The sequence below is a fragment of the Desmodus rotundus genome, chromosome 7 (genome assembly GCF_022682495.2).
Source record: "Desmodus rotundus isolate HL8 chromosome 7, HLdesRot8A.1, whole genome shotgun sequence".
Classification (NCBI taxonomy): domain Eukaryota; kingdom Metazoa; phylum Chordata; class Mammalia; order Chiroptera; family Phyllostomidae; genus Desmodus; species Desmodus rotundus.
In genome coordinates, this window is record NC_071393.1 from 112,443,510 (window position 1) to 112,580,255 (window position 136,746).

The 136,746-nt window shown below is 46.6% G+C and overlaps 4 protein-coding genes and 1 long non-coding RNA gene across 11 annotated transcripts; 2 read left to right on the forward strand and 3 right to left on the reverse strand.

Annotated features, from left to right (window-relative positions):
- Positions 1-6,301: 6,301 nt before the first annotated feature.
- On the reverse strand, positions 6,302-20,061 carry ERH (ERH mRNA splicing and mitosis factor). Its single transcript, XM_024568437.3, has 4 exons — positions 19,950-20,061; positions 17,318-17,405; positions 12,677-12,797; positions 6,302-6,776 (listed from the first exon to the last, which is right to left on the reverse strand). The coding sequence occupies exons 1-4, from the start codon at positions 19,950-19,952 to the stop codon at positions 6,674-6,676; spliced, it is 315 nt and encodes a 104-aa protein (XP_024424205.1). The 5' UTR covers positions 19,953-20,061; the 3' UTR covers positions 6,302-6,673.
- Positions 20,062-20,390: 329 nt separating this feature from the next.
- Positions 20,391-62,087, forward strand: SLC39A9 (solute carrier family 39 member 9). Of its 3 annotated transcripts, none has more exons than XM_024567812.3 (7): positions 20,391-21,198; positions 39,552-39,660; positions 44,719-44,916; positions 50,983-51,051; positions 52,870-52,955; positions 56,227-56,361; positions 58,108-62,087. In XM_024567812.3, exons 1-7 carry the CDS (start codon positions 21,103-21,105, stop codon positions 58,336-58,338), a joined length of 924 nt encoding a protein of 307 aa, XP_024423580.1. In that variant the 5' UTR covers positions 20,391-21,102; the 3' UTR covers positions 58,339-62,087. The 3 variants fall into 3 exon arrangements, with proteins under 3 accessions (XP_024423580.1, XP_045057556.1, XP_053784324.1); XM_045201621.3 differs by having other exon boundaries at positions 20,391-20,935; XM_053928349.1 differs by lacking the exon at positions 50,983-51,051.
- Positions 62,088-65,005: 2,918 nt separating this feature from the next.
- On the reverse strand, positions 65,006-69,144 carry LOC123480511 (uncharacterized). Its single transcript, XR_006656548.2, has 2 exons — positions 68,957-69,144; positions 65,006-65,343 (listed from the first exon to the last, which is right to left on the reverse strand). It is a non-coding gene; the product is annotated as an uncharacterized lncRNA (long non-coding RNA).
- On the forward strand, positions 68,337-93,960 carry PLEKHD1 (pleckstrin homology and coiled-coil domain containing D1). 5 transcript variants are annotated; one of them, XM_053928673.2, is made up of 14 exons: positions 68,337-68,859; positions 69,640-69,737; positions 77,733-77,822; positions 78,026-78,129; positions 78,993-79,084; positions 80,056-80,108; positions 86,930-87,024; positions 88,477-88,570; positions 90,048-90,226; positions 90,774-90,906; positions 91,227-91,371; positions 91,725-91,874; positions 92,192-92,313; positions 93,244-93,960. In XM_053928673.2, exons 3-14 carry the CDS (start codon positions 77,784-77,786, stop codon positions 93,346-93,348), a joined length of 1,311 nt encoding a protein of 436 aa, XP_053784648.1. In that variant the 5' UTR covers positions 68,337-68,859; positions 69,640-69,737; positions 77,733-77,783; the 3' UTR covers positions 93,349-93,960. The 5 variants fall into 5 exon arrangements, with proteins under 5 accessions (XP_053784648.1, XP_045057730.2, XP_045057731.2 ...); XM_045201795.2 differs by lacking the exon at positions 68,337-68,859 and adding an exon at positions 77,323-77,416 and having other exon boundaries at positions 69,248-69,737; XM_045201796.2 differs by lacking the exon at positions 68,337-68,859 and adding an exon at positions 77,323-77,416 and having other exon boundaries at positions 69,248-69,737; positions 78,053-78,129.
- A 27,406-nt stretch (positions 93,961-121,366) lies between these two features.
- Positions 121,367-124,400, reverse strand: CCDC177 (coiled-coil domain containing 177). Its single transcript, XM_024567620.3, has 2 exons — positions 124,377-124,400; positions 121,367-123,497 (listed from the first exon to the last, which is right to left on the reverse strand). Exon 2 carries the CDS (start codon positions 123,467-123,469, stop codon positions 121,367-121,369), a length of 2,103 nt encoding a protein of 700 aa, XP_024423388.2. The 5' UTR covers positions 123,470-123,497; positions 124,377-124,400.
- Between the last annotated feature and the right edge of the window lie 12,346 nt (positions 124,401-136,746).

The window sequence follows — 136,746 nt, forward strand, 5'->3', positions numbered from 1 at the left end:
CCTCCTCTGATCAGCGGGCAGCCAGTCTGCCACAGAGTCCTAGGCCTCCACCAAGGTACAGGGGCAATTTCATGGCGACGTGAATTTTTAGACTTCTTTCTCGTAGGGTTGTTTTAACAACAGTATTAGATATTTCTGGGAAATAAGTTTTATTAAAGTTTACATCTACAGGAAAGTGCATAAAACTCTAAATCTCCCTTATTTTATAATAATAATGATCACTGACTGAGCTCTATGTTTGTCCCAAGGATTAAATTAAATACTGAAAGTGAGATGTCAATGGAACAACTGTTGTTAGGGCAGCCGGTCATCTGACATTTTCCATGTGAAATCATCTCTGTGGGTGAGCAGGGTGGGCAGATGTCTATGCAGAGGATGGCCAGGTGCAGGATAGCAGAGCCCAGGTTGGGTGGGGGAGCTGTCCATGTGTGGGGCCCCGAGTGATCCATGGACTCTCAGCACAGCATGCTCCGTGTTGAGCACCAACACTGACTCACTGTTGGGTGGTATGTTGAAGTGGTGATACAGCATCTTTTATAAAAACTGTATAATCCCAGAATGTAGGCTGGTCAGTTGCAGAAACTGCTGGTCAGTATTAGAGATGGTCACTGTTCATATACAGGTCACACAGGCCTCAAATACTCTGTTGTTTAGGTTGGTGGTCATTAGCCTTTTTTACAAAAAAAGATTTTACTTATTTTTAGAGAGAGGGGGCAGGAGAAAGAGAGGGAGAGAAACATCAATGTGTGGTTGCCTCTCGCATGTCCCCTGTTGGGGGCCTGGCCCACAACCCAGGCATGTGCCCTGACTGGGAACCAAATCGGTAACCCTTTGGTTCACAGGCTGGCACTCAATCCACTGACCACACCAAAGAGGGCTCATTAGCCTTTTATACAGAAGAGGGAATGAGGCATTCTCAGTCCAAGCATTGACTAAATCCTTGAGAGCCTGGCTCAGAGAAGCCATCAAGTGGGGTGTCAAGGTCTTCTACTTTAAATCCTGAGAGCTGCATCAGGACCTCTTGATAACACGCATTTGCCCTCAAACAGCCTTTCAGTTCCTGTGCCTCCAAGTCCTTCCCTAACATTTGTCTGAGGGGAGCGTGAAGCAATCCCCTCTCGCTCCCAACTGCTACCTCTTGCTGAGATTTGTTTAATAAATGGTAAAAGCATTATGATAATCCTTCCTGGAATTGCTTCATTGGTGGAAGGAAATGGGGTGACCTTGCCTCTAACAGGCATCTGGCCTCACAGACAGTGTCATGGACAAAGCTATCTCTGAAAGGGCCCGGGCCACTGGGAAGAGGAGGCCCAGCATTGGTGGGTTTATCCTGGAGCAGGTACTGAAAGACTCAACCATCCTTTTTCCCAAAGAGTACAGGGGCAACGCAACGTAGTTGGCCAGGCCTGAGGGGTCCTGGAACAGAGCAGGTACTCCCCAACAAATGCTGTAGGTGAAGGTAGGAGATAGCGTTACCATGGCAACCCCTCCAACCTCAGGCTTTCAAGGCAGACACCATGATCAATCCCATTTCTCTTACAGTCTGCAGGTCTTAAATTCAAACATCTGTTGACAAGGATACGGGGCCTGTCTCAGTTAAGTGATGTAATCTGTCCTCATTAGCCTTCTCCCTACTCTCTTGAAAAGCATAAAGAAAATTACCTTTGGCACAGCAGAAGCTTTTAAACCAAGCTCTTTGCAGTATGTCTCAAATTGAACACCCAGTTGAAACACATAATTACCCAATAGAAAAGAGAGCACTAGATGAGTTGACACAGGATCTCTAAATGTAGCTGAAGAGATCGCTATTGCCTTTGAAGTTAAGATATCTTGGATCAGGCCTACAAGTCAAACAGTGTAATGGAGGAGGCAGACCGCTTACGCCCCTCTAAGGTTTCTGTTGCTGAAATTCCCCTTAGACCACCATCTGGCTTCTTCCAACTTCTCCATCTCCCACACATCCTCCTGACTTCAGTCTCTCAGCCCCTCTGCAGCTCTTCACCACCTGTTGTCCAAAGTCAGAAAAAGTCCCTTCACTTAGTTTGTTGCTTTCCAGTTGTAAAGTCTGCTCCTTACTCTATTATGGATAGAAATGAAGTCCTGGGGAGCTTATACAAAATTCTCATTCCCCAGGTCCTAATCCAGATGGACTAAATCAGATCGTCTAGAGCAGGGGTCGGCAAACCACAGCCCACAGTCCCAATCCAGCCCGTAGTCTGTTTGGGTATGTGCGGCAGGCTAAGAATGGTTTTTACATATTTGAAGGGTTATAAAAAACCCAGAGGAATTTTGAGAGACCACGTGTGGCCTGCAGTCTACAATACTTATTATTGACCCTTTACAGAAAATGTTTGCTGACCCCTGATCCAGAGGAAGGGTCTGAGAATCTGATTTTAAAAAGCTCCCAAAGTGACTGTGGGGTAGCAGCTGGCAGAGCAATATTCAGAATCCATTACTGTGGTGGCAGGAATGATCTCTCGAGCCAGAGGCCTGGGTAAGTGCTCAGAACTCGCCATTTCTACGGTCACAACAACTGATGTGCAGGAATTAATGTAAAACATAAGGCATTCAGGTAAAGTACCTCTGTATAGCACAGCACAGGTCATCATCAAGTGGTTATTTTATTATTAGTATTTTTACTAAATAAAAAGCACTCATTGATTAAGGGCGTCTGGTTAAAGTCACAAGATGTGCTGATTAATTCCACTAAAAATGTTAACCTCCCCATATTTGTTCCAAGTGTTTCCCACCACCATCAAGGCCCGTGATAAAGCTACTCCCTCCTTTCTTTCTCAAAGATGGTGACCTGTTTTACCCATTTAATGGATTGAGACCATCTAACACAAACCCTCTCAACTTTCCATTTCTCTTGAGTTTCATTATTCCATCAGTACAGTAAACATTTTCCCTCTTACTGGCACTGCACTTTTTTGCAATTACCCAATTACATTTTAAAATCCTAGACCCTTCCTCTGCTTACATATATGAACACATTGTCCAACCTACCACTCCATTACCACCACTCTTTTTCTTTCCAGGTTTCCAGAGAACTTGGCCTTCCTTGCCTATACTTAACTCCATTTCCCTTAACTCTTTACCTACAAATTGCCTTTTATAGTTCCTCATTATACCTGTCATACTTACTTGGCTTCTGGGACATTATATTTTGTTTCCAATCTAATCTACACAGAGCAGTGAGTTTCATCCTTTTGAAATTAAACTCTGTAGCTTCATGTTCAAGGCCCCACCTCTCCTAAATACTCCCTGTACTGCAGCCATGGCTTACTCGCTGTTGCCCGAACGCCCCCAGCTCCTTTCCATCCCCCCATCACTCCTGTCCTCTTTTCCAATTTTAGCCATTCTTCAAGGCCCAGCTCAAATATTTCCTCTTTCATGAAGCCAGCTAGATGTGACAACTCACACTTTCTGCTAAGCCAGCGTAGCTCTTGAACCTACCTGCCTCATCTCTTGTGCCTGAGCTATCATTTCTCGATGCGTGCAGAGAATCACCTTGGATGGCTGTGGGAACTGCCACAAGGACTGCTCACTCCCACGGGAGAGAACCTCTTGATACTGGTTGGTGGGCTGTCTTCTGGGTCTACATGCTTTTGAGTCAACTGGTGACAAATGTCACCTATTCAGGTATCATGAATCCAAATCTTGTGAGTCTAAATTAAAGAGTTTCCTTTGATAAGCATCAAGAGATTCATTACTTACCTCACCATTAATCATTTTGTGGGGCTCCCAACACCCCTCAAGATCATTTAGCACAGTTTTTGTGGTACTGTTGTGTGTCTGGGTGGATCACTTGAATCTGAACTTATCTTTTTCACCATTAATAAAGGAATAATTATTTCCTACCTCAAAGGGTTGTTGTGACTATGTAAAAATGTTTTTTTTTAATTTTTTAAAAAATATTTTATTTATTTATTTAGAGGGGAAGGGAAGGAGAGAGGGAGAGAAATATCAATGTGTGGTTGCCCCTCATGCGTCCCCAACTGCGGACCTGGCCCGCAACCCAGGCATGTGCCCTGACTGGGTATCGAACCATCAACCCTTTGGTACGCAGGCCTGCGCTCAACCCACTGAGCTACACCAGCCGGGGCGTAAAAATGTTTCTTAAGCAGTAAACGCTGTGTCTAAGTGGTAATGCCAGTGTAATTATGCTTATAAATTCATATTCCCTCTCTAAAGGTACCTCTACAAAAACAGTATTTATTAAACAGTTCAAATATTAACCCTGATTTTCATTCCAAACCTCAAAAATAGTCTGATAGAGAACAGGCCATGCTGACATGAAGCTGACGTTGTAACTGCCCTGCCTTTCCTCCAGCCCAAAGCATGGCCTGCTTTTAGGACGGTCAAAGCAGTCTGCTCATCCCTTGCTGGAAGTAAAACACTTCACCACCATTTGCACCCGAACAACAGGAAGATACATAACCTGTGCAAACAATGCCAAAACATTTAGGGAGTTGCTAAAATATTTTAAGCCAGAGAACTGCAAGTGAAGTGAGACAGATAAACCCTCCCTTTTAGACTCCCAGGACCTCCTAGATGGAGCGCACGAAGCAGCAGCAGCACAGCACCGTCAGGACGGGTTTCAGACATTTCCAGGTGTATAAAACCAAGTGAATTAGAGATCCAGGAATTTGTAAATTGTCTGGTAGGTTTGATCTTTACAGAGCAGCATAAAATACGACTTTATAAACAGAAAACAAACCTGTTTTACCTGTGGGTGGGGAAACCACGCAATCAATACCCCGACTCTGACGTGGGAACAGTGGCTGGAGCGCAGCCAAACCACTAAGTTTCATCAGACTTCACCTTAACGACGAAAAGGATACTTCTCTTCTGTGTAATACCAGACAGTTAAATGTGTATTTCTCCATATTTAGCCTAGTCATATTCTTCCGTAAGCCTTATGCAGTTATGACTCAAAACACTGCTCCCTCCTTTTTGCTCTTATCACCCAACACCTAGCACCCAGATGTTTTCTTGCATTCCACAGAAAATTCTGTTTTCCGGTGAGCCCAATGCCAGAAACTGTATTGTACCTAAGAATCAAGGGATCCTATTCCCTCCAGATTTGCTCCAGAGCAGGGGTGTCAAACTCATTTTCACCAGGTACCACGTGAGCCTCGCGGTTGCCTTCAAAGGGCCGAAATAATTTTAGGTCTGTGTAAATGTAACTACTCCTTAACTATTAAGGAGCTGAAATTACATTCAACCCTTTGAAGGCAACTGCAAGGCTGACATGGCCCCTGGTGAAAATAAGCTTGACACCCCTGCTCTAGAGTATTAAAAAAAAAAAAAAAAGCAAAGATCGTATCTGTTAGACAAATAAAACTATTAATAGGACAGGCCAAGTGAAAAGTAGGACTTTCTGATTTGAAATCTATAAAAAAAACCCACCAATACTTTATTTACTTTTAGAGAGAGGGTAAGAGAGGAAAAGAAACATTGGTTTGTCCCCTTTCAAACGTGTCCTGACCAGGAATCAAACCCACAACGTTTTGGTTTATGGGACAACTCTCCAACCAAGTGAGCCACACCAGCCAGGGCAGGCACCCTGATTTTTAATAACCCTTTGATGCAGTAATGATATTAACAGAATAATTACTCTGTAGAAAAGTGAGCACATACAAATACTAAGAATTTGGTTCTGCATAAAACAGAAGAATGCAGCAGTAGGGTCTGAGACAAGGAGAATATAGGGGCACTCATGAAGTCTCCAGAAAACCTGCAAAACTTAACAGTGCATAAAGATATTATTGGCTGTTAGTCACAAGAGCAGAATCAGGAAACGCCCACATCCTTGATGACTGGAGACACAGTACAGTATACGTGTAAGTCACAAAGTGACCACACTACATCAAAAGCAAGAGGATCTCGAACTCTGCTGTGGTCTTTCCCTCACTCTTTACACTGCCATACAAGAGTGGTAATCAGCACGCGGCTGCTGAAGGCTATGAGAAGTGCACAAGGCCTTCCCACAGGACCACGTGACCAAAGCTAAGGCACTAACCTGGCTGCTGCTGCGGACAAGCCGTGCCACTGCAAAGTCCTTCATAATGTCTGTGTGCACAGTAGGTACAAACCTTGCATCTACAAATGAGATCTACTTATAAGGCTAGAAAAATAAGGTAAAGCTTGTTAGCTTCACATCAAGCAAATCACAGCAAAACTGAAATTCTGTCAGTCTACTGAAATCCTTGTAGCAGTCTATCAATTTTGAAACGGATAATGCTTCACAAAAATACTCAATGTTCAGAGACAAAAAAAATCACTCGGGGGAAAAATATAACTAAAGAACATTTATTTATTTTGCACTAAGACTTTATCTTAGGACATAACTAAATTGTGTCACCGCCCTCCACCCCAACTTGAAGAAGGGTTAGTACAGTGAGTGTTATAAAGCAGGTATGAATATTAACTGACAAAAACCCTTCAAAATCATCATAACAATGTTTAAGTAAAAAAAAGAAAAGAAAAAATAGGGGGTGATGGGAGTTTCAGATTGAACAAGACCCTCACATTTCATCTAACACATTCAATCCTGACTAGAGTGTACCAAAATGGAAACAGGATTACTATAGTACAAAACTTCCACTACAGACTGCTGTACACACCTGTTTTCCAAGCCCACCCCCAAACCCTAATTCTTCCAGCACAACTATTTCCCGGCCTGTTGGGCCTGCCGACGAAGGAGCACGTAGATCTTCTCTTTAATCCAGTCTTTGTTATAGGGCTGGTATGTCTGGGTATCAGCTCGGTAACTGAGGAACAAAAAAGTAATAGGCAAAGTTACAACGGTCTATTATTGTCATTTTCTTAAAACCCCAAATTATAACTGCCCAATGGTGGGACAGATACACACATGTTCATACATGAACTTAAAAAAATGTAAAAGAGTCAACTACATAATTGTTGAAATTTTAAGCGATATGAACCTTTGATCACCTAGTACTACTATCTTATAGCAGGAAAAGAAACCAAGGCCTGGAGATCTTAAGTTAAATGCTCATTGTGTTCACCCACCTACTTCTTACAAGAGTATGACCGGAAACTGTGTGTTCTCCTGCACAGTCACTATTTTTATAGAACCTTTAGTAATTAAAAAACAAAACCAAACACTAGTACCACAATTTCAGATTTGCTAAATTTATTCTGAATTAACGAAAAAAACCTTTAAAAACATATTATTGCCACAAAGACTTCTTTCCCAAAATGTACTAACAAAAAGAAATCTTTTCACCTATATTTTAGGATTTGTTTTTCAAAATAAATAATGCTAGAGGCCAGTGGAGAATTATTAGAAGAGATGACAAGCTCCAAAATGGCTCTTATAAAAGAAGCGTCAGGACTAACTGGCAATGAAATTCCAATGGGACGCTAGGGTTTTAGGAGGCCAAAGTGTCACTTACTAGCCAATGACTCGAGATTCTTTAGAGGACTCAAAAAATAGAAACATTCATCTGACCTATAACTGAAGTCTCAGCTGAGCAGGCAATAAATTCATTTTGGGGGTAAAAAACCCGTAAAGACAGCACAAACACAAAGCATACCCCAGTGTTTCAAAGCCATTGCACCGTCTTGGGGAAACACTGCGTGGCGTCCGAGAGAGGCAATAATGCAGTTTGCTTAGCAAACAACATCTCAGGGGTGTCCTGGGACAGTGATTTTCAACCGGTGTGCGGCAAGAACTTTAAAAACATGCCACACCTGACTATTTTAATCAGGGACACTGACCCCTTTTCCCTCAAATTGTAAAATACAAAAATGACAGCAGCCAACACAACAATAGCCGTCCAAACTGAATGAATCAAAATTATACCTATCTTTTGGTCAGACTGGCAAAAAATGTAGTTTTTGGGGTTTTTGGTGTGCCACAGAATGTTAGTCATCATTTTACATGTGCCATGAGATGAAAAAAGTTGGCAACTGCTGCCCTAGGAAAACAAAAGTATCTAATTTATCAATTATTGTTTTGTTTTATCCAAAGTTTCACTTTTCACCTTCTTAGCAAAAGGTTACATACATACTGTACCTATTAAAAAGTTGCCAACTGCTGGGTATAGCTTTAAGTGCTTATCTGAATCAACTCAATCCTTTTAACAACCCTGTGAGAGCAGATACAAAGATCCTTTTATAAAGGAGGAAACCAAGGCTTACCGAAGCACAGAGGCTTATTAGCTAAGTGCTCTGGGCAAGCAGTAGAAGCTTAAACACCCCTGAGCAGAGTCCTTCTCTCTGTTAACCAATTTTTGGCATGAGAAACAAACTCCAAAGGCTTTGTCATATTATTCCCCTGAATGGCTTATTAAAAATGCACAAGCTTTCTACTTTTACAAAATGCTTAACCAAATAAGAAGAAACATTTGGCTTCTTACAAATATCCTTTTGTTACAATAAGAAAATTCTAAAAAGCAAAACAATTTTCTCTGAATGTCCTTGTTTTCATGCTTCCTAAGTACCAATCTAGTCTACTTCAAGGTATGGCAGAATAGGCTATAATATTTATATTAACACAGGAAAAGAACTAAAAAAGGAACAGAATTTTTCAGAACTATTATATCTGGGTGGGACAGTCTTATTTAGCCTCCCTGCCCCAATCAGTTTGGTAGTGAACATTCAGGAATCCTTCAAATTGCAGTCTATTTTCCAACTCAAGAAAAAGTAATAACGTTTTCTTCCCGGAAAGCTGTTATGTTGATGGTTGTTAACTGGTGCTTGAAAATGAGACAATTAAACGTTAAGTATATTTATAAAATCCCAAGCTGCTGGCACAGATGGATCTTGTAGCTTAGTGTTTGCTCAGTGAACACAGGTTTATAAAAGAACAAGCTGTAGGAGTGAGCGGTGAAACCAACCAAGGTTCTTTACCCCTGTCGGCGTCTTCCTGATTGGGAGTACCTCCTCATTACAATAACTAGGGATAAAATTGTCCCTTTTGTCTCTAAACAAATAAAAACATCCTACATATTCAAAAGGCCGTTATTTTAATCTTATAAAAAATCCTATGTCACTGTCAAGTACACTTAATAGAAACAAGTACACAGTTCATTTACAAACCAAAATTGTATTCAATTCCTGGTCTAAGGAGTAAACAACAGCCCAGGCCACAATCCCCAAATAAGGAGAGGAGCAGGATGCGCTTGCTAACTGTGATGAGAAGTGCCCTGACAATGGGCAGACTTTGTAGAAACAATACCGTATCTCTCCTGAATATTCAAGTAACAAAAGAGACATAACAAAGTCATACGGGCAAGATGGCTCTAAATCCTTAATTTGATTCTTTTGAAAGTTTTCAGAGGCCAAAAAAGTTTCAACATTATAAACAGAAACATAAGCTACAATTTATAATTTTTCAGGTAGACTAATAATGCAAACACTAGAAATCATTTTAGCATGCTATAGTTTCTAGTTTACATTTAATGACAAAGAAACATTATGTTCCATTGTTAATGACATACTTATAGAGTGTCTCTTAACCATTTTATTTTGTGTAATTTTCACTGTCAAAAACCCCAGCATAACACTTCTTTATTACTTAACAGCACAATTTAAGTTACTTGTGGTATTTGAAACTTATCATTTGAGTCAAGGCAAATTTTAAATAGCCAATTGACTCACTGTAATTAAAAATAAGCCCTAGGTGGTGTTGCTCAGTGGAATGAGTGCCGGCCTGCGAACCAGAGGGTCGCCAGTTTGATTCCCAGTTAGGGCACATGCCTGGGTTGCCAGCCAGGTCGCCAGTAGGGGGCGCTTGAGAGGCAAACACACATTGATGTTTTCCTCCCTCTTACTCCTTCCTTTGCCCTCTCTAAAAATAAATAAATAAAATCTTAAAAAAAACAAAACAAAACAAAACAAAACAAAGCCCTGGCCTGACTTTGTCAATGTGTTTAAAAATAGAGTTCCTGCTATCTAGCCTATCTGCTATGCTAAACAAGCACTGGATCCTCACAGCTAGTCCTGTGAGGTACATTTATCTTAATTTTCCAAACGAGCAAACTGAGGATTAGCAATATTAAGCTAACTTGACCAAGGCAGCCAGAAAAGTGACAGAGTAAGCACTCAAACTCAGCTATGGCTGAGCCTGAAACTCCAGCTAACACTTATCTACAACCTCTCAAAAGGCAACTAAAACATGATCCTTAGCTTTAAGTAACTCCCCACCTGTTGAGAATGAGTGCCACGTCACTAAGCCTCAGGATACCTAATGTCTCAATAAGTGATTTTCATAAAATCAGAATAATAGCTATTAATTTTAAAAATAAAATCAGTAATTCATTTAAAAAGTAAAGTGAGGGTACGCATATGAACACTGCAAAATTTAGCATGACATAAGTCAGATTCTTCACTTTTGTTTAACCATCCTACCAATTCAGAATATAGCTGTAATGTAAACAAAGGAAAAGGGAAACTTCTAAGAATTTTAAAAAGCTATGCCTCAAACTATATGGGTGACATATAGTTTAAGCCATTTATACAACCAGCATTAACTCAATATCAACTATGTGCCAGATACTATTCTAGGTACTGGGGATATAGCAGTGAATAAACACAAAGCTCCTGTTCTCAGATTAAATTCTAGAAAGTAAGTATGTTATCAGTGATTTCATATCCAGTAGATAACATCTGGGCCTCTCAGTTCCTCGAACTCTTCTCCTTCAGTGACCTTGTCTCTTTCCCTTCCTCGGCCAGACCCTTTTACCTTGTCATTACCAGCAACTTCAATGTCCCAATTTCAAGCATCTCATTCTTTGATCACTACTACTTCCCAATAGTCCAACTTCAACAATCCTTTGACCCCACCCCAACCTCTAATTACATTTCATGGTCATTCAGTCCATTGCACAATATTCCTTTGCATATGAGGTCTGTCTGGAAAAAGTCCAACCATTGTTAATATAACTGTGCAACACCAATGTAACCTGGCAGCCAAAGAGAGTGGACTGGAATGCACATGTGTGAACAATGATGACTGCAGTGTACTAGTCAGTGGGGGTGGTGGACATCACTGAGTGAGTATGTGTACTGTGTGGCCGTCACATTTAAAATGACTAAGCAAGCAGAGGAATGAATCTGCATCAGAATTGGCGTTAAGCTTGAACATTCCTCTGTGCAAACTATTTGGATGATCCAGAAGGCCGCAGCTATGGGCAACTGGTGACTGGTAACGTCATCGCTACAAGCCCACTCATGCATTACATCTCGTGCAGGTTTTTCTCAAAACATTAAATCACTCAGGTGAGTCAGTCCCCCTACAGCCCAGATTTGGCTCCCTGAGACTTCTGGTTTTTCCCAAAACTAAAATCACCTTTGAAAGGGAAGAGATTTCAGACCATCGATGAGAGATTCAGGAAAATACGACGGGGCAGCTGATGGTGACTGGGAGAACTGTGTGAGGTCCCAAGGGGCCTACTTTGAAGGGGACTAGGTGTGACATCACTGTCCTATGTACAATGTTTCTTGTATCTTCAGTAAAGGTCTCTTTCATTATTACATGGCTGGATACTTTTTGGACAGACCTGTACACCCTTAACTTTTTATATCTGCCAACTCCTGCCTGTAACCATCAGGTTAAGAACGACTAGAGAAAACCCCATTACCACAGTGACTTATTTCATTTTAAATTCATTATCAGATACCCCATAAATCATACATTTTCCCCTAATCTTTTCACCCTCCTAGATTGTTTCTTTCCTTTTTTCACAAACCTTCAACACCTTTCCCCTCACCCTTACTTCTCAAGGGTATCCTCGGTTCCTATTTCCCTGAGATAGCTAAAACAATCAGGAAACAATTTCCCCAAACTCCCACCTCTGTCTGCACTCCCTACTTTACTATCAATAAACCACCCAAGACCCCATCTAAAACCACCATTTTCTCCCTCTCTACTGGATCATACACCAGCAGCCTGTAAACTCACAACTACCCCTCCCACCCTGTACCTCCCTCCGCACTAGCCCCACTTCTCTGCTCTCCTCCCTGCGGGCTGCCAACAGTTCCTTGTTTCGCAGGAGCCTAACAACTGCAGCTTTGTTGGCCTCTTATCGTTTCCTGAGTGTTTTATATTAAAATTAGGACCTACATATTTTTCACCACTGAAAAACATATTTACTTCTACCATAGTGTCTGGCATAGAAAAAATTTTAACTTGACAAGTTTCTGAGAGTAGAAAACATATGGGTCTAAAAATCTCATTCTAACATACCAAAATATACATGGTTAACACTGGGTAGGATTAAAATTAAATTCCATTTCAGTCCTGCATATATTTACATTTTAAAACAGTGTCATGAAGACAAAATAACCTTAGTTTTAATCCAACGCCAATTGTTTTAGAGACAAAGACTACAAAGGAAGAAAAACTAAGAAAAAAGATTGTTTGATTTAAAGGAACAAAGAATCAGGATTCTGAACTTCTTAATTAGTATTCTCTCTGCATACTACCTATCAATTAGCAAAGTTCTTTAGGTTTTCCTGTGCCTTTATGTTGCCAACTTAATTTGTGAGCCATATGTAAATGAAATATTAATTATTATCTAGTAGTTAAAAAGCAAAGATCAGTGTCAGGCACGGAGTAAGCTCCTAATACCATAAATCGCCTCAAACAGATGAATAAACAATAGAAAAACACAACGTAAGAGACCTGGTGGTAAATACTTACACGAGACAGCTGAGGTCTGCCAGATCATCAATAAAATCAAACAACTGGCTGATATCATATGTGATAGAGGGGCTGTTGGGATTCATTCTCTTCAGATGTTCTTCATACATTTTACAAACGCCTAAGAGAATGGGGGGAGAAGGGAAAACCAAGATCTTGTAACTGCACACTTTGGATGTTAGTGTTCTATGTTGACATCACGATACTAATTTTCATAAACTTGGGCTGGGAAAAGAAAGTAAGTTGGTCACATTTGTTTTAACTGTTACCACTAGGACTTTTAAAAAAATTTATAAACTCACCAAAATGTTGGTATTTTGTGCTTTAATGATTACTTCAACCATTGGATCTAAAGGGACTTTAAAGCTCTGTCATATGATGGTTCAGACAAGTGAGGACATTGTGAGTCTTACCAGGTTTTTCAATAAAGGAATATTCCCAGTGCCTCAGAGTAAAGAAACACCACACTTGGGAATGAGGATTGGCAAACGGATGCTTTTCTCTATTTTGCTTTCAAATTCTGATATAACACAATACATAAAACCACCACCACCACCACACATACCAAAACAAAAAAACAAAACCTAAAAACAAAAAGTAAAACAAAACTGGCAACGAGGAAGAGATCATCCTAACAGGGTATCTAAGATTCTCGACTCTGGATTCAGAGACTTGACTCGTCTCCTGAACCCTGTCAAATGGAGACAGTAGTATCTTCAGAACTGTCATGAAGATTATGTGAAATAATGCACAAAAAGCACCAGCAAATGTAGGAAGTACTCAAATACAATAAAGACAATAAAGTGGTCAAAGTCACTGATGGCAAGCCTGCATTAACTTAATTATCTACAGAGCACAGTATTTTTTAATCCAGGGACACGTGCCTCTCTGGGTCCTAACAAAAGCAAGCAGAACCCACTTTAGTCCGTTCCCACTTCAAGTACACACTCATTAATTTATTCCGGAACTCGTGACGAATGCCGAAACCAAGGAGCACAAAATGATGAAGCACTTTATCTTGCGGGGCAGCGTTATGACTCATACAAGTTCTAGCAAATGCTGTGAGTCCCGAAGCGCCTAGAGCCTGAAGTTTTTTCTCGTCAAAATGTGATGAGTATAGGGTTGGATCAGTTTTGAAGTGGACAAGTACCAAGGCATGTCTGTACTTACACTGACCCACAGCTACTATCGTACTCAATAGTGGAAGACTACATGCTTTCCCACTGATTAGGAAGAACACAGTATCTGTTCTCGCCACTTGTGTGCAGACAAAACATTGTACTGGACGTGCTGGCCAGGGTGGTTTGGCAAGAAAAAGAAATACCAGGCATTCAGATTGGAAAGGAAGAAGTGTAACTATCTCTATTCACAGACAACATGATCTTGCATTCGGAACATCCGAAGGAAACCACACACACCTATTAGAACTACTAAATGAGTGCTCCAAGACTGCAGGACATAAGGTCAATATACAAAAATCAATTGTATTTCTATACCCCAACAACAATCTGAAAAGGAAACAGCTCCATGTATAATAGCAACCCCCCCCCCCCCCCATTTAATAATAGAAGCATAAGCTCTGGCCAGTGTGGCTCAGTTGGCTGGAGCATCATCCCATGAACCAAGGGGTTGCGGGTTCGATCCTCAGTCAGGGCATGCGCCTGGTTTTGGGGTTTGATCCCCAGTCAGGACACATTATAGGAGGCAACCGATCAATGTTTCTGTCTCTCAAAGCAATAAAAAAAAGCCTCATCGGGTGAGGATTAAAGAAAAAAATACAATGAAAATACAAAATGTCATTGAAAATAAAGACTTAGTGGAATAATATCTTGTGTTCATGGATCGGGAGACTTAATATCAAGATGGCAATACTCCCCAAGATGATCTATATAGCCTCACTGCAACCCCTACCAAAATCAGAATTTTTGCAAAAATTGACAAGCTGACCCTAAATGTAATAGGAAATACAAGGGACTCAGGATAGCCAAAACAATCTTGAAAAAGAACAAAGTTGGAAGATTCAAGCTTCCCAATTCCAAAACTTGCTACAACACTACAGCAGTCACGACAGTGTGGTAATGTTTACGCATAACGACAGCACACAGATCAATGGAACAGAAAGGAGAGTTCACAATAAACCCTTACATTTGTGGTCAAGCGCTTTTTGACAAGGATACCAAGACAATTCAACGGAGAAGGAATGTCTTTGCAACAAAAGTGCTGGAAAACTGTATATTCACATACAAGAGAGTGAAGTTGCACTCATACCTCACAGCACACACAAATATTCACTCACAATGGCCAGGAGACCTAAATGTAAGAGCCCAAACTATAAAACCCTTGTAAAGAATCCCTGTGACTTTGCTTAAGGCAATGGCTTCTTAGGTATGAAACCAAAACCACAAGGAACAGACGGAAAAAATGTAAGTTGGAGTTCATCAAAGTTTAATCTTTTTATGCTTCAAGAAAGTGAAAAGCCGCAGACTGAAAGAAAATCTTTGCAATACACATATGATAAAGAACTGTTACCCAAAATATACAAAGGACTCCTAAAACTCAACAGTAAGAAAACTCAATTAAAAAATGAGCAGATCTGAAGACACCTCACCAAAGATACACAGATAGCAAGAAGCATTAGGAAAAGATGCTCAAGACTATGTTATTAGGAAGCTTGCAAATTAAAACAATAAGGTATCACCGTATACTTATTAGAATGGCAAAAATCCCAAACACTGACAAGACCAAATATTGCCTAGGATGCAGAGCAATAGGGCCTCTCATTCATTGCTGGTAGGAATGCAAAATGATACAGCCATTTCTGAAGACAGTTTCAGTTCCTTACAAAGCAAATCACAGCCTTACTGTATGATCCAACCATCATACTCCTTGATATTTACCCAAAGGAGGTGAAAACTACTATCCACACAACAACACGTGTATGAATTGTTTACAGCAGCTTTATTCATCATTGCCAGATCTTGAAAGCAACCAAGATGTCCTTCAATAGGTGAATGGATAACCAAACTGTGATATATCCATACAATGGAATATTTCCATGATAAAAAGCCATTTACTGCATAATCCCAACCCTATTCTGGAAAAGGCAAAACTATGAAGACATGAAAAAGATCAGTGGTTGCCAGGTTTTGGAGGTGGGAGGAGAAAGGAACAGGTGGAGCACAGGGGATTTTTAGGGCAGTGAAATTATTCTGTTGATACTGTAATGGCGCATACATGACATTAAGCACTTGTCAAAACCCACACAACTGGCCATTGCTGGATAACTCAGCTGGCTAGAGTGCCATCCTGATACACCAACGTTGCAAGTTCAATTTCTGGTCAGGGCACATACAAGTATCAACCAATTAATGTGTAAATAAGTGGAACGACAAATCAATGTTTCTCTCTCTCTCTCAAAAAAGAAAAATCAATGAAAATAAAAAACCCATAGAACCAGGTAACACAAAGAATGAATCCTAATGTAAAATATGGACCTCAGTTAATAATGACAGTGTATTAATACTTATTCATCAGCTGTAAACAATGTACCACACCAGTGCAAGGTGTTATTAATAGGGGAAACTATGGTGGTGGTGGGGTAGGTGGGGTGGGGAGAGGAAATGTATGAGAACTCTCTGTACTTCCTGCTTAATTTTTCTGTAAACCTGAAACTGCTCTAGAAATAAAGTGTACTAATTTAAAAAACATTCGGCATCACTAAAATTAGTGAAGGTTAGTAAAGGGTATCGCAGAATCAAAGGCCAAACATAATATAGGTAAGGCAACAAACTGCTGAGGCAGCCTGCAAACAAAATCTACCCAGACAGCAAGCCAGAGTGTCAGCAGAGAAAGGGACCTGAAAGAGCCTTGCTTTTCTTTAAAAATCAGAGCAGAATTTGATGGCAACCAGGAAGACATGGTACCAGCGACCCAGAAGCTGTCTCTAAGTATTACAAGTAGATTTTTTCACAGGTCTACCCATTGTTGGCTTTAAATGAACAGATTTTATGTAGAATCCAGTTAGTTTTGGACAGCAACAAATTCAGGGACGTGCCTAGCTGTAAAAACAGCGAATATAAAAATCTTCATAGGATTTCTGGCCTGGTGGCTCATCTCAGCACCAAAAGCTTGCAGGTTTGATCCCTGGCTAGGGTGCATATGGGAGGTAACCAATTGATGTTTCTCTCTCTCTAAAATCAATAATCTTTGGGTGAGGATCAAAAAAATATCCATAGGAAAAGAATGGACAATTTGCTACAAAGGGCGCAGGGCAGGTACAAATGATTTACATGATGTAACAATACAATGTAAGGAGAAATGCAATTTGTGAGGATCTAATCTATGTGCTCTCATTTAATGGTTCACTAAGTAAAGAAACACTAAGCACTAATAGTTCCCTTCAGGGTGGTGTCAGCTTATCAAATACATAAGAAATTATGCTGATTTGGTTCCATTTGCCTTTATTCTGTGAGCTAATTTTCATTTGTTAACAACATTCCTAAATATCTACTCCCCCTACTCAAATGATTTATCCAAGAAACCTGGAGGAAAAAACAAAACCAGTTCTTAAATGACATATATTCTAATAGTGAATGTCAGGGGGGAAAAGATGTCTACCCCTCGATTAGTGTTTAAACTCACCTTCCATGCATTCGTTCACTGATTCATAGTCAGCGTAAGTTCTGCCTTCTGGCCTCTTGGTAGGCTGTACCAGTAAAATGGTGTGAGACTGCAAGGGAAAAATGTGATTTCAGTATAAGGTTCTAACTCATATTTGAGAAATTCAATTACGCTATAAAATTCTTCATAAAATCTCACTATTCTCAATTCCTACTGCTCAAAGACAAAAAGTAAACATTACTAAACAAATAAATGGCCAAATTTACAAAACTATAGTCAAAATGATTATTTTTAAGTGGCCTGTACCTTCTAAACCAGTTTTGGTCATTTTTTATTGGAGCCAATTTCAGAACCTTTTGGTTTTATTAAAAATCCAAATATATTCGCCTTATAGTTTTTTCCTTCTTCTGGACACATTTAGTCCTTGATTTCCTTATGGTCCTCTTTCTAGGGAGAAAATATATACTTAAAAAATATATAAATACATACAGACAAACCTTAGTTCTCCACAAGTTGTTCATGGGAAAAAATTGTCTAGGTTGTTCGGTGAAAACCCTTTCATGCTGATACAATGTAACCTGGGTTCTCAAACTTAATTCATTCAATTTGCAACTGAAGACGTAGGAGGAGGGAAGGGAGGATATTCACACTTCACTAATCAAGGAAATGCTTGGTAAATGGGGAGAAACACAAGGGATCTTTTGAGAAATATCAATCACCCTGACAAAGAAGTAGCAAACTATGTGATAAACTCGATCAGGTAATGTTTCACTTCAGGCAAGTGTTAAAAGGCAGGCAAAAACAATCATTGCATAGGTTTTTAGTGAGAGAGGCCCAGTGAGCCTGAAGCAAGTTCTAGTGAAGCAGAGAGACAAAAGCAAGAACCCCAGAAGACCAGCGACCTGACCTTTTCCGTGGAAGGGGACTCCCCTTCCAAACAGTAACATCTCTCTATCCCTCCTCTCCATATTCAGTCACCAACAGCTCTTAACATTAAAGGTAAGTTCTAGTGTGTACCCAGATTTCATTTTTTTAACCATAAACTTAATTTCCTTTTTGTTAAATTTTCATTTATTCAATACATTTCATGTCCTTTTTGTTTTTAAAGTGTTTATAGATTAAACAGTACAGTAGACATGTACTGTATATAAGAAAAGTTAAAACAATCATCTGGGGGTTTGGAATGGATTAATTCAATTTACATTGTTTCTAATGGAAAAAAATTATTCGATTTGTGAACATTGCTTCTCAAAGAGCCGTCCGGAATGAATTAAATTCGAGAACCGAGGTCCCACTGTATACATGAAATATAAGTACAATCAGGCAACTATAAATATACAATTACATATGTGCCACAATAGAAAAATATCATGAAATGTAACCCGAAAAAATGTTTCACAAAATTATCTTAACCAAATTTCTATTCTGATTATCAAGCAACTATGATCCACTCCAATGAATGTTAATCTGTTACCTTATTTCAAGCCTCACAAACATGAACCCTAAATTCTCAGTAGTTCTACCGAGAAAAACACACAATACATACAATTTACTCATTAACTCTGAAAGAAACTGAAGCTTCTATCTCCAGTAAAGCAAAAGACTTTTGAACCAGTAATCAAGTATGAATTCTACTTTTAATTCTATAAGGAATTACCACTGATAATTGTCCAAGAATGAGTTGATGTGAACTGTTGTCACGTTTTCAGATCTTAATCTAAGCATTTTAACACAACATCAAATAGGGACGTAAAAAGCAGACGAAGGAAACTCAGAGGTACTGTGAAATGACTTGCCCAAAGTCACACAGCTGGTTATGACAAAATGGGAACTGGAAACCCAGTCTTCTAATTACTAGTCCTCTCTGGGGCACTACGCAGGGTCAAATATTGAAATAGCTTCATTCAGAAAAGTACAACCTGAAAAAATGTCCTCTTCACAACAGCCGCGTAACTTGTTAACAGTAACCGCAGCAACCCCCAAACCGAAATTGAAGTAACCTCTTAATCTCTGTGTGCATCTGCTTTTTGGGGATTAAAAAAACCCTAGCCACCCACTGCACTTGACTACCCGCGTCAAAGTCTAAGGAACTTGGACCCTCAGCTGAGCCTATCTTTTCAGCCTCCACATCCAAGAGAACGTAAATCCGCGTAAGATCAGGCTTGAGGGCTGAGAGCAACGCCAAACCAGGCTTCTAGGGGTCTTGGAAAAGAGGGAAAGTTGTATTTTTCAAAAAGTAGAGCACAGAAAAAAGAGAGGGCATAGTTGCGAACGCACACTACAAAACAAAGACGACCTTTCTTGGTCCACATCCTAGGTGCAATATATTCAAACCGTTAGTTTCGGGAACAGGTTTTCTGACGTTCCCTCGGCCATTGTTCCTACAGTAAGCCAGGGCGTTGGGAAGGAAAGAGAAGCAACCCTCCGTGTGCCTCTACCAAGCAGCCATCCCGAGAAAGCGCGCAACTACAGGGGGCCCCCCGGGGCCTAGTGCCAGGCCCAGCGTCTCCGCGGCGGGAAGGGGGACGGTCGACCCACAAGCCGGACGGCCGGGGAGCAGTACGCTCGCGCTAGATGGGCTGGGCAAAAGAGGTACCGGGATGGGGTCACCCGGAAGGCTGGGGGTTCGGGAAGCCACTGAGGCATGTCTCACCATCGCGCCAAACTCTTTCGCTGCAGCCGCCGCCGACACCACCACCTCACACGAGCTTAGCCACAACGCCGCCAACAGCCAACCCCCGCGAGAGGAGCCGCCGGAAGTCGTCAGAAACTCACCGCGAAAAAGCCTTTTGGACCATAGAGGGTCACATATTTCCGGCAGCTAGAGCAGATTCCGACTCTGTTTCAGCCATCTTGGATAAGGGCAATGAGATACACAGGGAGACTTTCGGAAGGCTTAAAAAATAATAATTTCCTTCCAAACTCTGTCTTCCACACTCTTGTTGTTAGGCACACGGTTAAAGCGATCACCAATGTAGATAGTGACACAATCATGTTTCACTTGCCCTACTCAAAAATGGCGGCAGTATAAGAATCCCGCCATAGGTCGGTTGTTACCCGGAAGTACCCTTTAAAGGCGGGGCGGCGAGGCAATCCGGAAGTGAATGTAATGAAGGGGTGCCACTTGGCGGCCATGGCTGCTGTAGTATCGGTTGCTCCGGGTCAAAGCCCAGTGGAGTGGAGTAATATGGACAGCATCGGGTGTAGGGCAGAGACAACTTTGTATCGGATTCGCTGCTGAACCCCTAAGACCCATCGTTAGAGACTTACTGGACTCCTTTCCTCCTTCTATACTCGGACGAGAGTTTGCCGGGACTGGTGGGCTGGTCCCAGCCTGAAGGGATCATTGGCAGGGTGGCCCAAAGAGCTAGGGTTGCCGGGAGAACGAACAAGTTCGCTTGGGTTTTCCTCCTTTCTGCTGCCACCTGCAACGTTGTCTGTGAAAGAGTGGGCCCGTTGTGCCACCCTCATTCCGACCATTGAAGAAATCGCTCATTCGCGTATTTTCCCCATTGACTTCCCACCTTTGTTAAGCCACCGGAATCCAGTGACTGGCATCTGAAAACCCAGGGGCTGGGGACCTAAGATTGCTGAAAGTTCTCTCTGGTGCTAATTATCAGCATAAGGGGCTGTTTCCAGGTACGTTCAATAGAAAGGTGCCTCGTGAACACATCTGCTGGTTGGGAGGACCAAAGAACTGGAAAAGGCCCTCTTGTTCCCTTGGAATCACCACACGCATTTAAGAACCTTTTGAAGCCACTGAAAATTTGTGGTCTGGTGGTGGTGGGTGAATAAAGGAGGGCAGAATGGATGATTTCATCTCCATTAGTCTGCTGTCTTTGTCTATGTTGGTGGGATGTTACGTGGCTGGAATCATTCCCTTGGCTGTTAATTTCTCGGAGGTAAGATATTTGCAATTTTTTGTCAGCTGTCAGGATGGTTGCTAGAAGGTGGTGACAGTTGTAAAGGGTAGCTGCTTCCCCCAGTTAATCTCAGAGCTAAAGGTCTTATTAAGGAAGACTTATGTTTTAAAAAAGATGCATAACATTTAATAATAGAAGCAAATTTCATATTCAGCGTTAGAGTTTTTAACCTGGGTGGGTGGATCTACTGGAGATTCTGGAGTACTCCGAACTCCCTGAAGTTGCATACAAAAATTTGGAGCTCTGCATTTTCCTGGAGAAGGGCACCATAACAGTCTTTTGATTCTCAGAAGTTTCAAGGAGTGAAGATTTGTGATTGCTATCAAGAACTATAAATAGTGAATGTTATTTGCTCATATAAGTTAAGATTGATATAACTTATCTTTTTGAAAGAATCAAGCCTCAAGCATAGTTTTCTGGAGAAAGGTAGTTTTTTGGATACGTGTATTAGAATGAAGAAAACATACTTTAAAAAACAGATTGTTCAAAATAAAAAACTTAGATTGTTCGTAACTCACTTTTCTTTTTAAAGAAGAAAAGCGTTGGAATGGATATTCGATGTTTTCAAATCTGTTTGCTTAGAAATGAAATTTTTGCTAATATGTTTTGACATTTTGGTTAATTGTCATTACTTGAACAAACATTAAGTGACAGGGGAAGAAAGACAGCTGAAAGCATTGTTCAGTGAAAAGGGACGTAGGTTCTGCAGTTGTCATAAAGAGGGCACGAGGTGCACAGTGCTCAAACCTTTAGGGAGAAAAACAGCTATGCTGGGGGGGAACAGGATTTCATGAGTCTGACCTGGCCCTAGTTTTACTGCCAGTCCTGAAAGTGCTTTCGTAGGACAGTGGGAGGAAGCATGGCCCGAAGTAGAAAGGAAAGGTGAAGACTGGTAGGCTTTGAAGTTAGCCTGTGGCTGGGAAAGAAGGCGAGACCAGGCCTCAGGAGTTTGAAACATAGCTAAGCCTGCAGGCAGATGGAAGGGAGGGTTGAATTGCTGCTTCTCCTTTGCCGTTTCCTTTTTGTATCTGTAGCCCTCAGCATCTCATGCTGACATTAAGCTACGTTTTTTTGAGCACGTACACTACCTAACTTCATTTAAAAAACCTAATGAGGTACATAAGGAATCCGAGACTCAGGTTATGTAACTTGGATAAAGTCATAAAGTATGTTAGAATTAGAGCTGGGTTTTTTTTGTTTGTTTGTTTTTACTTTTTTATTGAATTTATTGAGGTGACATTGGTTAATAAAACTATATAGGTTTCAGGTGTACAGTCCTACAGTACATTATCTGTATATTGTATTGTATCTATCAACACGAAGCAAGTCTCCTTCCAGAGCTGTTTTTTAAGTCTAGGTTTTTTGGACTCAGAGCAGTTTGTAGCCATTGTCCATTGTGGCAGAGGTAGCAAACTGGCAGCCTATGTACCAAATTTAGCTGGCAGACTTAGTTGTTGTATTAGTAGAGTGTTTAATTTTATTATTGTGTTGGTTTTTGTCTGTATTTCCTCAAGGCAACAGTAAGCTAGAGCTGAGTAGCAGTAGATTGTCTCTGTGTCCTTGGCTGTGAAGCCCACTGAGCTCGTTTTTGGCTACCTGCCTGCCCAGTGCTTTGTGAGTCTGCTGCCTTTCCTCTCACATAAACCATATTTTCTTATAACTGCATTAGAATTCAACTGACTTTAATGGGGCTGATATTTATGAGCTTAAGTTGGTTCGTATTTTTAAAAATGTATTGAGGTGACATTTATCAAGAATTATAATTCCAGTAAATCGATAAAACTTATTATTTCTATAGAATGCTTATGACTTTTCCAATTTCTGTTTTCTCTAACTATCTTGGGTGATTTTTGCAATAAGCAGATATTGCTATTTCCTTTTTTACTGAAAGGAAATGTGTACACAAGTGATGTAATTAACTAGGCCATTAATAAAAGTAATCTCTATGTTACATCATTCTGAATTGATAGTCATGTGGTCTTTTCCAACTGAGGGTCTTAAAATGCTATAAATCAGCATTTGTAATATCTGTTTACTATTAAAGCAGGAACAATGCATTTTGAACTGTTAGAATAAAGTGAACGTTATAAATAAATTAAAGGCATTTTAGAATTTAACTGGTGTTTCTATCTTGTAGGAGTTGAGCGTTTTTTCTAGGTAAATTATACTATTATTATCGACCAAAGTATTGTGAAAATAGTGAGATGATAAATTTGTAAAAATAAACTTCATCATGGGGGCTGGGAAGCACAGCTTCTACCCTTAGAAAGTAGCTCCCCCCCATTCCTAGCTTTTCTTAGGGACTGGTGTTATCGTAAACAGGAAGACCAGTAAACCTAATTTATTATACAGCTCACTTTCATTTACATGAAACAGTATGCTTTTTATTTATGCTCTTGATCTAGCTGCTGCTTTGTCACTGAATACTTTTTTCTTCAGAATGTTTCAGCAGGAATAAAAGATCAATAAAACCATTAACTATGGCAGGATTGGTATTCAGAAATGAGTTAAAATCAAGTAGTCCGAAATTACTTTAGCAGTGGTGTCTACCTGCCATATCCAACTATCCAGAAGTTCATGTGGCATTGATTTCTCTGTCATTTTCTCCAACATTCCTTGCCTCCAAAAGAAATTTCTTGATGCTTTTGTAACTTCTCTTCCTTGCCTTTTGACCTGGTGACTGAACCTTCATGCCCAAATGATTTCTAAAACAAAGGAAAAAAACCTCTGACTCTCATGTGTTTATACGTAACTGATGAACAAGATGCTCTCTCCTTGAGCATATGGGAAGGAGAAAAACACTAAACTCGTAAAGGAGGCCAAAACATGCTTTACATAGATGAGGTCCTCTCTGGTAAGGGAGTTGGACACGGACACACTAGCTTAGCAGTCTGTTGTGTTTTTTGATTCAATTGTCAGTAAGTAGTTTTCTTCGGCTCTAAATGGAAAAACGTGTGTAGGTTGAGAACCTACAACTTAACATTACCTAGTAAAAACCCAACTTAGCGGGTGATCTGACTGGTGAAAGAAGTTAAGATATAAACAACAGCCAAAGTGGGATTTCAGCTCGCTTATCTGAGGGTTGTAGTTTACCTGAGCAGGTCACAGAGCTGGTAACAGAGTGCGGCTGCATTTGCATCCAAGCTCCAGGGCAGTGTCTCTAACTGTCTGGTAAATGACAGTGTTTGTTTTTAGCTGCCATTCCATTGAAGACCCAATATGTTTGTAAGAATGAAACACTAAGATAATGAAGCGGGGGAAAACATACAAAATACAGGCCCAAATGTAGTGTTACTAAGTTGAAGAGACATACAGTTTAGTCCCTTAGTTATAACGATCATACTGCTATAAATTGTTTGAAGGCTTTCTTTCACTTTTGTACTTTTCTTGTCGTAGACTAGTTTGGATTATAAAGCCACATTTTTCATGGGTTAAAACAGTACAAATCCATAGGTATGCAGGTGAAAGTGGTGCTACTCTTTAAAGAATTTAAGATGATTAGTAATGCACTAATTTCAAAAGGTACTGTCTGAGACAGGTAGTATAGTTCAAAATCAGTGTCACTGCTGAGCAAGCTATTTAACATCCAACTCTGTTCTGTTAAATGATTTTAATAAGACTGTTGTGAGGTTATAATGAAATAATATAAGCACAGGGCTTAACACTGTATTTAGAACATAATAAGGATTTTTTAAAACATTGAGGATTATTCTCAGTACTGAAAACTTTTGAGGTTTTAATTTTTATAACTTTGTTGTAAATTATAATTTTTAAACTTTTTGTTTTTGGAACAGACTTATAATAGTGGGTAATCCCTTACCACCACCACTTCCCTTTAACATGGGAACTCCTCAGCAATTTGGAATCTGGAAGGGTCTTGTTTGGGGATTGGCATTCCTATTCGTGAATGTTACATTCGGAGAGGCCAGGGCTTTTCCTTTAGTCTCCCTGCCTTATAGTACTTTCCTTAATATTTAACTTTCTTTTCTCCCTTAGACTTATTATTATTTGAAGCTGCATTTTGTTGTTCATATATAGAAGTTTTGTTTGTTGTCTAATTATAACGGACTCATTTATAATAAATATCGTTAGGGCTTTGAGTTGCCACCAAATGAAAGGTTTTTTTTTTGTAAAGAACAAATTTGTTCTGTATGCTTTCTTCCTGGCAATTAGTTCTTTTTGAAATAGATTTGGCAAAGTTGCACTTTTAAAGACTTTTGCATCATCTGATATATTTACCTTTTATTCTTTTATGGTCATACAATAGATTTTACATTGTTTTTACATCTGTTAGGAATTTCATTTCTAAATTCTAATATTTTAAAGTTTGCATTCTCTGTAATTTACCCATATCTGGAAAGCATTCCTTAACTTTGTCTTTTTTCAGAGTATTTTCTTATAAGGTTATTGCCTCCTAAGTATCTCTGCTTGATAAAACTAAGTTTGGATCAAATAAAATCTCAGCGCAATCTGATTCAATATTATTTTCCTGAAAAACTTTTCACTAGGATGTTATATGGATAAGCATCATTGAAACTTCTGTGCACATTGCTTATTGAACTCCTTCTGTGTACCAGGCACTGATTTGCACCATTGTATTGAAGCTTCAGGATGAGACTGAGATGGATGCTATTAAACCTCAGTTTACAAATCAGTTTACGCTTAGGCTTGGAGAGGTCACAATCACTGGTAGAGATGGATTTGAAACTAAGTCCGTTTGATTACCAGTCCAGAGCACTTGACCATTAGGTGATATTTTTTTTCCTAATGAAAACTGTGTAAAAAGGAATGAAATGGATTTAAGTCGGCACCTTCAGCTCCCCACATGAGGAACTTCTTAACACGATTAATAATGTACCCCTTAAACTTCTCAATTTAGGATTTTTTTTTTTCTGGCTGCTTGTCATGTAATTTGCACTTGGTGCAAGGAACACAGTTACTGAATACCAGGAGGGCTCATGGGTAGTAGAGAGGGGGCTCCCTCAACTTATTTTTTTGGTGACTTGCTATTCTGATATAAAAGAACCCAACTGCTTCTGCTTGCTGCAGCCTGCCTAGTCTATTGGGTGGGGTCAGGAGGGGAAGGAGGTAGAGGAGGGGTGTGAAAGGGGTTCAAAAGAGTCTAGCGCCTCTGGAGCCCCTGTGGCTGGTGGTGGCCATCAGGATGGGGGCGGTGTTGGCTTTGCCAGTCTGGCTGCCAGGCTCCTTCCTTGTGGTTTCCAGAGCCCGGATCACAGGTGATCAAGCTGCTGGAGGCCTGGGGAGGTTCCGAGTGCCCTGGGGACTCCAGCACTGTGGCCATGAACGGGAGGGTAGACTTCCTGAAAAAGAAGCGTGCCCACCAGTGACCCAGGTCAGCCTCGGGGCGACTAGGATGGTGTACAATGGCCTTCCCAGGGTACTTGTCACTCCCACAGGAGCTGTTACTGGAAGTGGAGCCCAGGCAGCGACGCTGGTAGTAGTCGTGGGTGGCACCAGCGAGCTCCTGGAGGGGTGTCTGCCATGCTCTTGATTGCAGACAGGTGGAAATCTTGGCGACAACCCTTCATGGGCCTCGGCACACGATTATGGGTGTCGGGGAACCTGGGAGCTAGGCCACGGAGCCCTTTGGCAGAGGAACTGCGGAAGGCCGCTCTGCAGCTGAGCCTGAGCCGCATGGCGTCCCACCTTTGGGACTCACTAACCTTTTACCTTTCACAGTACCTCTCATGCCTTGTGCTTAGTGTAACAGCATGGTTGTTACAGAGGTAAACAATCTTCAAATACCTTTGAAACCTATGAGAAGGAACTATGTCTTAGATGTCCTTTAAATGAACGCCTACCAAGTTGGAATCTGAAGCAGTGCCTGTTTTGAACTATCCAAGATTAATTTCACACTTTGTATTTTCATAGTTTAGCCATTTCTCAATTGTACTATTTAAGAATTAACATACTTTTTTGAGGGAAGAAGACCTGAAATGGATTCAGAATGCTTCTGTATGTGACAGTCTTAGCCTTTCCTTTAACTGGAGAATTTAGTTGAGACTTTGTTGAATGATAAGGTTTAAGATCCTCTATAGTTCATTTTGGAATTCTAGGTAACAAGTAGTAATGCTAAATATAAGTATATGTAGGTATTTTTTAAAACCTATGATGGAACTTTAAAAATCTCAATCCTCCTTGAATACTAATATTCAATGTCTAACTTTATTGAAATAAAATAGAAATAGGTGTCAGTTGGTCTGGAAATTGAAATTCTTCTACCCCAAGTACGTGAATTTTTAAGTGATAGGGTCTTGGGGTTAACTACTAGATAATTATATCAAACTATTTATTAAATCCCTGTATTTACCTGGAGGTCAGTTTTCTATTAAGCAAAAATTTTACTATAGCTTCTGTACCTTGTTGTATGTTCCTTTCATTACTTCTTTAGTCATTTTCCAAAGGCAAATTGAGTAAAGAAGACAGGTGCTAAAAGCAAAAAATGAAACGGTGGAATGGGTTTTGTAGAGAAGCAGTTTAGCATAGTGCCTCAGAGGAAAGATTCTGCAGTGGGACTCCTAGGTTGAGATCGTGGCTCTGCCACGTGCTGGCTATGCTAGCCTGGGCAAGGTACTGAGCTTCCTGTGCCTCTGTTGTAAAGGGGGGTTACTACAAGCACTTACCTTGTAGGGTTGAGTTAATAGATTATAATACAACATGCTTGACACAGTAAGTACTTCATAAATATGAGTTACTGTCATAGAGATGAAGGAGAAGGATATCGGTAGCATCTCTCTTGTATAGAACTTGTTCCTCCAGAAACCTCACTGATCTAAAAAAGATTAAAGATTGAGAAAAGCTCAATAGCTTGAAGAGCAAGCATTTTACTTGCTCTCTACTGCACTTGGCACTCACTTGGCTCCTGTGTACCTCCTTATGTAATTATCGTAGGCCAGTATGCCAGTCATCGATCTTTTGGCTCTTGGCTCCACATTCATTCTCTATGGACTACTTTGCAAAAATGGACCTGGGCCCTTTGAATATTTTTCCTTTGCCAGCTGGCAGTGTTGAGTTTTTTCAATAGAGGATACTGGAGACAACTTGTTAGAGGAAGGGGTTTTCCTTCTTGGTTCTGGCAGCTTCCTAAACAACTTCTCTGACATCAATTCCTGTAGCACAGGCAACCTCCCCAGTGTCCAGCTTCCCCATGCAGGCTTGTGCTTGTGGCTTCTCCAGCCAGGCTCCTCTAATGCCTGCACCGCAGGCAGCTTTTCAAGCCCCAGACTCCCACTGACAGTAGTTCCCACTGGTCCTCCCTTGGGAGGTATTATGGGAGTCTCTCCAGTAAGACGCTTTACCATGAACAGCTTTCCCTGAAACCTTAGAGTGTGCAGTTCTAGCAAGTACCACCGCTGTGGCCCCACAAAAACTCTGTCTGTGATACTATCGTTTATAGTAAGAAATATGTATTTGGTCTTCAACCCTGATTTTGGCCTGGAGCATCTAAGACCATTCGAATTTCCTAAGTGATGAGAGCCATAAAGGTGATTTATCTTAGGTTATTACTAGATAACCTAAGGGTGGGGGCTGGTTGGAGGATTGAAACTTCAGTCCCACTGGGGAGGCAAGAGGGGCTGGAAGTTGACTCAGTCACCAATGTCTGATGATTTAATCAGTTTTGCCTATGTAATGAAGCTCCCATTAAAAAATGGGGTTCATGCCCTGGCTGGTGTGGCTCAGTGGGTTGAGCGCTGGCCTGTGAAGCAAAGGGTCGCTGGTTTGATTCCCAGTCAGGGCACATGCCTGGGGGGCAGGCCAGGTCCCTGGTGGGGGGTGGGGGGCATGTGAGAGGCAACCACACATCGATTTTTCTCTCCCTCTATTTCTCACTCTCTTCCCCTCTTTCTAAAAATAAAATTTTTTTTAAAAAAAATGGAGTTCAGAGAGCTTTCAGGTTGGTGAACACATACGTGGAGGTTTTGGGGAGTTTCACGCTTGGGGGGTGCATGGAAGCTCTGCACCCTTTCGCCATTCCTTGACTAGTGCATCTCTGTCATGTGGGTGTCCCTGAGTTATATCTTTTAATGATGAACTGGTAATTTAGTAAGTAAAATGTTTCTCTGAGTTCTTAGTAGATTAATTGAACCCAAGGAGAGGGGGTTGTTGGAACCTCCAATGTATAGCCAGTCAGTCAGAAGCCCAGGTAACAAGGGCTTCTGGCTGACTTACGAAGTGTATGGACTTGGGCAGCCTTGTAAGACTGAGCTGTTACCCTGTGGGATTGGATGCTGTCTCTAGGTAGGTAGTGTTAGAATTCAGTTGAATTGTGGGATGGCCAGCTGGTGTCCCGGCATTGCTTGGTATGTGGAAACATACCCCTCATACACACACACATGTCAGAGTTGGTCCTAGAACTTTTACTCCCAGTTCACTGAGCTCAGCCATGCCCTCTCCAGCAGGGTTTGTATCTCAGCCCTGGTGGGACCTCTTCTTTGAGCACTCTCTCTGGGCCCTACGGTAGGCACTGGTCATTTTATCTGCTACTCTTCTATGCTTTCGAATTCTCTCTTATTAGCTAATTTCTCATTCACTCCCCTGCTATGGTTATTCTTTATATTAAACTTCCCTGTTCAAATTACTTTTTAATTTCTCTTTCTTGATTGGACTCTACTAGGTAATGGGTTATAAAATCAAATAACTACTGAGGCTGAACAGTGAATCAGGCCTGGAGTAAGATAAAATAGTTAAAGTTTATGAGGCTGAACAGTGAATCAGGCCTGGAGTAAGATAAAATAGTTAAAGTTTAATCAAGGTACAAGGTGGCTGACCATCAGTGTCGGTGCCTGGGAGCCTTCGGGAGTAGTGAGAACTGTGGTCAGCTGAAGAGTGTGTGGCACTTGGTGACACCATCCCTGGTGTTGCCAAGTCTTCCTACTTTTCAGAAGTTGGAAATATGGATTTTTACATGAAATCTTCTGAATTTGACATTTGGCTACTAATTGAGATACTATTACCCCACTGTGTGGGCCAGACAACCCATGGCTGTGACCTCCAGTGTAGAACCTCTGCGCTACACTGTGATTTCTAAGGTCTCTGAAAACTTCTTTAGAAACAGTAAACTAGAATGGGCGGGGCAGAGGACGTGTCACAGCATGACAGAAAGGGGGAGACTAAAAAACATTTCAAATTAGTACAAAAACCTCGAAGTGCACTTGTTTAGAACCACTTAATAAAGGGGAAAACATCTCTTTACATTAAGGACATTGTGCTCTTTAGTCCAACCACACTACAATGATTAATAATAATAATAATAGCTACCATGTTAACTGAAGTATTAAGTTCTGTGTAGCTCTTAACAGTAACCTTGGAAGGGAAGAATTCTTGTCCTGTTTATAGATGAGTAAATTGAGCCTCAAAGTTTACTAAATTCAAAGCCATTAGTAACATAGCCTCTAATTAAATGATCATCCTTTAAAAAAAAAAAAGCCTGATTATATAGTAGAGGCTCTTTGTAGAAGATTTAGAAAATGTGATAATGTGTAGAAGGAAAATAAAATCATCTTCTAGCCCTGGCCTGTGCGGCTTAGTTGGTTGGAACGTCGTCCTGTAGACCAAAATGTTACAGGTTCAATTCTGGTCAGGGCACGTACCCAGATTGCAGGTTCAATCCTGGGTTGGAGCATGTATGAGAAGGCAACCAATCAGTGTTTCTCTCTCACATCAGTGTTTCCCTGTCTCTCTCAAAATAATGAAAGAAAAAAAAAATGTCCTCAGATGAGATTAAAAAAAAATTCTATCCCACTGTCCAATGAGAATCACTAGTAACATTTTTGTTTTCTTTCTGTTCTTTTTTTTCTATTTGTTTGCATTTTCAACATAGTTGGTTATATGGTAGATGTATAATTTTACATTCTTCCTTCATTTACTTGGTAGTATAACATAAGCATTTCCTTTATTATTATAAATGTGTTCTAGGCATTTTAGTGCCTTCATTACATTCTGTTATTTTATGTACAGAAGTTCCTATTATGCATTTAATTTGTTTTCATAATAGTTGTTTTTTTAAAATATTTTATTTATTTTAGAGAGGGGAAGGGAGGAAGAAAGAGAGGGAGAGAAACATCAGTGTGTGGTTGCCTTGCAGCAACCCTTTGGTTCCCAGCCCGTGCTCAATCCACTGAGCTACACCAGCCAGGGCTAAATTAAACATCTTATCAATTAGTAACAGTATTTATTACCAATGTTTTCCCATGTCCTTTCCCAATGGGTTTTTGTTTGATTTTGTTTTTGTAGTCACATTGAATAGTCTTATGGGATTTCCATTTTTGTTTAGTTGTTTTATATTTAAAATGGCCTGATAGAAAAAGAAAAAGGAATTAGTCTTGTTTTCCAAGATTGGAGGAAGTGGCATTAATAAAGTATTGCTTGTTATTTCTTCTATGTCAAATGAATTAAGGAAAGGGAAAACTTATATGATGCTGGCAGAATGGCAAGTATCATGTAGTATTGTTCATTTGAACTTAAGGATCTGGGTTTTGTTTTGTTGTTCTGTTGGAGGAGGGGTCAGAAGCTTTCCCCTGCATACAACTGATGCTGCTAAAGATAAACAATACTGCAGTTACTGTGTGCTAAGTGTATTCATATCCTACTCCTAGTGATAATAGTAGTAATAGTAGTCATCATCTCAGCTCCTTATAGAGGAGGACACTGAACTTGCTCAGGGTCACACAGCTGCTACCCAGAGGCAGGAAGCTTTTTGGCATCTTGTCACAGGTGTAAGGGCTTGAATAACAAAGTTCATATTGTGAGTTTTCTTCAGTACCTGTTACTGTCATTTAGCAGATAATGTAGTAGTTAAATTGACATTAGAAAGTATCTCCTTGAACAGGGTTGTTTTTAAGAATATGGAGAAAGCCTTTGTTGCTTGAACAAGAATTACTCTGTACCCTATATATTTCATCTCTTCAGGGTCTAGAGCTTGGAAGAGGTGCATCTCTAATTTTTTAGGAAATTACAGTTGATGATTTCAGTATGAAAATGAGCACAGTACAAAGGGTGTTAAACTATTTTCCATATTAAAAGCTTTAAAAATTATTGACTTATATTTAGGGTAACCAAACAATTTATTGACTCTTTTTATGAGCAAGGAAAGAAAAACCATTTAACTATCTTGGTGTCTGCCAAGAAAATTAAACTGACTTCAAAGCTTTGCACGGATAGTTAATGGCATTGAGTACATGCTGTTGTTTAAAATAATACGTCTGGTCAGTCCTTTGGCTCAGTCAAACTACAGCTGTGAAACGGTAAAATGAGATGGCATAAAACTAATGCATTGCACAGTTCATGTCTCTCTTGAGCAAATATTTTATTTCTCTGACAGAAATGAGCGCTTTGGGAACTCACTTTTCATCTTGAACTATACTTGGAATTTGTAGTTCTTCCTTCAAATGCACCCTTTTAGTGATTTACCATAAGCAAAGGAGAGAAACTGTCAGCATTTTAACTGTGATAGGCACATAATTTTGAGATTGAATCCCAAGTTGTGAAGTTGTGTGAAGGAACACAGCTATACAAATAACATGGAGCCACATCTGTAGTGCTTAAAATAAGTACGATTGCCTCTAAAACGATTTAGGTAGTTAAGAAATTTAAAAAATAAAAACTGAAATGACATCTCATGGCAGTGATGCTTATTTCTTTAAATACTGGTTCTTCTTTTCATGAAAGATGTTGCTTCTATAGTACTGATCACTGTGAGGTTAGTAGACATTTACCAAGCTAATAAAAGTTATGTAGAATTGAGCTTCTGATCAAGATGGCAATGTAGGCAGACATGGCTCCCTCTTCACACAACCACATCAAAATTACAACTAAAATATAGACCAGCCATCACTCCAGAAGGTCAGAAATCAAGTTGAATGGAAGTGTGACAACTATAAAATCCAGTTAAATGGAAGTCTGACAACTGCAGAATTGAAGGAACCACATCCATCCAGACTGGTAGGAGGGGCATGGATGTGGAACAGGCTGACCCCACACCCATGTGGACAAAAATTAGGGAGGGATATCTTCAGAGTGAAGAGTCCAGACCCATACCAGGCCCTCCAGCCCAGGGTTCCAGTGTCAGAAAGTTAAGTCCCCACAACTTCAGGCTGCGAAAACCAGTGGGGATTGAGTTGGTGGAGGAGGCTGCTGGAGCACCAAGCAGTTACTCTGGGGAGCCCACACGTGGACTCATCTACTCAGAGTAGCTCCCTCTGAGCTCCAGCACGGTGTGGCAGCTTGAAGGGCAATAGTGGTACACAGGGAGAGACTGAAGTATCTGTCACTGGGATGAGCAGAGAGGCCTCTGTCCCTTTGCTGAGCCCTCCCCACACAGAAACGTAGGCTTGTGCCATATCTGAGATTCCATTAACCTACCTAACACTGTGTGACCCACCTTGGAGATCCACAGAGGCTCTACCCCACCCAATTTATAGGCCCACCCAAACTGCTTTTCCATATGAATGGCTGGTCTTGGCTCCTAAATCCTCTCAAACAAGGAACAGTTGGCTTCAGTGAGCCCTAGCAGCAGCTAGGTTAGAGTCACAGCTTGGCTTCTCCTGGGGGTCTCCAAGCCCAGCTCCACTAGCAGCCATCTCAGATTGCCTTACAGCTCAGGCAGGGTGCCCCACGCAAAACACAGTGGGGGCTGACCGTGGCCTGCACCACCCGGGAAACCCTAGGGCCAGCACACCCAGTAGACAGCTGCAGACCATGTCCAAGAACCACCACCCTGCCCCTGAATATCTGATCCTCCATGGAGGGCAGAGGTGGTAGTAAGTGGTCACAGCCATTCCTTGCAGCTGATTGGCCTGGGTAAAGCTCTCCCATTGATCTTGCCAACAGCAACCAAGGCTCAACTACAAGAGGAGGATGTGCTCAGCCCACACAAAGGGCATACCTTGAGTACCCAGCTTGGGTGATAGGGGAGGCTGTGCCACTGGACCCTACAGGATACCTGCTACATTAGGCCACACTACCAAGACACGGAGTCAAAACAGCTCTACCTAATGCACAGAAACAAACACAGGGATGCTGCCAAAATGAGGAGACAAAGAAACATGGCCCAAATGAAAGAACAGATGAAAACTCCAGAAAAAGAGCTAAATGAAATGGAGATAAGCACCTATCTGATAGATGCTTATGGAGCATCCATGAGATGCAGAGTTTCAAAACACTGGTTATGAGGATGTTCAGGGAACTCAGTGAGAACCTCAGCAGCATAAAAAAGATTCAGTCAGAAATGAAGGATACACTAATTGAAATAAAGAACAATTTACAACAAAACAACAGTAGAGTGAATGAAGCCAAGAATCAAATCAATGATTTGAAACATAAGGAAGCAAAAAACAGCCACACAGAACAACAAGAAAAAAAAAAAAGAATAAAGAAAATGATTAGGTCAGTATAAACAGCCTCTGGGACAACTTCAAGAGGTCCAACCTTCACCTCATAGGGTTGCCAGAAGGAGAAGAGAAAGAGCAAGAAATTGGAAATCTATCAGAAAAAACAGTGAAAGAAAACTTCCCTAATTTGGTAAAGAAAATAGACATACAAGTCCAAGAAGCACAGAGTCCCAAACAAAATGGATACAAAGAGGTCCACTCCAAGACACATCATTATTAAAATGCCAAAGGTCAAAGATAAAGAGAGACTCTTAAAAGCAAGAGAAAAGAAGTTAGTTACCAGAAGGTTGCCAGATAGGAGGGGAGAGGGGGAGAATGGGTGAAGAGGTGAAGAGATTAAGAACTACAAATAGGTAGTTACAGAATAGCCACAGGGACGTAAAATATAGTATAGGAAATGGAGTAGCCAAAGAACTTATACAATTGATCCATGAACAATGGTGGGGGGATTGCCTAAGGGAGTGGGGGGTGCTGCATGGAGGGGGGCAAAGGGGGAAAATCAGGACAACTGTAATAGCAAAATCAATAAAATATAAAAATAAAATTAAAATTATATAGGATAAAAGTTTTATATCACTTTACTGAAGATTGAAACAGTGACTAACCACTCCTTGGCAAAAAATAGATGTTATTTAAGATATTTGTATTAATGAGACAAATGACAACATTGCCTCACATTTACTACAATGGAATCCTATAGTTCTTTATTATAAGTACTTGAATACTCCTTAAGCCAAAGCATAAATTCCAAATCAGTTAACCACTGAGAATTCTTGATAAGGTTACACTTGTGAGGAATATGTTTAAGCCTGTTTCCCAGCACAAATATTCTAAAGAAGTTCCATTATATTCATATATTTGTCGATATTAGGGCCAATGAAGTGGGGCCTAGTGTCTTCCATGATACTCGACATTGAATTTATTCTTTCAATAAATATTTAGGGAGAATCTGTTATGTGTCAGATACTGTTCTATAAACAGGGTTCAGCAATAAATTAAAAAGAAAAATCTCTGCCTTCACGTAACTTAAGATTTGGGGAAAGCAGTACAGGGACGTACAGACATAGTGTTCAGTGGATGTTTAATTTCAGTTGGTAAATAAATGTGCTTTACTTAATTTCAGAATGAACTGAAAACAGAATACAGCAATTTTAGCTCATATTGTCTTTCCTCCAAAGAAACATTACAAAGCTAGATGATTCGCTCAGGTTTATCTTCATGATCACGTCCTACAAATTCTTACACTTATTGTTTCTGAAGTTTGTTATGGTATTTAACACAGAGCTCACGCTTACACTGTAGATCATGGTTTTCCAGGCCAGTAATATTTTTGAAATTAGGGAGAATTGATACAGGGTTGCCTGTCTTTAAGTTTGCCAAATAAGGATGCTAAAAATAGAAACTGTTGTCATCATTGTTTTTTAAAAGAAAGGACGTTTGATTTTTTTAAATTAAAGTGAAACTATAAGCAAATTTAATTTAATAAAAATTATTAGAGAAGGATACAGGGATATCTATTATTTCTTACAACCATTTATAATCAACAATTATCTCAGAAAGTTTATTTATCTTTTATAGAGATCATTGTGTTTGCTTTTACTGTATTTTTACCGTTTTATTGTATTACTACCCTTTATCCCCCTATACTGCCCTCCCCACTGCAGTCACCATGGACCTGTCCACGTCCATGAGTCAGTAATTTGGTCCTTTTGGTTCCTGAGTAGAATTACATTGTATAAGTTAACCATGATTTGTTTGTCCATTCTCCTGTTGATGGACACTTGTTCCAGATAAAGCTTCTGTAAACATTGTGTACATACATCTTCATTTCTCTTGGTAAATACCCTAAAGTGGAGTTGCTGGTTTAACTTATAAAAGGTTACCAGTTTTCCAAAGTGGTTGTACTATTTTATGCTCCCACCAGCATTGGATGAGAAGGCCAGTTGCTCTGTATCCTTGGCATCATTTAGTGTTATGATTTCCAGTCTTATAATTTTAGCCATTCCTGTAGGTATGAAGAGGTATCTCATTGTAGTTTAAATTTGCATTTTCCTGATGACTAAATGATGTTGAGCACCTTTTCCTGGGCTTACAGGCCATTCATATATCTTTTGTGAAGTAGCTGTTCTGTGTTACTTATTTTTTAATATATTTTTTGTTTCTTACTGAGTGTAGAAATTCTGTATATTTCAAACACAAGCCCTTCCTCTGTATCTTAGGTTGGGTTCCCAGGAAAACAGACTCTGACAAGGAGATTCGCTTGCAGGGAGTTAACTGGGGAGTGCTCTTGGGAGTAACCAGTGTGAAAGAATGAGCTGGATCAAGCAGATGGAGAAATTGAACTGTAATTCTGTTGCAGTAGCAGCCTCAGCTCAGCCCACAGCAAGGCTCTGGAGATGGATGGCCCTTCAGAGATATCCTGAGTGAAGGCAAAGGGAGCAGACTTTGTCCTCCCTCCACATAATCCAGTGGACTAGTCAGTGGACGTGGACTGCCCTGGGAGGGGGAAGTACTTCCCTGTGGCCCAAGGTCAGTTCCTCAGAGGGATTCGTCTGTGAGCCAGTGGCAGGCAACACTCCCAGCAGCTGGGGGAACAGTGTCTCTGACCTGAAGGGGGCTGATGGGGACAGTGTTACCACATCATCCACCACAGATTGTATGTACTGCTGACATTTTTTTCCAGTATGTAGCTTGTCTGTTCATTTTTTGATGGATCAGCAAATGTTTTAAGTTCTGATGTTGAATTTTGTGTTGTGTTCTCACTAAGCAACTTTACCAACCCAAGATTGCAAAAGTATTCTATTCATATTTTCATTGATTAGAGAGAATGACGAAAAGATGAATTAATTACCCTATCAATCTTCACCTAATGGAGCTGGTTTTCCATCTTGTATTGTTCATGCTCTGACAGTTCGTCTCAAATGAATGCAGTGATTAGCAACATTGGTGAGTTTAGTAACATGGAGAAGACAAAGACTCTTCGAATAGCTCAGTACTAAATATTAAAATAGTAACACCAGTTATTTGGTGTCATTTTTCTGAAATGCTTTAATCACTATTCTGTTTCCTCCTAAATCTTCACAAGACATGTAGAAATATTCTTATTTTACAGAAAAAAGTTAAGGTACTCGACTGTGAACTAAGATGGACATGGAGTCAGTTGTATCTCCCAAGCCAGTGCCCCAGCCACTGGATACATTTAGAATTCTCTCAACTTATACGTTGCTAATAATGGCCATCCTAAATGTTTGGAGGGCTGACCTGGCCTGTGTGCTCAGATTGTGGGAATTCTCCTCTTGCTATGTGGCAAGTATTAGTTGGTGCTGGTGAGCAACTGTAGTTCCCTTGTTTCCCTTGTTTTCAATAGAGACACAATGACCTATGGATCCCTTTCTTCTTCCCAAATGGGAGACCCAATGAGCTGTAGATCACTTCCTCTTTCCCAAAGAGGAGGTAATATTTCTACCAGGCTTTCAGCTAAGAACTCATTTGCCCATAGAGATACACATATATTTATTTCCACAGCCTCATAGACACAAGTTCAGTAGTACATCAGAGCTAATACAGCTGCTCGTATTTTGCTTACCTCATAAAGGAAAGTAAATAGAAAAGTAAAGTACATGATATACCATAAATTATTGAAACTTTGTCATGAGGAACATACATAATTACCCCTCACAGTTTTTAAGATCATTTTTTACACTGCTAAGACTCCAGGAAGCCATAGAGGGTGTACCACTGCTTCAGGGAGTTTTGAAACGTAATCCTTTTTATTTTGTATGTCAGGAGGCAGCTCTCAAAAAAATCCGGGTTAAAAAAAAATTGGGATTAAGTTGGCTTAAAACTGGTTATGGCAAACACATCAAGTTGTATTCATTAAATATCTACAGCTTTTGGTATGTCTATCATACCTCAGAAGTGGTTTTAAAAAACCCATCGAACACTTTAATACTGAACTAAACACAATTTTTTGTTGTATGACTAATACATGTTCATTTTAGATAAATTATAAAGTAAGAAATTTAACATTTAACTTATACTTGTACTCACATGTATACTTTTCGTAAAAAATATGAGATTATCAAAAAACAAAAACCATGTTGTGTGCCACCAGCTTTTTCCGCATAGCAGTACATTATGAGTTTCCATGGCCATCAGTAGACCTACATCATAATTTGTAGACCTATATCATGATGGCTGGGTGTTGTGGTACTGTGATGTAGTATTATAGTTTATTTAGCTGATCTCCTTTCCTGGACATTTAGGTTATTTTTGGGTTTGCACTCTTAGCAAGTGCAGTGGTCATCTTTGTATAGTTATTCTTCTTTAGGGTGAATTTCTAGAAGTGAAATTGCTGAATCAAAGAATTCACGTTTTTGAGATGTTTAAATCCGAATTGCCAAATTGTGGTCCAAATAGATTACAGCAATTCACATTCCTTCCAGTGTTAGACAAGTGTGCTTATTTCTCCCTATTATGGATAGTATACAAGTTTTCCTACATCACTGCCAAGCTTGCAAATTTTAAAATGTCATCTTCAGCCGTGGCTAATGTGGCTCAGTGGATTGAGTGCCGGCCTGTGAACCAAAAGGTTGCTGGTTCGATTCCCAGACCAGACACATCCCTGGGTTGCAGGCCACGTCGCCATTAGGGGGCGTGCTAGAGGCAACCACATATTGATGTTTCTCTCTCCCCCTCTCTCTAGAAATAAATAAATAAATAAATCAAGTTGAAAATGTGATCTTCATGTTTTAACTGGCATTAATTATTCAGGAAGCTGACTCTTTTTTCATTTTCACTCACCATTGTAGATTTTGGTCTTACAAATGAGCAGCTCACAGTCTTGATTAGATACTTAGAACTTTTTTCCATTCCTTCAGCGGTTTCCAATCTTTTCGATGATTTCTTGTATTTTCTTTCCAGGAGCGACTGAAGCTGGTGACTGTTTTGGGTGCTGGCCTGCTCTGTGGAACTGCACTGGCGGTCATCGTGCCTGAAGGAGTACACGCACTTTACGAAGATATTCTTGAGGGTGAGAGCGAGAAAGGCCTCTTTGAGACATGCCATTGACTTTGAGGGTTGAAAGGGGCTTAATGATGTTTTTTTCTGAACTCAGTTCAAGTTTGCCTTGGAGTCTTCCCTGAGAAGAGTTCTTAAAATGTATCTTTTCAAATCTTTGACATTGAACGTGCCGATTCATGAGTATCACTTAAAATTTATTTGCAATAATGTATGAATTTAAGTCTTTCAGAATATGACTGACCTTCTTTTTTAAAAAAAGACTTTATTTATTTATTTTTAGAGAGAGGGGAAGGGAGGGAGAAAGAGGGAAAGTGAAACATCAATGTGTGGTTGCCTCTAGCGCACCCCCTACTGGGGACCTGGCCTACAACCCAGGCATGTGCCCTGACTGGGAATCAACCTGGCAACCCTTTGGTTTGCAGCCAACACTCAATCCACTGAGCCACACCAGCCAGAGCAGGTGTAAGTTTTTTATAGATCCCTTTTCAGGTTAAGGAAACTTTTTTCTATTTTTCCTTTGCTGAGAGTTTTTTTTTGTTTTAAATGGATGTTGTCAAATGCTTTTTTTTAGTCTGTTAATGTGATGAGATGGAGTGATTTTCAAATGTCAAACTAACTTGCATATACCACCTTCCCCACCTCACCCTTGGCTGTTAATGTATTATCCTTTTTATATGTTGCCAGATTCAGTTTGCTAATATTTTGTTGAGGATTTTTATGTCTCTGTTCATGAGAAATATTGGCTTGTGGTTTTCCTTTCTTACCAGGTTTTTATATGGTTTTTGTTATCAGAATAATGCTAGTATTTTAGGATTGGGAAGTGTTCTCTCTTCTTCTGTGTTCTGGAAGAGATTGTATAAAATCAAAAATACTTCTTCCTTACATATTGCTGTAGGTTACCAGTGAAACGTCTGGACCTGGAGTTTTGTATGTTGGAAGGTTTTTAGCTATGAATTCCATTTCTTTAATAGATATAAGACTATTCAGGTTCTCTGTTTCTTCTTGAGTATGCTTTGGAAGCTTGTGTCTTTCAAGGAATTGAGTCATTTCTTCTGAGGTGAAGAATTTATGGGCATGAAGTTGTTTGTAGTAATCTTTATTATCATTTTCATGTTTACAGTAATTTCTTCTCTTTCATTCCTGATACTGATAATTTGTCTTCTCTCATTTTAACTGGGTTGTTCTGGCTAGAGGTTTTTCAGTCTTTTTTTTTTTTTTTTTAAGAGCTCTGTTTGATTTCATTGGGCTTTTTTTTCTGTTGATTTTCCTGCTTTCTATTTTATTGATCTCTGCTCTTTATAATTCTTTTCGCTTGCCTTAGGCTTTATTTGCTCTTCTTTTTCAAATTTCTTTAGGTAGAAGCTTATCGATTTGAGATCTTTCTTTTCTAGTATAAAGAGTTAATGCTATAAATTTCCCTCCAACCATTGCTTTAGTTGCATCCTAGGAATTTTGATATGTTATAGTTTTATCTTTATTCAGTTCAAAATATTTTCTGATTTCCCTTTCAAATTCTTCTTCGGCTTATATCTTATGTAGAAGTGTTATTTAATTTTCAATACTTTTCCCAGATTCTTTCTGTACTGATTTCTAGTTTAATTTTATTATTTATGGCCCTGGTTGGTGTGACTCAGTGGGTTGAGTGCCAGCCTGCAAACAAAAGGGTTGCTGGTTCAATTACCAGTCAGGGCACATGCCTGCATTGCAGGCCAGGCTCTTGGTGGGGACAAGGGGGCGTGTGAGAGGCAGCCACACATTGATGTTTCCCTCTCTTTTCCCTCCCTTCCCCTCTGTCTAAAAGTAAATAAGTAAAATCTTTAAAATTTTTTTGTATTATTTATGGTCAGAGAACATTCTTAGTTTGATTTGAATAGTTAGAAATTTGTAAATGCTTTTTTTAATGGTCCAGAATATGGTTTATCTTATTGAATGTTCCATGCACACTGAAAAGAGCATGTATTCTGTTGTTACTTGGTAGAGTGTTCTATAAATTTCAATTAGGTCGAGTTGTTTGATAATAATGGTCTTTTGTATCCTTGCTGATTTTCTAATTGTTCTATTAATTTTTGAGATAGGAGTATTGAAGTCTCCAAGGACGATTGTGGATTTGTCTATTTCTTCTTTCAGTTCTATTAGTTTTTGCTTTATGCGTATTGAACCTCTTTGGCTAGGTGCCTACACATTCAGGATTGCTATGTCTTATTGATGTATTGACCTTGTTCTCAAGTCTACCTTATACGATATTAATATAGCCAGTCCAGTTTTCTTTTGATCAGTGTTTACATGGTGTGTCTTCTTCCATCCTTTCACTGTTAATCTATCTATGTCATTCATTATATTTCATGTAAATTTCTTGTAAGTAGCATACAGTTGGATCATGTTTTTAAAATCTGGTTTGACAATCTCTGTCTTCTAATTGACATGTTTAGACTAGGGGTTGACAAACTGTTTCTGTGAAGAGTCAGATGGTAAATATTTTGGACTTCGGGAGCCGTGTGATCCCTGTTGGTCCTGTTCAACTCCACCCTGGTAGCTAAGTTGACTGACCCTCTCCTTTTTTCTCCTTTCTGCTGCTGGGCCATTCAGTGAACTTACTGTTTCAGATAAATTCTCAAATTTCTACTTGGTTCCTTTTTGTACTTTCTGTTTCTCTGCTGATGACATCCGTTCATTTGAAGTGTGCTTACCTCAGAGAACATAGTTTTAGTTGCTCTAAAGTCTTATGCGTATTCTAGTGTCTGAGTTACATTGGGGTTGGGTTGGTTATCTTTCCCCTTGGTAATTGGTTATGTTTTCCTTTTTCTTTGTATGTCAAGTAATTTTGGATTGTATTCTGGGCATTTTAAATATAAGAATTTGAGACTCTGGGTCCTTTCAAAATCCTTTGTAGAATGTTTATTTCATTTCAGCAGACAGTTACCCTGGTTGGGTTCAGACTGCAGTTCAGTGTTGCTTTTTTTGGGTTATGTTTCCAATTTTAGTTCAATTTTCAAAACCTTTGCAATGCTGCTTTGGGTATGTCATATCCCTGTGGAGTTCAGGGATGAGTCTTGGACTTGTGTCATTTATACACAGGGTTAGGGGGACACCACCTCCAGCTCTTTCCAGTATTTGTCTCATGTTCTCTGGCTCCCAGGGGACTCAGAAGAAGTTTCTCTAGGAGTTTTAGCTGCGTGTGCTGTCATTGCATAGTTGCATGTAACCTGGGCTGCTTTTGGAGCAACGTGAACAGAATAACTGAATTTCCCTCCATACTTTTCTGATGATTGAGACCATTTTCCTAGTTACTATGGCCTAAAGATGGGATTTTTCTTGGGGCTTTAATGCCTGCATTACTGCCATGCATTCTGCCACTGGGGCTGCTTTCAAGCTGGGGCTGGGAAAGAAAAAAGGAGGAAAGGGAAAGAGGGGAGTGGGGACTTCCCTGCACACCGGTACCTCTCAGCAGCCCCTTTTCCTGGTCCTTTGGTCCTTTTGAAGCTTTTGCTGCCCTCTCTCTTCTTGATGTTGTTTACTTTTTAATAGTCTTCAGGTAGTTAGATGTTTTTGGAACCGAGTTTTGGTCTTAATCAGTACGTGATTGAGACTATAGTGGATTTAATCCATTTGGCCAGCACTGGAAGTCCCCGTTATTCTTTATAAAAAGTAAATATTTTTAGGTAGCTTAACCATGATATTAGTTTATTTAAACTAAGCTGTCTGCAGACTTTCCATACCTCTCTTCATACTGATGAGTTTAGTTACAGTTGTTACAGTTTCTACTACTTTATCTTTTTCTCCCCTCACCTTTTCCCTCTCTTTCTTTATTTGTAGATCAAACCAACTTTTCTTTGAATGTAAATAAAGGAGTTTGTTTACTTGTTACAATAGCCTATGGCTTAGTTCTTCCATGGATCTTGTAATTATGATAATTAACAGATATTTTTTCAGTATACCATGTTAACTAAGTGCTCTGATACTTTAATAAGCACTATTAAATACTAATTAATGTAAAAAGGCATCTCTCACATGTTTTGCATTTATAGCTCTAAAACCACTGGAATTAGTTATCAGCATTCATGTGAGAAAACTGTCTTTTTATGGAAACAGCTTTTAAGAACATAGTTTATTGAGTACTGCAGTACTTGTTAACTGTGAAGCTAAAAGTTGAAACCACCCATAATTCCTTGGAACATGTTTAGGAAAGTGGGCTCTTGGGCCAAAGACCTAAATACAAGTGTGGTGTATTCATAGATAGTCATCGAGACCGTCGTCATGTGCAATGATTCAGTACAGATTTCCTACTCACTTCTGCAAGACAGGTACACTTACCAGCTTACGGCTTTTCTCTGTCATGTTGCTCTACATTTAAACTTAAAAAAAAATTATAAGTATTCTGGCCTTGAAGCATTTGTGTTTTGAGTGTCAAATGTGTGAATACAAACTAGTAGTATTTCTTGGCCAGGTGTTATTTACTATAATTCAGAGTCTCCCAATAATCATGACAATTCTAGAACTGAATTTAGACTTCAGGCTGTGCTTCTTTTGAACTGCTCTCCCATTTTGGTTTCTAGTTAGTGATTTCCCCCTGATATTTTTAAAGCTAAAAGTGTTATATATTCAATTTGCTCTTTGTCTGTAGTTTTAATATCAACCTAGGTATAAAACTAGATGAATTTGATTGTGATTACTTTTGTTACTGCTCTTCGTTCACCTGTTTTCATCAGAGCAAAACTTACTGTGGTTTCTGATGAGATGGGCATGAATTTCTTAGCCAAAAGTGAGGATCTGGGGATAATATTCCTTGGGATGATAGTTGCTTGCTTGCTTGGTGATTTGCTTCCACTTCCTAGGTTTTGAGAGAGTAGGCAATGAAAAGGTTTGCATGCCAAGAGCAGAAGACATGTGGGAATTTTTTCATCATGAACTTTAACTTGAAGGAGTTTATGATTAGTTGGATTACAATATAGGAAATGGATGATTTTGCAGTGAAGTAAGTAGAGCTTGAAACACAAAAGAATGGAAGCTTCTACGTGAAAATGTTTTAAGAGGAAAACATTTTTTCTCTTTATGGTTCATTCTGCTCTAGGAAAACACCACCAAGGGAGTGAAACACAGAATGTGATTGCATCAGACAAAGCAGCAGAAGCACCAGTTGCCCATGAGCATGAGCACAGCCATGACCACACACAGCTGCATGCCTACATTGGTGTTTCCCTCGTACTGGGCTTTGTTTTCATGTTGCTGGTGGACCAGATTGGCAGCTCCCATGTGCATTCTACTGACGGTAAGTGATTCCAAGGCTTTCTGGGCATGCAGTAAATTTGTAGAAAATCACAAATGACTGAATATTTTAATGTGTGGCTCAGGCTTGATTTAGGGTTAAAACTCTTGTCTCCTTCAGGTTCCTGTGAACATTTTATCCAGTTGCTGGAGCTAGTGAGTTGTGACATGTGACACAGTGTTTATTGAGTACTACCTTGGTTATCTTAAAACTGTCAAGTTTACTTAAGAGTCTGGGGCAGAAGTCTTAACCCTTTTTGTGCCATGGGACTCTTAGGTAGTATAAAGCCTGTAGATATTTTTTTGGAGTAATGTTTTTAAACATGTAAACCATCGTGCACAGGGAACAGAGAAAACCAATTATATCGAAATACAGTTACCAAAGCACTAATACAAATTTGTGATCTAGTAATATATATTATGTCTTCTTTATCAATGCATTAAATAATGAGATAATACATTTAAATTATAAGCAAGGTTAAGTTTTATTTTTCAGGGTATTTGTATGATAGCTACTACTGTTGCTTAGCCTGACTAAGAACATCAAAATGTGAGATGGGCTCTAACAAGGCAACATGAGTGTCAAGTTGAACATCCACTTCATTTGGGTGTTTGTTTTCATGGTCATCAGTGTAGAAAACCCTGATTCACAAAGATATTTTCTCATCCGTATATGTAAGCACATTTGTAGCTGGCTTGTCAAGGAAAGATAAGCTTCTTTCAAGTAGCTTATCTAAGGACAAGGACAAGTAGAATTCTCCAAGACTTCTTAAATTTAACTCCAGTCATAGTAACTTTTTGTCTTAAGATCACTGAATTCATCTTTGGTTTGTATTAAATAAAAATGGATTTTGATCTGTGATACAACTTTGAAGCCATCAAAACAGAAATCAATTTGAAAGAGTTATAATAGACATAGGGTTTTAGAGATACGTCTTTTCAGAAACATTGACAGCATTTTTGTAGGTGGGAACTACTAGAGAGCAGCACAGATACCTTGGCCTCCAGTGGCAGCAGTCCTGTGAGTTTTACTGTCTGACAGCTAAATGACCGTTAGGTGCAGAGATGCCTGATAGTTGCCTGGCTTTGTCACATGAGCATCTACAGACAGGAAGACGGATCAGGCAATGCGGCAGCAGTTCTACAAGCCCTTAATTTAAAGTAGTGATGAATGAAAGCAATAATGTCAAGATATCTACAACAACTGTAAAATAATATGAAACTATCTGGGTTCAGGCAAAAAAGTGTAGGTAGTGCAGATATTATTTCTGGTTTATATCTACATTCACAATGAAAGGAAATGCTAATTTTTAGCATTTAAAAGAGGTTAGTAAAAATAAAAATGTATTTTTTTTCCCAAGCTAAAGCCACGGTCACCTCTGCATTCTACATGCGCTCTCCTCTGTGGGTCTCAGGTTCATAATCCTTGGCCTAAAAAGAACTGGAGAAAGGCTGGCAAAAGACATGAACAGATGGTTCATAAAAAGATAAAAAGATATAATAATGATCTTTAAGCATATGAAAAGATGTTCACTTTCACTTAAAATAAGAATATTGCAAATCAGAACTCTACTGAAATGCTTTTTCTCACCTGTCAGGCAAAAACTCAAAAGCTTGATTGTACACTTTATTGACAAAGCTGTGGTGGAACAGAGACTCTCATCTATTCCTGTGGGAATGCAAAATGGTATAGTTCCTGTGAGGGGGAATTTGGCAATATCTAACAAAACTACATGTATATTTAGCCAAAAAGCCCACATTAGGAATTTATTCCAATAATACGATAATATGGCTCCATTATGAGAATGTTTATGCACAAGACTATTCAGTTCAGCACTGTTTATCATTATAAAACCACTTAAATGTCCAGTTATGAGATTACTTGAATGAAGTGTGGTATGTACATATAATGGAGTTCTGTGTAACTATGAAAAAGAACAAGGAATCAGATTTCTGTGAACTGATAGGGAGAGATATTCTTATATTCTTATATCTCTCAGGAGGTATTAAGTGAATAAAAAATGTAAATGTTTCTATCATATATTTTATGTAAGAAAGAAGGGATGATAAGAATACATGTTTATTTTTACAAAAGAAGGAACAGAAGGATCAGCTGGAAAATGTTGGTACCTGTAAGAGTTGGGGTAGGGCGGGTGGGGGCTGTGATAGAGGGGTTTTAGGAGGGTATGGCACTTCCCTGGGCTTGCTTTTTTGATATAATTTTGACTTTTGGAAACGTGTTAATATTCTCCTTCAAAAATAAAATGAAATCAACAATGATAGGGGAGCTAACTGAAACAGATGAACTGCATTTTAAATGAGAATCACACCAAAGGGGATTTTAAAAAACTAACTCAGACTTCTGGTCAAGATGGAGGCGTAGGTAACACTCTTTGCCTCCTTGTGCAACCACAGAAAAAATTACAACTAGACCTCAAAACAAATAACATCCAGACCCGTGAGAAAATCAAGCTGTATGAAGTCCAACAACGAAGGATTTAAAGAAGCCACGTTCATCCAGATGGGTAGGAGGGATGGAGATGTGTATTGCAGAGAGGTGGCAGTGGCAGAATAGGTGGTCCCACATTCACGTGTGGTAGATAGAAATCGGGAGGATACCTTGGGAGCAAGTGATCACAGCCCAGGGTTCCAATGCCAGGAAGCATAACTTCTGGCTGTAAAAACCAGTGGGGGTTGGAGAGGCAGAAGAAACTGCCAGATTTTCAGGAGGCTGCTTAAAGGGCCTGCACGGACTTAAAACGTGTGCAGACCCACCAACTCTGTGATTCAGCATCAGGGCAACAGCTGGAAGGGTGCCAGTTGCACAGGGCAAGTGCCAGGCAAACCTCTAAAAGCCAGGCAGCAGCATTGTCCCCTCTCTGAGCCTTCCCCCCACACAGAGTCACAAAGCCGTGAAGTGGGTTACCCCACCCTGGCAATTACCTAAGGCTCTGCCCCACAGGATTTACAGGTGCATTTTTCTACAATAGGTCACACCACTAGGACAGGGAGTCAAAGCAGCTCTACCTAATACGCAGAAACAAACACAGTGAGGCTGCCAGATTGAGGAGACAAACATGGCCCAGAACAAAACTCCGAAAAAGAGCTAAACAAAATGGAGATAAGCAATCTATCAGATGCAGAGTTCAAAACACTGGTCATCAGGATGTTCAAGGAACTCAGTGAGGACCTCAGCAGCATAAAAAAGATACAGTCAGAAACCAAGGATTCACTAATTGAAATAAAAACAATTTACAGGGAAACAACAGTAGAGTGGATGAAGTTGAGAATCAAATTAATGATATAGAACATAAGGAACCAAAAAAACAGCCAATTTAAACAACAGGAAGAAAAAAGAATCCAAGAAGATGAGGATAGTAAAGCAGCCTCTGGGGCAACTTCAAGAGGTCCAACAATAACATCACAGTGGTGCCAGAAGAGAAAGAGCAAGAAATTTAGAATCTATTTGAAAAAATAATGAAAGAGCCCTGGCTGGTGTGGCTCAGTAGATTGAGCACTGGCCTGTGAACCAGAGGGTCGCCAGTTTGATTCCCAGTCAGGGCACATGCCTGGGTTGTGGGCCACATCCCCAGTGGGGGGCATTCGAGAGGCAGCCACACATTGATGTTTCTCTCCCTCCCTTCCTCTCTCTCTAAAAATAAATAAATAAAATCTTAAAGAAAAGAAAAGAACATTAAAAAAAAAAACAAAAGAAAACTTCCCTAATTTGGTGAAGGAAATAGACATACCAGTCCGGGATGCACAAAGAGTCCCAAGCAAGATGGATGCAAAAGGCCCACTCTAAGACACTTCATAATTAAAATGCCAAAGATAATGTGAAACATAAAGAGAGAATCTTAAAAACAACAAGAGAAAAGCAGTTAGTTACCTACACGGAGGTTCCCATAAGACTGTCAGCTGATTTCTCAAAAGAAACCTTACAGGCAAGAAGGGACTGGCAAGAAGTATTCAAATTGATGAAAGGCAAGGACCTACAACCTAGATTACTCTACCCAGCAAAGCTCTCATTTAGAATTGAAGGGCAGATAAAGTGCTTCCCAGACAAGGTAAAGCTAAAGGTGTTCCATCATCACTAAGCCATTATTACATGAAATTTTTAAGGGACTTATTTAAGATGAAGAAGATCAAAACTATAAACATTAAAATGGCAACAAATTCACAATTATCAACAACTCAATTTTAAAAAACAAACTAAGCAAACAATCATAACAGGAACAAAATCATAGATATGGAGGTCATTTGTAGGGTTATCAGCGGGGTGGAGGAAGGGAAAGAATGGGGAAAAAAGGTACAGGGATTAAGAAGCATAATTGGTAGCTACAAAATAGACAGGGGGATATTAAGAATAGTATAGGAAATGGAGAAGCCAAAGAACCTACATGTACGACCCATGGACATGAACTTGGGGAGGGATTGCTGGAGGGAATGAGGGTACCAGGCAGAGGGAGGCAATGTGGGAAAAACTGGGACAACTATAATAGCATAATCAATACTTTTAAAAAACCTAACTCAAGTAACTTATGACTGTAGTACTTGCTTATATATTTTTAGTCTCGGGTGGAGTTGGGGAAGAAGCATAAACAAACAGTGAACTCTTTTTAGTGTGCTTTGCTTTTTATTTGCTTATATATTTTTAGTCTTTTAAATAATCAATAATTTTAAAATCAATATATTTTTAAAAACCTAACTCAAGTAACTTATGAACGTAGTATTTGCTTATATATTTTTAATCTCGGGTGGAGTTGAGGACAAAGCATAAACAAGCAGTGAACTCTTTTTAGTATGCTTTGCTTTTTGTGATGGTATGGGCAAAACATTCTAAAACTGTTGTAGGTATATGATTGGATTAAGCAAATGAGTAAATGTGTTGCTATTGGTGGAAACAGAGTTCTCAGTGTGGAAGAAGGGACATACACATATGGAATTGGGGAAGGCCAGAAAGAACCCCTGTAGGGATGGATTAGATTAGAATCGGAGTGATTGGGCTCATGATTTCTGAAAATTACATGTGTAAAGTGTATGTGTGTGTGTTTATATATGCATCTCCTAGCTCTGTCTGCAGGGAGGGCCTAGGAGGAAAGACACCCCACTAGCAATGAACATACTAGCTATTTCTGTTCAGAGAAATGGACAGGGGCAAAGTGGGTATGAAACGAGCTTGGAACATCTAGTGCTCAAAAAAAAGCAAGAAGGAAGAAGCCAGAAATCTGTCACAGGATATATGAACCAGCTTGAAGGGGCTCCCACTGGCCAGATAATAAGACAGAGCACCAAAATAATTAAGAATAGTAATAAAGTGTAAAGCATTGACAAAATGGGAATCAGTGAGCCCATCTGAGGAGTGGGAGTAGGTAAGGTAGGAGGTTGGGGGGAGGGAGGGAGAAAGAAAGTAGAAGGGAAAGGGAGTGTACTTGCTCACGGTAGAATGCTGAATGCCAGCTGGTAAATGGAGAAAGAATGCTGGAGTTGGAAGATCATCATTTTTTCAAGCTTCATGGTAAAAATTGGCTTAGGCAAAAATCATCAATGACTGTTAAATCTAGGGGGGAAATTTTGATTTGTTTATTAGGGGAAAAAGAAGTAACTAAATGAAGAAATCAGACAATACCTTGACTAGATGATCCAAATTAATGGCTTTAGCGTTCTGCTTTCAGTGTGGGAAAGTAAGTTCCCATCAGACCAACCTCCCTACAGATAACTCTAAACTCTGGACAAAATTTTCAAAACAGCTGTCTAAAGACACAGGATAATGATCTAAAGTAGGCAAACTCTAGAAGGGAGTCATTTGTGTGAGTGTGTGAGGGTTCCTGTTTTTACTGCTTGTAGCAGTCAGCACGTAGGAGGTCGCTGGGTCAAATGAAGACTTTTCTCCCATCCACCTCTTCAGGACAGGGGAAACTTTTAAGGATTTGAAGCAGAACTAAAAAGACAGTAGTGAGAAAAATAATCTACTTTAGGAGTTTTCAAAGGATGCTTCTACCTCCAGGTCAGTGGTCTAACAGTTCTGTTTCACGTTGCTTAATGGCCGCCTTGCTTATTTTTACCTCAGATCCAGAAGCAGCAAGGTCTAACAACTCCAAAATCACCACCACGCTGGGTCTGGTTGTCCATGCTGCAGGTAGGGAGCCCTTCTCCTTTCTGTTGCACAGAAGAGAGATTAGTGTCTACCTCACAGGGACCTCCCACATGAGCCACTTTTGGGCTGGCCTTCAGGGAAAGGGGTGCTTAATAAAGTCCTCCCGTGCAAGCACGAGCCCTGGTGTACTGAATGGTTTTTATATTTTTTATTGGTTGAAAAAAAGGGTTATTCATGGCAAATGAAAATTACATAAAATTCAAATTTCAGGGTCCATACATAAAGTTTTATTGGAACAGCCATGACTGGTGTAGCTCAGTTCGTTGGGCATCACCCTGCAAAGTGAAAGCTCTGTGGTTCAATCCCCTGTCAGGGTGTGTACAAGAGGCAACTGATCAATATTTCTCTCCCTCTCTTTTCCCTTCCCTTCTCTCCAAGAATAAATAAATATTTTAAAAACCAGTTTTGTTGGAATGAAGCCACGCCCACTTGTTTACATATTATCTGTGGTTGCTTTCATACAATAATGGCAGAGCTGAGTAGTTGCAAAAGACCAAATGGCCCACAAAGCCTAAAATATTTCCCATCTGGCCATGGCCAGGTGGCTCATTTAGTTGAAGTGTCGTCCCTTACATGAGAAGTCTTCGGGTTTGACCCCAGTCAGGGCACACACCTGGGTTGCAGATTCAATCCCCTGCCGGGGTATGTAAGGGAGGCAGCTGATCTGTTTCTCTCATACCGATGTCTCTCTCTCTCTCTCTCTCTCTCTCTCTCTCTCTCTCTCTCTCTCTCTCTCTCTCTCTCTCTCTCCTCCCCTTCCTCTCTCTCAAAAAAATCAATAAACATCAATATTGTCAGGTGAGGATTTAATAAAATAAACTAAAATGAAATATAAAATATAAAGTAAAATAATAAAATAAAATAAAAAATTCCTATCTGGCCCTTTATGAAGTTTGCTGGTCTTTATCCAAGAATGTCATCTTGAAAAGAGCCTCAGCACTTTTGAACTGAACAGCCCTGCTGCCCACTACACCCCAAGTGTCAGTTTAGGCAGAGGGGGCCTGTAGAGTGTAGAAGTCTCAGCGTTGCTGACTGGGCATGCCTCAGAATCATACCCCAAAACCTGCCCCATAGTGGGGTCCTGTCAGTGACAAACAAAGACTGCACGGTGGCACGCTATTATCTGGGCCTTTCTAGTGTCACATGCTTTTCTAACCAGAAATTCATCCATTCAGCCAACATTTACTGATACCTCAACCATGCAGAGTCCTGTGTGTTTATTTTGTTTTTGCATCTGCAAGATGTGGAGCTCCTTCCTTTGAAATTCTTTGATATTTCTGTTACTACAATTTGATTATCAGTGGACTTTTTAGGAATTGATTTTAGAGAGAGAAAGGAAGGGAGAGAGAAAGAGACACATCAATTTGTTCTTCCACTCATTTACGTATTCATAGGTAGATTCTCATATGTGCCCCAACTTGGGATTGAACCCACAGCCTTGGTGTATCAGAATGGCACTCTAACCAACTGAGCTACCTGGCCAGGGCTTGTCACTTGATTGTTTGAGCATCATACTTTTTCCAATAACATCAACAGTAATGGCTGACATAGTAAATATTCTGGACCAGGTGCTAAGCACTTTGCATATGTTATCTCAGTTAAACCTCATGAAAACCCCAACAATATATACTGTATTGAATCCATTTTGGAGAAGAGAAGGCTAAAAGTTCACAAAGGTTAAGTAACCTTCCCAGAGTCAGATCCAGCTCTACTTGTCTCTACAGCCCACATAGTCAACCACTACACTGTTATAGTTGTTGTTACTTATTTTGTTTTATGTTTTGCTTTTTTCAAATTTAGCTGATGGTGTTGCATTGGGAGCAGCAGCTTCTACGTCACAGACTAGTGTTCAGTTAATTGTGTTTGTGGCAATAATGCTACATAAGGTAAGCAAAATTTTGGTGTAAGATAATAGTGAATATATTCATAATTAAAGTTTATCTTCTATCATTAATGTTTTTCTGGAATGGGAAACTTTTTTAGTTATTTTCATGATTACTGTCCATTTAAGACAATTGAGTAAGTCTGTCTCAGCTGGTTTTTTGTTATCATTTTCTTAAACTTTTACTTGAAAGGGTTGTTTTTTTTAATCCCCACCCAAGGATTTGTTTATTGATTTTATTTGATTATATTTTATTGATTATGTTATTACAGTTGTCCAGATTTTTCCTCTTTTGCTCCCCCTTCGCCCAGTACCACCCACTCCTGCAGGCAATCTCCCCACCATTATTCATGTCCATGGGTCATGCATATAAGTTCTTTGGCTACTCCATTTCCTCTACTGTACTTTACACCCCCATGACTATTCTGTAACTACCTATTTGTATTTTTTAATCCCCTCATCTCTTCACCCATTCCCTCGTACCCCCTCCCATCTGGCAACCATCAAAATGTTCTCTGTAACCATGATTCTGTCTCTGTTCTTTTTGTTTGCTTAGTTTGTTTCTTAGATTTGATTGTTGATAGATTTATATTTTTTGCCATTTTTTAATTCATAGTTTTGATCTTCTTCTTTTTCTTAAATAAGTCCCTTTAATATTTTGTATAATAATGGTTTGGTGATGATAAACTCCTGTAGTTTTTTCTTGTCTGGGAAGCTCTTTATCTGCCCTTCAATTCTAAATGATAGCTTTGCTGGGTAGAACAGTCTAGCTTGGCTGTAGGTCCCTGCTTTTCATGTCTTTGAATATTTCTTGCCAATCCCTTGTAGCCTGCAAAGTTTCTTTTGAGAGGTCAGCAGACAGTTTTATGGAACTCCTTTGTAGGTAATTATCTGCATTTCTCTTGCTGCTTTTAAGAGTCTCACTTTGTCTTTCATCTTTGACATTTTAATAATGATGTGTCTTGGAGTGGGCCTCTTTGCGTCCATCTTGTTTGGGACTCTGTGCTTCTTGGACTTGTATGTCTATTTTCTTCACCAAATTAGGGAAGTTTTCTTTCATTTTTTTTTCAGATAGATTTCCAATTTATTGCTCTTTCTTTTGTCCTTCTGGCACCCCTGTGATGTTAATGTTGGACCTCTTGAAGTTGTCCCAGAGGGTGCTTATACTGTCCTCATTTTGGGGGGTTCTTTTTTCTTCTTCTTGTTCTGTGTGGTTGTTTTTTCCTTCCTCATGTTCCAAATCATTGATTTGATTCTCAGCTTCATGCACTCTACTGTTGTTTCCCTGTAAATTGTTCTTTATTTCAATTAGTGAATCCTTTGTTTCTGACTGGGTCTTTTTATGCTGTTGAAGTTCTCACAAAGTTCCTTGAGCATCCTCATAACCAGTGTTTTGACCCCTGTATCTGATAGATTGCTTATCTCCATTTCATTTAGCTCTTTTTCTGGAGTTTTCATCTGTTCTTTCATTTGTCTGGGTGGACCATGTTTCTTTGTCTCCTTATTTTGGCAGCATCCCTGTGTTTGCTTCTATGTATTAGATAGAGCAGCTTTGACTCCGTGTCTTGGTAATGTGGCCTAATGTAGCAGGTATCTTGTAGGGTCCAGTGGCACAGCCTCCCCTATCACACAAGTTGGGTACTCAAGGTATGCCCTTTGTGTGGGCTGAGTACACCCTTCTCTTTAGTTAAGCCTTGGTTGCTGTTGGCAGATCAATGGGAGGGATTTACCCAGGTCAGTCAGCTGCAAGGACTGGCTGTAACCACTTACCACCATCTTTGCCCTCCATGGAGGATCAGCTGTTCAGGGGCAGGGTGGTGGTGCTTGGACATGGTCTGTAGCTATCTACTGGGTGTGCTGGCCCTGGGGTTTCCTGGGTGGTGCAGGCCAAGGTCAGCCCCCACCTGTGTTTTGCGTGGGGCACCCTGCCTGAGCTGTAAGGCAATCTGAGATGGCTGCTACTGGAGCTGGGCTTGGAGACTCCCAGGTGAAGCCCAGCTGGGAATCTAGGCTGGCTGCTGCTAGTGTCGGGCCTGGGGTTCACTGAGGCCAGCTGTTGCTTATTAGATAGGATTTAGGAAGTTGTGAAGCAGGAGCCAAGACTAGTCATTCGTATGGGAAAGCAGCTTGGGTGGGCCCATAAGTTGGGTGGGACAGTCTCTAGGGATCTCCAAGATGGGTCATTGTTAGCCAGGTTGATGGAGTCTCAGATTTGGCACCCACCTGTAGGCTCTGTGGGGGGAGGGTGTAGAAGAGGGACAATGGGCTCTGCTCGCCTTGATGCCAGACACTTCAGTGTCTCCCTGTATGCCACTGGTGCCTTTCAAGGTGCTACCCCAGTGCTGGAGCTCAGAGGGAATGAGTCTTGAGTAGGTGAGTCCATGTGTGTGTTCTTTAAGAGGAACTCTTTGGTGCTCCAGCAGTTTCTTCCACTGACTCAATCCCCACTGGTTTTTGCAGCCAGAAGTTGTGGGGACTTACCTTCCTGGCCCTGGAACCCTGGGCTGGGGGGCCTGGTATGGATCTGGGACTTCTCACTCCCTACTTATCCCTCCCAAATTTTTATCCACCACATGTAGGTGAGGACTAGCCTGTTTCACACCTGTGCCCCTCCTAACAGTCTGGATGGATGTGGTTTCTTTAATTCCATGGTCATGAGATTTCAACTCGATTTCTGATGGTTTGGAGTGATGGTTGTTCTATATTTTAGTTGTAATTTTGATGTGGTTGTTCCACGAGGTGAGCCGTATCTGCCTACCATCTTGACCAGAGTCTTGTTTATTGATCTGAGAGAGAGAGAAACATCAATTGGTTGCCTCCCATATACGCCCTGATTGGGGGTCAAACCCACATCCTAGGTATGTGCCCTGACCAGGAATTGAACCCATAACCTTTTGGTGTATGGGAAAATGCTTCAACCAACTGAGCCACCTGGCCAGAGGAAAAGGATTTTATTTTTTATGGTCATACACAAACTATTAAATTCTCCATAGATTTCTATATTTCGTAGTACTTTTTGTTTATAAATTTTTTTCTTATACTTTTTTTGACTATTTTTCTTTTCCTACTATCCAGGAAACACACACATATGCACACAAACACACCCACAAATACGATATTTCCTTATCGTAGGACATTAACTCCTAAAAGGCAGAGTCAGTCTTGGTATTTTGCTTGTTATTTTTGGTACGAAAATTCAGTCAAATGGCAGGTACTTTTTAATGTAGAGGCAATTCACACGTCTGGAGTGATAAGGGGTCATTTTTCTTTTCCAGGCACCAGCTGCTTTTGGGCTGGTTTCGTTCCTAATGCACGCTGGCCTCGAACGGAATCGAATTCGAAAGCACTTGCTGGTCTTCGCGCTCGCAGCACCAGTTATGTCCATGGCGACATTCTTAGGGCTCAGTAAGGTGAGTCTGCCTTGCTCCTCCTTGATCTCGACCAAGGCCTGGTTCTTTTCTGACCTACCAGAACTTACGGTCTCTTGTGTTGAATTTAATTAAACTGTCCCCTCGAACAGAAGTAAAAACCTTTACAAGGTGAACGTCTTAATTCCAAGTTGATCCTCTTCATAAATTTAGAGCATTTCCTTAATTTATTTAATTAAAAAACATTTTTCCCATCAGTTCCAAAAATATTTGCACAAATATATTATCTTTAAAATAATATAACTTAAACCCAACCAGACACACTAATTTTATTTGATAGATACATAGCTCACAATACACATTTAGTGTTTAAGTAGGCACATGAAGCATGAGTGATAAGCATGCAGCAGCTTTGAGAAGAGTAGGGGATGAGCAGAGATGTCTGCATTCGGCTAAGACTCAAATTCTTCTACTCCCACCTCTCATGTCTCTGAATATTAAGTATTCAGATTGAGAAACAGAGCTCAGGCTGATGATTGGCAGAGGGGACAGAGGGAGGGGGATGGGTAAGAAAAGTGGGGGGCACTATAAAGTCAATACTGGTGTGATAAGTTTGCATGGTGAGGTGAGCACATTGTAAGGTGTATAAATATTGAATCACTATACTGTACACCTGAAACTAATATAATATTGTATACCAACTATACTTAAAAAATAAATAAATAAATATCCTGTTCTTTATCACTGGACTGAATGTAGCTTCATGCCTGGAGTGACATGAGTCTTTCGTTAGGTCGGACCCTGGTGGACCTTCCCGTGCCTTATAATTCTGTCTATGAGGGCTGTGGTTCTTAGTGGCAGCCCTCCCCACTTTACTTAAATGTCCACTGGCCGGCAACAGGAGGAAAATATAGAACCAAACTGACTCAGGGCTGGTGCGTGGGAACTGCTGCTCCCCATACTCTTTCTGCAGGTCCTTGATTCCTCCGAGTGTCGTTTGGTTCATATTTGAATGAGTAAAACTTGAGTTAGAGGGCACATCTGAGAAGTGAGGAGGTTAAAGGATGGTGAGTTCCTGTTAACCAAGGGTTTGTTTATTGGGATCGCTGACAAATGAGGTGCTATGAAACCCCTTTCTGTTCGCCTTATCTTTTTTCAATGAACAATATACCATTCCTTTAAAAATAGTACCCTATTTATCACTTCATTCATCAGTGTAAGTTTTTAGAACTTTGGACAGGAACGTAGGATAATTCTGGAGGCATGGAGTTACATTTATGGCATGATCTTCTCTTAAAATTTTAATTAATTATCTTAGTCCTTAAGTCCACTTTTTAAGTAGAAGAAGAGCTGAAGTTAGCTTACCGAGACATGTCTAAGCTCTGCGAGGGCAGGCGCGCATCTTGATTACTTCTGTATCTCAAGCACCTGGCCTGCGGCCTGGTCCATAGGCAGTATTAAATATTAGTAGCCTACATGCATGAGTGTATGAAAGTTTATATCTGCATGAATAACGCTGTTGATCCCATCTTACGAATAATACAGACCAAGCCTGTCAACCAGGCTTGAAGAGTGTCTGGAAAAGCAGTTGTGGACATCACCACTAGTATTAAACACTTGTTTGGAAGCTTCCCATAAATAACATACAATTGCTTCGATCTCAAGATGTCCCCGGTGTCCTGGACAGCACTAGTTGTGAATATTGAGTGGTTTTTGGTTTGGACTTTTTCCTAACCCTGGATCGTACTTGACTTAATTTTTCTTCTCTTTCTCTTTCTGAATTCACAGAGCAGTAAAGAAGCCCTTTCAGAGGTCAATGCCACTGGAGTGGCCATGCTTTTCTCTGCCGGGACATTTCTTTATGTTGCCACAGTACACGTCCTCCCTGAGGTGGGCGGAATGGGGCACAGTCACAAACCCGACCCCGCTGGAGGGAGAGGCCTCAGCCGCCTGGAGGTGGCGGCCCTGGTTCTGGGCTGCCTCATCCCGCTCATCCTGTCAATAGGTCACCAGCATTAAACGTTCAGGTTCCAGCCGCAGTCGTGGCCGTTTGCCATCCAGTGAGAACAGCCAGCACGGGACAGCTACTCACTTTCTCAGTCTCTTGTCTCACCTCGCCCATCTCCACCTGTGTTCCTAGAGTCCGGAGGGAGGTGAGATTCAAATCTGGAGTTAACGGAAAGCTTTTAGAGTAGAAACAACACATTGCGAGTGGATACAGACATTCCATTGTGTTGTCTTTTAAAGGGCCCTGGGCATTTTGAGTTTTGATGTTTCTCTTAACCCTATTCTCAGGGAAGATGGAATTCAGTTTTAAGGAAAAGTGGAGGACTTTTCATACTCACAATTAATAGTAATTAAGACAGTACAGTGTTCTGTAATTAAGCTAAATCTCTTAGTTTAGAGGCTCTGCCACTTTATCCATTGATTTTTAACATGGTTCTCGCCGTGTAAGACTGGTGCTTTAGCATCTGTGCCACATGCCTTGATAGAAGGTCATAATGCCTGCTGTCTTAGATGCTAAAGATAACTGCAGTTAATGTGGGGCGAGAGTCAAGAAAATGAGGGCAAGACACCTTGAAAGCTGACTTTGTACTCAAGAGGTATTGACTGAAAAGGGATGTCTGGAGGACTTGGACCTCCTTCTGCACGTGCCTCCTTGAAGACAGCCTGCCGTTCCACCAGATGGAGCAACAGAGGTGGACTGGCTGCTGAAGAGGTGACTGGTATTTAGTAGCATTTCTTTTCAAGTTCTCCTTTGCAGAACTCCTCCTGCCTCCAGCACATTCTCATGAGGAGCCAAGTGCTAGTAGGTTCAGGCCGAGGCTTTCGTTCAAGAACAGTCAGATCCCAAAGTATCTTTGGAGATTAAGTAGTGTTTAATTTTAAGTGAATTTGGATACTCACTGACATCTTTGTAAAAGCCTTTGTAAAAGTAAGGTTACCAAAACCTATGTTGTCCTTTTCTTCTTTTTAAGTATTTATCTTAGCTGACCAGCAGTCCCTCTGGCAAAATACATGGTGTCCCTTGGGAGATGCCAGGTCAGTGTCACCTAAGCACCTGCAGCGGTGAGGAAAGTCAAGCTGTGTCCCGCCTGGCAAGTTTCTGCCTGTTCAGTGAAAGCTTACTGAAAGCATGTCTTTTGTCTCTTCATCTTTGCCATGCCTTTCTCCTCACCTTTCCCTCCTCCCTCCAATTTGCTGCTTACTGCTGGTGGTGATGTTAATATTTATGCGAGTTGGGTTCTCGTCAGGACAACCACTTCTGGAGCTGTGGTGATGAAGATCAGACTGTCTCTGTTCCTTATTCCCTTCAAGGAAGTTACCTTTGTGTCAAATGCAGCTTTGTTAAGCCCTTAAAATAGCACTCCCTCATAGGAGAGATGACACAGTCACTTATATTCTGGTAACTCACACAATCGAGACAGTTCAAGTGTTTAACAAACTAGGATGATTTTTCCCTATTTGCCAATATCCCTGTAAACCTTATGTTATCAGATAAGTGTATAATGTTGTATTATTTATTTTGATTTTTGGTACCATTTCAAAACGTATGACATAAAGAGGGAAACAAGACTATATTCTTCAGGGCAGTGGATTTAGGAGTTTGTAAAATGTTTTCTATGCCGCATATGCCAGCATGCCTGTGATTTCTTTATTCCTTCTTAGAGTTGTCACTGGGTCAGCCGCTGTGGAAATAGGACTTGGGAGCCCTCTGCTGGCAGTCGACCAAAGTAGCATAAGTAGGTGCAGGTTTTGTGTAGTGGCTGACACCTGCTGCACACAATACTAAAACCAACGAGAGATGCAATATGGCAAGTCCTGATAACACACTGACTTCTGAGAGTCACGGGGTTTCACCTGGTCCTTCGAAATGACGTGGTTGCCTTGATTCCCCCGGGTGTTGTACTTTGTTAAACGAATAGCATATTTTAGTGTCTGGTTTGGATAACAGCACTTTCTATCATACTGTTGTGTGCAATGATGAGAAATTCGTTCTGCTGGCCAAAGCCTCTTTCAGCAGTGCCTTGCCATCTCGCTTAAAAGTTTGGCTAGAATATCTTGCTGGTTAAGGCCTTGAACTCTGGCAAGGATTGAACCATCTAACTTCTAAATTTGCCTTCCTCTCCGGACCTCACATTAACAGGCAAACCTTTCAAGGCTTATCAGCTCTCTGAAACTGTGGGCTTTCCCAGATTTTAAAGCTGCTGCCTCAGGAGCCACTCTTTTCTCTCCTGGTCGGCAGACAGAAATAGCCATACTAACCTAATAGGGCTCAGATGCGTCTTCAGGCAGTAGGGACCGAGCCGTGCAGCCGAGGCCTCCCTTCCCTGGGGAAAGAACTTGCTCATGGTGGGCAGTGTCCCAGGAGAGGCCACATCAATGGTCACTTATTCGCACGTTTCAGTTCCGTTTTTGTCTTGTTTAAAACTGCCTCCTTAGATGTGGATGCCTTAATGCTCTCATACATTTGAAAACATTTGAGGTACTTAAGCGGCTGCCATGATTACAGATGGAATTATTGGCTACCAAAGATGCAACTGATGATGAAAAGCATAGTCCTTCCTTCCTCATGACCAAAGTTAATTTTAATTGTGATTTGACTCCCTTTCCTTGGTGGGGATAGACATTCTTCAGATTCCCCGTACCCTCTTTAATGGCAAATTAAGTTGAAAAACACTACTGATTCATTCTCCTCACTTGTTCTCCAGTGAACTGCTAATCAGTCCGTCTCTCCAGTGCAGTGATGTTCTGGGTCTGGTGGCTTTCCTGTGCATGCTGTTGCCGATTTCTTTCTTTAAGGCAAAGGTTCTGCGCTGGAGTGTAGTGTTAGAAATGGTACTATCTACAGAGGCTACATGTTCTCTCTTCCTACCCTACCCTAAATCACCCTTTCATTTCCCTGTTCAGATCAGCGGGTCAGTCCTGTTCCTATATTTTGAATCACCTTTAGAAAAAAAAAAGAGAGAGTTGGCCATTTTGAGTGGTCAGTTCCTTGTAGAAAGGAGAAAATGTAATTGTGTTTTCTACTGGCCTACTACTAAGTGTCCCTGCCTGGTTTTTCTCGTTTTCAAGGATTAAAACTAGGAGGACACACCAGCATGGAGTGTATTCAGCCCCTCAAGCACATGGTAGCTAGTTACTGACCCCGGGAACTGTATGCCAACAGCATGAGCCCCCAAAGAATGTTCTTGCCCATGGGGCCCAGGGCCCCTTGGGAGACCGAGAATAATGACCAGATTCATCCAAAACTGCTGTAGTGCCAGGTGCGAACCCTCTGTGGGGGTCCTACAGGGGAGCCTTCCTTGCATTAGAAAGTTTCTGCCCAACACAGAATGGTTCGCATAACCCAAGGAGCACTGTTGGAGATGCTATACAGTTAAAACCAATGATGTGGCCCCTTTGAACCTGGGACATCTAGATTCGCTTCAGGAGACCTGCGGGAAGTCTGTGACCTGTAGGAAAGGACAAGACAACCATTAGGAATTCTCTAGATATGCTCCGCCTAACACGAAGAGTGGCTTTGGTCTTTTTTCCGATAGCATCTTCTAGCAAGTTGGAAGTCGCACGAGATCACACTGCAGTTCCCCTGGTTCAGTAGCCTGCACAGTGATTTTAAATGTCCCATTTTCTGGATCCTTTGTAAACATGAATCATTCCATTGATGGCTGCCTTATAATTTTGTCTCTTTCCACTTTAATTGTGAATGGTTAAAAAATTTTTTTGCTGTTTTCTGATTTATGATATTAAATTTTTATTAGTGCATACTTTATGTGAGTAGCTCATTAATTTTCCTCTTGGCAGTTTGTTTTTTTCTTTTTGATGGCCGGACTTGATCCACATTTGAACAGCAGGAAAGGTAATAAATAGCTTTGGAGGGCAAAGGAAAGATGTACCCACTGTGTGTGTGTCCTTTAAAGGAGGAGGGAAGGGGAGGAGGGGGCATATTAAGTATTCCATTCACTGTCTACCCCAACAGATACCTGTTCATTGCAGGTCTGTCTTTCTTTCTTTCTTTCTTTTTTTGCTTTGCTATTATTGTTAGCAAATACTGTTTATGAAGGTAGCTGTCCACCCCCAGAAAGGAGAGGCAGGCCACGGATCCTCATCACAGCAGGTTCATTTCAGAAGGCCAGGTTGCTGTATGAGTACACAGAGGCTGTGGAGAGTTGACCCTGGAAACAGATTCATATAAAAGTGCAACTTGTAAATTTGATGAAGTTTTCTTCCTCTGAGGACTTTAGCACTGGAGCTCATTCTTTAACTCATATGCAGGTAAGCGCTGTATACAGCAATGCATCACTTAAATATACAGTTTGTATACTTAGTCATTAGATTCCATTTCTTATTCCTGGTCCACTTCATGCTGGCTTTCTTTATGTATCTCATTGCTACAGGTAGTTACAAAGACTGTGCCCAGAGTTATATGTTTTTGGAAACTTCTCCTCATGATTAGGCAAAAAGGACATGTTCTTCTGATTCCTGCCATCTCTGTCAGAGGCCTTTGGATGGAGTGCTTACATCCCTCCTTTGCCTCGAGCAGTGACCTTTGAAATCCCAGGGTGCCAGCAGTGTTCAGTAACAGCCCTGTCATCCTGCTTCCTTGAGGTCAAAATGAATATACGGTATATAAGTGTAGCCCAATAGCCAGCAGTCTCTATTTTATTCCAGTTCTTCTAAGCTAGATCTGTGCCTGGCAGTGTGGTTTTTAATGTAGGAAATAAGCAACCTTGTGTCGCCTTGTCCCTATGTTCAGAACGCCAGTCCCCCAGCTCCCTCCCCGCCTTTATTTTATGTCTGGATCTAAAGTTCTCTCCCATTAGGCACCCCCCACACACACACTACCCTATTTAAACTGTAATCTGCCCCACCCCCACCCCAGTGCTCCTCGCCCTGTTCTATTTAATTTTCTATAGCACTGATGGTCTTTTAATCTGCTTTATAATATGTCTTTCCTTTGTCCCTCTTCCTCAATAAAATGAGCTTTGGGAAGCTAGTTCTCAATAAATACATGTTGTTAAATGAATTGGTCTGCCCTGAAGGGGCACCTTTTTCCAGTCTATGCTCCCACCCCAACCAGTTGCTGCCCTGACCCCTGGCAGAACCAGCTGCTGGGGGGTAGAGTAGCTCCACCTTTGTCTTACATTGGGGTGAGTGCTGCTTGAGTATTAGCGAGGAGGTTGGTAATCAGAAAAGACCTGGGACTAGGTGCATGAGTGGGAAATGAACAGGGTTCAGGTTACTAATCCCATACTTGAACCTTAGAAAGGTACAGTGTGACTGATGTAGGAAATCTGGATTCCATTTCTGGCTCAGCTACTGATTTCTGTTGCAGCATTAGCCACTGCTCAGTTTTAAAAATATTGGCTAGGAATGTGAGCGAAAGCATGTGTCCCACTCTGGTTGCCTCATTTATAGCGGGATCCTGACAGAATTCAAGAGTCACCAGAGGAGGGGCCAGTGGAGAAGGGATGGAAGGAACTGGCTGGCATCTGGAAGGCCCTTGGGGGCAGAATTTGACAGCCATCATCAGATGCTCAAAGGCTGGCAGGCACAGGAGAGCACAGATCCTGTGTTCTCCGGGGGGCAGACTGGGGAAGTAAGCGGAGCCCCATCTCTCCTCCACTTGTTATCCACCTCTTCGTTCAGTTCATCGAGCCCTTCCTTGGACCAGGCACTCCTAGGTACTGAGTGCACAGAGGGAGTAAGGATCAGTGCCAGTCCTTAAAGAGCTTGTGGCTCAGCAAGGTATTCAAACAAGAAAACGCAGTTGCCAGTAGGTGAGCATGGGGAGACAAAGAAGCACAGACTGCTCAGAGAACACCGGGGGGGGGGGGGGGGTGCAGAACCCAGCGTGGGGACTCCTGGGAGGACATCCGGAGGGAGGGGAGACCAGAGCTGAACTCAAAGTCTGGGCAGAATGAGCTAGTGGAGGTAGGAAAGGTTCTCTGAGCAGGAGGACCTATGTGGGCCAAGCCCTGGTAGCACTTCCGCATAGAACGTGCACTCTGCATACAAGTGCCACTGGCTGAAGGGGGTGGGGGGCGGCAAGAGGCGGTGGGCAAGACATGCCAGTTCCCGGGGTGATGTCTTAAGTTTCCAGATTTAAAATTGTACAGGTAATCAGGCCTAGCAAGAGTCTTTGTAATTCCTGCCTCAGTTCCAACTGGACCCCTTGCCAGGTGGACTTGGCTGGCCGCTCAGTTCCTGTCACCACATGGATGACTCATGGACGTGGCGGTTCAGTTTCCAGATCCTTGCATTCCTCTGGCACCTCGAGGGGAGCTTGGCGACTTTTCTTCTCCCTTATCCCTGCTTGTCTCCCCCACTTCCTGGTTGGGGCCCAAGGGCTCCCTTCATTGCACTTGTGAACATCTGGGTTAGAGTTGTACAGAGAACCAGACCTGGCCTGGGAGGGGTGCCCAGTCTTCCTTCTGTTGTGTGGTTCTCCCTCCCCAACACTCCCGTACCCTCTGGTCTCCTTCATTAAAGGGGATGTGCTCTCCTTTGATGCCCACCCCTAGTCCTTTGGCCTCCTGGCTTCCAACCTGCTTGTGACGCCCTCTGCCCTGCCAGGTTTGTCTACCCCATCCCCTCTTCTTCTCAGGCAGCCAAGCTCTGCAACAGATAATGGAGCCTAACACCTATGCCTGGACTTAGGAAATGCAGCCAAAGTGGAACACAATTCAATAAAAAGATGTTTTAATCCTCAGGAAGGGGAGGAGGAAGTGGCAGCAGAAAAGGCTTCGTTGAACAAGAGGCATTGGAGCATGGTGGCTTCACAGAGCAGTGGATCCAGGGTGGCTGGAGCAGGGGTGGGGGAGCAACAGGGGAAGAGCCTGGGCAGTAGCTCAGAGCAGACTGTGGAGGGTGTGACCAGCAAATGTCAGGAGTTGGGAGCTGCAGTCCAAGGAGTGGAGTCCCAGCCATGGGTTTGAAACAGGAAGCTCACGAGATCACCTCTGGGCCTTGCGGAGATCACAAGAGTGATGGTGGGGAGTGAGGCTTCCTCGGGGGATCCTGCTGCGGATAGACAGCAGAGGCGTTTGGACTTAAACCCATCTTAACATGAAAAGCAGGTGGCAAGTCGGCCACTAAAGATGGCTTTCACATGAATTCTCAGCCACCTCACAGATTCTGTTTTATAGATGAGGGAAAGTGGAGGGCCTGAGAGGGCAGTCTCCGTCTGGTAGGCAAACCGGAAAAAGGAACCGCAGCACCCAAACCGGGGCCAAGTGAAACTGTTCGGTAAGCATTTATTGAGCACCTACTACATGTACATGCCCTGGACTCTGTCCTCAAGGGGCTCAGTCTGGAAGGGACATAAGCACATAGCTAAGTGAAACAAGCCAGACATAGAAAGACAAATACAATATGATCTCACTTACACATGGAACCTAAAAGTCAAACTCACAGACCCAGAGAGTAGAACGGTAGTTACCGCGGGGTGGGGAGAATGGGAAGATGTTGGTTGAAGAGTACAAACTTTCAGCTGAATAAGTTTTGGAGATCTAATGTACAGTTAATACTGTATCATATGCTTGAAATTTGCTAAGAGAGTAGATCTAAAACAGAGAGTGTATGAGGTGACGGATGTGGTAACAAACTTAGTTGTGGTAAGCATTTCCCAGTGTACACGTATGTTGAATCATCACATTTTACACCTTAAAAATTATGTTGTACAACCTAAATATGTACAGTTTTTATTTCCATCATATCTGAGTAAAGCTGAGGGAAAAATGATAGGAAAAAGGAAATGTGTGCTCCTTATGAGGAGTCTATCCCTAAACACAGCCGACTGGCTTTCATAGTGCAGGCAGAATTGCGTCTCCAGTTCTGCAGGAACTTGGAGCCTTCGATGAGTTGGCAGCTGAGAAAAAGTACTGGAGAAGAAGGGAAAGACTGAAAGAGGGGTCTGCGTTTTCCCAGACGGCCCTTCGCATGGCGCTGTGTGGCAGTGGGATGGGCATGGGCTTGGAACCAGGCCAAACAAAGTAACCACGTCCTGCCACTTCCCTCAGTTGACACGTATTTCAGTGCCTGTCGTGTTCCAGGACATGACTGGCTCAGTGACCTTCAGTAGACAACCCCTTGAACTTCATTTTTTCTCACCTGGAAAAGGAAAGTCATGCGTACCTCACTGGGGCTGTTTCAAAGATTAAATGAAATGGGTAAGATATAAATAGTATGTTTGAACGCCAGCTCTGCGTCTGAGCGCCTAGGGCTCTCAGGACCCTGAGATTCCAGCCCTGACTGGTTCACTTAGGTCCTGATAACACTGCGCAGCCCTGGCCCACAGGCGGTCTGGGGCACTGGATGCCCCCTAGCTTGTTTGGTCTTTTCACAGAAGTATCTGCCAGGCATGTGGCACTCCCACTGGCAGGGACAGAGCACAAAAGGAAGCAGAAACAGCTTCTCCCAAGGCTGCCTTGGCTTGATCTGGGCTGGTTAGTTGAGCAAAGCAGAAGCCACTTAAGCATCTAGTGATCCCTCAAACTCACGCTGTTCGCCTCGGGGGAGTGTTTCCACCTGCCTTACCTGCCGTTGGTTAAGGTCTGTGCAGATATCTCCAGACACGGGCAGAGGGGATGGGCAAGGTTGGTTCTCTTTGCCACGAAGAAACTCGTGCTTTATTTCTTCCCTTGAAGACACTGAATCTTTCCCAGGAGCTGTCTGGGCTCCACCCAGCCCTTCTACTTGGGAAGGACTTCCTTAAGAATGATTTTTACAAGTACCCTGCCTTTCTCCTACCTACGGCTCACGAGCTCATAGCGAGTCCTAGCTGGTACCGACCTGATTAAGCAGAAAAGGGATTATTTTATTAAAAGGATATTGGCAGGGCTAGAGAACCAGGCCTGACCAGAGGTGCAGCTTCCAGGAATGCCACCCACGACCGTCCGTGCTGCAGAAGCAACTCGATGAGGAAGCTGCTGCTGCTGCCATTTGCGTGTGGCCGGGCGCCCACCTGCAGTGCAAATGCTGCTTGCTGCATTGGGAATGAAACCTTGCACCCACAGCTGACTCCCAAAGCAAGTCAGACGCCCTTAGTACCACCTTCCCTGAGAAAACCGATGCCTGGGCATGGTTTCTCCTCACACGTGTCACCTGCAACTTTGAGTTCAGAGTCCTGCCTGGTGCCCCTGGCCAGTAAACCCCACACCATAGTCTTCCGACACAAATTTTCTGGCTTCCATCTCGGAAAAGCAGGACTCCCAGAGTGGGAGATTTTCCAAGCATTAGGACATGTCAAAAATAGCCAAAACCGTGTGAAACGGGCTCTGCTCATCTTCCTTGTCCTGTCTCCTCCTATTGATGAACCCAGACCCTGGACCCTGTGTTAAAGCTTGGCCTGTGATTTTCTATAGGGACACAAAAGATGGGCCCCTTTGGACAGTGAGCAACAAGGGGATGCTGCCTGGGCCTGGGAGCCGCGGAGTTGGTTAGGGAAGGGGTGCCAGGGCCCTGTGGGAGGCCCCTTCCTAACTAGACTCATTACATGTTACACTTGGGAAGGCCTAGGGACGCATCTCCTGAGGATACAAACCCAGAGGCCTACAAGGAGCCAGGCAATAAATGAGGGAAGCAGGCTAACCAAAGGATGGTGGCTCTGTGAGAGAATGGTATTTTAGCCATTAAAGTTTTAAATTAAAAAAAAGGCAGGCAAATGTTAAGATTCAGAAAGTGGCTGCTTGGGAGGGAGTGGGGGGCAGTGGAGGTGACTAGATAGGAGCAGCATGAGGGAACTTTCCGGGGTGAGGGAGATGTTTTTGCATCTTGCTTTGGGTGGTGGTTACTGTACATTCATCAGATAAACATCAAATACATACTTAGGATCTAAGCATTTTATCCTGTAATAATCATACCTCAATTTTTCACTGGGGCAAGTTAAAGTCTGTCTATAAACACTGGGCTCTCAGACTACTCATTTGCAAACTTCTGTTCCAATCGGACTTTAACACAGGAGGAATCACAGAGCCTGAGAGAGGAAGTGATTTTCCCGAGGGCGCCCGCGAGTCCTGACTGCCCCGAGGCGGCCTGCGGCTGCTCCGCCCGGGAAGACAGCAGCGCGGTCTGGCTGGCAGCCTCATCCTGCGCCAACTCGCTTCTTTGCCGTTGGAGCGGTGCCGGCAGACAGCGCAGCCTCCATGCGGGCGGCCCCCAGGGGCCAGACACGTCTCTGCCCCGGCGGGAAAGTGGGACGGTCACCTAGAGCCGCTGGGGGCAGCGGAAGTGGATGGGTCGCCGGCCCTGGGAGCAGGGGCCGGGCCCGCTGATAAATCACAGCCGCCGACTGCGCTGGCAGTTCGGGTTTGGCACCGAGTGCCAAATGCCAACGCAGGCCGCCAAGCTCCGGGAAAAGAAATCTGATCCCCGTGAGGCGGCGGCGGTGCGAAGTGAAACCCACCTGGGGAGGCGGGGAGGGCAGGGAGAGGCCGGCCGGGACGGAGCCTCCTCTGGGGCCGGCGCTGCGGACACCTAACTTTGGTCGTAGTTGGCCACCGCCCTGCCAGAAGAGGTACAGGCACCTATGCTTTTCAGGTGAGAAAACCAAGGCTCACCGCAGCTTCAAGGCGCTACGTAAGGGCAGAGTTGGGATTCCGAGCCCGGATGTCCAACCCAAACCCTTGCTCCTTACCCTTCCCCGCCCAGCAGCGAGCAGGGGTCTGCAGGGGTGACTCCAAGCCCATTTGCTACAGAGCAGACGTGGTTCCCAGTTTCGATGCAAGCGCTGCACTTGAGGAACCCGGGGAAGAGAGCCGCGCGAGCGGTGGGGGTGGGGAAGTACAGAGGCCGCATCCCCGGCCCCTGCGACCAGCCCGGACCTTCCAGCCGGCGCCAGCACTGATTGGCGCTCGCCGCCGGCCTCCCGCTAGCGCACCTGCCCCGCCCAGCCAATCCGGGCCACCAGAATTGGGGCTGACGCGGGAAGGCGGCAGGGCGCGGGGGATGCTGCTGGCGGAGGCTCAGCCGCCCTCCCCGCTGAATTCCCGCCGGGCCGGCCCCAAGCCGGAGCCCGAGCCCGAGCCTTAGGCTGCGCGCCCCAGACCCCCTGGGGCCGCGCTCTCGCACGCGCGCTTTAATGCTGCAGCTCCCGACTCGGCCGCTCCTCGACTTCTCTGGCTGGGACGCGCCCCGACGGCGCCCGGAGCGGCCTGCAGACGCCGCCTCCCGCAGTCGTCCGCAGCGCGTCCGCCCTCGCCCGGAACCTAGCGTCCCTGCCGCCCCGGGAGTGGGTGGGCCGGGCCGGGGCAGCCCCACTAAGGCAGGATGTTCATGTCCAAGTCCAACTCAGTGTCGCCCTCGCCGTCCTTGGAGCAGGCTGACTCGGACGCGCTGGACATCAGTACCAAAGTGCAGCTCTACGGCGTGCTGTGGAAGCGGCCCTTCGGGCGGCCATCCGCCAAGTGGTCCCGGCGGTGAGTGCGCCTCCCGCGTCCCCTGAGGACCACCTGGGGAGGGAGACCAGGGCCTGTGGACCCCCTCCTATCCCATTCACTACCATCCTGCCTCTGCCTCCCTTTGTGACCTTGACCTCCCCTCATTTCACTTTAAGGTGCCTCCCCTGGAAAGTGTGGGTCCCAGTCTGGGCTGGGTTCATCTCTGCCCGAGGGCTGGTGGAGCAGGGGTGGGACTATCGGCCTGGGGGTGGTGGTCAATTCTCTGTGGAATGGATCTAAGTCCGGGTGGGGAGGATAGGTGTGGGCTGAAGAGATCGTGGCCGTGGTAGGAGCTCAACCGGGTCAGGTTGGGCCAGACTCTGCTTGGTAAGGAGAAGCTCCATCTCCAGCCAATGATAGCCTCCTGGGACCCCCACTGCCAATTCCGTTAGGTTCACAACACCCCTCCCCCAGGCCACGGGGTGGGCGTAGAGGTGCGGCACGGGTGTCCTACCCCCACTGACGCACACTGTGGAATCTTCTATCAGGCCAGGGGAGGGAGGAAGGGCCAGAAAGGGTCTGTGCTCAGCCCTGGAGGAGCTGATGTTGGCAACCCCTCCAACTAGCCCTTGAAATAATTAAAAACAAACAAACAAAAACCACCACCGACAAAACACCCTGGGCCCAGAGAAAAGAGATTCCAGTGCTTCAGGCAGAGAAACTGGGACAGAGTGGAGGGACTAAGCTGAGGTGGAAATGGGGCACCAACTGAGGGGAGTGGAGCGATGGGTTGGTCCCGTCAGGAGAATTGATCCCTTGGAAGGTGTGGGGGGTGGGGAGGGTCAGAGCAGCCCCAGCTTCCTGGTCCCCAACTCAGAGGCAACTCCCTAGACATCAGTAGCTGCTTTCCGCTTACCAATGGGCCTGAAAGGTATCGGAGGAAGGGGAGCCCCAACACTGGTTTCAGGAGCAATGGACTATCTTCTGGACAGTCTCCACATTCAAGCCAGTCTCAGTTCTGAGATTGCAGAACCCGACCCTGACCCAGCTCCCTGGAGGTGTGACCCTGCCAGGAAACTGGGAGTGTGTCCAGATGCCCCTTCCCATTCCACACCGTGGGGCTGACCCTCAGCAGGGGGCCTCAGATGTCTCCAGGACCGCAGATCACAGGGATGTAGTTCACAGTGGTTGGTTCTTATGTTCTGTTTTCATGAATAATTGAGTATTTCTACAAGACCACAGAACCAGCGGAGCCGTGAATGGTGTTTCACACATTACATGGCTGGTCTCACATACACACTTTTATCAGTCCTGCCAGGTTACTCTCTGGGACTCAATGGGAGATAGGCTCCTGGAGTTCCCCCAAAGTTAAGCTTATCTTTGATCCCCTAAACGGAGGCCTGGGGCAGCACGGGGCACACCTTGCGAGGGGCTTCCAGCATTGTGCTGACTGAGCTGCAGCCCCCGAGGGCCAGGAACAGCCTAGTCTCTATGGGACACTCCAGTGCTTGTGCGCTCAAAGCATGCCCCCTGCCTTTCTCTCTTCTGCCTCTGTTGCTCCAGGCAGCCAACGCCCCTCCACTGGGCCGGGCTGCTTGCGCTTGGTATTGCTTCTGGGCCTGGTCACCCAAGACTTCTGCTACCAGGCATTTTCACCTGATTGCAACCCTCGTAAATGCTAGGAGCCTGTGACCAGCACCCCGCCCCCCCCAGAGTATGTCTCTGACCCCTCTTCATCCACAGTTGTGGGGATCTAGCTCCTGCACCCAGAGTTGGGAGGTGTCAGGGACAAAGGCCCCCAGCTAAAAACATGTGAGTGGAGCCAGGGAGGGCGTGGAGAATGGTAGCACCGTCCGCACCCCAAGAATTTCCCTCAGTAGCCCCACAGCCACTGGAAAAAACATCCAGTCTAAGAATTCTAGAGCTGCCACTGTGTGAAGGCTCCCCTTCCTCTGGAGCTCAAGAACCAGCTAACATCCTGTCCGCCCACTCTGGCCTGTGGCCATGTTCACAGTTGTAGAAATACACCACCCCCCCTTGCACACACACACTTGGTTTATTAGTCTTGGGTCAGCGACAGAGCCGGCCAGCGTCTGGGCGTGGGAGAGGCATGATGCTAAGCTTAGGCCCCTCTCACTTCCCAGCAGAGCCCCCTGGGCACCAGTTCCCCATTTGTGAAGTGGAGCCTCCAGACCTCAGCTAATTAGCAGCCACAGGAAGGCTTGGGGAGTGGGCAGCTCAGGCCCCACCCGCAGAGCCGTGCCATTAGGGCGATCGATGCCCTCGCTGGGCAGCTGCGTGGAGGGGTCCTGGAAAGGCTCCTGTGCTGCATAAATAAGGAATGGGCAGGATGGAACCGACTGTGACCAGCTGGCTTTCATAAAGCCTCATCCGCTCAGGGCCCATCTCAGGGCCTCCAACCCCTACCGCCCAAACAGCCCGTCCTTTCCTGGGCTGGGAAGATGCCCTTGAACTAAAGGCTCAGCTTTTTTTTCTATGGGGAACAAAAGGAGAAAGGGATGAAAAACATCACAGAGATACGAGAATCAGGGAGAGGTGTTTGGAGGGTAAGGTAGATGGCTTTTCTCCCCTTAGTCTGTGGGCAGTGATGACATGGGTGCTGTTGGCAAAAACCTGGGCAGCTCAGAGGAGGGGGAAGGGGTGGGGCGTCTCAGCCTCGGCCAGTGTCAACCCAATGGTGGGACTGGGCGGCACACAGCTGAACTCTTCCCCAGGGTTTAGAATGCTGTCTCCAGAATTCTAGTCCCTCTCCCTAAGCCCTTCTGAACAACTTCAAGGCTGGAGCCCCTGATGAGGAGGGCCCAGCCAAGTCCCTCCTGCAGCAGGGAAGCTACACTCCCTCTTGTGCCTTCTTCCCCCCTGGTGTAAGGTGGCCAATGGGTCCCTGCCTCAGGGAACTGATTCACAGAATCCACTAAGTGCCAGGGGAACCATGGAGCTGGTGGCCCCAACCCCCATGCACCCATTCTCTTCCTGCTCTCTGGAATGCATCTCTCTCCCCCTTCTGCTTCCTCACAGATTCTCAAGATGCTCCCTCCTATTCATTCTTCAAAACCCTCCTCTCAGAGAACTCCTGTGGCCAGACACCTTAACCATTCATTCCTCCCTCTTACTGTATCTCATACAAACTTACAGTGTCCCAGTGTACCCTGGTGCTTCACGGTGTCGTGTCGCGGTGTACCCTGGTGCGTCACAGTGTCCTGGTGTACCCTGGTGCTTCACAGTGTCCTGGTGTACCCCGGTGCTTCATGGTGTTGTGTCGCGGTGTGACCCAGTGCTTCACAGTGTCGCGGTGTACCCTGGTGCTTTACAATGTTGCAGTGAACATTTTAATTGCCCCTGCTCCCCACTTACCAGCTGTGTGATGTGGGGCATATTACTTAAGTTCTCTGTGCTCGTTACCTCACCTAGCTCACCTGAGGAATGAATGAGTTAACACACGTAATGATGTTTCCAGAATAGGGCCTGGCACAAAGGTAGAGCTCCAGAAACATGAGTTACTCTTTAAACTATTGATTTTTACTCACTTTCCCTCATTTGACTATAAGCTCCTTGAGGGCAGGGAATCTTCAAGCCCCGGGGCCCAGCATAGTAACTGGCTGCACCAGGTGGTTCCTTAATGCCCTCTGACCTGAGCGGCCCGTAGCTTGCAGACAGGACAGTGCCACGGGATGAGGAGGACCGGCATCACAGAGCGCCGCAGTGGAGCACGTGGGCTTTGTCAGCAAAGTTGAGTTCCAAGTTTGCTGCTTACTAGTTGCTTAATCTCTGTGCTCTGTGCCTCAGTTTCCTCACCAGTAGAATTGAAAAACAGACATCTCCATCTTCAGAGTTATTGTGAGAGATGTACATAAGGTAATGGCACTAAAAAACTTAGCAAAGTGTGTGTCTTGGCACCTTGTAAGTGCTCCTTAATCTGGAGGTGAAAACACTATTGTGCACGACTGGGAAGAGGAGACAGCCACGACCCCGAACCTCGCCCATGCTCCCCAGCCTTTGCCTCGCCCAGTGAGGTGGGCAAGGAGGGTCCTGGGGGCTGGGCTGAGGACCAAGCTTTGCGGGACTGGAGCTGGGCCTGGATGGAAGGAGGGGCTCCAGACAAGAGGGAGGGAAAGTGCTGTGTGCTTGGGGGACAGGGCCGCGGCCAGCTGGGCAGCAGCCAGCAGCTCCCACTGGTAGGAACCATGGGAGCACAAATGAGAAAGGTCAGGGGAGGCTGCAGCAGATACTGAATCCAATAATAATGGTACTAATAAAATTAAACATTTATCGAATTATTTGCCATGTGTCACATGGTGTTCTCAATCTTTATGTGAACAACTCATTTAATTATCTAGACAACCCTAAGAGATATAGGTACTATTATTACCCTCAAGTTACACCGAGGGGCCCGAGGCTTGGAGAGATCAGGTGACTTGCCCCGGTCACCCTGCTGGTAAGTGGCAGAGCTCTGACCCTCAATGACCTCAGTCTTGATACCGACACCTCTGGCCCATCTGCTCCCTGCCCAGGTACTAGCACGAGGGAGGAAGCAGTTCCTTAGGCAGTGTGATGTGGGAAATAGGATCTGGGACTGTTGTTCGTGGGTTCCAATCCCAGCTCTACCTCTGCCCTAGCAGTGTGACCTTATACACATTACTTCACCTCTAAGCCTCAGTTTTCTCGTCTGCAAAATGGGAACGAAGAGCCCTACCTTGCAAGAGAGTCACATAGATCAAATATTCTGCTACTTATAGAGCACTTAGCACGGCAGCTCGCCCATGAGAACACTCAACCCTCGTGTGGCCAGCCCAACTCTGCAGGGCCCGGAAAGGAGGGGGTAGTTATTTGCTGAATCAATGAATGAATCTTCACAGCAGCCCCAAGAGACAGATACTCAAACCCCCATTTTATAGAGGAACTTGGAAAGGAAGGCTCAGCCAGGCTGGGAGCTTGCCTGAGGCTGTGGCTGGAGGGACGGAGGTCACTGGACTCCACAGCCCCTCTTCTCTCCCTGCCCACGTGTCTCGAGGTCATCTGCCTGCCACACCCCACCCCCAAGCCCCTGGCACAGTGCTTTGCCCTGGGAGGAGAAGAGGCTCCAGAAGTGTCAGGAAAGCAAGAAGGTATTTGTCTTGGCCAGCTCAGCCTCCCATAGCAAAATACCATAGAGGGTAACCATCTGTTAAACTGTTCAGTCAAACAACAGAAGTTCATTTGCTCACTGTCCCAGGTCGGGGTGCCAGCATGGTCGGGGTCCGGAGAGGATCCGCTTCCTGGCTCGCAGGCGCCTCCCTTCTCACCCTGTCCTCCTGTGGCAGAGGAAGAGGGAACGCTCCGTTTTCTCATAAGGCCGTAGTGCCATCAGATTGCGGCCCCACTGTTGGGCCTTCATCCCGGTAGCGCCTCGAATAAAGTAATTTTGTTCAACGTCACTTCGTTACATTGTTGATGAGAGGCCATAGGAACTTAACTCATCTATATAAATTAGCCTATGGTAAAGTTAATTTCGTTATATGTCATTTTGCTTGGCGTCGCAGAACCTATCGACGGCAGTGAGGGAGGACCTCCTGTGCCTCTTAAGGACCCCATCTCCATATACAGTCAGGTTGGGAGTCAGGGCTCCATGTATGAATTGTGTGTGTGGGGGGGCATAGTTCAGTCCATAACAGAACGTCAGAAACCATTCGAGGGGAAGAGCAGGGCCCAGGGCTGCCTGTGCTGCCCGGCTCACGCTTTCCTGTGGGTGGCGTATATTCAGATCACGGGGATGCATCGCTGGCAGAGTGAAAAGCACACTCCCATGCCATCCCCAGGACGATCAGCTGAGGTGGGTGTTATCACCCCTGTTCTGCAGGTAAATGAACTGAAGCTCAGAGTGAGCTCACTTTCCCTAGGTCCCCCAGCTGGGAGATGGCAGGTCTCTGTGGTGCAAAGCCTGTGTTCTTAATGACTCTGTGAAGGTCCCTTGAAACAGGCAGGGATGTCTCCCTCAGCTCACAGGATGGAGTGGATACAGCCTGTCCTCCAGGACCCCAGTGTCATCCTCGGGACAGGATGGGCACACGGGGTATGGTCGTGGCTCTAAGTGCTGGTGCCCACCCAGCCCAGTCAGCAGGTGCAGAAGGAGCCCAGACGGCAGTGTGGACTGGGCTGGCCGCCAGGGGTGAGAAGCATTCTGCCAGGTGAGGGGCGGGGGGTGGGGGTGCATTCCAGGGAGCATTGCCTGGTCTCTGCAGGATCCTGCAGGACGTAGTGAGGGGTGAAGCAGTGAGCTCAGTGTTCGCCTGAGCAGAGAGGCCGAAGGGCAGAAGTGGGGGGAAAGCTGAGAAGGTGGGCAGGGGTCAGGTGCTGGAGGGCCCAGAACATCCTCACCACCCCGCCAAGGGTGGTGTCCGTGCACTCTTTCCCCACTGGGGCAGAAAGGCCGGGGGAGAGTTGGTATGAGCAGGATGTCACCTCTGAGGTGCACAGCGCCGTTCTGTGTCTGGCTGTGCTGAGAGGGTCAGTGCAAATGGAGAAAGCGGGTGGGTGTGAGACACACACCAAAAGACAAAGTGTGCTTCACTTTCCTGGTGGAGGCCAGACGGCAGCTCTCAGCAGTCCCAGGGAGCAGCTATGGCCTCAGGAAAGTTCAGGGGGCTGGGGGAACCCTCATAGATTCACTGACTTAGTGATGCTCACCAGCAACTTTTGAAGTCCCTCCCAAGGGGTGTGATGGTCAGTGGTTAACGATGGGGTCTTGGGTTGCATGCAGGGGAACAGTGTTTTGTGGCATCTGATGATGTTCATGGTTGTAAACATTCCCACTGTGACTGATAGCAAGCTACCAACACAATGTCACTGAACTCAGAGCAGAGGAGACTCGCCCCGATGGCTGTTGTGAGCCCATCTGAGCCAGCTCCAGCTCTCCACGGCTCCCAGCATTCCCAGGCCCATGATTACAACAGCGGCAGTAGCAGGGGCCCCGGGAGGAAGGAGCCAGCCACTCTGGGTGTCCCTGAGCCCTCGAGCTGTCGTCTCCCCAACAGTCAGAAAGCACCAGGGTCCCAGAAGTCCTAAGTTAGACCTGAGTCCCAGAAGGAGGCTGTGGAGCAGGCCGAGAGCAAAGGGAGTGAGATGCCCACGCAGGCTGTGCGCCTGGCTCCAGGGGCCTGGTTCCCACGTTTCATCTGACTGCCAGCCTTCCCAATCACTTGTCAGAGGATCCATCTTGGAATCTTGTGTCTTCTTTCCCTCTTGCCCCTTCTGCTCCTCCTGGGGAAGACCCTAAGGGACTGGAGACAATGGCTCAAGGGGGTACCCAGGAGGATGTAGCACAGATGTCCTCCTGTGCCAAGGATAATGGCTCAAGAGGGATGGAGGAGCCAGCCCTGGGGGCTGCTGTGGGCCTCCCACCTCAGCTGCCCACCGGTTGGAGGGTCAGGCTGCCTGGGGTGGTGGGCAGCTGGCCAGCTGAGGCCTTTGCCCAGAGGTGGAATGTGGGTTGAGTCTTGGTAAGGATGACTCTTGGTGTCCCCATGGGCTCCCCATGTGAGTGCAGAGCCCCCAAAGATACTCTTGTTGTCCCAAGGAACCTCACACTTCTCTCCTGTTGTCCCTCTTTGTCCACTTCCTGCTATAGGTTTTTCATCATCAAAGAGAGCTTTCTTCTTTACTACTCTGAAAGTGAAAAAAAGAGCTTTGAAACCAATAAATACTTCAATATACATCCTAAGGTGAGGGGCCTCTCCCCAGGGCCACAGTTGGGGAGGGTATTCTAATAGGGTAGGAGGCTGTTTCTTCTCCTGATCTAACAGAGAGTCTGGAGCAAAAACCCTGCCTAGGACACAAAGTCCCCTGCCCCATCTGGGTTGGGCCCCCAGCCTCCTGTGCCCTGGAGCCGCCGGGCCCTGCCTCTCCCCACTGGGAGAGCTCTGGTCCGGCTCCCAGCCTGGGCCCGCAGCACTGCAGGGCTTTGCCTGAGGGCTCCCACAGGCCTTGAGTGACCTGGGCTGGGTGGGGTGAGAGCCGCCTGTTCTGGTTCTTTCTCAGGGCGTCATCCCTCTGGGCGGCTGCCTGGTGGAGGCCAGGGAAGAGCCCAGCATGCCCTATGCCATGAGAATCTCCCACCAGGACTTTCATGTGAGTAAAGCTCTAGTCTCAGCCTGGGCTCCGCGGGGGCGGAGCAGCTTCTCTGGGATCCCTCACACCCCTGGGGCAACCCCTCCAGTGGCCTGGTGGGGTGGGGGGGTGTCAGTGCCATAAGGATGTGGGTGGAGGAGAGCAGAGCTGGGCCTGGGGTAGCCTGGGGTGGCCTCCATGTCCTCTGAACGGCCTTCTCTCAGGTACACCGTGGCCCCTCTTCCTGGCAGGGGAACATCTTGCTGGCAGCAGAGTCCGAGTTTGAGCAGACACAGTGGCTGGAGATGCTGCAGGAGTCAGGGAAGGTGTAAGTGCTCCCAGCAGGGGTGGGGGCCACCTGAAGTCTGGTGGGGAGGGGTGTGGGCTGGGCTGACCCTGATCTCCCTGTCTCTCTGCTGGGATCCCAGGGGCACTGAGGACTATGGGAGAGGGCAGGCTGGGAGGAGAGTGTCTGGGCCTCCTTGAGGACAGGGCCATGGGAGTTGGTTAGGGTAGGTGAGAGGAGATACAGGCCAGGTTTAGAGCATCTGGGAGAGGGCTCCTAAGTGAGCTTGATCAGGCACAGTGAGCTTTGCTTCTGTAGAGTCACAGGTGGCAGGCGTGGACACCATTTGTCTCCAACCCTCGGAGTGAATCCAGCATCACTAGTAGGATTGGGCCTCCTCCGCAGCTCCATCCCATCTCCCTAGGCCCACCACTAACCTTGGCACAGGCAGAGCTTTGTAAGTGAGGGCCCTATCACAGAAGCCTCCAGCCCAACACAGTTTGTTTGCCTGTAACCCCTGTCTTGTCACCTGCCTACTCAAGCTGGGTCGTTCTTTTAGTTCAACAAATAACCCTGAGTGCGTGCTCTGTGCCAGGCCGTGTGCCGCATGGGAGGCATTCAGAGCTGTAGAGAGCAACCAGGAAGCAATCTCCTCTTTGCTCCAAAAGTACTGTTGGCCCAGCCCACAGTGGCCCACTTTGCAGCCTGGGCCAGCCTCCAGGGCTGTAACTGATCGAGGCTGGTGGCATGCCCAGAGCCTGGGGTGCCAGGGTGAATGTGAGCTGGGATTCTGGAGATAAGGGACGGGTGTGTACAAAACACTCACATTCTCTTTCTCCCGTACCCTTCTGTTTTCATGATTTTGTATTTCTTCCTCTCCTGTCCCATCTGCCCTCCCTCCCCAGGACCTGGAAGAACGCCCAGCTGGGAGAAGCCATGATCAAAAGCCTGGAGGCCCAGGGGCTGCAGTTGGCCAAGGAGAAGCAGGAGTATTTAGGTTGGCTGGAGGGGTGGTCTGGGAGCTGAGATTCCCTAATGGTAGCACTTCGGGGCCAGGGGCTTGCTGGAGGATGGAGGTTGGTGTTGCGGGTGGGACTTAGCAGACTACAAGGAGCCAGACACCAGCTTGGATCCTGGAGGGCTTTATAATAAGCATCCTGTTGGCCATCGTGACGGGAGGCAGGAGAGCCTGATGGTTAGGAGCCTGGGCTCTGGCCCAGCTTTGTCACTTATCTGTCAGCTGTGCATGTCTTTAGGCAGCACAGCCTCTCTAAGCCTCAATGTCCTCATCCTTAAACTGGAGACAAAAATAGCCCCAAGCTGTTGGAGGTGTTGTGGGGATGGGGTTAAATGAGAAAACACCTGTGAGTCCTTGCGTCAAGCACAAAGTAAGGGTCCCGAAAATGGAGTCCATTTGTTAGCCTGCCTTGGGCCCCCAGGTCCTGGCTTGCCTCTGGCTGTCATACCACAGCCCACTTTAAACCTGACCGCAAGGTTACAGGCCCTGGTGCCCCTCACTGGCTGGTTAACATGCTGTTTGGGAAAGAAGCTGAGTCTGGAGGTTGGTCCTTCACCTGGGACCCTCTTCCCTGCGCCTCCTTAGACACCTAGGTCCCCAACACTGGCTCCCCTCTGCCTGCTCCAGGCACCCCTCTCCACCCAGGACTGGCCCTCCCCCACCAGCCAGACACTCGTGCAGCCCCTGGGGCCACAGAGACTCACTTGAGCTTCAGAGGATAAGACCATCCTTGACTTGTGCGTGCACAAAGCAGGGACAGTGACAGAGAAGGAGCATAGCAGCTCGCATCGCCAGGAGCTGGCCCCACCCTTTGGCTGGCCTGGTGTGGCCGTGCTGACCTCTTCCTTAGGAGAAGCTGAGGGTGACAGAGGTGATGGAGGCACCAACCTCTTGGGACTGGGTCTGGAGTGAGCTTTTCATGGAGTGCGTGTGTGTGCTCGCTTTGGCAGACAAACTGATGGAAGAGACCGAAGAACTCTGCCTGCAGAGGGAGCAGAGAGAGGTAGGTGCCCACGAAGGCCACTCAGAATCTCTGCGCTTCCCCACCACCCCCGACTCTGGGGGCCCTGGACAGCCTAGGTGTACGGCTCGGTTTCTGGCATGAGGGAAGGATGTGGGGCAGCGGCGCACTCAGAGAACCAGCTGGAAAGTCAGACCGGTGGAGCAGGGGGCCAGTGAGATGACAGTGCTTGAGATTTGCAGTAACTTCTTGGGGAGAAGTGTATTTCCTCTGGCCAGCCCTGGGGGGCCAAGTGAAAAGGGTAGGTGGCCACCTTCTAGAGAATGAGCCATCCCAGAATTTCATTAGCTGTGTTGGTAGGTAATGAGCTGCTTGCCGCTGATGATGTTCACAGGAGGCTGGGATGGCCTGTATCATTTATAGAGGGGTTTCTGGCACCTGAAGGGTGAGGGAGTTGGTTATCTTAGGGGTCCCTTCATTCTCTAAATGTCGATAGTACAAGTCCCAAGGGGGCCAAGCATGGGCCTGAGGCAGCCTGGGCCTCGTATGAGGGTGGGGAGCCAGTGAAGTCCACTTCCTTTGGAATGTCCATGTAGCACTGGGCCTTGCCTGCTCTGAGTCATTACATCCCCCAGAGGGCAGATGAGGGTGGTGGTTCGAAGTATGGGCCCCGGAGCCACACGGTGGCCATGCGACCTCTCTGAACATCAATATTGTCACGTGAACAATGGGGATAATAGCCGAACCCATCTAACTAGGGGTGTTGTGGGGGTTAATGAGATGTTAAATATAAAATACTTGGCACAGAATACGTGCTTAGGGGATATCTGTGTTTGTTAGTGTCATAGTCATGTCATAATTAATTATGGGCCCGTCCTGCACGTGACCTGCCTGAGGCCCAAAGCTGCAGAGTGGCTTGCCCAGTGAAGCCCATGGAGGGAGGCCACTGCCCTTTGCCTGGTTGCTCTTCCCTGTCCTCTCTCAGGCGAGGCACAGGGCTGGGGCGGCCCTCATGCCTCATGCCTGACTCTCGAGATGACTCTTGCTCACTGCTCACCCTTCCCAGACACCCCTTACTGGGCTCAGAAATAGGTCCTCCAGTCGTGTCCCCATGGCATCCCAGACAGTCCCAGGGTCTGGCACGGCCCCTGGCCCAGGCTGGGCACTTCATACGTGTTTGTGGAATGACTGTGTGAATGAACTATCTTTTTTACTTTAAATATTTTTTTGTCTTTCAATTATAGCTGACGGATATTGTATTGGTTTCAGGTGTACAGCCCAGTGATTAGACATTACATAACTTACTAAGTGATCGTCCCAATAAATCCTGTGCCCATCTGACAGCACACATACTTATTAGAGGATTATTAACTACATTCCCTATGCTGTACTTTCCATCCCCATGACTCTCTGTAACTGCCCATCTGTACTTAATCCCTTCACCATTTTCACCCTTGCCCCTGACACCCTCCCCTGCCGAACTGGGCAGCCATCCAAATGTTCTCTGTATCTATGAGTCTGTTTCTATTCTGCTTGCTCGTTTATTTTGTTTTTTAGATTCCATGTATAAGCGAAATCATCTGGCACTTGTGTGCCTCTGCCTGACTTACTCCACTCAGCACAGCACCCTCTAGGTCCACCCATGTTGTTGCAGATGGCAAGATTTCATTCTCTTTTTGTGGCTGAGGCATATTCCATTCTACACGTGCAGCACTTCTTTGTCCGTTCATCTATGCAGGGACACCTAGGTTGCCTCCGTATCTTGGCTACTGTAAAGAATACTACAGCGAATATACGGATGTCTTTTGGATTTAGTGTTCTGGGTTTCTTTGGATAAATACCCAGAAATGGAATTGCTAGGTCTTCCTTTGTCTCTTTGTTTTAAAGTCTATTTTTGCCTGGTATAAGTATTGCTACCCCAGCTTTTTGTTTGTTTGTTTCCATTTTCATGAAGTATCTTTTTCTGTCCCTTTACTTTTAGCCTGTGTGTGTCTTTCACTCTGAAGTGAGTCTCTTCTACAAGAGTCTCTTCTACCAGGGGAGGTGAGGGTCTTGTTTTGTTGTCCACTCGGCCTCCATACGTCTTTTCATTGGGACATTTAATCCATTTACATTTGAAGTACTTGTTGATAGATGTGTTTTTATTGCCATTTTTATTGTTCATATTTTTTATCTTTTTTTTCTTCTTAAATAAGACCTTTAACAATGTATGGCATGTGCCCCATTGGGAATTGAACCAGTGACCATTCAGTTCTCAGGCTGGCACTTACTCCACTGAGCCACATCAGTCAGGGCTGAACAAACATTTTTGATTCTTGCAATTTTATATTACATCTTGACTTTAATCCAGTGGGAAAATTCACCCTCATTTTTCTTCTTCCAAAATTTTATCAGGTATTCTTGCCCGTTTGTTCTCTCGGCTGGACTTCAGAATCATTTTTTCAATTAACAACAATTAAAAAATCCAAACCCAAACAAAGAGAACCCCCAAACCAAACCTGTTGAGCATTTGTGTTACGACTGCATGGGGCTGAGGACCGGCGTGGCGACAGCGGCGTTCGGGCCCCTGTGTCTCTGGGTTCTCATTCTAGGTCCCACGTTAGTATTTTGGCCAGTTTTCCTACAGTTCTGTACATTTTGAGAAGTGAGACTTCTGGTGCGTTATCAGTGACTTAAAGACAGGTAACTCAGGAAGCCAGGGGATGAGATGGAGTGACAGACAGAGCCACTGGCAGGGAGACAGACAGCCTTATCCATCAGAGAGGCTGAATCTGGGGCAGCAGTCCGCCGGAGGAAAATTTAGACACTCTATCTAGGTCTTTAGCCAGGAAATGAGGGCAGTGGACACCCACCGCACACAGGCCTCGCTGAAAGCTGTAGCACTCTGAAGGAGGGGTGCCTGTCAGCTGTGAACTCCCTGTCTTGGGGGGGGGTGGTACAAAATGTGAGTGAGACTCACTGGGGCCCCGCTGGTTGCCGTGGTGAAGGCTGCTCTGGGCTGGCAGGAGGGAGGGGGCCGTGCCCAGGCTTTAGGTCCTGTGCCAGCTGCTCCAGATCAGGAATAGAACTCATTGAGTCATCCGTCCAGGTTTTTCCTTCCTCAACTTACTCATCCGTATAAGGGGTCTGCCTGTCTCCTGCACTTTAGCGCTCTCCATTCCAGGTCATGGAGATTGTCTGGTGTGCCTTGTGCCACTTAGAAGGGCATTTGGGACAATGGCCCAGTGACGAGATGGAGATTCTCTGGTCTCCAGAGGCTGCTGGGCCTAAAGGCAGACTCAGGGTCTGGGATCAGGAGCCCCCGGTTGGAGTCTCAACTCTCCCGCTGCCTGTGTGGCCACGGACAAGCTGGCCTCCCTGACCTTCAGGTTCTCCATCTGTGCTGCTCCGAGAAGAGTAATGGCTGTGCCCGCCTCGCTCGCGGTTGCTGTGAGGCTCAATGAAATAGGAAGCAGGGGAGCGCTCGGTGGACTGGCGAGGCCCATGCAGACGTGTGCTGTGTGATGGTGCAGCCCTGACGTGCCCCGTGGGCAGAAAGGGCCGGGACTCTGGGGCACAGGTAGAGAGTGCGGGGGCAGCCATCCTGGGCTCATCTTCCTGGGGCCAGAAGACCATGCCCTCTTTCATCCCAGGTCTCTCTGTTGTCCCTGGCTCCCCGTGGCCTCATTTCTCTCATTCCCTGGAGAAGGGCAGCCTGCCATTATTTTCTTTTCTGGCCAAACTGTGAGGGCACAGCCTTGCACAGGGGCAGCCACATGGGAAATCAGAAATGCCCAGGGCCAGTCAGGCAGGGTTCTTGCCACCCAGGGTGCTCCAGTTGGAACACAGTCTCTTGGAGTCGGAAAGTACCTCGCACTTCAAAGTGAGGCTCTTTGCTGACCTTCCTGGTGGATGTCGATCCTGATTCTGTGATGGTACAACTCACTCCCTCCGGAGTGAGCCTTTGCATTATTGCTTCAGCGTTTGAAAGTTCTTCCTTTCACTGAGCTGGAATTTGCCGTCTAGTGTCTCCTTTCCAACCTTATACTCCTGCAACTTAAGTCAAGCCCAATGGTCAGGAGAACAACACTGTGTGGGAAGAAAGGCTTTAGCTGAAGCAGGTCTCGGTTGCCTCAGTCTGTGGCAGGGTCGCTACAAACACTCACACCATCTTGGGCTGCAGGAACTGGAGGTTCTGGCTGCTCCACGTTTATAGGTTGAAGGTTTCACTCTAATCAGCATTCTCTGCTGTACTTGGACATCAGGTTCATTTAAGAGCCATACAGGGGAAGTGAAAGCTGCAAAAGAAGCAAGCGACCAGGAAGGAGATTGTCTCCCTTTTTCCTTTTTAATACGTTACCTTTTACTAATGGTAGAAATCGTGATCTTTGTAGAAAACTTGGAAAACAAACTTATCCTTAATCACCCAGTTGACAGCCATTGTCAACTTCTGTGTTTAATTTCAGTGTTTTTAAAAATGCATTATTCTGCCCTGGCTGGTGTGGCTCAGTGGATTGAGTGCCAGCCTGCACACTGAAAGGTCACAGGTTCAATTCCCAGTCAAGGCACATGCCTGGGTTGCGGGCCAGGGCCCCAGTTGGGGGTGTGCGAGAGGCGACTGATCAATCATTGTATCTCTCATACATCGATGTTTCTCTCCTTCTCTTTCTCCATCCCTTCCCCTCTCTCTAAAAATAAATAACTAAAACCTTTTACAAAATGCATTAACCTTATGCATATATTTTAAGCTTAGTAGGATCATATTAGACATTCAGTTTTACGGCCTGCTCTTTCATTTTACCTTTATTAACATTGTACCTCCAGCGATTTTTCGTGTCATTCAACACTCTTTGAAAACATCAGTTTAGTGACTATGTACTGATCTGTTAGTATATGATGTTTCATTTAACTAATGTATTTTTGGACATCTGAGCTGTTTTCACTGTTAAAAATGATACCACAGCGACCATCCTTGTACGTCAGGCCTGGTCTACTTTCCTAAGTATTTCTGTAGGTTACAGTCTTGTGAGTGAATTACTGACTCAAAGGGTAAGAAGCTTCAAGACTGCTGATGCCTGTTGTCAACTTGCTTTTCAGAAAATTTGTACCTAATTTACACTCATACCAGAAGTGTATGCACATTTCCATGATGTTTTAATCATTTACTTTCTTCCATTTTCAATTACAAAAAGATACCCCAGTGTCGTGGTAAGTACAGGGAAATATTTGTAGTCAGAGTTCTGGAGAAAGGGGCTCTTCAGGGAGGAGACACCAAGGGTGTGGGGTGACGTCCTCCAGCTGGGTCCTAGGTGATCTGTCCTGAAGCAGCAGAAGCCAGGAACCTACGAGAACCAGCTGCCCGTGTGATTTTTCAAGTCTAAGCTCGGGGATGCTTGTAGCCTACAACTTCCCAGCCCCCTGAACAGCCCTGCCAAGCAGGCAAAGACCATCAGAGAGAGGAAATAAGTCAGTTTTTGAATCGTAGGCGGCAGAGAAGTTATCATCACTAGCAACACCAAGTGTCAGCTATGGAGAATGTATTAAAATCGAGGTTTTCAAACTTTTTGAAACTCAACTTTTCTATCATTAAAAGGGGGAGGGTAGACAAGAATAAAATTTTAATTAAGTTTCTATTCTGTCTATACATGGCTACGTCTACTGCAGTAATGCATAACTCCAACATGTTAGTGGCTTTGCACGGTGAACGTCCCTTTCTCACTCGGCGACCTGGGTCAGCTGGGGGCTCAGCTCCATATCCCCTCTCAGGGATTCAGGCCAGTGAAGCCTCCCTCACTTGCAGCACCTGCCATGGCAGGAGAAAGGGAGCATAGAGTGTCACACCCTGCCTCTTAGAGTCATCTGCCTGGAAGTGGCACACTTCTGCTCACATTTCATTGGCCTTAGCCTGTCCCATGGGCCTGCCCAGCTTCGGCAGCTGCACTGGGGCCCTGCATTGTGCCCGGAGGGGCATCAGAGTGCCAGTGAGGGGCTCTCGTGGTGACCTCTAGTGAGCTGTGCCAAGACTGTTGATCATGATCTGAAGGGAAAGGAAGAGCAACTTTAAAACCTTGAACCTTGAGAGCACAGCCCCTGGGTAAAAAGTGAGAGTATAATCTGCAACGAGAAGATGAGAAAGAAAGTGGGTCTAGAAGTAATATCCTTCCGCAGTGTGAAATGCGGAGGAGCAAAGCAATCATCACAAAAATGCTTCACTTGCAGTGCATCCCCCAACACCGCCTGCCATCGAAACCCAGGAGAGCGGGACCCCTGGAGGCGCATGCTGATGGGAAACCTGCCGGTATTCCTGGCGGGCTGGTCTGGCCGCCTGGGCCAGGCTGCTCTGGGCTTGCTGGCTGTCCCGTTCCCTTGAGGCTGAGTATAGGGGAAACTGCAGCTTCTCGCTCTCATTGCTTTGCAGATGCCTTAAGGAAAAAAAGAATTCTTATGCTCTGACTTTTGGGTTGAAAATGGCTCTTTTTTTTTTTTTTTTTTTTTTTTTTTTTGCCACTTCTTGTAAATGTCACTCCAGGGATCTTTAATGGAAATACACTTACCACTTTACCTTCCAGGGTTTGAGGGTCAGCCAACATGCCTTAGTGTGTTGTGAGTGGCATCTAGAATAATATATTGCGGGAAGTGATGTTGGGATTGTTCCTAAGCCCTGCCTTCAGCTCGCTAAGTGTGTTTTAAGTGAGCTCAGGTCACCACAGATTTCGGTTTGGTTGACACTGTGTGTCATTGAGGGGGCCAGGTCTCTGCAGGACTCAATTTCAAGTTTGGTCCAGTGTAGGCCCCAGACCATGCTGAATCCCAGCGGGCCCCCTGGGTTACAGCGGAGGTTCCCTTTGCGGCCCGTGGCTCTTCTTTCTCTCTGTTCTCTTCAGGAGCTCGAGCGCCTTAACCAGGTGCTGGAGGCCGAGAAGCAGCAGTTTGAGGAGGTGGTGCAGGAGCTGAGAGTGGAGCAGGAGCAGATCAAGAGGTGGCAGTGGTCCCTGGAGAGGAGCGGGAGGAGGGTGCAGCTGGGCGAGGGCACCTACAAACCACATTCCTGGTCAGCCCTGGAGAGGCCCCCGCCCGGGGGATCGTCACTACTGGGTGACTTGGTTTGGTCTGTCTTCCCAATGCTCCAGGCCTTGGGGTGTGCCCAGAAAAAGCTGTAGACCCCACACAGATGGGCTACTGCTGCCCACTGAGGCATGAGGCATGGGCAGGTGCAGACAGGCATCTCCTAAGCAACAGGCCCTCCTCCCTCTGTCCAACCCTCCTCACCCAGGGCAGACAGGACCAAGCTGGTCTGGAGGTGCCACCAGCCAAGATCCCCAACACCCCCTGTCTTTCTTGCACAATCCCTTCCTGTTCTGGCTAGTGATGTCCCTAAGGAACTTTAGTCCTGTGTGTGGCTTGCAAACCAGTTGCACATTATAATTAAACAATTAGAATCTCCTAAAGGTAGAGCCCAGAAATCTATATTTTTAAAAAGCTCCCCAAGTCATGCTGATGCAGCTTATCCAGGAATTTGGAGGCTGCTGCTCTGGGTGCTGTTGGTAGTAGTGTGGTTATCGATCGTCAGCATCGTTATCACCGTCAACATCACTATTGATCATCAGTGATAGCCCAGAAAGATTTTTCTGCAACAGCCTTATAAAGGAAGTCATTAGGTATATAACTGGGGGAGGGAGAAGCTCAGAAATCTTACTAAGTAAATAGCCCAAACACCCGCTCACGTCCAGGATTATGCCAAACCCCAAATAGAAGACTAGTCCTCTTCCTGAGGATTTGGCTGGGAAAACCAGACTCACACCCAGGAAACCTCAACACAATAACCTGTGACCAAGTGCTGGGAGGTGTGGGGCAAACTCCCCGTGCTATAGGAATTAAAATATATGCACAATCCTTACGGGCTTGAACAGAGATTGGACTGAGCTGGGCCTTGGAGATGGATTTGGAAAATTGAGCCAGAGAAGGGAAAGGCATTCCAAGCAGGAGGAGGGGAAACCAGGTGTAGAAGTCTAAGGTGGCCCAGGCTTGTTAAGAAAGCAGCAAGGAAAAAAAAAAACAAACAGCAAGGAGTTTGTCATCCCAGAGAAAGGTCTCAGCTGTGTCCCATGTCTGAGTGAGTGTGGGTTCTAGCAGGGACTGTCCAGGGAAGGTGGGGTGAGACCAGGACCCCTGGAGTCCCCTAGCACTTCTCTGCCTGTGGGGTGGCCCTGGGTTTCTCCCCACTGACAAATGCATGAGTGCTTGGAGCAAGTGACTTCAACCCCACTTAGCTGGGATCTCCTTTCATCCCTGGGCCCATGCCCAACCATGCAGAGGGGCTGGCCTTCCAAGGACCCCACTGAACCTTACTGGGAGATGAAACAAGCTATCCCGGTACAAAGGGGACTGGGAGGGGTGGGCACTGCCATACCCATACCCTCTGTCCCCGCAGGGAGCTAGAACTGACTGCAAGATGCCTCAAGGGAGTGGAGCAAGAGAAGAAGGAGCTGAGGCATCTCACAGAGTCCTTGCAGCAGACGCTGGAGGTGAGGGGCCATCGGTGGGCTGGTTGGTTGGGCTACGTGATACTGTTTTTTTTCCAACAGTATTTCTCCAGTTACTGAGCCATCTGCAAAGCTAAACAGGGCACAAAGGGGTGCTGATCTAAGGGTCTCCTCTCTGTGGACCATTGGGAACTCCAGCCGGCTGATGAGTTCCATAACAGGACCCAGAAGGGTAAATTCAAGTTTGCCCTTGCTATGACCGCGGCCTCAAGAAATCCTCCTTCTTCAGTGCTTATATTTTTACACCAGATGGAGGATTGATTAGGATGGGTAGCAGGGCCTCTCACCACTTCCTTCCTGTGGTTCATTCTCTTAGCTACTCCAGGGCGAAATTGAGCACGAAGGGAAATCAGCTCGGGTCACCTCTATCTGATACCACAGAAACTGTGAAGGGGCAATGTGGCATGTGTCAAGGACAAAGTGCCAACTCTGCAGCATGGCACGCAAGGGCAAACTCTGGCGCCAGCCTCTCCTCCCCTGTTGCCCTCTGCTGCCCTTCCACACCCTGAACAAAGACACCCCACCCCCTACTCCAAACCACTGAGCTCACATGCCCTGAGGAAGCCAAGCTCTCGTCTTCCACACCTTTGCTTATACTGTCCCTTCTACTCAGAATGTCTTTCACCTCTTTTCTGCCTGGAGAACTCTTTCATCCTTCTAAGGCTTAGCTTGGACATTACTGTGGTCAGTCTTCCCTGACTTCATGCAGCAGGAATTTGCTGTAAACTCGGCTCCCACGGCACTTTGTACATCTGTTATGGCACTTAACGCACCACCAGGTTGTGTTTTCCAAACTGTGAACTTCACTAGGCTGAGTCTTAAGGTCTTTCCAAGTCCAGCACTTAAAGTGAGCTTGGCACGTCCTGGAGGGTGTAGTGTTTACTGCATTCATGAACTGCCTGGCAGAGGGCAGGGGATTCTATTCTCCCTTGACTGACTGAGGCTTTGTTTGTGGTGCCTTTACTTGTTTATCTTTTTCCAGTTCACATCGTGGGAGGGGTTCCCATGGATATTTCAGCACCAGAATTCCTGGGTAGTGCAAGGTCCCAGTCTGATGAATGGGGACAACGCAAACCATCTCCAGTCTGGTCCTGTTGGGTGTTTATCACATGGCCCCAACACACTTGCCCCTGGAGGGACAAGAACCCCAGAAGGTCATGGTGCCCTTGTGTCTTGGGCCCTGGCTGTAGTAGGTGCCACCTGTCTGGGAAGCCTCCCTGGGCTCCACTCTGACTCCCTTGATGGAGGGGTGACCTTGCCTTGTTGTGAGGAAGGAGATCTTGGTTGGTCTTTTACCTCAAGGGAAGCATGAAGACATTGCAGGTGGGCCTCACAGAGGACTGAGAGTGGAGGGCCTCACTCCCTGGAGTTGGAAGGCAGCTGAGGTCAGCCACGGTGCAGAACCTAAGTTAGGCTCTTTCTCTCCCTTCTCTCTCTTCTCTCCCTCCGTCCATGCCAGGAGCTCTCCATAGAGAAGAAGAAAACCCTGGAAATGCTGGAGGAGAATGAGAACCAACGGCAGACACTGGCCAGTCAGAGCGAGCAGCCCCCTCCCGATGGGGGTCTCCATAGCAACCTAAGGCAGATCGAGGAGAAGATGCAGCAGCTCTTGGAGGAGAAGCTCCTGGCAGAGAAACGGTGAGGAGCCTGGGACCCTCAAGTTCATGATTGACTTCGGCGATCAGTAATTTTCCTTGAACTGGACGCCTGGACTTTTGGGTTCTAGTTGCCATTGCCCAGATAGGACACTCACTTCCTTTTGCCTAGGACTCAGTTTTCCCACCAGGCAAACAGGAAGAGAACCTTCACTACCCAGAACCGACTGCATCATTGTCTCTTGCAATGGTGCGAGCCGTCCTGACAGTCACTAGGTCTGTACGACTATGCTTTGTGGCCTGCTGGGAAGGCCTTCTTAGCTCCTTTTTAGAGAGGGGGAAACTGAGCCATGGAGGGGTTACAGGACTTTCCTAAGGTCACAGAACCAACAAGGCCTTGACCCAGGACTCAGGTCTTCTGACTCTAAGACTGTTCTCCTCTCCTCACCTGGGCGACAGGACCCCGAACATTCAAGGACTCCTGAAGCCTGGGTCTCAGGGCTTCTCCAGACAGGTCTGTCTATGAGGGGCAGCCCTGCCACTGGAAACCCTGGGTGAGCTCTGACCGAGGGCTTCTCCCCCCTGGGCAGGATGAAGGAGAACGAGGAGCGCTCGCGGGCCCTGGAGGAGGAGCGTGAGTTCTATTCCAGCCAGTCCCAGGCGCTGCAGAACTCGCTGCAGGAGCTGACGGCACAGAAGCAGCAGGCCGAACAGGAGCTCAAGGTGCCTCCTCTCACCTGGAGACTTCCCTCACAGCCCTGCACGTTACCTGGCAGCTACCTGAATGCTCCCTGCTGACCTGAGCAGCCAGGTGCAGGCCACCTTGAGGGGAAGCAGCTGGCCTGCCACTTCTGTGGGGCATCATTGCCTCATGTACAGCCCAGTCCGAGCCATCTGGTCAAGGGTCTAAGACACAAGGCTGGAGGTGGTAGCTTCCATTCACGTGCAAAGGCGAGAAAGCCCACTTGAACTGGGGGTGATCAGGGAAGGCTTCCAGGGCAGGTGGCAACTGCTGCCCAGGACCTCACATCTCTCTCCTTTAGGCTGAGGTGAAGGTCCGTATGGACCTGGAGAGGCGTCTGCGGGAGGCCGAAGCTGCCCTGAGGAGCCTGGAACAAGGGCTCAACTCCAAGGTGCGGAACAAGGAGAAGGAGGAGAGGATGCGAGCTGACGTGAGCCATCTGAAAAGTAAGCCCGGCCCCTCAGCCCCAGAGCTCAGCCCAAGCCAAGTCCAGCCCCATGGAACCTGGAACAGAGCCTAGAGCTCCACACAGAGCCTGGTGTGCATTAGATGTTCTATGTACTGATGGCATTTCTCCAGAATCCTGCCTGCAGGCATCTCCTCGGTGCAGCTTCCTTTTGGCTGTAGGACCTCCAGTAGGGGCTGGAGGGAAAAGCCTGCAGTTCTGTTTCTCCCAGAAGGTGGCGCTGGTTTCCCAAGATATGGGGTGTATTAGTTTCTCTCCTGTGCCACACCTGGACCAGGGAGGGGCGGGGCGGAAAGGGGCTGGAGGGGAGGATGCAATGGAACTTCCACGCAGGGTTCTTCGAGGAGTGCATCCGGAACGCGGAGCTGGAGGCCAAGATGCCGGTCATCATGAAGAACTCTGTGTACATCCACAAGGCAGCCACTCGCCGCATCAAGAGCTGCCGTTTCCACCGGCGCAGGTCCAGCACCACCTGGAATGACAGTGAGTGTGGGCGTCTGTGTGCCCTGGTGGGATGGCGATAGTCAGGCCACCAGTGACAAGGCCGGAAAAGGGCAGAGTGCAGTCCGCAGAGTGAGAAGGGCCGGCCCAGCTCTGAGGCCAGACCGTGTGGCCTTGAACCTGCTCCGCCAGCCTTGGGTTTTCCCCAGGATTAGGGGAGCCCAGGGATGGGAAGAGGCTGGTTTTAACCAGCACCACGTAGGGCAGTGAATGAGGAAGGTGGGCTGGGGTTGGGAACAGGACAAAGCCGTGGTGGAGGAAGGGCTGTTCATGAGCCCGTGGGGCCATCATCTCCCCAGTGAAGCCATCCCAGTCCTTCATGACCTCCCAGCTGGAAGCCAACAACATAGAGGAGCTGAAAGAGGTGGCTAAGCGGCTGAGCCGAGACCAGCGCTTCCGGGAATCCATCTACCACATCATGGTGACTCAGCCCGGACCACCCTCGGGGCTCCCCAAGGGTGGGAAGTGATGGGCTTTCCTCCCCACCTTCCAGGTCTTTCCTGGGGAAGGGGCAGCAGGGGGAGGTGACTCTGCCTGGCTTCTCTCAGCTCTCCTCTGGGCCAGGGCTGCACCTGGGGGGCAGCCTCACCCTCAAAGGACAGGGATACTATCTCCCTCACCACCCCCACCCCAGGCTCTACCCTTGGGTCTGTACCAGGCCCTGGAGGGCCCAACTGGGTGCTGCCTGGTTGTCATGATGAGGCCAGGAAGAGGCCTGGTTGCATGTAGAGACTTTTTTGGTTGGGGAGTGTGGTGGGCAGGGCCCACAGCTCTCTGTCATGCCTGCTCTACCTCTCTGTGACGCTGCCATCCAGCCCTTCCTGGTGTGTGCAGGCCTCCCCTCCTCATTTTGGCACTTGCCTCCCCTGAGGGGCTTCCTAACGCTCTCTGCTTCAGCGACCTATAGATATCCCTTAGTCGAGGGCCCTCACTTTGGCCACATCTGGGTTCGTGGCACACCACACCGCCACAGTATCACCTTTCCTGAGTTTGGACCCTGGCTGTGGAATCACCTGCCTGCTCCCCGCTGCAGGCGAGCTCATCCACCTATAGCCTCAGCAACCTATGAGGGTGATGTAATGCCCCTCACCCCCCCATCCCACCTGCATGTGTGCCTAGGGCCCTGGCCCCTGGCTGGGAGCTGGGGTGGCAGCGACGCTGAGAGCTCCCGAGAGGATTCCGCTAGTCAGGCAACAGATGAAGGTGGCCCTGACTCCTGCAGTATCTTTTCCTGGTTGGACTGGGAGGCTGCTCCCTCTGGCTACGGTGGCCCCGTTGGTCCATGGTGTCCCAGATGACTCCCTCCCAGCTGCCCCTGCTTTGGTGGCCTTGTTCCCTCCTCTCCCTGCAGAGGCTTTACCCAGTGAAGCAGTGTGACCGTGAACCCTGGAAGATGGGGACCTGGGCCTGCGAAATGGCCAGTAGCTGTTGGTTGGCCCCATGTCAACAGGGGTGAAGCTGAAACACCTGTCTGCAGCTTTTGTGGAAAACTGCCACCCTCCATGAGGCTGAGGGCTTGGGGTGTGTCCCTCACCCAGCCCCTGTCCCTCTAGGCCCACACTCCAAAGGCTCCCGAGTCTGTTGGTCTCTCCAGAAAGGGGCTCTATCTGGGATCAGGGTGCTCTGGGACACTGGTGCCATTAAAGGTGCTGCTTCTCTGCTGCTTGGAAAACGGAGTGAGGAGCTCAGTCTGAGAGACGGACAGATGGGACAGGGTTCCAGCAGGGACAGGGTTAGTCCCTGCAGAGGCGCAGGTCCCTGGGGACTTGTGTGGGACTATTCTGTGGGAGGAGAAGTGTCCCCTGCCCTGCACTCAGAGCTGCTTGGTGAAACTAGTCTCCACGGTCCCTCCTCTGTGGTGGGTGGACTTTGATGGCTTCCGCCAAGCTCTTTAGGTGGGGACAGAGGTGGGGGTGCTTCAGAATCAATGCCTCTAAATTGGAGTCTAAATTTAAAAGCTTCAGTCATGTAGTAACCTGCATAAACCTGGAAATAACTTATGCAATGTGTATGTAGGATGGACTTTGAAATGTGGGAGAAGATTTATAAAACCAAGATTACAGTTTAATTTTTTGCGTCTTTGTTTTTAAAGCATTAATTAGATTAATACTGGTTTGCGTTTGGAGAAGGATCTTTTGGACATTTTCAAATGCATTTTTTTCCTGGGCCAACTATTAACCAGAAAGGCAAGTGTTTTTCCATGCACATTCGCCAACCCCTAGTGTCTTTCCTCCCGTTTCACCCTGTACTTACCATGCCTCAGGCAAATCTGGGTTATCTTCAACACACCGGTCAATTCATAAGTATTTATTTGTTAAAAACTCACTCTGTACCTAGTACTGTAAACAGAAAGAGAGCAATATCCCTATATGAGAATATGTCAAGGTGGAAATTGCTTACAGGAAATATATTGATCTGATTTATTTTTTAAACAAAACCTATTCCTTGGCCAATTAATTGTTTCCTGCAATAGTGCTTGTGGTTGGTCATTGCTGAGGAGATGTTGCCCCCTGCAGGCCAAATGTGGATTACGGCATTGCTTGCTTGTACTCCAACATCCAGGCAAGTTTCTCTACCCCTGAGGAAGTACTCCCTGCTGGTGCGGCTCTTGGGAGTGGCTTTTTCATAATTAACTGAAAAATCTGTGTTCCCGCCCTGCGGTCCTGGATGTTCGCATGTAACAAGGGCTGTCGGCTGGGTGTTCTTCTGATTTGAGCATGAACCAAAGGGACCTTGCCAGTGAGGATAGCTTCAGGGAGGCAAAGTTTCAAACCTCATTTTAAGGCCTTCTAGTTTCGGTATCCTCACCAAAACCTGACAGCCCTGATGAGGAGAGGTGTGTGCTTTGGTTTCATAGTCATGTAAGGGAGAGAAAGACATAATAACTGGCTTCTCCTATTTGGTTTATTTCCTGGTCAGACAGGTGATCTATCATCCAGGACTGTCCGGGTTTGTGCGGTTCATTTGCTGTCATAAGTGTCCCAGTTTGGATGATAGTTCTGTGGTCACCCGCTTTTCCCTGATGATACGTTAATGGACAAAGCCTGAGATCTGCAAAACCCTGGGTTCTGCCCCGGAAGGGTCCACTGTCTGTGCTTGTTTCTGGAGGATGTAGTTCTCCCCCACCACCCATCCCATCCCAGCCAGTGCCACACAACCTGGGCAGCCTGCAGCTGCTCAGGCACCATCCACGTGAAATTTGGAAGATGACGGTGGAACATGGACTCGCTCACGTCTCGGTGTGTCGGATTTGGTTTAAAGAAGGTGGTTATTTAAACCCACCAGATGAGAGAGCTGTTCTGGAGCCCTCAGGTGAAGGTTACCTGCCCCCCGGGGAACCTTGTGCTTCTGTCATGAGCCAGGATGAAGCTGCTCACCCCTGTGCCACTGCGGGGTCTCTCTAAGGGCTCCCCAAAGTGAGGAACCATGCAGCTTTGACAGGGAGGGAGTGGGGAGGGGGAGCTGCTGACTTCTCTTACCTCGCCCCACCCCGGGTGATTGAAGGCAAAGGAATGTCTTTTGCAAGGCTTTGGGAGAGGATACCATTTTGTTCTTCACACTTGGAAACAGAGATCCCCCTGCAGACATCCAAAGCAATTGGGAGAAACTGGTTATTCAAACTTCCAAGCAGGTGTGGATGGATGCAATGTAACGTTCCAGATTCGGGTCCTGGCTCTTTGCACATCTGCCCTCCCCTCCCTTCCCCTCCTTTCCCTACTCCTCCTCACCCCCCCTTTCCCTTCCCCTCCCTTCCCCTCCCCTCCCTTCCCCACCCCTCCTCACCCCTCCCTTTCCCTTCCCCTCCCTTCCCTTCCCTAGACTTGGGCTTCCACTCATGGCAACCAATTCCTGGCAACCAATTCCATGGTAACCCAAAAATGCGCTCCCCTCTCCATCCTGCTGGGTTAAAGGTTTTTAGGGAATTCCAAGCCCAAGAATCCTAGGGGTTGTGGGTCAAGGAACTAAATCCCCTTGTGGTGAGTTCTTCCTGCAATTGTTTTAGTATGGTCTGGCATTCTGTGTCCCTCTGGCTTTACCTCTGGGTGAGACAAGACAATCAGGTGAGGAAGTTGGGGGAAGACAAGGTTTTCCACAGGCTGGACCTCAGAACCGCCTCCGGGAGATAATCCAGGCAGCTTCAGAGCCAACTGGCAGTGCCTCTGGGGCTTATGAGCTTTTGCACTCTGCCTTGTTTCCCCTGGAGGACCTGACACCTGCCTCGGGGCTGAGGGTCCTGCTGTGAGCAGACTCAGCTGCCCTCTTGTCCCGTGGCTGATGGGCCTCGAGGGTCACTGACCACAAGGGGAAACTTCCCCCTTGCAGAGCAGTGACCTTGTCCACTAGAAGCTGAGGGGAGTAACTTGCCCCACACTCTGCCTGCTGCCACGGTGGAAAGTGGGAGTGGAGGGATGGGGCGGTGGGGGGGCTCTGATGGTGAAAGGCTTTGCCACTTTCTGGCTCTGTGGCTTGTGCAAGGTCATTATTTAAAATGTCTTACATATTTATATATTTTTATTAAGTAGAAGATAAATCTCTGAAATCTCACCAGGCTGCTCAGAGCCCTTACGTTTCTGAAGGTCCGTGACCTGGGAACTTGCAGCCCTGGAATCAACAGAAACGGGCTGCCACAGCCAGCAACAGGTTCCCCGGGAGGACGGTCTGGCTCACGCTGGGTGTGATGCTGTGCTGTTGTCAGATGAAATGAAAAGAAAAAAATTTAGTTTCGAGAATAGGAAAGAGAACCGGTTTGTCCCCACAAGACAACTGTGCTAGGCACGGCTTCCAGGTTGTTCCCCAGGATGGAAGGCTTTCCTGGGAGGGGAACGGCGTCCCTTCGCATATTCACCCTGGTGTCCGAGCCGAGCCTTCTGCCAGCGTCACTCCTTCCATCCTCATTCAGCAAGTGTTTATCACGATTATATCATGAAGTCAAGCCCTACTGCATGCTTATCCTTATCACTTATTGATGTTTTTCGTTATGGTAAAATATACATGATATAAAAGTTAGCCTTTTAACCATTAAGTGCACAGTTTAATAATGTAAGGCATAGTCATATCATTGTGCAACTAATTGCCCAAACTCTTTATCTTGCAAAACTTGAAATTCTATATCCATTAAACTACACCTTGTTCCCCCCTCCCCCCAACCCCTGGCCACCTCCATTCTGCTCTTTGTTTCTCTGAATTTGAAAAGTGGGATTGTCAGTATTTGTCTTTTTGTGTCTGGCTTATTTCACTTAACACAGTGTCCTCGGGGTTGACCCATGTTGTAGCATGTGTTGGAATTTCCTTCCTTTTTTAAGGCTAAAAAATATCCTATGACTTTTGAAAAGAAAAACTTATTGAAATTTTATTTTCCTCACAAACTGTTAGCTAATGATGAGGGGGCTACCTCAGTGTACAAATCAGCCGAGGAGGAGCTGGGTCCCACACTTCCCTCGTCCAGGTTGTCCCCCAGGATGGCCTAGTGGTAAGGGAGGCTGTGGTGTTCCTTCTCCCTTCTTCCCAGCAGAGGGCAGCATGCTCTGAGCTGGGCCACCAAATACGGTGGGGAAGGGGAGCTGAAGCTGCTGGAGAAAGGGGATGGCTTTGTGACACTGCATTACGGTGTGGCATCTCCCAGTTGTTCTCTCCTTTAAGATATAAAACAAAAGTCTCCACCTCAAACATCATTTATTTAGTCTTGTATACCAACGCTTTCACTTTAATTTATCTTTTTTGTTCTCACAGTAGCCCTGTCCTTGATATATAGATAAATGAAGCCCATAGAGGTTAAGGGATTTGCTCACTGTCACACAACTTCTAAGTGGAGGTTCAGGTATTTGAGTTCAAGGCCAGTGTTCTTTCTAGCACATGCACATAATTATATGTTAATATGTAAATTATTTTATGAATCGTTTAAATAATTCCCCTCCCTCCCTCCCACAAATCTGTTGAGTTCCTCTATGTTACAGGCACGGAGAGTCTCCACTGAGAGCTCTTCTAGCATGGGCTCTACGGGGTAGACTCAGCTGCTGGTGACTGACAGTTTCCAGAGTACCCTTCCCCTGGAGATGTGGCTAGGCCACCGCAGTGTGTCTTTCTCACAGACGGAGAGTCACGGGTGAGGTAGGTGTCTCCGTGGTCACGATGAAGCTCGGGCACGTTGTGCTGCAGGCTGTTGGCCACTCTCTTCCCCAGGTATTTCGCTTCTATTTCCCATCTTATCAGGCACACGAGTGATTTATGGTGAAAATCTGCGACTAACCAAGTCTAAAAGAGCTCCTTCAACGACTGCAAAATAAAAATGCTGAGGGAAAGCATGGTGTCATAGTTTAATTGGCAGCACTTTTAATATCTTTGTGTTACATAAAATAACAGTGTGCCTTAGACGCAGGGATGTTGTAAGTTGGGTTATGTAGTAGGTGCCCCAACTTAGTTCTGGTGCTGTGGGTGTGAGAGTGAACAAGAGTCAAAGCCCTGGCTGTGCAGGTTGGCTGTGGGGAGAGTCCTTTACATGTCATTCAGGGACCTAGTGACTGCCACTTTTCTGTCATCAGCCTAGGCTTCCCAGGTTGCCCTGGGGTCATCGTCTTGAGCCACCCAGAAGGATTTCTTTTTCCTCTTTGTGCCTGGAGGTGGCCCGGAGCACCTCTTCTCTCATTTAATTGGCTGAAACTCAGTCACATGGCCATGTTCCACTCCAGGGGATTCTGGGAAATGTAGTCCGGCTGAGTGCCCAGGGAAGAAAGGTAGCTATTGAGGCTGAGGAGCTGCATCAGTCTGCCGCCTAGTGTGAGCAGCACTGTGGAGGTGGCAGAGATCCCAGCAGCCCAGAGCCTCCCCGAAGAAAAGAAATGGAAAACACCAGCCTGCCCTCGGGTCACCGTTTCTGGGGACGCTGTCCTGAATATCAGGCACGTCACTGACTAGGAAGATGTATATGACAGAATGGTAACCCCACAGGTAACCAGGTTTTAACAGTTAATGGAATCGGTGGCGTTTAATCCTGAACCATGAATCTCTACCTGAGACATCTTGGGCAGAAGGGATCTTTTCAGGAGTGTTTGTAAGGCGCGTCACTTAGCCCAGGCGGCGGCGCCACGCTGCGGGACGGAGCGCTTGCTCAGGGGGTGCGTGCTGGACTGGGGGCGCAGGGCGCCAGCCTCGGGCCCAGCGCGGAGCCAGGCCGGGCGCAGAGGCGGTCAGAAGTCCCGGGAGGAGTTCGGTGTTCACCGGTGACAAGCCGTGAGACTTGGGCAAGTTACATTGAATTCTCCAGGTGTGTGTGCATTCCTCAAAAATAAATGCAGCCCTCAGGCCTCCCGTTCCTGCCTCCCCGGCTGTGGAGACGGTCCAGAGAGGCCGTCGTAGGGCAAAGCTTCGGACAAACGCTGTATGGTGCTGGCGGGACAGCGCAGGGCCTGCGCTCCGAGCGACCCCCACACCCTCCCTGAGTGAACCACGATGGCTTTGCTTACGTCCCTGCGTCCCGCCTGTCGCTTCTAAGCCACCTGTTGGAAAGCCTTTGCCTGTCCTTCTGCCACAGACACACGCATGCACACACGCGCGCGTGCACACACACGCACAGTGCAGTTTGTTCCGTTTGACGTTCAGGGTAAAGCCTCCAAGTCAGGGCGGAGGCCCGTCACCACGGGGAGTCCTCGGGGAAGGGCGGGAAGCTGGGGGCCGTGTGACCAGGGAATGCAGCCTCGGGAAGCGGGGCTGGCAGTGCCAGGAGGAGCCCACGTGCCAGGCGCAGCGGCAGCGGCTTTGTCTCCCTCCTCAGGCCAGCGTCGCGGGTCGGTTCCTTTCTGTCCCTCCGCCGGTCTTCACATGAACCGTTTCTGTCAATCCCTGGATCCTGCGACATATTCCGAAGCTCCAGGCCTTTGGGGCCGTACTGTCTCCTCTTGCCCCTCTCGCAGTTCCCGGAGGGGAGTAACCATATGAGTCCCCCCATGTCAGGGTTATGCAACTTACGGCATAGAGAGGGGAAGGGTTTCTTCAGCCGGGAGGTGGATGGGCGGTGACCGAGAAGAATTCACTCGGAAAGACAGAGGGCCTGTCAGGATACTTGTGGTGACAGAACACGTGGCTTACCAGGTTGGGACGGACTCTGAATCAAAGTGTCATTAGCCACCGGAACCAGGACCTGCGGGCCGGACCTGGGGGCTCTGCCATTGGGACGTTGCCTCTCTCTCTGCTTGTCTTTGCTTCTCTTTGTGTTGACCTTGCTCTCTTGCCTTGCAAACACAGGATCTGGAGAGGTCATGGCCAGGGGCAGCCCCTGCTTGGCACCCCGGAGGCAAGAGAGAGCTCCTTCCTTGAGGTTCCCTGTACTCCTCCCGGGGATAAATTGGTCCTGCAGCTCAGGTCCTACGCCCACCGCTTGGCTGAGTCGCTGTAGTGGGCGGGGAGGATGCGGATGTGTAACTGCCCAGGCAATCCACCACTACTGGGGAGAATGTGTGCGGAGGGCGGGTGCAGAGGAGTGAGTGCGTGTGCGTGGGTGTGCAATCCCCCGGGACGGGGGTGAGCAATGTGGAGGAGCAGCGGCAGCAGCAGAACAACGTCTTCCCTTGGCTCCGGCAGCTTCCTGACGGCTGGGTGAGCGATGGTGGCGGTGGCAAGAGCCTGATGCGATCTTAGGGAAAAGAGTGAAGCTACAATGTTTTCAATGATGTATTTTTTTAAGATTTTGTTTATTTATTTTTAGAGAGAGGGGAAGGGAGGGAGAAAGAAAAGGAGAGAAACATTGATGTGCAAGAGAAACATCGATTGGTTGCCTCTTGCACGCCCCCAGCCAGGGGCCTGACCCACAGCCCAGGCCTGTGCCCCGACTGGGAATCAAACAGGGTGACCTTTCGGTTTGCGGGGCAACGCCCAACCCACTGAGCCGCACCACTCAGGACTTGAATGATATTTGCCTGTAGATGAGATGAGTCCTTTCTTGCTAAGAGCTGAAGAACGGCAAAGCCCAGCTGTTTGGGCCCATCTCGTGCTGAGTGGAGGGGTGTGGGGTTGAGTGTGGGTCTCCTTCCCTGAGATGGCAGGGAGCACTGGCACCAGCTCTGCCATCGCAGCGGGTTGAGCAGAGAAAATCCTTGGGGGCTTCACAGGATAATAGTGAGAAAAATTCCAGAAATGCTCCACCAGTCCTCCCAATGCCACAGGAAAGGGACACCATTAGTTTGAGATTCCAGGCTCTCATCTGCCTTGTGAGGGAAAACTTGCAAAGGGTCCTTCCTGGGAGGAGTCTGGCCTCTTTGTGTAGACTGCAGAGGTGGAGCTCAGGAGAGGCCACCAAGTCCTTGCTTTCCTTATCTCTCCCTTGGAGGCCCTCGGTGGCCCGCCAGGGGGCATCACACACCCTTCCCCAGCAATCCCTCAGCTTCCCTCCGAGGGTCCTCTTCTTCCCTCCTATAGCTGAACTGGTCTCCCTATATTCAGTGAGGTGGCGGCCCTCACCCCAATCCACCCTCAGAATTCAAAAACAGAATAAGAAAAAAACAACTATGTCACTATTAAATTTTGTGCCTCTCCCCACCCTCCTGCACCCACAAAAAGGCAGGCAGTATTAGCGCAGAGCCTGGCCCTCCAAATGCTTGCGGAATGGACCCCCTGCGCACAGCACAAGTGAGCAGGTCTGTCTGCAGTGGTGACTCCAAAACAGGAAGCCTGGTGAAGTGGGAGTGGAAGGGAGCCTTCTTCTGGGAGCAGGTAGGGTGTCAGCAGGTGGGCTGGGTAGAGCAGAGTTTGAAAATACGTCCAATATTCTAATATAATTTAATTAGAAAATAATAATAAGAATCCAGCATTTTTGTCATCAAACCACAGATAGCAGTAAAGCTTCACCGAATCTTTGTGGATGGGCTATGAGTTTTAAAATGCTGACGGTCAGGGCCTAAGAGATCATTTGCTGTCGGTCCCTAGGCTTGGGAGGACGAAGTCTGTCCTGAAGGATGCGCCTGGTCCTTGACACAGTGACCACAGCTTGGCCCCTCACAGAAAGAACTACTCCTTGGGGCTGGAAGCCTGGGAATGGGGTGGGGCAGTTTTTGGAGTTTGGGTCACAGTAAATCTTATTAAGGAGACCGATGACCCACGTGGCAAAACCACCAGGTAAACTGCAATCTAAATTGTGTGTTTTCTTGGCAGAACGGTTCACGGAGGACAGAAAAAGGAGAGGCACAGCATGGGAGAGTGACTATTCCCATGCAATAAGGACTCAGGGCTCCCGAGACACCCAGAGCGCAAGAGACCAGATGAGACGGGCAGGGGAGGCAATCACCCTGCAGCTGTGATGGAGCAGGCGGTTGCCCCGTGAGGGTGACCAGTTCCCTCCAGCTGCATTCTTTTTACAAGGGAACCTTCCGGCTCCTCACGGTGTCCCTCGGGTGGATTTATGCCATCTCGGAAGGGTGTGCGCTTTGTGCACAGGAGCGTGCGTTTCCGTCGTGATGGGTGCATCGGCATCTGCGCTGGGGGCTGACTGACGTGAACCTCTCCCTGGGCGGATCGGTTTCTGAAAGGGTTTTTGGAACTGTGGAGCCAGGCTGGGCGTTGTGGTGCCTCCACCGAGGCGTGGGGGATGCCAGGTGCCTGGCTGGAGGAGGCCGCGGGACTCTTCCGGAACAAGCATGCTATCTGTCTGCAGCAGCGAACCTGTTCCAGATTGTCGGCCACCACGTGTCATTGCTCAGGGTGTCGCAGGAGTGTGCTTTGTTCCCCACAAGCATTTAGCAGCTTGCAGGCAGGGGCTGTACTTCACACACAGCGTGCCCCTCCAGGGGGCCTGCTGCAGCCAGGACATTATGCTCACCGTCCATCTCCAGTGCAGACAGGGCTTACTGAAACGGCCGATGGCCCCAGCCATGCGGGCAGGTTCCTGGCTCTTGAGAGCGCACTTTCACCTCCATTGCCTCAGCTTACCCTCCTCCACCCACCAGTCACCTCCTGAAGAAACAGAGGCTGGTGCTTTTACGGTTTCCATTTTAAAGACAGAAAATAGACATCGGAGAGGGCTGGCTTCAAGAGAAGCTTGAAATCCCACCCCGCCTAGCCCTAAGGGATAGGACGATGCGAGGAGCAGTGATGGACATCGCTCTGGGCCCACAGCAGGGCAGGCTGCCTCCTCGGGCTCCTCTCCGAGCCCAGGACTTGCCTCCCAGAGGGAGTGCGACGTGTGTGGACTGGGCCCGCTCTGCCTGCATCTTGGACGGGAATTCTTGCTCACGTTTCCTTAACACATTTTTCCTGGGACTCATTTTTCCTTAAGTAGTTTTGTGGATTCAAGAGAAGAAAAACAAGCTCCTTAAATGATGCCTCCGCTTGCATGAAATTTTCTTACAAAGGGCAGCTCAGTCCACTGGGACAAATAAGCTTCAGAAATAAAGAGTTTGCTTTTTCTGTTTTTCCTGTGATAGGATAGGGTTAGAGGACACAGGGACTCTGATCAGATACTGTTACCCTGTCCTTACCCTCCTCACACCACACATGTGACCTGCCCATGGTCCCGCTTCCACAAAAGGTAGGACTGGGGCTGGGATTCAGCCTTTGGAGCCAAGTCTCTGCCTCTTCTAGTCCGAGACAGTGTCAAGCCCTGATTGGGGGTGGAGGGTGCGGTGGTCCTACAGCCTCGAACGTTCTGTGAGGAGCTTTACGCACTGACTGCGGGTTCCTCCCTAAACGCCACACCCCAGTGTTGACTTTCCTACACTGCCCCAGTGGCCCGTCACCCGAGGCAGCTCCCACACCCTGACCACACTGTTCCCCCAGAGCTTGTTACCCAGCGTGAGTAAAGTCCCGGGAGCACCTAAGACTGCTTGGAGCAGGAAATTATTCTATATCTAACTTTCCTCCCCCTCCTCTCCCTCCCTCCCTGTCCTCCTTCCTTTTATCTTTCCTTCCCTCCCTGTCCTCCTTCCTTTTATCTTTCCTTCCCTCCCTCTTTCCTCTGGTCCATTCAAATCTGAGCACAGTCCCAGTGACAGGCTATCTGCTGTCTCCTGTAGGATAAAAAGCATCAGAAACCAAATACTTCCCCTGAGTTGCGAGCCATGCTGAATTATTCATAGACCCGATCCACTGCAAATTTCAGAGTGGTTTTTCCTCAAGGTCGTGGTTGTGAGGCTATGGGATGAAAGGGTTGATGAACATACTTAACATTCATGGAGGTCAGAAATGCTGTCAGCAGTCAGAGACAGTCCAAGGTCTCCGTCTCACAAGGCCCTGGGCCAAGCACAGTGAAGAGAAATTCTCTGTGCAGAGGCTCACACAACCTTAGCCTTGCGTGGGTGGAACCCTGGTCTCCCTGAATTCTTCAGCCAGTGGTTGGATGAATTAAACACACCAGCAGAGAGCTGGCCTCACCCAACCTCTGCATCTGTGTGGACTCCGTCTCCCTCTTAGCTGGACCATTGAGAAGGGGACCAGGGTACCCAGAGTTTTCTGACAGACACCAGCTGGGCGTGGTGAGCGCCCCAGCCCTGAAAGTGTTCAGGGTGGCAATGATGAGCAACCAGCAGGCGTGCTGTGGGCGGGGCTCCTGCTTTTGGTGGGGGTTGGACTAGCTGCGTGTGGATGATCATTCAAACCATCCTGTGGACCAGTTTGGGGATCAAGATCATCCTCACCCTGAGCATCTTGAGAGTCTAGAGTTCAACTACAAAAAATAAGTTGGTCTCAAAGCAAAATCTGAACTTTGATTCTCTTAGACTCAAAAATGGTTGGCTTTATCAGATGTTGTTTTTTAGGTTCATCTGCCAAATATCATCAATCCCCTCCCTGCCCCCAAATCTTCATTTATTCTCTGCAGTGCCCCCACGGTTGTCTCCATTCTGCTAGTGACTCCTGGAGTCTCCTGTAGCTTCGCCTCCCTCCTAGGTGGCTTTGCAGAGAGGAGGTATAGCCTTGTGGAGATACCAGCAGGTCTGGAGCTGAGTGGACTTAGATTAATACCTTGGCTTCACCATCACAGCTGTGTGACCTTGGAAAAATCCCCTAACCTCTTTGACCTTCACTTTCTCTTCTGTAAGGTGAAAATGGTAACACCTTATTTATAGGAGTATGAGGTTTAATAGAAATAATGTAGATAAGGTACTTAGTATATACAGTGCATAGCATACCCCTACCCAAGTCCACTGTACTCTCTTTGGCCTTTGCCCTTTGCCCTCCAGGGGTAGCTAATCTGTGGCCTATAGGCCGCATGCAGCTCAGGAGGGCTATGAATGCAGCCCAACACAGAATCGCAAATTTATTTAAAACATTATGAGGTTTTTTGTGATTACATATCATAATGTATTTAATGGGTGGCCCAAGACAAGTCTTCTTCTTCCATTTGGCCCAGAAACACCAAAAGTTTGGACACCCCTGCTGAGACCATTCTCTTCTCTCTGGGACAGAGACTTTTAATTGTCCACCAGTGTCCATCCTCCCCTCTTAGTTTCAGCTTGACACATGGTTACTTGGCCAGAGGCTATATTCTCCAGCCTTGCTGGCAGCCAGAAGTGGCCACCTGATTAAATTCTGGCCAATGAGATGGAAGCAAAGGGATGTATTGTTGGCCTTCCATGTCCTCTTTTCTCCTGGAAGGTAGAAATGGTGCTGGGGGGTTAGCTTTGGTCATGCGAATAAGGAAAACACCCTAGAAGAAGGCAGGGTAAGCTAGAATGAAGCCAGACTCTGGACAGCCTCGTGGGACCCTCCACTGAGCCTGGACCTCCCGCCTGCCTGTGGACTATCATGCAGGGAAAGGAATAAGCCTCCTCCAGCCTTCTGCTCATTTCTTTTCCCTCAGCTTAGACACCATTTTCCCTAGGAAGCTGTCTCGGGCCCTTCCAGGACCAGTACTGCCTGTGAGCTTGATCCGTGGAGCACACATCACAGGGTCCTGTAAAGACTTCTTGGCTGGTTTGCAACCCCCACCAGACTGGGAGCGCCTTGAGGCAGGGACCACAATCTCACCTGCCTTCTTGTCTTAGGATATGGAATATCACAGACACTCAGTAAATGTTGAAGAAGTCAGTGGTAGTACCACATGCTTGCAAACTGCCTTGGTTCTTGTCTAAAGGGATCTTAAGCATGTCCACCTGCTTAATCCCAAGCAAAAACTGAAGAACAATTCACATTCTTCTTCCCCTTCCTCCAGACACACTCAGGGCTTTCTTCCACATCCAGTCTGCTAGGTCAGGCCCCTCAAGAAGTGCTCCCCAAGAGGGCTCATTGACTGTGGCCAAAGCACAGCCTCACGCCAGACCCCAGCCATAAGACCCCTGTTGTCGGGAGGGTCCACCCATGGGAGACCTGGTGGTGCTCTGATTAAGTCTGCGGGGTGTAGCAGGAGTTACCCTCACTAGGTCATTTTTGCCTTGAACACCTGGGTAAAGATAGAGTTTTTTGGTAAATGGTGGGGAGGGGTGGGGGGGTGGGAGGTGGAGAGATGGGGGAGAATTCATACATCAACTTTAATTAGAAAAGGTGTGCAAACTCCTTTTAATTTGTTTTTAACTTATATACAGCTATAGAGGTCTGTTTACAAATCCGGGATGGGGCAGTCTGGTGAATTTCTCTGGTCACTGTGTAGTGGGAACTCACACTGTCCAATGGACCAAGGCCTTGGCAGCCTTGAAAGCTAGGGATCTGGCCCCAGGCCAGCCTTTCCTTGAAGACACTTCCCAAGAGCATTGGCCTTGGCAGCAGTTAGATGCTGCTGCTTTTTATTAGGGCTTCCTTCTCTATCGCCAGACCCTGCTTCAGGGTTCTTTGTGCACACGGCGGCTCTCATTGAGGCCTGAAGGTTGAGAAGAGCAGACTGCCTGCCTCCCTGCCCATCAGCCTTGGCTTCAGGGACCAAATGTATAGCACCATCCACACCCCCAAACCAATCCCCCCCCCCCCCCCCCCCGCCACACACACACCGTTGTGATGCCACAGCTCAGGAGGCTCAAAAACCCCATCCGCTCTCCTGTGGGCTCAGTGGGCCCGAGGACCCTCAGCCAGGGGTGTAAGCGGGTCTGCAGGGGTTGAGTTTGCCCCGGCGCAAGGGGGCTGCATCCTTTAGCCTGAGCAGAATGAGACTGGTGCTTCTGAGAAGAAAGAGGCCACCACGTCAGAGCAGGGCACTCAACCCCCACGTTTGTCTCAGGCACGACCTTTACTGTGACAAGTAGATTGTGATGGTTTAACTGTCCCTGGACTTTGAGCCAGAATCCCACCCATCTGTGGAGGGATATAAAGGGCTGGGTGTCCCAGGCACAGCCTCTGATGGGCCATGCTGATTCCCCCAGTGGAGTACGGGGCTGGGGTGGGGTAGGAGGGGCAGCCACCCTCAAATAAGCCATCAAAGAGGGTGACCTCTGGGGCCACTAATCCCCTCTGCTCACTCCTCATGGGGTCACACTGGCTAATGATGCAAGATGACTGTTCCAAAGTTCATGTTCATCTTACTTGTTCAAATGACAAAGCATGTGGAAGTCATTAATCTTAAACTTTAAAATACTCAGTCCATGTTGGTTTTAAGTGGTTGTCATTTTGCACTACATTCTAGTATAGCTATCTAGAAGCATGCACCAAGGCCTTAAGAAAAATCTTGTCTACTTTATGTTTTGACTTAATTTTGTCTGAGAATTAGGAAGAGAACTGCCTTTATTCAGCATTGGGGCTCAGGTACCTCTGGAGCTTTGTTGAGGGTGAGGGATCCCACCCTAATGGACTATTAGAGTCTGTGATTTGGGATGAACAGTGAGACCTCCAGCCAGGCTCTCTGCATCCCTTCCAGCTCCTTCTCTCTGAGAGTGACATTAAGAGAAATAGTTCAGCTCTTGGTTGGTTACCTTAGTTTCAGCAGAGCTCAACTGCTAGAACCACCTACTTGAAAATGAGATTTAGAGGCCACCCGAGCTGGATTGCAATTGTTGAATGTAAGTTTTGTGGTATAGCCTTTCCTGTAAGACAGCCTTTGGTCCCTGCTCCGGCGTCTGACCCAGGCCTTAAGAACCGCAAGCGCTGGGCCGCCTGTACGACCAAGAGGCCTACTGGTGCCACTGGCACCCAGGAATAACACAAGCGACCATACTGTTCACTCAGCTTTTATTAATGTGATTCAATCCAAATCCATACTAACCTAATAACAATAATACTAACCTAATAACGATAATAATTACTCAGAAACAATCAGTAATAACATCACCCAAGAAAATTGGGGGATAATGAACCTAAGTCCCAAGAGTCCAGATCAGGTCCCCTCAGTGAGGCAGCCGGGCTGCGCAGAGTCAGAGGGGCGGGGCCACAGCGGTGCTCTTTCTCCCTGAACACAAACGTGCAGGACATGGAATGTGTGGGGTGTCTCAAAGTGGCCTGCTCTCCAATGCGTCATCCACGGTCTCAAGTCCTCTGCTATTATGCTTCTTTCGACTGCAAAGTCATGTTGATTTTGCACAATTTCTCGTAAACATGTTCTTCTTAATTTGGGTAAGCACATGTTATTTTCCTTAGTCTTGACAGCCACGTGTTGTTTTGTGCGACCTCGATAGACACATGAGGTGTGTGTCGCTTTATTGCGCATGCTCTGAGAGAGTGGTGTTACTCTTCAGATAAGCACGTGTGTCTGCCAGCTCGCTGTACTGTGCGTGCTGAGGGGTTGTGTTATTTCTCTGAGTCGTGGCTCTCCTGTGCTCGCTCTAAACATGGGTTCGGGTCCTGCTCTCCACAGTGATGTTGTGAGGGCCACAGGCTAGGAAGCCCCACGGACCATGGAGTGCAGGGGCCCAATGCTCTCTCAGTGGGCAATCAAGCTACTAACATGCCACCAAGCCGGGTTGCCACCTCACCATCCTCAGTGCCTGTGCCTCTGCTGCCTTCCTGCATGGGCTAGGAGCCCAGTCTGGGCTGCATGGCCTCACCTGCCCACCGCCTGCCCAGAGCCCGTTCACACACAGCAAAAGAAGCCATCCAAAGTGAGAGACAACCTTCAGAATGGGAAATAAGAGTTGCAAACCATATATCTGATGAGGGCCAAAATATCCAAAAGGTATAAAGAAGCCTACAACTCAATAGCAAATAAAACAAAACAACCCACTTTAACAAATGGGCAGTGGACCTGAATAAACATTTCTCCAAAGAAGATATAGGAAAGGCCACCATGAAAAGATGCCCGACATCCCTCACTAGCCATTAGGGAAATACAAGTTAAAACCACAGTGAGATTTCACCTCACACCTTTTAGAAGGCCACCGTCAAAAAGAAGAGAGATAGATGCTGGCCGACCCGTGGAGACGCACCGACGGCGGGAATGTGAATTGGTGCAGCCGCCATGGAAAACGCTAGGGAGGACCCTCAGGAGACTAGAGGTAGAACTGCCATACAGGGGTGGGCAAGAGCAGGTCTGTAGTTGTGAGTATGTGAAACACAGAGTTTATTCTTGTGTTATTATGCTCATAACCTGCATGTCTTTTTCCGTATGAATAGCTATAGGCCTACTTTCACCCACTCCTGTACGGTCTAGCAATTCCACTCCTGGGAATATCCAAAGGAAACAAAAACACTAACTTGGAAATATGTCTGCACCCCCTGTGTTTATGGCAGCGTTATTCTCAGTGGCGGAGACATGGAAGCAACCTGAGTACCCACTGATGGTTGAAAGAATGAAGGAATTGCGGTATATATATCTACAGTGAAGAATTGTCAGCCATAAAAAGGGAGGAAGTGGTACTATTTGTGACAATGTGGGTGGACCTTGAAGGCATTATGCTAGGTAAAATAAGTCGGACAGAGTAAGGCAAATACTGTATGATCTCACTTAGATGAAGAATATAAATAACTAAACAAAACAAAACAAAACCCAGATCGGATTTGTCGGGACCCAAGGTGTGGAGGGAGAGGGAGGAGGAACTAGAGGAATGCGGTCATAGGCTCACACTTCCAGTTACAAGGTAAGTGAGTCCTTACCTTGTAGGACGTTTTGTACAGCCTGGTGATGACAGCCGACACTGCCGTGTGACATATGGGAAAGTGAGAAGAGGAGATTCTAAGAGTTCTTATCACAAGGAAAACATTTCTTTCCCTGTTTCTTCTTTTCTTTTTATTGTATCTCTGTGAGAAGATGCATGCTAGCTGAACCTCTTGTGGTAATTGTTTCATAATAAACGTGAACCAAACCTTTAAAAACTGAGATTAGCAATGAAAGCTGTTTATTGAGCACATGTTAGATGCCAGGCACTGTGCTCTGCCCTCTCTCTGTGTGATTAATTTCATTTGGTCCTCACAACAGCCTGTGAAGTAGGTGCCCTTACCATCCCACTTTACAGAGGAGGAAACTGAAGCGCAATTATGTGATTATTATTATGTTATTATGCGAAGCAGGTTATGCGATTTGCCCAAGGCGCTCCAAAGGCCAGGCCTGTCTGAGTCTCTAGTTTCAACCACTTTGGTCCTATCTGAGAATCCTGGGAGAACAGGAATAGGAGGCTTGAGGCTCTTCGAGTTGAAGTTTGCTTGATGCCCTGACTGGTGGCAAACGCTCTGATTTCAGTGCCTCTGACGTGAGCATGCCCTTCTAATTTTGTTGGGGTCGAGAGCCTTTAGGATCCCCTATTTTGAAACCACCCATGTGTGATAGTCATAGAAAAACACTCCTCAACCCTTGTGCTCATATGTAGGGAAATATCTGAAGGAGAATTAGATAAAACAACAAAACAGGTGTCTGAATTTCTTCTGTCTAGTATAAGTCAGGTGTTGACACTGTAAAAGTCCTAATTACTCTCCAAGTTCAAAATTCCAGAAGTTTTATCTCCCAATGTTTGCCTACAGCTTCTTCTACCAAGTGTAGTGATTTGGCACAGCCAGCTTTGCAGGTGGGCAACTTACACAGGCACAGGGCCCTGGCTCAGAAGGGTCCCGTGCTTGGTTTATGTTCTGTATTTGTCTTGCAATTGTTAATAATATTTGAATGAGAGGCCAAGCATTTTCACTTTGCACTAGAACTGCAGGTTTTGTAACTGGTCCTGTAATTTAAGAGACAAAAATAACCCTCTATGACATAGAGTGGCCGCAGCCATGAACTAGCTACCCCAGAGCCAAAGCTGACATGCCTGCGGCATCCCTCGTCAACTCACTCTCTCTGTGTGGAGAGTCAGTGACCACGGGAAGACACCTAAAGAGACATCGCTGCCCCTCCCTGCAGCGACAGCTGGTGTTGATATCAGATCAGGCGCTCAGCACTGACCCTGTCAAGAGGGTAAAGGGGACCAGAGATGAGGGAGCCGGGTGCTATTTGGAAGTCCCAGGAGAATGGACATAGGTAGCTCAAGGCTCCTTGAGTTCGGGTTTGCTTGATGTCCTGATGTGAGTATGTCCTTCTGATTCTATTGGGGTTGAGGGCCTTTAGAATCCCCTGTTTTGAAGCCAAACTGTTGAACCCCCTAACCATTGAAGAGGACTCTAAACAGATAGGGTGAGGGCTGGGGATGGGATAGTGTGAGGAAGGCAGGGGAAGAAACCCCTGGCTGCCGCTACAGGCTGCCCGCAGGTCTGTGGGTCCTGCTTCTCGCTGAGTCACAAAGAGGCTGAACCAAAGGGCAGAGCTGGGAAGGAGAACTGGTGCTGTCTGTTTTGGCTCCTGTCTTCGCCTCTGTTTCCAAATCGCTCATTTGGCTTTCTCACTTGTTTATAATTTTTCTTGGTGACCCCCACACACCTCCAGCAACACGCTGTCTCCCAAGAAGCTTCTTTGTGGGTTCTGGGTCTCAAGCAGCCATTTCGGCTGTGCCTGACATTCTGCCCCATGCAGAGATCCTGGCTCTCGAGCTCTGGCCTCAGTGACGTCAGCTGTGGCTGAGAGAGATATGAGCGGGTGGGGGGAGGTGACATCTGTGAAACACGCCATCTGGACAGCACTTGAGATTTATAAAGAAACTGTCCATCACAAAGCACTGGCAGCCCATTAAAAAACCCGGGTTCTTCCTTTCCAGGGACACGTGATTTACCACCTATTGTTCAGAAGCAAAAGATCTTCTAAGAAGAAAGGAAGCCCAAGCTGCTCTGGACTCTTTGGCTTCTGTGCTAAAGTCCAGGTTTATGAATTATCATTGGTGGGCATCTGTAGACATGTACTCAGTGCTTCCCCAGAACCGGGGGCATGTTCACCCCTGGACTGCTTCGTAGCTGAGGCAGAATTTTGGCATCCCCCGCTGCCCTGTGCCCTGTTTCTACGTTGTCTGCCTCCAGGACCATTCACCGGCTGGCTCTGAGCAAGCAGCCTGCAGCCCTGCATTGTCATGGAGACAGTTTTAGAAACATATTGTTGGATTGTGGGCTTATTTCTGCCACCTTGAAACAAGTGGGTTTGTAGAAAAGCCACAATGGCGGGAGAGAAAGGGCTCTCAGAGAGCGGAGCTGGTGCCAGGATATCGGGCTGCTGTTCGCTGTTTGGTATTCCGGACAGGCAGCAGCGTGCTGATCAACTTGCTTCCAGTGACTCCTGGGAGTGTACGTCAGACAGAAGGCCACCACCTCTGCAGAAAAGGTTGCAGATTCTAGGGAAATTAACTGCCATGCAGCCCAGTCTGTGGGGGAGGACCAAGTGAGCTCCCATTTAGATACACTAGCATAAATTTTGCTTCATGCAGGCAGAAAAGCTGCCCCTTGCCTGTGCATGCCAGCAGGCTGCCCTTGACCTGTCTGTTCCAGATCTTTACGGGACATCTCTTCCCACATAAGACCTGGACGCTCCAGCCATCTGGGCCTCTTTCTCCTACCTTCCGTTCCTGCAAGGGCTTCAGCCCACTTAGGGCACTAGTTACTCTGTTGCCTGCTGCTTTGTAGGTCAAAAAACAGTTGAATATCAACAATTCCATATTGTTCAGCCTAATTAAAAGTTTCAGGTCAATCTGGCATCTTACATCGGGATTAGATGATAAGAACATTAAAGAAAATCACTAATAGATTTTTCTCTTTCCTGATTAATATAACCTAAATCATTCAAAATTCCAGAACTCTGTGTATATTTTAAGTCACCTTCCAAATGATGTACCTGCTACTAATTACTCCCTTAAGGTTACGAAACAGACTGCCTTTCCCTTGAGCCTTGTATATGTTTTCTGCTACCTGAGGTAGGACCTAGATCAATTTTTGTGCCCACAGAGAGAAGAGATATCTCAAAAGCCCCTTCTAATGGATTCTATGGATTTGTTCACTGGTTTAATCACAAGCACAAGAAACTATGTTTTTGTTACGTGTACATTCTTTTACGCTAGAAGTTTTGGTGAGTTTTAGAATGCCCCTGGGGTTAGCTTGCCTACCATTCTCTACGTAGACCTGATCCCTAGAGACGGTGAGCACATTCTGAGTCGGGACCCAAAGAGCAACTCCGAGTTTCTAAAGCACCTGCTCTCTTTTCCCCTCCCTGGACCTCGCTCCAGCTGCCTTGGATGGCTGCAGCAAGGAGCCTCTAACTCCTCTGCTGAGCCATGGCGTCGTTCAGCCATGCTCGTATGTACTCACAACATACATACCCTGCCTGAAGTTTTTTGCCTATGGCTTCATCCCAGTATTCCCCAATCTCTCTCTCTCTGTTTTTATTCCCCTCCTTTATTTCTATGCACTCACTGCACTGTCTCCTTTTTTGAACATGACGCTTTAACTTATTTTAATAACCATTCATAAACCATCCCTTTCCCTTCCCAGGGAAGCTCACTTCCCTCCCTCCCTGTCATTTGTTTTCACTTCATTTAGTGGCTGTGGGGTAGTCAGTTAGACAGGAGCAGAGCCAGGACGCTGGGTCGGGCACAGAAGGTCACCAGAGCAGAGAGCCCCGGGGGCCTATCAATGGGCAAAACTGGGAAAACAAGGGCCTCGCTCCCAGGGTGACCTGTCCTTCCCTAGCATATCGCTGGTCATATGGTTTAGACGCCGTGACTTTTCATATCTCTGGTCACGCAGCTTGGACTCTCCCCTGACCCTTCCTCCCCCAGCATGCCACTAGTCATGTGGTAGATCCACTTGGAGGAGGAACAAGGGGCCCGAACAGTGGCCTCATGTGACTCCCAAGTGGCCATTGCAGGACCACCCCCTTAAGCATTAGCGTGGAGAGATGACATCTAGACCTCAGTTGTGTTTCAGCTCTAGGCCCAGAAAAGCAGCGAAACCAGACAAGTGACTCCACGGCTGATATCTGGACCAGCTGCACTGATGACCCCCTGCCTTCAGGGGCCCATCTGTGGAGACCACAACCCAGAAAGGACATCTGAAAAGCTGATAAATAGTTATGAGATCCTGCTCTGGGACTGTCCCTAAAATCCCCACCGTTAAAAGCCCTGAGGAAGGAGGTCCCAAGATCTATGAAGCACCCCCTGCCTTCCCCACCCCCTTCCCTCAGGCACATTTTCCTTGCCTCTCTTTCTCCTAAGCTCTAAGGGCTTTCTTTTGCCTCTGTAACTTGTTTCCTGAGTCCATTTCTTCTGTGGCTCACATATTCTACCTCTGCAGCTTCCTAAATAAACTTTCTCCTATAGTTTGAATCTTGACTGTGAATTCTCTCTTAGCCAGAACTCAAGTACCAAGGTTGCTGAACCGAGGTCTAACACCTGGTGCCCTTTCACCAACAACAGCTGCTGAAAGTGGGAGCTCAGGCAGAATTCTCAACCTGCCTATGGCAATGGAGGTGACCTATGAAATGTGACGCCAGAGCTTTCGGCCAAGCCAGGCATACTAGTAAAAAGCATTTGCCGTACAGCCAGACTAATGAGTCGAAGTCCAGTTCTGCCCAACACTAGGTGTGTGACCTTGGAGAAGGCACTTAAACTTGGTGCTTCAATTTTCTCATCTGTAAAATAGGAATAAGAATGTACTTACCTCATAGAGATCTTGTGAGGATTCAGTCCATAAGACAGTCCTCTGCACAGTGTAAATGCTTAGCACACATTAGCTATCATTAGCCCTGCAATCCCAGCATTAGGAAATGATTCCCTCTGGTTATGTGTTTCGCTCACCCTGCAGGTTCTCTTCAAATTAGCACATGTTCCTGAGAGGCAGTCTGCCTACTCTACTACTTTGCTGAGGGCTCAGGAGGCCTCCAAGGCTCAGTGGGGCCTCCCTGTAGGGCATCCAAGGGCAATAGAAAGGTGGCAAAGCAGGAGAGCTCCCAGAAGCTTGCCCCACTCTGTGTACTCACTTCCAATGCACAGCAAGAGCTGGCCTGGACCTGTCGGCCTTTCAGTACCTCTGTGCTTTGATACATGTCCAGAGTTGGGGAGCGACTTTCTACAAACCCAGTCTTGCAGCTAACCTCCAGGCAGCTGTCTGTAGGGCTGGGGGGCAGGAAAGGAGGCTGGGGCATTTTCTGAGCCTTCTCAGAGGAAGTCATTTGTTGAGGATGAACTGATGCTACTGCATACCACCTCTTTCTGCTCCAGTATCATCTCCTACAGTGAGCCCATCCGCCCTCTCCCACACTGGGCTTGTCCTGGCCCTCTTCCTCATTCCCGCATGGCCACAGCAGAGATAGCTGCTCATCCCAGATTTCCTGCCGGGTGCTACACCCTGCAGTACCAGAGCCCCCAGAACAGCGGTTCTCCCAAAGCTTCTCCTACTTGATTGTGTTAAAGTTGCTTCCATAGAATTTGGGTCTCACAAGGACAGAAACACACCTTCTTTCCCCTCAAGAAAGATACACGAATTTTAAAACATCCTGTCACTTTAGGCACCATTTAGGAAGTCTTAACGTTTCAAACATTATCATCAGATGTCAGTTTTATTGCCAAACACGTGGTAAACGAGGTACTCCCTTCTCCTCCCCCCAACCACAGACTACTGCACATTCCTGGGGGCCCATTACTCCAGAGCCCCTTCCTTCGGAAGGGCTGGGGGACTGCCACACGGCCAGGGATACAGACAACCATGAAGAGCTGCCATCCAAGCCTGGTGTCCACCCACACCACCTGGTTGAAGTTCAACCTACCCCATTCCTTCCCTCACCATCCTCCCAAGTTCAGGAGGGTGCTATCCACAAATGGAGTGCCATCTGCTGGGGACTGTGCTGCTTTCCAAGGATCAGCTAGTTTAACAACTCCCTACCGAGTAGAATTTATTGTCCTCGTTTTACAGAAGACAAGAGGATGCATGTGGAACAGTAGGTAATAGTTTGAGTAAGTCAAGACATTTGCTCCTTTGCCAAATGCTTTGCCTTGAAGGTATGGGAACTACATGGACTGGATTTTCAGAATTTTGTAGATATTAGCATTCTGTCCCACTATGTTCAAAATATCAACAATTTGGTTTAGAAATTCCATTTCCCAGTCAGCCTCTCACACTAAGTAGGAGGAAGGAGAAATGTAATGGCAGCACAAAAAGCCTTTGTCACCCATGTGGCTCAATGATGGCACTTGGGAATATGGGCGCCATGCCAGAGCATGCAGGCCAGAGCCTGAACTGGGCTTGGGGCTGCAGGTAGGTGGAATCAACAGACCCTCACCAAGGGACAGCTCGATGTTTTCCAGAGCTTACCCTTCCCTGGAAGAATAAGATGGCTGTAGGTTCCCTCCCTCTGCAGGAATGCTGGTGCTGGGATAGGTGGAAGTGTGTGCTTGTGTGGGCGTGCCTGTGCACACTCAAATACAGTAGATGCAGGTCATCTTTCGGGCAGCCCTGTGAATTGTGCAAGTGTCTGACACAGAAGCGTGCCGTCAATACTGTACTGATGTCCAGGGAGAAAGGCATGAGCACTTCAAAATGGCACCTAACTTAAAAAGCACTTTATCTAGGATTTTTGCTCACGTGGGACGACGGTACCTGATGACTCACACTGCAGACAAGATTACCAGTGTTCCTCGGAAAGACACCACCCTCCCTTTCCATATCCTAACATTTCCTGCAAACTACAACCACTGTCCCAGCCCTGAGCTGTGTGAAGCTGAAGCAGAACCAGGGACAGAATGAAAGGGCGTGTGGGAGAGGCATGGGGCTGGGAGGAGGCGCGTATGGACAGTGCATCAGAGCACTATGGGACACAGCCCCTACATGAGCAGACAAGAGGCTCTTCCACTAAGCACGTGATCAGGTGTAATACTGGAGAGGCTGCATCTGAAACCCAGTGCCCAATGTGTCACATATAAGGCCTAAACAACACTTCTTGAACCATGAATTGTCTTTTGGGTACCTCAAAGTCCCTTTTGGCTAGTGTCAAGAAATGCCAAGTTTCCTTATGTTCCTCTGCCAAATGTGTCCAGGGTGGAGATGCAGACATACGGTGAAAAAAAAGCAAGTTTCCACAGCAACCTATGCTTTACCTCGGTCATCTAGACGTCTTAAGAAGTGGGGTATCCTGGTTCACTAAACTTTCTCATTGATTCAGTATTGATCAGAAATCTCTTTTTATTGGGACTTGGAAACTGGAAATGTTTCTGAAATGCTGAGTTTCTTGATGAGGGCACTGGTCCCATTTTGGTGATCTGGGACTGGTTCTCTAGGTCCATGATCATTAATTATGCTGCCTCTGCTAAAGGCAACACAGATCAATGCCCGTGAAGGTAATTAACCTCTCTCTTTTTTCCTGTAATTTAAAGCTGATTAAGTACATGACCTTATGAATTTGACCTGATTAATCAAGCTTCCTCAGAAGGAAAGAGAACAACAACGGCTTCGGTGACAGTTGGTTGGCAGCTGGAGTGCCCTTAGGAAACTGAAAGTGTTTGAAGTTAGTGCTTGAAGGACCATCAGGTCTGCCTGTGAACAGATACCAGGGTGGGAAGGTAGTTAAGCCCAATGGGGAAACACAGGTGTCTGCTCATGACGTTGCAGCATAAATGGTTCCCAGGGTCAGTGATCAGAGAGACAGTCTCCTCCGCAACAAGAGTGGTTAGCGCCTGGCCCCTAGCAGGTACTCACTACAAATTTGTTGACGAATGGAGGCCTGTCCACTTGATCTATTTTATAAAGATTTATGCTGGTCACCATTCACTTATCTGTCATCCATCCACTGTCTCTCTCTATCCAGTATTTATGTGCTTACCCTATGTGAAGTGCTAAACCATGGGCTATGGGAGAAGTAATGGTAAATGAGATATAGCCCCTTATAAAGAACCAATCACCCTGTGTTTCAATGGATTTTTTAAAGGTGGGGGAATAAGGGGTGGGTGATACAGAATGGCAGGAACACAAGCTGCATTCCACATGCCTTTTAACCCACAGACTCTCACTGCTCCCATTGAAGACTCACGGTCTTTGTGTTTCTGAGAGGAAATTTCCACCTTCCTGTCCAGGTGTGGTGGAAGCATTGGTCACTGCCTGTGCAGGAGGCTGGGCTAGCTTCATGGGTAATTCCATGTGAAACAATGTCCTGCTTGTTTTCTCTCAACCAAATGCTAACCAGGCCCGACCCTGCTTAGCTTCCGAGATCAGACGCATTCAGGGTGGTATGGCCGTAGATGATTCTGCTTGTTTTCTTAGTAATGAACCAAACTAAAGCTTCTTCCAACACTTTCCATTCCTCCTCATCTCCCTTCACAGGATGTTCCAAGAGGGCAAATGTGAAGGTCTTGGGCCACTTCAAGGCTGCAATTTCCTGGATGAGAAGAACTTCCAGCATGGTGCTCTCAGGCAAATTCGGGGCACTTGTGAGAATGCTCACATCAGGAGAAGCAAGCCATTCTCCACCATCATCCCCGCCACACCCACACCTCCAATTTGCTCTCGCTGTATTAGGGAATAAAAAACCCTTCTCCCTTTCTGGCATCATTTCAAAGAGAAGAACATATATATAAAGGGCCCAACAAAGAATCTTGGAAATTGCTCCCCCTCAAAGAGCAACCTGACCACTCATCCTAGGACACAGAAATGGGTGTGTGTTCTAGGGGATGCTCTGAAAGGCGGAAGAACCATTCTTTACTGTTAGTAAGTCAGACTTCTGTCTTTCCTTTCATTCTACTTAGCTATATGTTTGTTTTTGTAGAGTCCAAATTTCTTTCCTTGACACAGTGCTCTTCTCTAAGTGCAAATCTCTCATTTGGAAACATTCTGATCTGGGCCGTTGTGTCCCATGTGCCACTGTGACCTGCTACGTGCTTTTCGAGACCATTCCTCTCTGCACCAGGTCGGGACGGTACAATACACTGTCTAGGCACAGTACAGTCACGTGACCCTCTTTCTTTAGTGACTACACCTGCAGTTCCAAAGTCAGAGCACTGAGAGCACCGCTTTCTGCGATCATGATGCCCTTGGCCATGAAACCAAGGCACAGAGAGGTGATCTACCCAGTCACTCAGTAAGTCAGAAAGCAAACTGAATAGAGGGCCGGTAAGATCCCCTATGCACCTTTCAGTGCCTTATCCAAAACCTAGATTGCATCCTTGTCATATAAATGCACCTACTTTGGAAGTAAGTAGTTTTCGGTAGAATTTCTGGTTAAGGTTTCAAAAGGCCACCAGCAAATCAGGAACCACAAGGTAATAAGCAGTATCACACGAACACTTTAGTTAAATGCCCCTAACTCACACACAGTGCCAATTATTACAGCTCACTGACATCCTGGTTACTGACAAGAAGAAAATTTGAGGGAAAAATTCACCCACTCAAGATAGACACCTTGCACATCTCTTTTCCTGGCTCCGTCACATTTGAAGTGTGACACCGAAGCACTGCTTCCTTCCACACGATGCTCCTGTACCCGCTGGCACGCGATGGGGGTTATGAGGAAGACTGCACATGTGTGCGACGCCAGACATTTTAGGGACAATTCTGTCCAGCACAATATACATGAAATATGCCTAACACAGTAGTTTTCTACCCTGATTCTTTTTTTTTGGTAACTTTTATTTCCTGATCCTGATTTAACGTAAAAAGTAAAGTTTTCTTTCCCACCTTCCCTGATGAAGGCAGAGTCGGTGGGTGGGTACTGCTGGGGGCTGATTTCGGCTTCATGGAAGGGCAGCAGTCTAGGGCCAAAGTTGCCGGAAGACAACTGAACAGGACTTTTTGAACCAGGCAGTGGCCTGGTCTTACAAGTACTTTCCCCTAGAGGCCAAATGAGCACATGTTCGTGATGCACTGCTGTGTCCAACACCAGGAATCCAGATTCCCAGAGACAAACTAAGTCATCAGCAGCCCTCCTGCCTCCCAACTCCAGGTCAAGAAAGGCACAGAGAAGACCAACAAATAATACTGAGGTGGCGCTTTGGATGCAGGAGAACTTGAGGTACCAGGAGAAGAGTACTGACGGCCTCATCTGGCCAATGGGGAAGGTGAGGCACAGAGGCCGATTAAACACTCTGTCGTAGGTGAGAGGGAATTTAACAGGGAAGAGGAGGACGAAATATACTGCCACAATAATGAGCACAACTCTCAACAGTGGAAAGGCAATTCCAGCTCTTTAGCCACCGCAGTCAATGAATTGCCCTCAGAGCCATTGTGTTGATTCCTTCACAGAGGGAATCCTATAGTCCAAACTCCCTGGCGCCCACCCTTGAGGCTGCATCCAGGGCAGGAGGTTTAGGCAGGATTGGCCTGGGCAGGCACATAAGGTAGCTCTGCTTCTTAAGGCATGGCTGCTGTGAGGCATGAGCTCCACTTTGGGAGGTGGGCATCGGACCCTGCCTTCCCTGAAACTACCCTGCAAGAACCTTAACGGAGTGGAACACTGCTGCCTAAGGAACCCGCCTCCCCCCAGGGGCTGGGGGCTTCCACTAAAGCTAAACAGCATTACCAAATCATCTGATTTGTGTGTGTGTGTGTGTGTGTGTGTGTGCGTGCATGCGTCACTTGGGAGAATAAGAGAGAAAAGACACAAATTGATCATTATTTGCAGATGATTGTCTAACTAGAAAACCTAGGGGAATCGATGGAAAAAAAAAAAAAACAACCTATCAGGACTAAGACCAGAATTTGCTCAAGTGGCCAATTAAAAGTCAAGCATACAAAAATCAATAGTTTTTTAGGTCACTTCGGTGTGGCCTTACACCTCAGAAACACTGTGCTTTTCTGTGGGGTCTCCAAGCTTTGTGAAACTTGCCATATTTCAAAAGATGGAAGTGAGCCAGGGAGATGCCCCCTCAGCTGCAGTAAGGGCAGTGTTCTCAGACCCCAATACGTGAAAGGTGCCTGGGGTGACTGCTGCAGAACGGGGCAATCACCCCTGCACTTTCTCCCAGGGGTGCCCTCCGCACCCCCCCCCCCCGCCCGTCCTGACCCAGACCCTGTCTCCCAGCTCTTTTCTATTTCAACCCAAAAGACACACAGGGGAGTTTGGCAAAAGCCGGTGCGGGAGCCACCACAGGTGGGTATGGTCAAAGATTGTGCTATGTCATTTCCATACGATGTCAGTTTTTAAAAACAAAGGCTGCGTACTGAAAGGCCTGGCGTGTTAGGCCTCTTATTGCCTCGTGGGTTAGAAGCTTCGAGAGGTGCGTGTGCTGCGCCCCAACTTGGGACTCCCACGGCCCGGTCAAAGTGTACAAGGGAGGCCCCACAGGGATGAGCGTGGCAGTCTGGCCCTGGAAGGGCGGCGGTCATTTGCGGTCCAGGCTGGCGTGCAGCTGGGCCTCCCGCACCATGCGGTCGAAGGAGCGAGTGTTGGTTTCCTCGCGCACCTTCTCGCGCACGTGGAAGGAAGCTCGCGCTGTGGAGCGGGCGCTTTCCAGCGCGCTGCGCCGCTCCCGCGACAGCTGCTCGCTGCGTTCTAGCTTGCGGCCGATGGCTTGGAGCAACTCCCGCCGGCGGCAGTCTTCGTCCTTCTCCACCTTCTCCTTTTTGGCACGCTGGGCTCGCTCCTTCTCCAACCTACTTTGGCCCACGCGCCGCGCCTTTTGCTGTACCGCCTCCTCAGCCACTTGTGTCGCATGCTGCAGCCGCCGCTCCCCTGCCCGAGCCAGCGCCTCAAGGTGTGCCTGATGCTCGCGTTCTTTGCGCTCGGCTGCCTCCTTGGCCCGCCGGCCCTGCAGCTCCTCCCTCCGGGCCCGCTCCCGCAGCTCCCGGGTGCGCTGCTCCACCAAGTGCTCGTAGTTCTCCTGCGCGCGACCCATGCTGGCCTGCAGGGAGCTCCGCAGGCCCTCGCGCTCCTCGAACTCCAGACGGGCCCGACCTTGGAGCAGCGCCTGGTGGCGCGCCTGCTCTGCCCGGCTCAGCTCCCGCTTCTCTCGCTGCAACTGGTCCCCCTGACGCTGCTTGGTACTAGCCGCGCGCTGGGCGCGCTCCTTAAGGACCTGCTCGGCCCGCTCGCGCCCTTGCTTCAGACCCTCCTCCCGCTGCTTTAGGTTCTGCTGTTGCTGCAGCTTGCGCAGCCGGTCCTCCCGGGCCGTGCGCTCCGCCCGCTCACGTCGCAGCAGGCTCTGGCGCTCGGCCAGTTCTCGCCGCCGCTCCTCGCTAAGCTCGCACTGGCGCTGCCGCCGCCTCGCTGCCTCCCGCTCCTCGCGGCCCCGGCGGCCGCGCCGCTCCTCCACCTGCGCGGCCCATGCTCGACGACCCTGCTCGAGGGAGCGCCGTTTCTCGCGTTCCTCGCGCTCCCGCCGCTGCTCTGCGCGCACGCGCTGCTGCTCCCATTGGCCGTGGGCCGCGGCGCGCTGCTCCAGCAACAAGCGCTCCTCCTGGTGCCGCGCCAGCATCAGCGCCGCGATCTTCCGGTCGCGCTCTGGGACCCCGCGCAGTCCCCGCTCCGCGCGCACTTGGCGCACGATGCGCTCCACGTGCTGAGTTGTCTGCGGTGAGTGGCTCAGATCGCCGAGGCTGAAGCTGCGGGCCGTGAGTGGCACTAGGGCCAGGGCAGACGGGCGACCCAGAGGGTTGGGGACTGAGGAGAGTGACCCCGCGGGGCAGCTGTTCCGGGCTGAAGCCCGCGGTGGCCAGCGCAGCTCCCGAAGGCTCTCCCCGCTGTAGGATGACGACGACGCGCCCGACTCAGAACTGAGGGCGCCTTCTCGGCGGCGGGACAGTGAATCTAGTGAGTGGCTCTTTCTACCCGCCCGCGAACTCGCGGGCGGAGCTTGGGGTCGGGCCGGGGATGGACTGGAGGATGCCTTGCGGGCCACACGTGGTGCGGGCGAGGCCGGGAGGCTGGCGCTGCTGCAGCTGCTGCTGCTGCCCGCGCTTGGGGCTGAGGCCGCGGCCGCTGCGTGGCCCAACGGCGTGAAGAGACGCCGCTTTTCCTCGCGCACGATGCGCTCGCGCTCGGCCCGGCACTGCTGCAGCTTTGCGCACCGCTCGGCCTCGTACGCCTCGTACAGGCCGGTGGCCACTCGCATGGACCGGCCTGGGGCCTCGCGTACCAGGTCGGCCAAAGCCCGTGGCAGCAGCTCCACTGGTTTGACCGCGCAGCGGGCGCAGGCCTCGAGAGAACGAGGGCTGGTTAGTACATAGCGGCTGCCCTCGGCCTCTGGACAGTCAAAATTGAAGAGGTCGAGGTGCAGCAGCGGGGATTGCTCCCGCCGCCCACCTTCTGTTGCGCACTGGACCTCAACCTTGCGGGGCACCGCCGAGGAGGCCGAGGCAGAGGCCGAAGAGGCCGCGGGCTGCTGGGCACCCTGCGCATCGGGGGGCACGGACGCAGTGGCTCCGTTTCCTCCTGAGCCTCCAGGCTCGGCTTCCGCCTTCTCTTCTTCGGGTACGGGGTCCACCATGGCTGAAAGGTGTCCTTTTGTGGAGTCTCTGCGGATGACAAGGGAGGGTCATCGCAGGATACATTTGAGAGCAGTTCCCCTCTCCCCATTCATAACCCCCCCCCCCCCCCGTCCCAACTTAATCCGCTTTGGATTTAGGCTCAGAGGCCCGGTGGAACGTAAATCATAACACGGATGCACTGAAAACCGAGGCAGTGGGGGCGGGGGGTTGGTGCTGGTGCACAGAGAGCAGCCCGATCTCCCTGAGCCCCGGAGTTCGGGAAGAGGCCGTGGCCAAGCTCCCCAGGGCGTCTGGCCCGTTAGATGCATCCTTCCTGCTGTAAATTAAAATTAAAAGATCGAGGTGCGGGGAGTAGCCGGCCAGGGAGTCGCTGGAGGATTCCTGGGAGGATTAGTCCATTTGTTTGTAGCTTAGGCGGGCAACCAGTGATGCAGCTTTGCAAGAACAAAAAAGAAAGAGGCCTGTTCATCCCCCACAGTGCTTTGCTGCGAGGACCCCATTTGCCTAAGGAAGAAGTTATGGTTGATTTCCCCCTGCCAAAGGAGACCCAGGCATGGGGCCCAGGGGTGATGGAAGAACTGAGAGAAATGCCTCAACCCCAAAAGGCCTGTCCGGGAGAGGTGATCGATCTTGCTCCTGCCTCTTGGGTAGGGGTTGCTAGGAGCTGTGCCCGGCTACTCCCTGACCCCCCTCCCGTGTGTGCCGGGGATGGAGAAGGCGCCTAGGTCCTCCCAGATGCACCCGATCCCGTCCAAGTCTGATGTGCTAAAGGCACCATACACCCCAGTCTAGGCTCCTACACCTGCCCACAGTTACCCTTCGAGTCCCCCCAGCCTATCCCAGCGAGGTAGAATCCTGGGTCTCATCCAGCCCCGCCGCTCCCGGTCTCTGGGCCAGCTCACTTACCGCACGTCCCGGGTTGGGCCCCGCGCCGAGGGCTTTTGTTAGCAGCTCGCCGCTCTCCCTAGCACCTCTTCAGTCCCCGCGCCGGCGGGGTCGGGTTACCGCTGAATGCAGCCGCGATAGTGGCCCCAGCTGCCACCGCAGCCACCGCCAGCGTCTCTCCATGGGGCCCGCACACGCTACCTACATGCGGAAGGGGGAGTGCGACAAGGTTTCCCTAAAATAACGCAGCTCCGCTCCCTTCCCTCTCACTGATTCTTAAAAAAGGAAGCGGTTCCATTGCTGCTGCCGCATCCACCGCCGCCACTCCAACCGCGCAAGTACCGCAGGTCTTTCTTTACCCCCGGCGCCTCCTGGTGGACACTGAAGGGTGTCGGTTTGTTTGCTTAGAGGGTGACAGAAGAGAAACTTAAAATACGTATGTATATATAACATATAAAAATGCATGTGTAGTATGTATTATATAATATTTCTTTCAATACTTCAACTGCGTAGAATGAAGGAATAGTTTGGTTTGTTTCTCAAGGGGATAGTGATTAATGAGGTAGAAATATGGCTCCTGATCCAAACTATGAGGTTATTTATAAAGAAAAACTAAGAACATTCGGATAGGTTTGAGGCAGGCATAAGATGTGTGACTAGTGTTTAATGCGACATTTAGGACGTCCTGGTTCAAGATAATACAAATTAAAACCCGTTAGTGCCATTTACTGAGTATTATTTTGAGACACCTCCTCTCTACCTCCCCCCCGCCCTGCCCATCTTGAGTGATGTTTCTCCTGGGAGAGTGATGGGAGGAGTACTTGAGGGAGGGGTTGGAGGGTGGGTGGGATATAATATTAGGAAGCTTGGCAAACCACATTGTCAATAGCCTTGACATTGTCAGGCAGTGAGGTGGGGGCACAGATTTCTAAAATGGAGAGTAAAGCAATACTCAGACAGCTTGGCTCTGTGGTGTGAGGAGCAGTTAAGGGTCAAAGATGACTTATAGGAGCAATGAGGTGGCTGGTTGTACCACAAACTGAGAGCATGGATCCAAGAGGATTAGGTGGTTGGTTTGGAGGGCCAGGGAAGGCTGGGTTCCTTCTGGACCACTTGAACTGGAGGTGTTGGTGCTCAGCTGGTGACTGGGTAAGCTGTGTCAGAAGCCTGGACTGGAACTAGAGAGTTTAGGGCATTGTCACCATATTTGAGGTTCCAAAACCAACAGAGTGAGTGAGATCTCCCAGAGAGGTCAGGTGGAGCAATAAGGAGGTGGGCAGGGCATTGATGGGGTGGCTAAGGGAGAAGGAGCCCCCAAAAAGAACCAAGAAAGGTAGGCAGGAAAGCGTGGGCTCATGGAAGCTGACAGTAGAGCACTTCAGAAGGAGGGTGTACCCCAGTGTTGAGGCTGCTGGGGTCCAGGAGATTTTGCCTGGGATTAAATGCCCACTGAAACAAGTAGTGAGAGTATCTTTGGTGACATCAGCAAAAACTGTGGCAACATTGTACTCGGGGCTGATGCCAAACCACAGGAGGTTGAGGGACAATGGAAGGTGAGAAAGTGGGAGTTGCTGACTCTTGACATTTGGATGACAGTGGTACAGACTGAAGGGTTTGAGATTTTGTACTACTTCCATGTGAAGAGGGTCACAGGTGCTGACAGAAGCCATGTGACCCTTGGATCAGAAACAAAGAACTTTGTTACCTGTGCTACAGCGAGCAGTATGAGGTTAATGTTTTTGTTGGTTCACCTCACTCCCCAAGTCCCATGGAGCAATGAAGAGGTGGGCTCAGATAGATTCTGCACATACAGTGGGTATGTGTCACAGCGGAATGACCTTAGGCTTAATTAGTAAAAGATTAGTAAACCCTAATCTTTTATTTATTTTTGTTTATTTATTTATTTAAAAGATTTTTATTTATTTATTTTTAGAGAGAGGGGAAGGGAGGGAGAGAGGAAACATCAATATGTGATTGCCTCTTGAGTGCCCCCTACTGGGGACCTGGCCTGCAGCCCAGGCATGTGCCCTGACTGGGAATAGAACCCACAACCCTTTGGTTCACAGGCTGGAGCTCAATCCACTGAGCCACACCAGCCAGGGCTATTTGTTTATTTATTTTTATCCTTCCTGAGGACATGCTTATTGATTTTAGAGAGAGGGAAAGGGAGAGAGCAGAAGAGAAACACTGATGTGAGTGGTGAACCTGCTTCTTAGGCATATGCCATGCCCAAGAATCAAACCCGTGACCTTTCAGCTTATGGGATGAGGTTCCGACCAAGTGAGCCACACTGGCCAGCGCAAACCCTAATCTTTTAAAGGGGGCTCCTAGCAAACCTGTTCAACCTTTTCCCCAGAGGAAGGCTTAAGAATTAGACACAACTAATCATTCAAATGCCAGCTCAGTCAGGCTGTGTGTTTTGAGACAAGTTTCTTAGCCCCTCTGAGCTGCAGTTTCCTCAGAAGAGGAGTGCATACTATAGATGGAGATGTCCTGTCTATAGAAAATAATTGCAGTCTAGAGAAAACAATTCATTAACTATCCTGTTAGATCCTTTAATGCAATACCCCACTGACAGCTTGAGCTGCTCTAACAAGTTGTCATGCACTGAGTGGCTTAAACAACACTTCGTTTCTCACAGTTCTGGAGACTGGGAAGTCCAAGATCAAGGAGCTGGCAGATCTGATGTCTGGTGAGGACTCACTTTCGGGTGTGCAGGTGGCCATTTTCTTGTTGTATCCTCACAGGGAGGAAACCAGAGAGAGAGAGAGAGCAAACTTTCACCTGTTTTTTCTTATAAGGGCACTAATACATCATGAATCCTCCCGACCTAATCACCCCCAAGGGCCCCATCTCCAAATACCATTACACTAGGTTTAGGGTTCCACCATATGAATAGGAATGGGGGGGGGCACAAACTTTCAGTCCATAGCACAATTATTTTGGACAAAGAACCTTAACCAGTGTAGACATTGCTATCATTTCAATTCCATCTTATCAGCCCCAACCACCCCCTCAGCTCTGTGCCCTTGTGTTTATTCCCTTTCTTAGCATAATTCCGCTCCCAGATCATCCACTCAGAAGTTCCAAATCAGGAGTCGGTGGTAAACTATGACCTGTGGGCCACACCCACTGGCTGTTTTCTAAGTCAAACCTTATTGGAACACAGCCATGCTACTTGTTTACATGTTGCCTACACTTTTCAGGAAACTGTGCCAGAATTGAATCATTTTGACAAAGATTGTATACTCCCAAAGCTTAAAATATTTACTATTTGGCTCTTTACAGAAAAATATTACCAGTACCTGTTATAATGACTGATAACAGCTTGTGGCGGTTATCAATTTTTTGCCTGGCTCCTCTAGATTCCCTCTTTCCTCCCTGCTCTGGAATAATGGCCCGCATGTATGCATTTTCTACTCGACAATTAGCACGATATTAAGATTGGCCAGTAGAGGGAGCTGGAGGGATGTTGCAGGAGAAAGGTGCTTCTCTTTTCTGGTTCCTGTGTGTTGTGCCTTTTGCTTTTTCTTGCTTCTGCTGCATGATGAGTGGTGCAGGTGTGTGGGGACATCCTGTGGCATCCTGTTCTGGTTCCATGCCTAGAGCAGTCTCTTGGTGACCTCGCAGCCCAGGTGTGGGCCTGGTGAGCACCTTCCCGAGCGAGCCTTTCTGAGGCAGACACCAAGTGCTCTACGCCTTGTGCCCTGACTGCCTCTCACCAGCCTCATCCCACTCTTGAAGATTATTTCCTGCTTGTCTGGCAACTATAGAGCAGCTATGCCCCCGACAAAATTCTGCACTGCCCCTGTGGGCTGCAATCACACCTTCTCCAATGAGGTCTGAACCCCAACCTTTCTGAAGGGGCTCCCCTTCCAAGTTGTCTTTCCTTGATTGATCTCCCTCAGGCTTAGGGAACCCTTGCGAGTTCTCTTTATATCTTTATATTTAGTCTCGGTTCACAGCTTAATGCCTCTTTATATTAAGCTTCCTGTGCTCATGTGACTATGTGGTTTCTGTCTCCCGATTAGACCCAGAATAATACACGGCGTAAAGTGTGACCATTCCTAATTCTTGAGACTAAAGCCTTCAGAATGAATTTAAGACACAAACCAGCAGGTAAAGGTAATATTTGATCAAAATAAAGGGTTTTACTTCATATTTTATTGAAGTAGTATATGTTCATCACAGTAGGAAGTTAAAAAATACAGAAAAAAAAGGAAGGAAAAAAAATCACTCAAAGACCACCAACGTGGCGTGTAAGTGGCAGGGACGTGTAAGCTGCAGGGACGTGTAAGCTGCAGGGACGTGTAAGCTGCAGGAGGACAGGTCCGTGTCTGTTTCTGCTCACCACTGCTGGGCCTGGTGCAGTGGAGGCCCTCCTGCTGAACGCTTCGTCGGGAGGGAGTGGGGTTTAATAAGCGCTACTTTGCCTGCCGTATGCACCATGACACTGGCTTTGTCAAAATATTTTGAGCCATTAAGCCACTTGGAAGAATCTTCAGAGTTCAGCATTTTATGCAGGTGAAGCTCACGTTTGTGAACTGTCCTGGGGGACAGGAGAAACCAACCTGCACTAAAACCGGGGAGGTGCATCAGAAAGGGAATCTAGAGGGCCTCTTACAATTAATGTAATGGGAGTTTTCTCTCACTTCTGTAAGGGCTACACCCCATCCCATGCTGTGCGATACTGGAGAAGTTTCTTCATTCCTGAACAGGAACACGCATTGGGAGTGCTGCCCTATAGGTATTTGTCTATGAGACATTTGTGGGTCTGCCAGAAAGAGTGGGCTGCTGCTCAGGACTCACCCTTGCTTCCAGTTTCTGCGCCTCTCTTACTGGGTCATCATGGCCCTGGCATGAAACCACCTGCCTGCTCAGCGCTTTAGGCCCCTGCTCTTTTCAAGAGGGGCACTCTGAGGTTCCAGCTCCTGTTCCCCACAGGCCTCTTCTCCCACTATCCAACACACACACACACCTTTTAAAAAAATTGGGCAATTCTTCTTTTTAAAAAAGATGTTATTTATTTATTTTTAGAGAGAGGGGAAGGGAGGGAGAAAGCAAGGGAGAGAAACATCAATGTGTGGTTGCCACTCACATGGCCCCAACTGTGGACCTGGTCTGCAGCCCAGCCATGTTCCCTGACGGGGAATAGAACCGGCGACCCTTTGGTTCGCAGCCTGCACTCAATCCACTGAGCTACACCAGCCAGGGCAAAAAACTGGGCAATTCTAACTTCAAACATTGTACACCATTGCCCTCCATAATGTCTTAGACCAGTCATCCTTATGTTTATATTTGGAGACTCAGAGATAAGTCATATCCCATCACTGGAGATGGTGGCCCCTTTTTTGCATGTTTTTCTGGAGGGTCAGCAATCTGCCACCAGGGCCCTTTTACCCTTCCAAATGTGCCAACCAGTCACACAAGAACAACAGCAAAGGCGTTGAGGACTTACTGTCAAAGAGCACCGAGCTTAGCTAGGAAGTCTGGGAACACGGAGAAGAGCAAGACAGGGTGTTGCCCTGAATGCCAGTGGAAGTAAAAATGCCCAAACATTCAAGAAGTTAAATAATAAAAGAATTAAGTCAGTTACAAGATTTGATACACAAGATAAAAGAGTGATGACATAGCAGGATGTGAATAATGCATTATAATTAGTGCATTACTAATTAATCATCACTAATTAGTTCATTACGAATTAATTATTGCTAATTAGCAATTATCAGCAAATGTAGGGTAAGTTCTTCGACCTCTGGGTCTGATTTCCTTTCTTGTTTGGGTTAGCCTGCTCAGGCTGCCGTCAAAAAATACCACCGACTGGGTGGCTCAAACAACACAAATTTCAGAATTCTGGAGGTTAGAAGTCCAGGGTTGTGGTGTCCACAGGTTTGGCTTCTTCTGTGGTCTCTGGCTTGTCAGTGGCTGCCTTCACGCTGTGTCCTCGGGTGGTTGCCCCTGTGTCTGCGTTTCCTGTGTCCCCACCTCCTCTTCTCACAGGGACACTAATCATACTGGGTGGGGCCCGCTCTAACGACCCCACTTCAGCTTAATTACCTCGACCAGGGCCCTGTCTCCGGTGTCACTGCGAGGTACTGGGGGGGACGACCGCAACATAGGACTTGGGAGGGGCCACAATGCGGCCCGTATCACTGACAAAATGAAAATGATGACCCCTGGCTGTCTTTGGTCAAATACTGACTGGCTGGCTCCAGCGTGCGAAGCACTGGGACCACACTGGCGGAGCCCCATCACCACGGCGTCTGCAACGCGAGAGGCAATTGTAAATCGGCGCACAAGTGCAGGGAAGGAGAGGGACTTCTGGGAAGCATCCAATCAGGCAAGAGGCAGCCCAGGCCCGAACTAAGGCCGCAGCCGCGAGCACAGTGGAAACAGAAAAATGTTAAAGATATTTGTGAGAGAGAATCGACAAAACTGGTGAGGGGTTAGAATCAAAACCTGGACGTGGTAGTGTGAGAATGGAGGAGGAACAAGCTTTTTTAAAAAAACAAAACAAAACAAAACAAAACTTTATTTATTGTTAGAGAGAGGGAAAGGGAGGGAGTACACACCCCCAACCAAGGACCAGCCCAGTGTGCTCGCAACCCAGGTATGTCCCCTGACGAGGGATTGAACTGGTGACCCTTCACTTCACGGGTCAATGCCCAACCAACGGAGCCACACGGATCAGGGCAAAGAAGAACAAGCTTTGAGCAAAGATGAGGAGTTCCTTTTTGGACCTGTTTAATGGCCAAGTATGTCAGGTATCTAACCCAGTAGTTGAGAACATGAGCTTCCGAGCCCACAAAGCTGGGTTCAAATCCCAGCTTGTCCACGTCGTGGCTGTGTGATCCTGGAAGAGCTACTGGACCTCTCTGAACTGCCATTTGTTCACTATAAAATGGTATAGTAATACCTAGATCCCTTGTAAAGTTGTTGCTGAGAATTAAATGAGGTAAAATATGTTCAGCACATAGCTAGCTTACCCATGTACGTGGTGCATAGTAAGCATTTAAAAAAAAGGCAGGTCATTGTTATCATTATTAAATTTGAATAAAATTGTGAGCAAATCCAAGCTTGCTTTGGTTGATTCCCATAGATCATGTCTGTAACCTGGATTTTAGCTCCTCTCCTCCATTTGGAAACATTGCCCTCTATTTATTTTACCTTCTGTTCCTGGAGAACAGAAGGAATCCTGGAGATCAAAGGATTTCCCTGGTGCTCAGCTCTTTGATAGAACTGGGTAGATGCAGGTGGCGCCCTCCTCTGCGCGTTCGCCTCTAATGACAGAAACCACATCGGAGAACACCAAACCAAATCCCTAAAACCCGGATGGAATGCCCAGTGCACCAGAAAGACAGTTTCACAAGGGAACTTGAAGTTGTCTTTCTTCCTCATGTTGGCTCTAGGAATTCACTTGTCCCTACATTTCTCTAAGCAGGCCATGCTGTTTCGTGCTTCTATATCTTATTCTCTGTACATGTCATTTGCTGGCAATACTTGTTCCATAGGACTTTGTCTCACTAACTCCTTCTCCTCTAGCAAAACTCAGCTCAGATGTCACCTCCTCAGTGAAGCCTTCCCTGACTGGCCTTTTAGTTGGACTGGGGCGCCTCTCCTCTGTGTTTCCACCACACCTTGACCATTTCATTTGGATGGAGCTACAATATATGCTTTTAAACATCCTATTATCGAGAGCTTCAAACATAAAAATATAGGATAAATGATGCAATAATATCAATCTCTTGGAACTGTAATTTCTGATTTTCTTATCCAGTTCCCCCACTAGATGGTGACCTCTGTGAGGAGTAGACCTACGTTTTATAGCCTTTTGTCCTGGGCCCCTGTGCCTGACAGATACCCAATAAAGGTTTGAGGGATAAGTGGAAGTACACTTGGTCCCATTTCTCTATCCATATTCTTCTCCCTCTTTCCTCCTTTTTGGGGAGTTCTCCCCATTTGTACCTCCAGTCTTTGATGAGCAGCTGTGGGCACTCCCAGCGGCACTCAGGACCAAGTGTGGCTTGCCACGACACCCTTCACCACCAAAGTTTGGTGTGGGCTTTGGCACCACGCACAAACGTGTCCAAATGTCAGCTGTCATGTAATGAACATGACAGATTATTCAATGTCTCCGAGCCTCATTTGCATCATCTGTAAAAATAAAAATTGTTTACTTTGCAGAGCTGCTGTGAGAATTCAGTAAGATGCCCTGCCGCTTGGCCCGTACATAGTAGGTTGCAACAATGCTCATTTCCTTTCCTGTGGGCTTTATGTTGATTCCAGGAAAACGACTTCATCTGTGGGGAAGAATGGCTGTTACTCATTATGGAGCTGGAACAATGACAACATGGATCTCTGGGAAACACTGGCCCTCCCTGCTGGGCACAGGAAGCGGAACGTCAGCCTCCCCGCACACCTGTGCCCTCCGATTCTGATAGCCTGGGCCAGCCTGGCCAAGGTGAAATAACAAGGGCTGCAGGGCCCCCGCACTGCGTCTTTCCACTTCTCTTTGTCCCTTCTTTCATTGCTTGTTCATTCCATTCATTCAGCACTCCATATTCTCTCCGGAGGGCCTTCTGTGTGCAGGCATGGGGCTAGGTGCTGGGGCTCCGTGGTGGGCAGACAGCCACAGCCCTTGCAGGGCCCGTGGAGCTTGTGGACGGGATGGAGGGAGACACAGGTGCACATTGCAACCAGGGACAGGGCTATAAATGAAAAGTGTGGGCTATGAGAGGGGATAACAGGGGACTCTAACCCAGTCTAGGGGATGGGAGGGCTTCCCTGAGGAAGTGACCTGGAAGCCAAGATATAAAGGACAAATGGGACTAGCAGACCAAGAGCATGGGAAGAAGAGAGTCCTTCCGTCCCTCCAACCCAGCTCATCTTCTTTCCCCATCAACTCGCGGGGTACCCCATGTGGGGATCTCACCCAGAGCTCCCTGTCTCACCTCCCAGACGTCCTAGCCCAGCCCCCTGGCCCTCTTGTCAACTGACTGCAGGAGCTAGATAGAGTCCCCTTCTCACCAGGGAAGTCGCCCTGCGATGGCAGCTGAGCCATGAGTCCCTTTCAGGGAGCCCTTGCCGTCTCCTCACGGATGCATGCTGAGGGACTGTCTGTGGAGAATGGTTTCTAAACACTGAGACTCTCAGGCACTTTCTTGGCCGTGTTCGGGGGAATCACACATGGCTACTGACTGTTCAGAGCACAACCTTTGGCCCCACGGGACAATCCTCCTTCTTTCCCTAGTCACAGGATCCATTGGCTTCTCCCTGGCAGAGCAACCCAGCGGCAACACCTAGAGCCTGTCCTTCCTGCTTTGGCAGAGGCCAGGGCCTGGGGCAACCCAGGGGACCGAGAGCACACACAGGTGTTCTGTTACTGGGCAGTGGTGCCCAGCCCAGCCCAGGGCAAAAGTGAACTTGACGTCAGCCCTGGGTGAGGCCAGCCAACAGATGGTCTGTGAGCCTCAGAAGGAAAAGGAGGCTCACCGAGAACAGAGCCAGACTGCTTTTATTTCCTTTTCTTGACTAGGCTGGCAGATTAGGGCAATGCTGGCTGGCAATCAGGACCGTCAAAGGCAAGATCCTGGGTACACTTTGCAGGTGGGATGGGGAAGCGTGTTCTGGGTCGGACTGTAGCCAGATGGCATCATCTCTAGTGGCACTGCTGCCCCGCACGCTGTGCTGTTCAAGGGTTTACCTGCAACTTGTGTGTAGACCAGGTGGCCAAAGATGACATTGCCGTGAGCAGAGAGAGAATAAAAACAATCGTAGCTAGCATTTATATGCCAGGCGTGTTTTACTTGGTCACATAGTTCTTACTTTTTATTTAATGCTCATGGTGACCCCAAGAAGTGGGAATTATTCCTCATCTGTCCCCAGCAGACAAAAGAGGAAACAGACTTAGAGGGGTTGAAATGCTGAAAGTCCTTCACACAGCTAGCAAGTGAAGAGATGGGCTTGGAAAACCATCTAAAGCTGTTCACTGGCACCGACAAACTCCACCCATTCATCCACTCCCTCATTCATTCATTCACTCCCATATTCATCCACTCCCTCATTCATTCGTTCGTTCGCTCGTTCATTCATTCATTCATTCATTCATTCAATGGATAATTTAGTGAGGTTCTTTCACGTTCCAGGCAATATTTGAAGTAGGGCAGATGAGATCCTGGTTTTATGGAACTTACATCCTAGTGAAGGAGAAAACAAATTTAAAGGATAATTTCACAGGAGTGCTATAAAAAATAAAGTAGGATAATAACAAAGGGCCATTTTCGGCTGAATGATCAAGGAAGGTGGTTCTGAGGAAGTGACATCTGTACAACCAGGAGCCACAGTAGGGGTCTGAGGGGAGGCCCTTGGGCAGAAGTGGGCTTGGCACCTTTGAGAAACAGAGTGCTGGCCTTTAATGGGTTCTAAGTGAGCCGTGATTTTAGACTGAGTTCCGAGAGCTTCACTGGAATAAGTGTGAAGTCTCGTACTCAGGCTCAGAACAGAAACCACCTAAACACAGACACAATGGACTGGCTTAAGTCGGGGCGGGGGGAGAGCAGCCGAGTTCCAGTTGATTGGGCGGTTAACAGGATGGTTAGCTGCTCTGATAGAAGTAGGGCTGGGGTGGAGGAGGGGATGACCCCGTCCTCTCTGAGCAGGTCAGACTCCACCTGGAGGTTTGCGTGTATTCTGGACACTGTACTTTAAGACATCAATAGAGGAATTAGATTGTCGCCTTAGGGGACCACCATACCAGGTGGTGAGCAGGGCGGGCCAGAGAAGTCGTTGTCTTAGGTAGAGAAGATTTAGGGCAGCAGGCAGGCTGTCTCCAGAAAAATCTGGGGTCGATGGGAAGGAGTTTTAAGAAATCAGATTCCCCCCCCCGCCACGCTGATAAAATGAATATGTGAAGACATTTTTCTGAAGTAGAAAAAAGTAAAGAAGGAAAGTAAATCACTTTTAATCCTGTTAGCCAGAGGCAACCACTGGTAACATTTGGCCATTTCTAAGTTAGGACCTGTCGCTGGAAAGGTACACAAAAAAGTCAGCGCACTTGCCTCTGGGAAGAACTGGTTGGAGACTGGTTTTACTTCTCACGTTGGTACATTGTGAATTCCATACCATGTACATGTCATATAAAATGTAATTTTACATAAATAATAGTAAAGAGTAGGCTCTTTGGACTATATAAGAAATGAATGGCTCTAGTCATTTGGACTGTTGCAAATATATAACATATGGTTTCTTTACAAATTAAGCTTATCCATATGCCGTTAAAATGTATTTATAAAACTTGCCTGAACTCTCTCCCTGGAGCAGGCCTCCGTGCTGTTTCGGGGCGGCTCTGGGCACCGTCAGAGCGAGACCCCCCCCCCCCAACCTCCCGCCCCAGGTCCCTTTTCCTTCGCACTTCGCTCAGGAGTCAGAAAAACGCATATTCTGCTGTTGGCTCCACCACTTACAGCTGCCGACCTTGAGTGAGTTACTGCACTCCTCTGAGGAAGAAGAACCTTGCTTCTCCCCAAGTAAAATAAGGACACAGGGTCGCAATTCCTTATTCATAACTGCGAAATCCCAGAAGTTCTAAAAACTGAGTTTCCCCCCCGCCCACTAAGGTTGGCATAAAAACTGGTTAAGTGACAAAATCTGACCTGAACTGATATAAAGTCACTTACAGTTTTATGTATTGCACTTAATGAGACAGTTCAAACATTTCAGGACAGAAAAGTGAATGTGTGGGTTACTCAGTGCTCACACCAGACCCCACTGGGGTGTCACATAATATGCAACATAAGCTCCATATCACCTGTATAAAGTCTGAGGAATTTGACTTCCAAAACATATCTAGCCCAAAGTGACTCTCTCTCTCTCTCTCTCTCTCTCTATATATATATATATATGTATATGTATATATACATATATTTTATATGTGTGTATGTGTATATATATACACATATATAATTAAAAGCAGTAGGGCAGAGATTGCTAATTGCTTACCTAATATCTGTTCTTACCATCTTACTTAATACAGAATCCAGATTGATTTTATTGGGACTAGAAATATGCCCAGCTAAAATATTCCACTTTCTAGCAAATAAGCGTGGCCAATAAGATGTAATTGGAAGTGGTTGGGTGGGGCTTCCAGGGAAGCACCCCATCCTCTTCTTACTGCTGGAATGTGGATGTGATGGCTGGAACGGTGGCAGCTATCTTAAGTAGGTTTAAGCCACAGTAGTTACATCTTTTTTAAAGATAATACTGGTTCAAGCAATGGTCTAGTAAATTGCCTGAAGACTGAAAAGTGTCATAAAAGCCCATGAGAGCACACAAAGAGATGTGGTACTCACGGAGATATGATGATGATGTTACAGACATGCCCAACAGAAAGAAG

Coding starts and splice junctions, on each gene's coding strand:
- PLEKHD1 (XM_045201795.2), top strand. CDS start 69,589: ATGTTCATGTCCAAGTCCAACTCAGTGTCGCCCTCGCCGTCCTTGGAG. Junction 77,417..77,732: donor ACTTCAATATACATCCTAAG/GTGAGGGGCCTC, acceptor GTTCTTTCTCAG/GGCGTCATCCCTCTGGGCGG. Junction 91,875..92,191: donor CAGCACCACCTGGAATGACA/GTGAGTGTGGGC, acceptor TCATCTCCCCAG/TGAAGCCATCCCAGTCCTTC.
- CCDC177 (XM_024567620.3), bottom strand. CDS start 123,469: ATGGTGGACCCCGTACCCGAAGAAGAGAAGGCGGAAGCCGAGCCTGGA.
- SLC39A9 (XM_024567812.3), top strand. CDS start 21,103: ATGGATGATTTCATCTCCATTAGTCTGCTGTCTTTGTCTATGTTGGTG. Junction 21,199..39,551: donor TGGCTGTTAATTTCTCGGAG/GTAAGATATTTG, acceptor TTTTCTTTCCAG/GAGCGACTGAAGCTGGTGAC. Junction 39,661..44,718: donor TTACGAAGATATTCTTGAGG/GTGAGAGCGAGA, acceptor ATTCTGCTCTAG/GAAAACACCACCAAGGGAGT.
- ERH (XM_024568437.3), bottom strand. Junction 12,798..17,317: donor AGTGAACGAATGCATGGAAG/GTGAGTTTAAAC, acceptor CCATTCTCTTAG/GCGTTTGTAAAATGTATGAA. Junction 6,777..12,676: donor GCAGACCTCAGCTGTCTCGT/GTAAGTATTTAC, acceptor TTTGTTCCTCAG/TTACCGAGCTGATACCCAGA.